The sequence below is a fragment of the Zootoca vivipara genome, chromosome 6 (genome assembly GCF_963506605.1).
Source record: "Zootoca vivipara chromosome 6, rZooViv1.1, whole genome shotgun sequence".
Classification (NCBI taxonomy): Eukaryota; Metazoa; Chordata; class Lepidosauria; order Squamata; family Lacertidae; genus Zootoca; species Zootoca vivipara.
In genome coordinates this window covers 28777530-28916879 of record NC_083281.1, presented here as the reverse complement: position 1 = coordinate 28916879, position 139350 = coordinate 28777530, and the positions used below count along the sequence as shown (strand labels likewise).

General features: G+C 45.5%; 5 protein-coding genes and 2 non-coding genes across 8 annotated transcripts; all 7 read right to left on the bottom strand.

Moving 5' to 3' along the window:
• Positions 1–7834: 7834 nt before the first annotated feature.
• On the bottom strand, positions 7835–7912 carry TRNAQ-CUG (transfer RNA glutamine (anticodon CUG)). The gene has a single exon. It is a non-coding gene; the product is annotated as a tRNA-Gln (tRNA).
• A 9700-nt stretch (positions 7913–17612) lies between these two features.
• Positions 17613–26955, bottom strand: LOC118086750 (trypsin-like). The gene is made up of 6 exons (XM_035118743.1): positions 26910–26955; positions 25040–25132; positions 23432–23591; positions 21228–21481; positions 20224–20360; positions 17613–17765 (listed from the first exon to the last, which is right to left on the bottom strand). The coding sequence occupies exons 1-6, from the start codon at positions 26953–26955 to the stop codon at positions 17613–17615; spliced, it is 843 nt and encodes a 280-aa protein (XP_034974634.1).
• A 6207-nt stretch (positions 26956–33162) lies between these two features.
• Positions 33163–45522, bottom strand: LOC118086567 (trypsin-3). Of its 2 annotated transcripts, none has more exons than XM_035118335.2 (6): positions 45366–45522; positions 41888–41981; positions 40100–40271; positions 35670–35923; positions 33702–33838; positions 33163–33403 (listed from the first exon to the last, which is right to left on the bottom strand). In XM_035118335.2, the coding sequence occupies exons 2-6, from the start codon at positions 41955–41957 to the stop codon at positions 33224–33226; spliced, it is 813 nt and encodes a 270-aa protein (XP_034974226.1). In that variant the 5' UTR covers positions 41958–41981; positions 45366–45522; the 3' UTR covers positions 33163–33223. The 2 variants fall into 2 exon arrangements, with proteins under 2 accessions (XP_034974226.1, XP_034974227.1); XM_035118336.2 differs by having other exon boundaries at positions 45341–45507.
• A 24685-nt stretch (positions 45523–70207) lies between these two features.
• TRNAA-UGC (transfer RNA alanine (anticodon UGC)) lies at positions 70208–70276 on the bottom strand. The gene has a single exon. It is a non-coding gene; the product is annotated as a tRNA-Ala (tRNA).
• A 4248-nt stretch (positions 70277–74524) lies between these two features.
• On the bottom strand, positions 74525–93873 carry LOC118086568 (trypsin-3). The gene is made up of 6 exons (XM_035118337.2): positions 93740–93873; positions 88835–88921; positions 81550–81736; positions 81091–81341; positions 79581–79717; positions 74525–75230 (listed from the first exon to the last, which is right to left on the bottom strand). Exons 2-6 carry the CDS (start codon positions 88875–88877, stop codon positions 75075–75077), a joined length of 774 nt encoding a protein of 257 aa, XP_034974228.1. The 5' UTR covers positions 88878–88921; positions 93740–93873; the 3' UTR covers positions 74525–75074.
• A 14059-nt stretch (positions 93874–107932) lies between these two features.
• Positions 107933–114893, bottom strand: LOC118086749 (kallikrein-11-like). Its single transcript, XM_035118741.1, has 4 exons — positions 114757–114893; positions 111699–111952; positions 108853–108998; positions 107933–108085 (listed from the first exon to the last, which is right to left on the bottom strand). Exons 1-4 carry the CDS (start codon positions 114891–114893, stop codon positions 107933–107935), a joined length of 690 nt encoding a protein of 229 aa, XP_034974632.1.
• A 7071-nt stretch (positions 114894–121964) lies between these two features.
• On the bottom strand, positions 121965–132586 carry LOC118087570 (trypsin). Its single transcript, XM_035120339.2, has 6 exons — positions 132480–132586; positions 129179–129277; positions 126488–126647; positions 124964–125217; positions 123752–123888; positions 121965–122358 (listed from the first exon to the last, which is right to left on the bottom strand). The coding sequence occupies exons 2-6, from the start codon at positions 129231–129233 to the stop codon at positions 122206–122208; spliced, it is 759 nt and encodes a 252-aa protein (XP_034976230.2). The 5' UTR covers positions 129234–129277; positions 132480–132586; the 3' UTR covers positions 121965–122205.
• Between the last annotated feature and the right edge of the window lie 6764 nt (positions 132587–139350).

The window sequence follows — 139350 nt, the reverse complement described above, 5'->3', positions numbered from 1 at the left end:
TGGACAGGGGTGTCACCTGGCCCTACCTAGAGATGCTGGGGACTGAAACTAGCTGGGGCTTCCTGCATGAAAAGCAGGTGCTCCCCCTGAGCCACATGGTCCATCCCTTATGGAATGGCCAGAACAGACAAATGGGAGTGCTTTTCCACCAAGAGCAATGTTAAAAGTAGGAAATTTGTTGCGGTGATGGGTACCAACATAGATGGCTTTAAAAGCAGATTGGGCACATTTACAGGATCTAAGGTTGCTAGTGGCTACTAACCATGCCTTTGAATACCAGCCCCTGAGGAACAATAGTGGGAGAGCGTTAGTTGCTTGTGGGCTTTCCATAAATATCTGGCTGACCATTGTGGTATATAGGATGCAGGCCTAGATGAGCCTTTGGCTCTATCCAGCAGAGTCTTAGGCCACCCAGGGCTGCCCCAGAACAGTACTGTGATGTGAGCAATGTTTGTTTAGGGTTGACTAGAAGAGGACCGACTCTTGACCACAATAGGACAGGAAAGAGAATGTCTCTCTATGGTATCACCCATGCTTTTTACGCAGAAGGCTCCAGGTTCAGTTTTTGGCATTCAGCAGCAGGTGATGGGAAATACCTCTCCCAGATGAGCCCGGAAAGCTGCTGATTAGGGAATATTGGGGGAGATGGGCATACAGAAGCTTCTGCCCATTTCACCTTTGACCTATTGTGGGGCAAAATGAAAGTTTTGCTTGCCCCACCAAATGGGATGGGAGGCTGGGCAGTGATAAATGTCACCTTTGGCTTCTGATCCCAATTCAATGTACAGTATTAGGTTATTCTGGATAGCAAAGGAGCCGTCATTTTGACAGGATGTATGTTAGTGGAGGACCAAGGTCCAAGGGTATGTATGGAGTAAATACATCACTGTATGTATATATATGTGTGGTGTGTGTGTACACACACACACAAACTGCAGGGGTCACCAACCTTTTTGGGGTCAGTGGGCACGTTTGGAATTTGGAAGGAGTGCCCTGGGGTGCCAGTCACAAAATGGCTGCCATGGGAACATAGCATAACACAAAATGGCCCTTCTGGGGATGTGGCTGCCATAGGAAGTACTTTAGGTCCCAGATATAGAGGCATATAAGCACCCTCTCCAGATTGCACAGGTGTCCTGTGCTTGAAGCAGGTCAGCAGAGCAGGACCTGCATTTAAATGCTTGTCTTATCAGTGGCCAGCCCAAGACGTTTGGGCACCTAAGGCAAACCACAAAATGGCATCCCTCTCCTGTCAGGGAAGAAGGGGTAAGTGAAGATCTACATCGGGAACAAGCCTGAAGGAGCGTCTCCACCCCCATCGTTCTGCCCGGACACTCAGTCCAGTACCAAGGGCCTTCTGGCGGTTCCCTCGTTGCGAGAAGCCAAGTTGCGGGGAACCAGGCAGAGGGCCTTCTCGGTAGTGGCGCCCGCCCTGTGGAACGCCCTCCCATCAGATGTCAAAGAGGAAAACAGCTACCAGATTTTTGGAAGACATCTGAAGGCAGCCCTGTTTAGGGAGGCTTTTAATATTTAATAGATTATTGTATTTTATTTTTCTGTTGGAAGCCGCCCAGAGTGGCTGGGGAAACCCAGCCGGATGGGTGGGGTATAAACAATTATTATTATTATTATTATTATTATTATTATTACAGTATTATTATAATAGCGGTGAAATAAAGATCTACATTGAGATCTGCTCCCTCATGGATCCTGCTGCCTGAGGCAGTTCCCTCATGGGTGGGCTGGCCCTGGTGCCATCCCCTGGACTGGTTGTAAGTAAGGAGGAAGTCAGGTGAGGGCTGGCTGAGGGACGACAGAGGTTAGAATAATAGAATCACAGAGCTGGAAGAGACCACAAGGGCCATCCAGTCCAACCCCCTGCCAAGCAGGAAATGCCATCAAAGCATTCCTGACATATGGCTGTCAAGCCTCTGCTTAAAGACCTCCAAAGAAGGAGACTCCACCACACTCCTTGGCAGCAAATTCCACTGTTGAACAGCTCTTACTGTCAGGAAGTTCTTCCTAATGTTTAGGTGGAATATTCTTTCTTGAAGTTTGAATCCATTGCTCTGTGTCCGCTTCTCTGGAGCAGCAGAAAACAACCTTTCTCCCTCTTCTATATGACATCCTTTTATATATTTCAACATGGCTATCATATCACCCCTTAACCTTCTCTTCTCCAGGCTAAACATACCTAGCTCCCTAAGCCATTCCTCATAAGGCATAGTTTCCAGGCCTTTGACCATTTTGTTTGCCCTCCTCTGGACACGTTCCAGCTTGTCAGTATCCTTCTTGAACTGTGGTGCCCAGAACTGGACACAGTATTCCAAGTGAGGTCTGACCAGAGCGGAATACAGTGGTACTATTACTTCCCTTGATCTAGATGCTATACTCCTATTGATGCAGCCCAGAATTGCATTGGCTTTTTTAGCTGCTGCATCACACTGTTGACTCATGTCAGGTTTGTGGTCTACCAAGACTCCTAGATCCTTTTCACATGTACTGCTCTCAAGCCAGGTGTCTCCCATCGTGTATTTGTGCCTTTCATTTTTTATTTTTTTGCCCAAGTGTAGTACTTTACATTTCTCCTTGTTAAAATTCATCTTGTTTGCTTTGGCCCAGTTGTCTAATCTATTAAGGTCATTTTGAAGTGTGATCCTGTCCTCTGGGGTATTAGCCACCCCTCCCAATTTGGTGTTGTCTGCAAACTTGCTCAGGATGCCCTCAAGCCCATCATCCAAGTCATTGATAAGGTTGTTGTGGCAGTGCCCCAGTTGTCCTGATGGACCAGCCTCCACTGCATCTGACCCCTCTGTCACCGCCTGCTCAGCCCACATTCTCAGCTCTCCAATTTTACCCTGTCTGTCAGCCTTCGGAGAGCTAAAAAAAGAGAGGTTACCTCTGCTTTATGAAGAGTTTATGGGTAATATACTGGTCACCATTCTAGGATGCATTGCTTGACCAGACTGGTAGTGGTGGTAAGGGGGAAGCTGGAATAGGGAGAGAAGGGGAGATAAGAGAGGCCTTTTCTACAACTTTTATCTCAGAGCTTTCACCAGAGGCAGAGATTTGCATTCATCACCAGCCACAGCAATTTATGTATAGATTGCATTCATAACAATTTGACGGGTAGAATTGTACAAGTTAAGGCTCAGGGAGCCCCTCTAGCGGCCGTTCCGTTAATGGCACCCGAGGGCATAGCTGCCAAGTTTTCCCTTTTCTCACGAGGAAGCCTATTCAGCATAAGGGAATTTCCCTTAAAAAAGGGATAACTTGGCAGCTATGCGAGGGGCTGATCAGAAGTCACAGCCAAGCTTCCTTCACTATGCTCTCTGACTGATGCTGAAAGTGCATCTTTAAAGGAGGTGGTTATAACCACCAATCAGGCGACCAGCAGTTGCGGCAGTCTCCTTTAAGTTCTGTCGGGCGTCAATCACTCGGTGTCATTAGGATGTCAGGGGATTGATAAGTAGGTGGTCTTTTTCACTTGCTGGGTTCTAAGAGCCCAGGCATGGCCCACTGGGGTTGATGCCAACTTTGGCCAACCAACCAACCTATGTACCTCTGGCCGCTAGCTCAGTGTTTTGTGTTGTTGGGTGGGTTTTTTTTTTGGCAAAAAATGAAGTGCTGGTATACTTATATCTTAATTGAAGTGCTGTGGGTGCCACCAGAAAATGGTTGCAACAGGTAGCAAAAGAAGAGGTGATGGCTGTTTGGTAAGTACCATCACAAAAAAATGCAAGGTGCTAGTTTATCTGGCAGTGGCAGAAAGGTCTGTCAAACCACATATAGTTGGTATGTGGTTAAGGATAATATTATATCATCTGACAATTTTAAATCCTCCCCCAAAGTATCATTCATCCATCTTAATACTTTCCTCCAAAAATTTGTAAGCTAAATGTCAGACACTGCATAAACATGTATTTCAAAGAAGCATTTTCCTGCAGGAGCATGTGGTCAGAGATAGTCCCTTTTTGCACAAGCATAGCAGAGTCCGGGTTCAAACCTATGTTGAATATACATCACCACCACACTGGGTTATGGTTTCAATGTTAAACTCCAGTTGGTTGATTATTTATTTTATTAACTTTTATTCCCCCCCCCCTTTCTTTCTCCTTAAAGGGAGCTGCCTCTGCCATACACAGCTCATCACCATGGCAACCTTGATGTTGCATTCCATTACTGTGCTGCTGATTTTTTCAGTAGGTAAGAGTTTGTTAAGAGAATAAAGCCTGCCCATTTAGCCCAGTGCTGTCCACTCTGAGTGGGAGAAATCCTCAAGGGTCTCAGGCAGAGAGAAGCTTCTATCAGTCAATCTTGCATTGCAGGGAGATGGATTAGCTGGGTCCCTTCCAGCTCTGCAATTCCATGATTCTATGAATGAATGAATGAATGAATGAATCAATCAATCAATCGACATGCAAAGCAGAGGCTCTATGGCTGATGTACAGTCTTTCCCATGTGTGTCTGTGCAGGTTTTACCATGTGTGTCACCTGTGTCACCAAGTCGTATTAATAGGCTTGGTGAATACTGAAAGGAGGTCAGGGTGGGCTGATAGAAAAAAAGGTAAAGGACCCCTGGATGGTTAAGTCCAGTCAAAGGCGACTATGGGGTTGCAGTGCTCATCTCGCTTTCAGGCCAAGGGAGCCGGCGTTTGTCCACAGACAGCTTTCTGGGTCATGTGGCCAGCATGACTAAACTAAGGTTACCAAACGTCCCCATTTCCTGGGGACCGTCCCCATACAAAATCCATTGAAGTTGACAAGTGTCCCCAGATTCATTGAAAAAAATATGGTAACCTTAAACTAAACTGTTTCTGACGCAATGGAACACCGTGACAGAAACCAGAGCACACGGAAACACCATTTACCTTTCCACTGCGGCGGTACCTATTGAAAGATTCCATCAATGGTGTCTCCCAAAAAATTGCACATGACTTGGGAAGACAGGCGAACTAATTTCAGTGTACTGAAAGAAGCAAAGATCACCAGTGTCGAAGCAATGATTCTTCAACATCAACTTCGTTGGACTGTCATGTTGTGTGGATGCCTGATGATCGTCTTCCAAAGCAACTACTCTATTCCAAACATAAAAATGGAAAGTGTAATGCTGGTGGTCAACAAAAGAGGTTTAAAGACTGTCTCAAGGCAAATCTTTAAAAATGTAGTATAAACACGGACAACTGGGAAACACTGGCCTGCGAGCACTCCCGTTGGATAACAGCCTTTACCAAAGGTGTCATGGGCTTTGAAGAAACTCAATCTAAGGATGCAAGGGAGAAACGTGCTAAGAGGAAGGCACACTTGGCAAATCCACACCGTGATCAACTTCCACCCAGAAACCAATGTCCCCACTGTGCAAGGACGTGTGGATCCAGAATTGGCCTCCACAGACACTTACGGATCCAATGTTAAACCTGTGTTTATGGAACACAATCTTACTCGGCTACGAGTGATCGCCAAAGAGGAAGAAGAAGACCTATTTATCTACTTGCACTGGCGTGCTTTCGAGCTGCTAGGTTGGCAGGAGCTGGGACAGAGCACTGGGAGCTCACCCTGTCATGCAGATTTGAACCGCTGACCTTCTGATGGGCAAGCCCAAGAGGCTCAGTGGTTTAGTCTACAGCGCCACCTGCGTCCCGCTGGGCTGATATAGGTGGTAGCTAGACTAGCGGCAAGTGTTGGGCAAGAGCAGCTGAACATTTTTTTCCTCGTCCAACAAAAAGATGAACGGTACCATAACACATCTCAAAGCTTAAATCTTGTTCTTCATCTTGGGCCCAAAATGTCTTGGGGTCCTTTTGCAAGGGCATGATATCAGCATTTTTTAAAAAAACACCCCACACCTTGGGATGCTGGGGAAACCCAGCCAGATGGGCAGGGTATAAATAAATTATCAATTAATTAATTAAAATTAAAGGCTCCAAACAGTGGACTGAGCTGGGGCTGGCCTGTATCCCTGCACTGTGCATTGAAAGCTGCTTTGCCAAAGTGTTTTTCAGCCTTGTGTATCCCAGATGTTGTTGGATTACAGTTCCCATTATCCCTGACTAATGGCTAAAATGGCTGGAGATGATGAGAGCTGTAGTCCAACAACATCTGGGGAACCAAGGTTGAAGAACACAGGACTACACTAAGAAACAGTAGCTCTCCAGGATTTCGGACTAGGAGGTCCATTCATTTCAAGGGGCACCTGTCCAAGACCTAAATGGAGATTCCAGGGATTAAACCTGGGACCTTCTGCATGCAAGGCAGATGCTCTGAAGGAGTGCCTCCACCCCCATCGTTCAGCCCGGACACTGAGGTCCAGCTCCGAGGGCCTTCTGGCAGTTCCCTCACTGCGAGAAGTGAGGTTACAGGGAACCAGGCAGAGGGCCTTCTCGGTGGCGGTGCCCGCCCTGTGGAACGCCCTCCTGTCAGATGTCAAGGAAATAAACAACTATCTGACTTTTAGAAGACATCTGAAGGCAGCCCTGTTTAGGGAAGTTTTTAATCTTTGATGTTTTGTCACGTTTTTAATATTCTGTTGGGAGCCGCCCAGAGTGGCTGGGGAAACTGAGTCAGATGGGCCGGGTATAAATAATAAATTATTATTATTATTATTATTATTATTATTATTATTATTATTATGCTATACTACTGAGCTATGGACCTTCTCTGAAGGAAAGTGTGCTTGGAACAGTTCAGGGAGAACTGACCAAAGAAGGAGGGTGTGCTTGGGTTCATTCCATCCCAGCCCACTGACTGCCCTTCCCTTGCCATTCTATGGCCAAGTGGTGGAAGGAGCCCTGTTTGTCTCCTCCAAGCCCTTTCCCAAAGTCGACTTGCATACGCCAAGGTCTCCGCAGCGACCTGGATGGTGCACATGCTTTTCAGCGTCACATGTTCCGCACCTCTTTATTGGCATAAAAACGCTGCCTCGTTCTTCCACCCCATCTTTCATAGACCAACACCCCGAGAGCGACTCCCTTTTTCCGTGTAATGAGATGCTGGGGGGAGGCTGGGTTGAGGAACACACCCAATGTGTGTGTTCTAGCCACGATGCTAGCTGTCCCATCAAATGTGCTTTGCCTTTATAAAATTCATTATGCTTTAAAAAAACAAACAAACCCAACTACAGACGCCAGCAACACAAGTAAGCCATAAAAACTGAAAGTGTTTTGATTCTGAACAAGATAAATACTGTAACATGATTCAGTGAAGTCTGCACGAAGAAACACACATCTGGGCGTGTTTTTAGATGGTTAGATAGGACTGCAAATGTTTAATTGGTTTTTTCGCGTGACGATCGCTTAATCTTTAATTGCAGATTAAAACCCCTCCCCCCATTAATTCCTTTCCCCAATTAGTCGACCACGGGGGGACTTTTGCTGCACAAGATGCACAGATTATTTTGGTTCCTTCTTCCCATCTTCTGCCATCCTGCATCAGATTTTAATAGGATCCCCCCCCCCAATGTTTTTTAAAGATAGCTTTTCCAAACCGGTTGCATTCAGGACTAGGGTGACACCCACAGCACATATTTAAAGCACTCTAATATCACTTTAATTTTAATACTGGGAACTGTAGTTTGTTAAGCGTGATGGGCATTGTAGGTCCTAAGCACTGAAAAGATTAGGGTGTTCCCCCATGTAATTCAAAATGAGAACAATACTAAACCACAAGATAAAATGTCTTTTTTTTAATTGAGAATGAAAAAGTAGGGAGGAGTGTGTAATGGAATGTAAGAAAGTCTAACAAAGTTCTGTTTCCCCCCACCCATGATGACTAGAATAAGATTTGGACGAGAACCCGAGGGTCATCTAGTCCAGCCCCCTGCAATGCAGGAATCTTTTGCCCAACATGGGACTTGAACCTATGACCTTGAGATTCAGAGCCTCATGCTCTACCAACTGAGCTATCCCATGACGGCTACTTGGATGCCAGCCCCCCCCCCATCTCAAATATCAAATACTTTTTTAAAAATAATTTTTTTGTGGTGCCTATTGGCTAATCCAACACTGTTCTAAGAACTCTGGAGAAATCTGCAGGGATTTAGCTACATATCAGTATGCTAATGGGCCTTTCCTTTTTCCTTTTCTAGTCCTGGCACAGTACAGAAAGAAACCCAAAGGCTACCCATGTCCACCACATTCTCAGCCTTGGCAGGCTGCCATCTACAAATACTCCCGTTTCTACTGTGGAGCAACCCTTCTCAACCAAAGATGGGTCCTTACCGCTGCTCACTGCAACCATGAGTAGGTGTACCTGTGTGATCTTGTCTCCCTCTCTGTGTGTGTTGGCTCAGCATGGGAAATGCTGGTATCATGGAATATGTGGCGAACTAGTATTTATTTGTTAAAATACTAAACTACCCTTCATTTGAGGATCACAGGGCAGTTTACAATAGAAAGACACCAAAACACACACCATAGCAACAAACAATAACAATAAACCACGCGCAGTCTAAAAGACCATAGTTTGTTTAATCAGCCAAAGGCCTAGGAGAAGAGGAATGTGTTTTGCCTAGGGCCTAAAGATATTATAATAATAATATAATTTATTATTCATACCCTGCCCATCCGGCTGGGTTTCCCCAGCCACTCTGAGCGGCTTCCAGCAGAAAAATAAAACACAATAATCTATTAAACATTAAAAGCCTCCCTGAACAGGGCTGCCTTCTGATGTATTCTAAAAGTCTGGTAGTTGTTTTCCTCTTTGACATCTGTTGGGAGGGTGTTCCACAGGGCAGGCGCCACCACCGAGAAGGCCCTCTGCCTAGTTCCCTGCAACTTGGCTTCTCGCAACGAGGGAACCGCCAGAAGGCCTTCGGTACCGGACCTCAGTGTCCGGGCAGAATGATGGAGGTGGAGACGCTCCTTCAGGTATACTGGACCGAGGCCATTTAGGGCTTTAAAGGTCAGCACCAACACTTTGAATTGTGCTCGGAAATGTACTGGGAGCCAATGTAGATCTTTCAAGACCGGTGTTATGTGGTCTTGGCGCCCGCTCCCAGTCACCAGTCTAGCTGCCGCATTCTGGATTAGTTGTAGTTTCCGAGTCACCTTCAAGGGTAGCCCCACATAGAGCGCATTGCAGTAGTCCAAGCGGGAGATAACTAGAGCATGCACCACTCTTGCTAGACAGTCTGCAGGCAGGTAGGGTCTCAGCCTGCGTACCAGATGGAGCTGGTAGACAGCTGCCCTGGACACAGAATTGACCTGCACCTCCATGGACAGCTGTGAGTCCAAAATGACTCCCAGGCTGCGCACCTGGTCCTTCAGGGGCACAGTTACCCCATATGTAACAAGGGCGCCAGGCAAGCCTCCCTGGGGAGAGTATTCCACAATCAGGGAGCCACTGCCTGTTCTCGTGTTGCTGACCTCTGGACCTCTCATGGAGGAGGCACACAAAGAAGGGCCTCTGAACATTATTGCAGGGTCCAGGTGCATATGGGGAGAGGGGTCCTTGAGGTATTGCGATACAGTCACACCTCGGTTTAAGTACGCTTCGGTTTGAGTACTTTCAGTTTAAGTACTCCGCGGACGGATTAATCCACTTTCCATTACTTTCAATGGGAAAGTTCGCTTCAGGTTAAGTACGCTTCAGGTTAAGTACAGACTTCCGGAACCAATTGTGTACTTAAACCGAGGTACCACTGGACTGAGCTGTTTAAGGCTTTACAGGACAAAGCCAGCACTTTGAATTGGGCATTCCAACCTCTGCTTAATGAAGGAGAGTCCACAGCCTCCTGAGGGAGACTGTTCCGCAGTCAAACAGCTCTTACTGTCAGAAAGTTTCCCCCCCTGATGTTTAGTTTTCTACCTCGAATTCATTGGTTTGGGTCTTACCCTCCAGAGAAGAAGAAAACAAGCTTTAGTTACAGGTAGGTAGCCGTGTTGGTCTGACGTAGTCAAAACAAAATAAAAAAATTCCTTCCAGCAGCACTTTAAAGACCAACTAAGTTTTTTTATTTTGGTATGAGCTTTCATGTGCATGCACACTTCTTGCACACGAAAGCTCATACCAAAAAAAAAAACTTAGTTGGTCTTTAAGGTGCTGCTGGAAGGAATTTTTTTATTTTGTTTCAAAAAAAAGCTTGTTCCCTTTCCCACGTGAGAGCCCAAGAGATATTTGAAGATGGTTGTCCTATCTCCTCCCAGCCTTTCCCGCCTTTCCAGCCTAAACATACCCAGCCTCTACAACCGCTTCTCATAAGGCTTGGTTATTGTTGGTGTGCAAGTGGCCTCACCCACCCATTATTTATCTGTTCTTTCCTTTGCAGACGTATCCATGTCCGGCTTGGAGATGAAAATCTGAACGTCCTGGAGGGCACAGAACAGTTCTTGGCAGTGGCGAAAACAATCGTCCACCCCAAGTACAACCAGTCGTGCTATGACAATGACGTCATGCTGGTCAAGCTGTTGAGCCCAGCTGTATTTAACCATTATGTGCAGCCCATAAGTCTGGCTACCCAGAGGGCAACCTCTGGGGATATGTGCATGGTGTCAGGATGGGGCGGTCCTATCAATTTCCCAGGTATGTAAATGATGCTGGCAGGATCAACCTCAACCATACTCTGCCCCAAGATACAGAACTAAAGCTTCTGAAACGAACATCCAAAATAGTGAAGGCATCGGAAGGAGCTGTAGAAAGGACAATGTTCTCCCAGTAAGGGCGGTGCTATCCTGATTTATGGCGTAGCTCTCCACATATATACGGTTGTACCTCGGAAGTTGAACGGAATCTGTTCTGGAAGTCCGGTCAACTTCCAAAACGTTTGGGAACCAAAGCGTGGCTTCTGATTGGCTGCAGGAAGCTCCTGTAGCCAATCGGAAACCTCTGAAGCCCCATCGGATGTTCGGGTTCCAAAGAAGATTTGCAAACCGGAACACTCACTTCCAGGTTTGCTGTGTTCAGGAGCCAAGGTACGACTGTATGCTGAAACCACCAGGGAACCAATTTTACAGCTTTTAGCATGGGGACGTCCTACTATAGGGGACCAGGTTGCAGGTGGGAAATTGAATTCTTAATGCCTTCCTTCTCTGCATAAAACGCTCACCCCCCAATCCCCCCCCACAAATGCATTGAGATTAGTTGTTTGCCTGTCTCTCCCTTTCTACCTGATACATTTGTTTTGTTTTGTTTAACTTGCACAGAGATTTGTAAATGGGAGAACAGTAAAAATGGGAACACCTCCCCGCTAGGGACGGAAGAGAAATTAAGTTTGGTTCACATTTTAAAGCAAGCTTACCTAATTGGCTAATTGGTGAAACACAGCTAGCCTTCAAAGTTTGCACTTCACCATTTTTTTTGATGACCAAGCCCTCACCAATGTGTATATTAGAGGAAAGTGATCATTCAAAAGGCCTACATTTGTGAGAATGTAAAAACACACATGATTTAGGGAAACTTGTTTGCAACCCTAGATAAAGGCAAAAAAAGGTAAAGATATTGTTTAAAAAAGAGCGCAGAAACGGAACTCTTCTTTTGGCATCCTCTCTTCTTGAAGCATGTACAGTGGTACCTTGGGTTAAGTACTTAATTGGTTCCGGGGTGCCATTCGTACCCCGAAAAGTACTTAATCCAAGCGGCGATAGTGTGTGCGCGCAAAGCGCCAATAGGTTGCTTCTGCGCATGCACGAAGCGCGCAGACCGCTTCTGTGCATGCACGCGCTGCGGAACCAGCAAGAAAACACTTCCGGGGCCATGGAGTACTTAAACTGAAAGTACTCAGACCGAGGCGTACTTAAACCGAAATATGACTGTAAATGTAATGAACTATGAGTAAAACCAATATTTCTCAAGAGCCCAAACAACTTCTTATTCCTGCACGGACAGCTCAGTCAGCAGAGCATGAGACTCTTAAGCCTAGAGTCATGGGTTTGAGCCCCACGTTTTGGGTAAAAGATTCCTGCATTGCGGGGGGTTAGATGACGCTTGTGGCAACCTTCCAACTCTACAATTCTTCTTCTTTCTTTAGAGCAAATTCCTCTGGTCCTTTACTGTGCAAATGTCAGGATAATGTCTTTGGAGGAGTGCACTGCTCTGTATCCTGGGAAGCTGAACTCCGATATGATGTGTGCTGCTGCGATCGGAGGAGGCACTGACTCCTGTGAAGTAAGGACCTTTTGTTGGAACATCACAATTGCCTTGCAGTACCAGATAACACGGGACACGGGTGGCGCCGTGGTCTAAACCACTGAGCCTAGGGCTTGCCAATTGGAAGGTCAACAGTTTGAATCCCCGCGACGGGGCGACCTCCTGTTGCTCGGTCCCAGCTCCCGCCCACCTAGCAGTTTGAAAGCACGTCAAGTGCAAGTAGATAAATAGGTACCGCTCCTGTGTACTGCTCTGGGTACCGTTTCCGTGTACTGCTCTGGTTCGCCAGAAGCGGTTTAGTCATGCTGGCCACATGACCTGGAAGCTGTCTGCAGACAAACACCGGCTCCCTCAGCCTATAGAGCAGGCATCCCCAAATTGCGGCCCTCCAGATGTTTTGGCCTACAATTCCCATCATCCCTAGCTAACAGGACCAGTGATCAGGGATGATGGGAATTGTAGTCCAAAACATCTGGAGGGCCAAAGTTTGGGGATGTCTGCTATAGAGTGAGATGAGCACGCAACCCCAGAGTCGTCCGTGACTGGACCTAACGGTCAGGGGTACCTTTACCGTTACCTTTACCAGATAACACATCCCTGTAAAGTGGATTAGGCTGAGATATAAGCCCTGTTCGGACATTCAATACCTATGGATACTGAACATGTGATGAGGCTCTCCAATAGGCACCCAACTAACCACAGGCCCTGGGCTCCTTAGGTTGGAAGGGCAGGATAGAAATTTGATAAACAAAAGAAAACAAATAGATGCAAATATATGCACCGGCCAAGCCCCACAGCCAACGTGCAGTTGGCATCACTCTGTAGGGGGCCTATGCATGGCTGGATTTAGGGGTCCCCTCTATAGGAATGTGAGCACCTGTTCCCATGAAAAGAGCCCTATGTGCTCAATCCTGCATGCACATAGGCCCCTACGGAGTGACGCCAATTGCACATTGGCTGGGGGCTTGGCCAATGCATATATCAGAATCTATTTGTATTTGTTTGTTTTGTTTATCAAATTTCTATCCTGCTCTTCCAACCAAAGGACCCCAGGGCCTCTGGCTAGTTGGGTGCCTCTAATGGGAAGGAGCAATGGTCCCAACAACATTCATCTGCCACCTCAGGCAACTTCCATGACTTATGGTGGGGGAAAGTGGCAGCAGAACCTCCATTTCTGTTCAGCTATCATTAATTTGCCGTTCGCAACCAGTTAAACCTCCTCCAGAGCTATTAGCACTCAGTTAACATCCTCATAAAGCAGTGAATTAGAGAAATAGCAGCAGTAATACACAGAATCAGTGGGATCTTCACAATCTATCTTTTGGCATGTTTGGCAATTACCCTCCTTCACCGTAGTACAAGGCTCCCCCCAAATTGGGGGTGGTAATTGGGCTGTGGTAAAATGCTGTGTGTGTTTGTGTGTGTATGTATAAATATAAATATAAATATAAATAGTCCGTTCAATCCATTTTGGAACTTAAGTTGGCTGATAATCTAAAAAGATTTAACATCCAACTAATCTGATTTTGCTGGCCTTTGGGTGAGATTTTGCTATTGTTACATTTTTGCCCTTTCAGCTCTACCTAGATTTAAAGTGCATCTGTGTATTTCAATATTCACTATTCAGTGCCCCTTCTTCCTTTTGTGTCACTGTGTTCTATGTAATGTGTGCCAAAAAGTTCAAACTTTGCCCCGGAAGAGAAGCTACCGAACTTGTTGCTGGACTCCATCATCCTGGACATGGGCTATGTTAGCTAAGGCTGTAGTTGAGAGTCCCACAACATTTAGAGCCTTGGGTTCCTCAGCCATGCTATACAGTGGTACCCCTGGTTACGAAAATAATTCGTCCTGGAGGTCCATTCTTAACCTGAATCTGTTCTTAACCTGAGGTACCACTTTAGCTAATAGGGCCTCCTGCTGCCGCTGCGCCGCCGCCACGCCTTTTCTGTTCTCATCCTGAGGTAAAGTTCTTAACCCGAGGTATTACTTCTGGGTTAGCTGAGTTTGTAACCCAAAGCGTCTGTAACCCGAGGTGTTTGAAAACCCAAGGTACCACTGTATTGAGGAAACCCAAGATCTGTGGCCATAGTGAGTTATGAAAAATGATGCAGTCTAATTATGTGCATAGATAAGGGTTGATTCATCTATTGTTTTTTTTAATGTCTAAAGTCAGTGGGTTTTTTTGGTTAAGCCAACAGAAAGCCGAGAGCTAGTACTCAAAACGGCTGCCATGGGTAGCAAAAAATAAATAAATAAGAGAGAGAGAGCAGTAGCAGTATTCTGTGCTACTGAGTACCATCACACACATTCAAAAGCACTGACCCAATATATCCAGTGGATTTTGGTGTGCTGAGCTTATCTTGCAAAATGGTTTAATGGCCGCTCATAATGTCTGACAGCCAGCAATTTCATAAATGAGTGCTGTCTCCGCCCACCCACTGCCCTGCCCTCGTCTGTCTTGACGACTGGCATTTTCCTAATGGCAAATAATAAACACCCATGGCTTTTTCTGAACACTGGAAGACCTCCAAGGATCTGCTGGAGAGGTCTGGAGGACTGTGTTTGGATGCCAGGCCTGAAGCTCGCTTTCCCTGACCTATGGACTTTGTTCCCGTGCACTTACCTGGGAATTGCGTCTCCTTGAACTCAGTGAGACTTCCTTCCATGCAAAAGAGCCAACTCCTAGGGGCCAAGGTCCCTTCACCCCTCCCAATAAAATATTGGAGGGGGCCACCTCCCCAAGTTGCCATTCACATGGTATGTGCGTGCTGCATCTTGTGCTCAATTATGTGGGGCAGGACTCTCCTGCCCCCCTTGTTGTGTTCAAGTTGTCACCCCTGCTTCCATGTAAACAAGCATGGGAAAGGGCAGCGTTCTTCAACCTTGGGTCCCCAGATGTCATTGGACTACAACTCCAATCATCCCTCATTATTGATTAATATGGCCTGGGATGATGGGATTTGTAGTCCAGTAACACCTGCGAACCCAAGGTTGAAGAACGCTGGGATAGGGCAACATGTTTGTATATGACTCGTACAGTACTGGCGTTGCTTTTAGATGTTTTAACACTTGTGTGTTTAATACCTGGGCTCCTTTAGGAGGAAAGAGTAGGGTTGCCATATTTCAAAAAGTAACAACCAAGACATGCCCCCCAAACCATGATTTTTCGATTGACATGATTCAGGATAAATTGCCACCTTTCGGACCCCCCCCCCCATTTCAATTCCGCCTTTGTGATTCCGGTAACGTCTGGACGTATGGCAGCCCGAGGCAGGAGGGGATCTAGATTTACTAATAATCAGAACAACCCTTCCTGGGTTAAAGAGATGTCTCTCTTGGTTGTCAATACAGGGTGACTCCGGGGGACCCCTTGTCTGCAACGGGAAGCTCCAGGGTCTGGTGTCTTGGGGCGACGTGCCCTGCATCTCTAGCACCAAACCCGGGGTCTACATGGACATTTTCAGATACAGAGACTGGATCGTTGAGACCATGTGTGATGACGACTGACTCGTTGTAGGGAAATCAGACCCTCCCCCCTCCTGATTTTGCTGATATCCCAGAATAAACCATGAGGAACCCATATATCCTTCCTGCCTTCCATCCTTTTTTTTACTCAGGTCTGCTTCTTGCCTTCCCTTATTTGGACTGCAGCACTATCTGCATTGCAGAGGGTTGGGCTAGAGGACCATCGGGATTCCTTCCAATTCTACAACTCTACAATTCTGTTCTCTCTCACCCACAAACTCTTTTGGTCTGCTCCCAAAGGAGAAGCACCAATAGCTTCCAAGCAGAACCTGACACGAGTTTCATACAATGTATCTTAGGAACATAGGAAGCTGCCTTACGCAGAGTGAGACCATTGGCTCAATTAGCTCCATACACTCTACACTGACTGGCAGCAGTCGTCTTGGGTTTCAGACTAAAGTCTTTCCCAGTACTTCCTGTACAGTTTGGAGAAGGAATCCTTTGGGAAATAATGAAAATCTTTGTGTGGGGGGGGGGAGGGGGGAGAAACATGTCAGTCTCTGCTTGGGTGAAAAAGGTAATCAAATGGAGAGCCATTTGTTAAGTGATATCTTCACGGGTACTTTTCACCTGCCATTTGTTCAATTTTTGAATCTCTGTGTGTGGTTTCTTTTTAATAAAACAAATGGCATTCCTTGCCCCCTTCATGACTTTCAGTGCACGGTTTATTCCTGTCATAGAAAATTTGCAACTCTATGGCTGCATTCAGAACAGACATATTCAAAATAATGGACGTGGCTTATGTCCCATCTGCACTGCACTTCTGGTATAATAATTTTTTATTCATTTTTAATACAATCCCACCCAATAAAAGCCACATTGTCACATTACCAAATTACAATCCAATTAAAAAGAGAGAGAGCCAATTATTAAAAAACCAAATTAATCAATTTGAAATGACTTCCCGTGTACTTGGTTTCAGGTTACAAAGCTCTTATTTCTTCCTGCTTTCATAATCTTGATTAATCCAAGAACAACAGTTCCGATTTTAATCCTGCACTGCACTTCTGAAACAGTATTAAACCCTTTTAAAAAGTCCTGGAATGATAGTTTGTGTTGAGAGCTGTTAGGAAACCCCTGTTTTCCCCATTGGTGAATGAATGGGTGGATGGATGGATGGATGAATGAATGAAGAGAGGGCAAGGACACACCCAGCTGGGCATTCAAGAAGGGCATGAAGCAGGGCTGGTGAGGTGCATGTTCCGGGGAGAAAATGTGTGGCTAAGGAGAGGGTAAGGAGAAGGTAAGGGATGTGGGTGGCGCTGTGGGTTAAACCACATAGCCTAGGGCTTGCTGATCAGAAGGTCAGCGGTTCAAATCCCCGTGACAGGGTGAGCTCCCGTTGCTCGGTCCCAGTTCCTGCCAACCTAGCAGTTCAAAAGCACATCAAAGTGCAAGTAGATAAATAGGTACCGCTACAGCGGGAAGGTAAACGGCGTTTCCAGGTGCTGCTCTGGTTCACCAGAAGCGGCTTCGTCATGCTGGCCACATGACCTGGAAGCGGTACGCTGGCTCCCCTGGCCAATAATGCGAGATGAGCGCTGCAACCCCAGAGTCGGTCACAACTGGACCTAATGGTCAGGGGTCCCTATACCTTTTAAGGAGAGGGTGTGGCCTGGGCAATGACCCGAGAGCCAGAAAAAGAGACTTGGAGAACTGCATTTCTTCCCCAGGCCTGAGGTTCTCTGCCCCTGCCTTATGGTGCCCTTATGCATTCATGGAACCCTCTGCAATTTGCGATCTGCCTTCAGCACCTGGGAAATTTGGAAGCAGGGTGAGCCTCCCACACAGGACTGCCCCTCAGTGGGCCATCGTTAGTCTCAGCCTCAGCATGCACCCGACCTCATTGATCACTGGCCGGGTCGGCATGCATCCTTGTAGACACAGGGAGTGGAAAAGGCATGGGATCGTGTTTGTGCATTGGGGTGAGGGGGAGAGAACAAGGGAGATGCAGACTTGAGTTCATTTCTCATGCTTTATTTGTGTGCTTTGTTTCTGAGCTGGCGTCACCCGCGCTGTATCACCTCCCGGATCCAGCCAACGTAGTTGCAGACCTTGGTGTAGATACCTGGTTTCCCAGGTTGGCCGCACACCTCTGGACCCCAAGACACGATGCCCTGAAGTTCTTCGTTGCAGATGAGGGGTCCCCCAGAATCACCCTGCACAGGGAGAAAATCCCACCCCCTTGTGAAGTCTTAATAGAACATTTCATCATGTTGGCTAGAACTCAGGAACCTTCAGCTTAGGCTCTGTGATAATTCAAAATTCCCAAGGCCACATTCCTAGGGGTCTTCAGGGGGAAGCTTAACCATTTAACTGGTTTCTTCAAACCAATTAAAATGAGTAGTATAGGTCTTTCTAGCTAGGTCATATGGTGTAGAGAGGCAGTGTAGCAGTCTTTGGCTTAATTTCAAGTGACTTTTGCAAGCAATCTGTTCAGACCTCTCTTAAGAAGAAGCGAGTGCCTGGGAAAGAGCGAGAGAAAGAGAAAGAAGAGAGAGATAGAAGGGGAGAGAGAGAGAGAGAGAGAGAGAGAGAGAGAGAGAGAGAGAAAGAAAGAAAGAAAGAAAGAAAGAAAGAAAGAAAGAAAGAAAGAAAGAAAGAAAGAGTGTCCTGTACAAAGTCATCATGTGGCACCTCCCTGACAGATTACGTGTATCCAAATTTTGTCATGTGTACAAAAATGCATATACAGAGCAAGGTGCGCATGTATTAGTGAAAATACCATACAAAATGCCCCACATTAGGGAAATGTGCTTTGCAAAAATGCTTACATTAGGCAACACTGCAGACAAACATCAGCACTAAAATGCTGATGACTGTTCTTGAAGATATTTATTTTCTAAGTCACGAATTGATCTGAAAGTGTGGAGTACTGAACTTAAGAGTAGAAATATTAGCAACTGAGTGAAATTGAAACCCACAGATACACCCATCTCCACCTTGAGGTTTGTAAAAGTACAAAAAAAGACTTTAGGGGAAAAACCTCGAAGGAGACAGAAACCCTGAACAAACTCCAAAACAGTCCAATGAAGATTGAGCATGCTCAGTGGCCATAGAATACAGTGGAACCTCGGTTTACGAACGCCATGGACCCATCTGGAACGGATTAATTCACTTTCCATTACTTTCAATGGGAAAGTTCGCTTCAGTTTATGTACGCTTCAGTTTATGAACAGACTTCCGGAACCAATTGTGTTCATAAACCGAGGTACCAATTGTGTTCATAAACCGATGGCTGGCTGAAACCCTGAATTGGAGCAGTCTCACACCACAGCATTTTGCTGCAGGTCCTGGCTATCGAAACTAAACATGAAGTGGCAGTTCTGGGTGTTTAAACACAGAAAACGTCTCGGTCTTAGCAGCTCACAGATGCTTGAACACAGACACGGGCACACAAGCCTCTAACGTCCTCAGGCAGTTCCGGGCTTAAAACATATTGTAAAATTAAGCAATTACATTAAAGTCACTTTGGAACAGATGGAAAGCAGGTGGTCAAAAGTACGGCCCAAGAAACAAGGCATCCGAACAAGAGACAATAAGGACCATAGCAGGAGACAGGCAAAATGCGAACAAGGTGCACTCCACCTACTGTTGGACTCTCAGCTCTTGATGAGCTTGGCGTGGGGGGGAGGGCAGTCTGGTGGTGGCAATAGTTGTGGGGGGGGGGAATGACAGCACAGGTGGGGCAGGGAGTGGCACATTCCCATTTCATAGGGTGAAATGGGATGGGCTGCCCCAGGAATGGTGACACAGGACTCTCGTTCTCCCAACACCTCCAAGCTGCTCATTGCCTCATTTCACTCTGCCTAATGGCAGCGCTGGCTTGGAATGTTTATACTGTATTTTGAAAGTGACATGGGGGGAATAGTTTTAAAGGAGCCTTTATGCTGATCCTGATTGTACCTCCCCTGTCTCTCTGTCTGTGTCTGTCTGTCTGTCTGTCTGTCTGTCTGTCTGTCTGTCTGTCTGTCTGTCTGTCTCTCTTTCTCTCTCTCATCCCAGGGGTGCCATCTCTAGGGGGCCCTGGGAGCCCGAGCACCCACAAAAGTTATTGTGGGTGCTCAGCACCCACACTGCAGGCCCCCCGACGCAACTTCCAGTGCCTCGCGAAGCCACGGAAGTCATGCCTGAGGCCTTGCGAGACCTTGGAACTGGATTTCCATAGCCACCGGAAGTAAGGTTCTGAGACTTTGGGGCATGTGACATCATGACATCATGTCCTAACATGATGACATAACACCACACTGGGCACCCATAACCTGGGGCCCAAGTCGGTGCTTCTGTATCATACAATCATGCATTTTGCGCACCATCTAGTTCAGGGGTCAGCAAACTTTTTCAGCACTGTCCCTCAGACCTTGTGGGGGGCCGGACTATATATTTTTTTTTTGGGGGGGAGATGAATGAATGAATTCCTATGCCCCACAAATAACCCAGAGATGCATTTAAAATAAACAGACACATTCTACTCATGTAAAAACATGCTGATTCCCGGACCGTCCGTGGGCCGGATTTGGAAGGCGATTGGACCGGATCCGGCCCCCGGGCCTTAGTTTGCCTACCCATGATCTAGTTTGACCCTAAGTTGCCTCTGAATTAAAGCATTTTCCTCACCTGGCAAGTGTCAGCACCCCCTTGCCTCACGCCGGCGCACAACATGTTCTCGGTGATGGCATCAGGATACGCTGCCTCACACTCCCTCTGCGTGATGATGGGCAGATAAAGACACTGCAGTTCTTCAGGGATGCTTGCTGTAGAGACGACAGTTACCAAGCTCAGGGGTCGCCAAACGTTTTGGACCAGTAGCGCACTTGGAATTTTGCGAAAGGGTGGTGGGCGCCAGTCACAAAATGGCGCCCGCAGGAGCATGACAGGACACAAAGTTAGAGAGTGCACAGTCATTGCTGCTCCCTCTCGGGCAAGGCGACCATGGGAAGTCCGCTATGTGCTGCTGGTCCCGAACGTGGAAATAATGCAATAATGACACACCCACCCACACCCTGCCACACACACAGACTCAATGATGCTGTTGCTATCTAAAAAACAACTGGAAGCATTCCCCAGTACTTGGAAAAATATACCACATAGGCATTTCTCACATTTCATACGTACCACAAATACAAAGCCACACATATATCTCGCTGCTCTCTCTGCCCAAGCACACCCTTCCCTCTCTCTCACAAACCACACATACACAGAGATCATATGTTTCAGGGCTGGGTGGTGAAACACTGTCCGAAAATCTGGACTGGCTGTTGACACCACTGAGCTAGATGGGCAATTGGTCTGACAATAAGGCCGCTTCCAAGAGAAGGGCTGTAGCTCCCCAGGTTCAATCTCCAGCTCCTGCAGCTGGGGCTGAGAGATGCCCTGCCTGAAACCCTGGAGTGCTGCTTCCAGCCCATGTAGGCACTACTAAGCTTTGTTGGCATTATTTGGCCTTTGCTTGTGTTCTTTGGAACATTGTTTGAATAAAGGGATCTTGCTTGCTTGATTGTGTGTTTTGCTTGATCGATACAACCCACATCTGTTTGGTGGCAAAATCTTTCCGACTGCTCCTATGGCCCCTCTCCCACCTCTGCCTTAATTTTTTTTTTTAGAATATTCAAAGGCCCTACGTCTTGAGCTGCTGGTTCTGCCCCACCCTGTCACAAGGCACTGCGTTCCTGGAGCAACGCACTGATTGGCCACGTTGATGGGCTGGACACTGTCGGTGATGGCCGCTGGCGAGGAGAGCCTGATCAGCATGATGTCATTGTCCTTGCTGACGGAGTCGTAGTTTGGGTGAGGCACGAGCCGGACCGCTCTCTTTTGTTGTACAGTGTCCTCCATGCGCATCATGTTGTGCACTCCTAGGCGCACGTAAGTGGTGCTGCAGGAAGGCAAGGCAAAAGGGGGTTACTTGGGAAATCTGCGAGAAAGAGAAGTAGTTAAAAGTCTAGAGTGGCATGGTGTCATGGACTGGCTGGGGAACCCCCAGGGGAAGATGGGATGGGATGACGATGAGTGGTCAGAGGGAAAAGAGGGAGCAGACTGGGAGGAGGAGGTGTTGGAAGCTGAAGAGGCAACAGGGTTTAATGAGTGGGAAGAGGCTGTGGCAGAGAGCAGTCCAGAATGAGAAGCAGAAGCAGACGCTGGAGAGGAAGGGGGCAAGAGCCAGGTTGCTGAAGGAGCCAGGGAAATATCCCCTTCCTGAGGTGACCAGCTCCTCTCCTCCTGGTCTCCCAGAACACAAAGAGGAATGAAGAGGGCAGAGCAAAGAGAGACAAGATGAAGACACCTCAGGTTGCTGGAGAAAGACCCAAGGGAGGAGTATTAGAGAGCAGTGGGACGTCCTCACAACTGCCTCTTTGGAGCAAGACCTGGGAAGAGTTGATGGGATGACTAGGCCTGTGCTATTGTAGTTTCTTTGAATAAAGCGTTAACTGACACAGGGTGTTTTATTGCTGGCCTGCTTCCAACTCTAGCTCCTGACAGCAATTTGCCCTCATTTCATGTGGCCATTAGTCTAATTTCATGCAGGTGACAGGAGGCTGGAGGAGAGGCTTCACACATGTCATACATTTAAATACATTCTTTTAACCCTAAGGATCCTGGGAATTATAATTGATCGGGCACAGAGCTACAATTCCCAGCAGCCTCAACCAATTACAGTTCCCAGGATTTTTGTGTGTGGGGAGGGAGAAGTTATGTGCTTTAAATGTATGGTGTATGCACCCACTTTTGGCTCTAGTCCCACTGCCATCAACCACCAGCCCCTAACATAATATCTTCTAGAGAATGTAGCCCTTTGGAGTAAACAAAAGAAGTTTTTCATCCTAGTATAAAAGATGCCACCACTACTATCAATTTTCTCTTACAAGAACTGCCATGGCTAGAGCAAAGTTCATGTTAACTACTTAGGCTGAGGTTTCATTGTCTTCTGCAACATGTTCTTGCCTCAATCACTGTGCATTAGTGGTGAGTTCATTCTGCTTTACTTTGTTCTGTGATGCTTCCCCAATGCAACCACACTATCGCTGTCTGGAGGGGATATTGTGTAACAAAATCAGGACAAATATGAATCCAGAACATTTGCGGCATAAAAAGTTGTGGGGCTTCAGCAGGAAGTTACAGGATATTCACTGACTGGAAGTGGAACTAGTGTGACTGTCCCAAACCTTCTGGAGGCGCCAACAGTACTGAGAGTGGGATTGCGTGTGCCCACCTAGATGGCATCATGAGTCGTCATGTGCCCAATTAAAGGGCAGCCGGAGGGACCCTTAGGCAGAAGAGGGGATTTTGCTAGAGGCAGTCTGTGTCAGGGGCTGGACTGAGGAGGAATGGTGGGGACCACCCTCCTTCTCCTGAACCTTCCCAAGAACATGAGGACAGTATAGATTTAGAACAGTGGTTTGCAGAAGGGCATAGTTCAGAGGCTGCAGAGGGGAGGAGCTGGGAAATATTGGGAGAACAGCAGGAAGAAGAAGCACCAGGGGAGAGACAGCTAACAGACTCAGTGTCTCTTGAAAGCATTCCTGATGCCCCCCTCCCAGAACAAGGCATGCCTTGAGAGTAATAGAACAGAAAACTCAGAGGCAGAAAGCACAGATCAGCCGGCGCAGGGGTGACATAGAATAGGGGAGATGGAAGGGGTGGGACTTCACTCAGAGCAACGCCATTATCCTAGGTCGACTGCATTCCTTCGTCTCTCTGGCTGCATAGTGAATAAGTTACTTGGTAAGAACTGTTTTTTGTTTATCTGCTTCTTGGCTGGCACCATGGGAGGGATCGGGCTCCCTGAAGCCTGACAATCTGCTAGGTCAAAGATGCAAAGGCGTACCCTGGGAGTCTGCAGTGTGCAGCGGTCAACACCCACTCCATGGTCACCAGAGCCCCGCTGCAATAGAACCGGTTCATGTCATAGATGGCTGCATGCCAAGGTTGGAAACCTTTCATGCATGTGGTTCCTCCAACGATTCGTGACTCTTCCTGCGCAGCTGCTGCAGGGGGGGGGGGGAGACGAGAACAGGGACAGTAAGAAAGGCTCTGCTGCATCACCAGAGGCAAGGGTCCATCGAGCTCAGCATTCTGTTTCCCAGCCAGTGGCCAATCAGATGCCTCTGGGATGCCCACTAGAAGAAGATGAAGACCATAACTCTTTCCCATTGCTGTATCAACAGCAACTGGTACCTAGAGATGCCTCTGAACTTTGAGCCTGCACACAGCTACCATGGCTAGTTGCATGCATAGATCATGGGATGGGAACCCATGGCCCTCCAGGTATTGTTGGCCTCTGACGCCTTTCAGAACATCTGCCCACCTGGGCAGTTTTATTCTGTGAACCACCCTGAGATCTTATGATGAAGGGCAGTATATAAATCTAAACAACAACAACAACAACAACAACAACAACAACAACAACCTGATGTCACAATGACTTGTGATGCAAGGTGCTTACAAGCCCTGAAGTTGGGACGTCAAAGCCCCTTGCAGCAAGGTGCTGCTAAAACAAAGTTTCTCCCCAGTCTTCTAACAGGGGGTTTCCATGCAAACCGCTTCCTGAATCAGGGAGGGATTTGCATGGAATGCTGCTGAACTGAGCAGGATTTCACCCCCTGCTCACTAGCTGATGAGCAGGCATTGAATCCTTCTCAGTTTGCCTGTGTGCCTCTGTTCCTTGCTGGCTGAGTGGATGGGCTGAGTGGAGAGCTGATGGGTGGACTGGCATGGCTTGGGACAAATGGTCTTATGGGCCAACTTAGATCCCCTGGCAGGCCATGATTGGCCTGTGAGATAGAGGTTCCCCACCCTTGTTATATGGAAAGAGTGGAAAACCTCAGGTGTGTGTGTGTGTGTGTGTGTGTGTGTGTGTGTTGTGTGAATGCAGCTCTGCAGCCTTCTCTATTTGGGCCTCAGGACTCCCCACAGGCCACACCTGCTTCCCAGCTGCACCCCTTCTCCACAGCCCACACTTCTCACTGGTCCTGTTTTGTACCCTTCTGGAATGTTCTGTCCTGGCTAGAAAATATCCTTGAACTCTGCCAGTGCTTCTTGTTTACCTGCAGGAAGGACAGAGAGTGTTGTGTGAGTAAACTAACATTTGTTGCTCCACCCACTTTTCCTTCTAGCCCCGCCCACCAACCACTGCAATGTGGCCCCCGGAAGGTAGCCTACAAGGTAATGCAGCCCTAAGGCTGAGGAAAGCTGCACCAGTGCTAAGTGAAACAAGGTCATAGGCTCAAATAGTGCGTCTCCAGATAGGGCTGGGCGGCGCTCCTACCTCAAATCCTGGAGAGCTGCTGCCAGTCAGTGCTGACATTACTGGTCTGACTTGGCATATCCTGTGTACATCTGAGCAACATGCTCCATGCGCGCTGTCATTTACCCGAGGTTGAAATCCCCATTTAGAACAGTGACTTGGTTTGGAAACATGTTTGTACAATCTTACCTCCTGACACCAACAGCAGTGCCAGTGAAACCATCTCCATGGCTGTCATGTCACTGCATGAGACCGTGAAGGGCCTGTCTGTCAGTAGACCAGCTGAGGAGAGAAGCAGAGTGGATGGTCACAGAAAGCCAAGGCAGTGTTTGTGGATAGTGGGGACAGCAGGAATGGGGAGCCAGTTGCTCTCCAGATATTCTTGGACTCCAATTTCCACCAACCACTTCCATCGTGGCCAGTGGTTAGGGATACTGGGAGTTGTAGTCCAGCAATATATGCACCATCCCTAGGATGTAGAGATATCTGAATTCACATTTCTACCTAGGTGTGAAATTCACTGCAATACCTCAAGCCTCAAAGGGAGAAGGACACCAATTGTTGGCAGAGCACATAATTTTCAGAGCTTAGAAAGCCTATTTTAAAAAGGAACTAGTTTTAGTTCAAGTCCAACATGTTGAAAAAGGAACTGATTCTAGTTTACCACTATCCCTTTTTAAAGCAAACTACAGTGGTACCTCTGGTTATAAACTTAATTCGTTCCAGAGGTCCGTTCTTAACTTGAAACGGTTCTTAACCTGAGGTACCACTTTAGCTATCGGGGTCTCCCGCCACCGCGCGATTTCTGTTCTCATCCTGAGGTAAAGTTCTTAACCTGAGGTACTACTTCTGGGTTAGCGGATTCTGTAACCCAAAGTGTTTGTAACCCGAGGTACCACTGTAATTTGGTTCATGTTAAATTCATTGTTCAAGTTCATCCAAATGATTCTTGACAATTCCTCCCCCGCCCCCGCCCCCCATTCAGGATGTTACAAGTCAGCTCTCCACATTTCCATATCAGTTTGTGAATATTGTATGAACAAATCCTCGTGAGAATTCAGCAGCATTTTAATGCAGACTTCTAATATACACATGTTTGCATGCAATTTCCCCTAACAGACACATTTTTGCAAAGCAATTTACCCCGACATTTTTATGTTATTTTTAAACTAGAAAGTGTATTTTTGTGAACACTTTACCCCAGTATTTGCATTCTCTTACTTTACTAGGGAAGTGCTTTTCAAACTTTGGAAAAGTGTGAATTTTGAAGTGCAAATCTGTTTAGTTCATTTTAAATGCAAACTGAATTGAATTTCCATCCAATTCCTTGGTACAATTGGAGGTGTTTTTGCCTCTCCTTCCAGGGGGAGCAGTCATGGCTGCTGTCTGGAGTAAGTCACCCTGAATGCAGGGGGCTTACATCTCCTTAAGAGGTAGGAAAGTGGGCAGTGTTTTACCAGGGATAGGTACTAAGAAAGGGGATTTATTTCTGGTAAATAAGAGACAATTGTGGCATATTGTCCATCACCACCCAGCTGTCATTCAGAGGCATGTTCTGGTCTACATGGGATTTCAATCCCCCCCCCCCTATAATGCCTTTCATTGAGAACACCTGCATATATTTCCCAGTTGGCTGGGGAACTCTGTGAGACACAGGAAAATAGCCATCATTTCAAAAGTGAAATCTCAAATCACATTTTTAAACAAACAAACAAACAAACAAACATATAGTTTTTCTTGTGATAGGAAGAAATGGAAACTCAACAAGAAGGGTATTAGTTGAACATCAGCTTGAAAGCAAACATGCTTCTTTACCATAGAAAAGTCTTATTAAAAATTACTATCTGGCATTTGTAGGCAGGTTACTTATCAAAAAGTCTAACCAGAACTAAATGGGACAAAACAAAATGCATTCTGACATGTTATATAGGCCATTCTGATGAGCATGAGAATAGAAAAACAGATGTATATTTGCAAGGAGCTCTCCAGTAGCCCCTTCTAGAAAAGGTCACTTGCAAAAAAAAATCTGATTGAAATCTTCGACAGCCCCCTTGCCCACAATCTTTCATGGTGAACTGGGAAGCTTTGCTTCCAAACAAGGGCATCCTAGTCACCTCCTCTGGTGAGATCTCAGAAGGATGACATCCATCTCTGAGAAAGATAAAGAGCAGTCCCACCTACCTGTCTGTGATACAACTGGAGGGTTTGGAGGAATGCTGTGACCTGATGCCTGCCGACAACGCCTGGATGGTTCTACTTTAATGAGAAGGGTGCTAAAGAGGGCTCTGCAGAGTATTCATCACCATGTGTGACTAGTTTTGTATCCAACAGATTCCTTGATGTATTGGTCCGTACTTCTGAGCTCTTCCCAACTGCTGTATACTTTCCTGTCCCAACAGGGCCAACGCTTCTCTTCACGACTTGTGCCTGCATCCGCCACATGCCTTCTTTACAGGGCCTCAGACGCCTCATCTGCCATTGTTAATTTCTAGGCACTCCTCCTAATGAAGAGGTGTCAGCCTTTAATTATTATTACAAGGATTTCCCCCCTCTTTGTTGGATAAGGCTGCAAATTGAGCAATGGTCACTGGGAGGGGCCTTAGGGAGAGATAGACTAGTGTCAGCCTCCCCACTATTGTTCCACGGCAGGTCTTTGCCACTTTAGTTTTAACTGGGTTGAAAAGCGTAAATGCACAGACCTGGTAATAATTTTCTGCCAAGCCTAAGGAACTGCACAAGTTAAAGACACAGATCATGGGAATGGAGCCTGCTTTGTGGAAAGTTGCTCACTTTGTGTGGTTGGTTTCATTCATTCATTGTTCAGTCAGGTTGCTTTTAGCTCACCTTTCATTCCAAAGGAACCCAGTTTGAAATGCAGAGCCCAGCACTGCATGGAGCAACAGGTTGGGGAGGGAAATGAAAGGGCAGGGAGCTCAGGGCACATTTCAACACTGGGACTTGTCAACTGTCCAAAGATACCAGGTGTTGGTGCCAGCCCTGGCTAGCAGCCTATCTGACCTCACAACACTGCGGTCACGTTAAATCAAAGGAGCCCCAATTTTGCCACAATAGGCTTTAGGTGAATATGCCATGAGAAGCTGCCTGTCTCTCTCTGATGTAAAAAAAGGGATGTAAAAAAGCACTGTTTTCTGTCCAAACCTCTGTCTCTGTCACATGCATCACCGTTTCTGTTCTGCTGCAGTTTGTCTTCTGCCAGAAATAATGTTGTTTGTCTCGCTGTCAGCATAACTTGCTTAACTTACTCGATTTATGGAATTAAGTATGTAAACAATGAACATTATGCAATTTGTGTAATTGATTATGTAAATTATGTAAGTTAAGTTACAGTTACATTATTCCAACCCGTTCATTTCATTGCAAAGGAAGCATGGTGGTGGCAGGGGGAGGGAATAAACAATTAAGATTGTTTGCAGACTGAAAACAATAACAGCTGTGATTTCTGATCATATTCAGTTGAATTATGGCCACAGTCCAGTATACCTGAAGGAACATCTCCACCCCCATCGTTCTGCCCGGACACTGAGGTCCAGTGCCGAGGGTGGTTCCCTCGTTGCGAGAAGCCAAGTTGCAGGGAACCAGGCAGAGGGCCTTCTCGGTAGTGGTGTTCGCCCTGTGGAACGCCCTCCCATCAGATGTCAAAGAGAAAAACAGCCACCAGATTTTTAGAAGACATCTGAAGGCAGCCCTGTTTAGAGAGGCTTTTAATCTTTAATTGATTATTTTATTCTTCTGTTGGAAGCCGCCGGGGTATAAATAAATTATTATTATTATTATTATTATTATTATTATTATTATTATTATTTCTGCTCTCAACGGTATGTATAAGCAAACATTGGCAATTTTTGCACCCATTTCTGCTTCAAACTTGGCATATGTCCCCCCCCCTTGTAGGAAACTGATCCAGTGGATAGTAGAGAGACATGACCAAAAGCACTCACTTAAAAAGCAAACGTGCCCACTGGCCTAAATGTGGGGTAAGCAGCCTCATATAACCAACCTGCTTAAATCGAATTAAAGCATGAAGGGGTTAAGAACATAGAGCAAGCTGTCCTGCCAGGCTTAGCTAGGTCACACAAGGTCACACCTTGGGAAGGGTTATCCAGCCTTTGTTCTTTTCACTTTTCGCCTTTTGAACCATACCAGGAAGGAGGTCAAAGCTGAATGCTCCAGGAAATTCTATTTGAATATATGAACCAAGCTTAGACCGTGTGGCTTTAGTCAGCCATCTTTGTGGTTTTATACAAATAAATTTAGAAATATTTACTACTTTGGAACCTAAGTTTACTGCCTATGTTTTCTTTCTGCTGTAAGAAAAAGCCCATGAACCTGTCCTTTGAAGAGTTTATAAGTAAACCATTTCTAACTTACCAAACATGTGGTCTCTTTGTACAGTATGGGGATGGCCTGCTGCTATATAAGCCCGCATCTGAGTTACTGCAGGTGAGAGATTCTAACAACGCTGGAGGCAGCAAAGGTTTAAAAATGGGCTGCACCATAGAAGACACAAAAAGAATCTGCTTCAAAATGGTTGTAAAATAGTAGAATGTTTTATAAAAAGTGGCATGCCTAACTTGTTTCAGTTTTAAAAAAGTTATTTAGGGACACAGCAACATAGTTTTCCTATTAAGATTATGTCTCTTTGTTTTTTAATAGTTGTGCTTTCTTAGTTTTTTTTTTAACCTTTTAACCTTAGAGGGATTGGTGCCCACAGGAATTTTCCCAGTGGTGCACAGAAAAGTAAGTAAGTTAAGAAACATACATAAGGTACCAGCATCAGTGAATAGGTCTACAATTTATCAGTGGCGTAGCGAGCCGCTGCGACACCCGGGTCGGCAAATTGCTGTGCACCCGGGGGGGGGGGGCGTCGCTACGTAATGATGCATGCGCCTTTACGTGGCGGGGTATCACCCCCCCACGCCTCCAAAGCTGCACACCTCCAACTCCAAACTCCAGGTAAGAAGCCCGCTCTGATGGTGACAAGGCCTGGGTAGACTAAAGATTTCCCTAAAAGCACCCAGCATGCCAGGATAACAACACTAGGCCATATTTCAGTGTTATGCTACCCTTCCTGAACCTGGTGCTTTCCAGATGTTTGGGGCTGCAGCAAGGACATACTGGTTGGGGATGATGGGAGCTATCCAAACATCTGGAGGGGGCAACCAAGTTGGGGAAGACAACAGATGTCTAGATGGACCAATTTCTGACTTGGTACCGGTACAAGGCAAATCCCTACATTCCCATGGGTGAGGGCAGGCTGTCTATGGTCAAATGTATACACCCTTCTGCAGCTTTGTGTAACCACCCGCTCCTTGCCCCATCTGGAAACTTGCTGTGCCATATCAGTCCTAGGTTCAGGGCAATTCTCTTGCACTGCCTTCTCCCTTAATTGCTCCCTTCCCTATGGCAGCAAAACTTTGGTTTCACAACCAGCCCAGCCAGACTTCTTGCCAGACACAAATCATGAGCTAAGTGCAGCGGTGGTTGCGAGGTAATTGCAGCCCACGCTGCCCAAACAAGTCTGGATAGACCTCAGGCTCTAGAAAGGTCACACCACTGAGGAAAGCAGCAGAAGGTATCTTTAGGGCTGGCACCTGGAACCATTGTCCCATCTGCTAAATGGACAGGCCAGGCCTGCACATTCCTAGGGTATGAGTCTGACTTGATGGATCTCCCATGCGCTGCTTTCTTATTTTGACATATGTTGTTCTAGGCATGGCTTAGAGGGCACAAAGGTGGGACTGCCCTTGAAGACCGTCTGGAAACTTGAAAATATTGCTGTGGCCCATCCTTTGACAGGCACAGGCCAATGAGAATTTGTCTTACACCTGTCTTACAATGCTCTACTGATCCACTGATCTACATGTACCAGTGATCTACCACAGACGTCCAGTGATCTACCGGTAGATCATGATCTACCTGTTGGACGTGCCTGTCCTATATGAAGAGCATCTCCCCAGCTCCAACATGTGCATTAAGATCTGCTAATAGGATCCTCCCCCCCCCTTTGCAGATTCAAGACTAGCATCCACTGGAGCTTCATTCATAAATGTTCTCCATGAGTTCACTGAATATGTAGAAGGTGGAACCGCCAGAAGCGTGCCTTCTGGATCTGCCCCCAACATTGGTGTGGCATCTGCCTTCATCCTCTGCCCATTTGGTGGAAGGTCTGAATGGTAATTCTATGTATGTGCATGCTACAGTACTGCCTATGTACTATGTACCCCTTTGGATGTCCCACAAAGGTGTTTAGGCCTGTACCTAGCACTTGCTGGTAGATAGAAGTGTAGCTCTTTAACCATGAATCACAGCTTCCTATAAACAGCATCCATCTTAGAAAGGCCACCTGGTCGGGAGTTGTGGGGCCATGTGTCCCTTAGAGCTAGGGCTACCTAGGCTCACATGTGAGTCATAAAACAGTGACTCAGCACTTTTAAGTGCTGAGTAGCGTAGGATTGGAATATCTAGGTTGTCCCATTACTTTGTAGCTCACTGTTGGCCATGACTACTCACCTGAACTTGCCATACATAAACTTAGAGAAGGTCACGGGGTGGTGACCCCAGGCATGGGAGCTGAAGTATCGACAGCACTCCCAGATAATATATCAGGACCAAGGCCACAAAGGGTGAGTTGGACTCATGGTGCAGGCCATGATGTTGACACCAGTGCTGCACATTTCACCTGTAAGGTGTTCAACCTGTTGCCTGCCCAAGAAGGGAAAGGGATTCTTGGGCAACAGATGGGGCTGTAAGATCTTTTCTGATTCCTGTGATTGCTGCACTGCAGGAGTTTGGACTAGATGACCCTTCAAAACCTACAGTTCTCTGATTCTGTGGTTCCTCTTGTGTTGTTCCTTTTTTCCCCTCACCCTGCTCATAAAATCCATTAAAGTACAACCTTGGTGGTCTTCATTGTCCATGTGAACTCCAAAAAACGTCTGCCTTAGGCATCAGTGCGGTGTAGTGGTTAAGAGTGGTAGACTCGTAATCTGGTGAACCCGGTTCACGTCTCCACTCCTCCACATGCAGCTGCTGGGTGACCTTGGGCTAGTCACACTTCTCTGAAGTCTCTCAGCCCCACTCACCTTACAGAGTGTTTGTTGTGGGGGAGGAAGGGAAAGGAGAATGTTAGCTGCTTTGAGACTCCTTTGGGTAGTGATAAAGCGGGATATCAAATCCAAACTCTTCTTCTTCATCAATAACCTTTGGCAGACCACCCCCTACCTTTCAGAGATCCAGTATAGCTAAAGGAGCGTCTCCACCCCCATCGTTCTGCCCGGACACTGAGGTCCAGCTCCGAGGGCCTTCTTGTGGTTCCCTCATTGCGAGAAGCCAAGTTACAGGGAACCAGGCAGAGGGCCTTTTCGGTGGTGGCGCCGGCACTGTGGAACGCCCTCCCATCAGATGTCAAAAAGGAAAACAGCTATGAGATTTTTAAAAGACATCTGAAGGCAGCCCTGTTTAGGGAGGCTTTTAATGTTTAAGAAATTAGTGTATTTTAATGTTTCTGTTGGAAGCCGCCCAGAGTGGCTTGGGAAACCCAGCCAGATTGGCGGGGTATAAATAAATTATTATTATTATTATTATTATTATTATTATTATTATTATCTCATGAGATGCACAGTTGACACCATTTGTTTTACAATTTTGTGTGTGTTGTAAGCCGCCCAGAGTGGCTGGGGGAACCCAACCAGATGAGTGGGGTATAAATAATAAAATTGTTGTTGTTGTTGTTGTCGTTGTCGTTGTCGTCGTCGTTGTTACCCCACACCCCTCAGCAGCCATTTTGTGACTGATGCCTGTGGCACTTCCTCAAAATTTGAAATGGGCCCCTAGGCCCCTGAAAGGTTGGCAACCCCTGTTTTGTGTGGTTGAGTTGTACTGTATTTTATTGTATCCTTGGGGTTTTGTGTGTTTTTCATGGCAAGGTTTTATTATAACGGCATATGTTGTTCTCTGCCTTGTGCGAACTTGGTCCAGAAAGGTAGTTTAGCAGTATTTAAATATATAAACACCTCTGCCACCCTGAACTCAGTGAGAACTGAGCATGCTCAGTAAGCGTGGAATGACAATTGCCTGTTGAGGGCAACACAACTGAGGCGAGGAGGGAATGGGATAAAGTGGCTAGAATCCTGAAGAGGGAGCACTCCACACACTGCAACATTTTGTTGTGGGTCCTTTTTGTAAGTAAATAACCTTGAGGCATACATAAAGCGCTAGGGAATCCAAGGAGAGGCAATGCCACAGCACAATAATGACCCCTCCCAATGGCTGGTAGAATATGGCAATAAATCTCGGCTTTCTTATCTTTATTTTGAGATCAAGGTCCCAGTGCGGTAGCATCTCCCCATGGCACTAACAAGTGTCTGCAGCACGGTTGACTGAGTTGTTCCGCATGACGCTCTGAATCCAGTCGGTGAATCGGCAGATTTTTGTGTAGACCCCAGGCTTGCCGGACTGTGCGCAGATCTGCATCCCCCACGAGACGATCCCTTCGAGTTTCCCGTTGCACACCAGGGGCCCACCGGAGTCGCCCTGCCGAGCAGAAATATTCACATACTTATTTAGAATATTTATATTCTAAACTCATGAATCAAAAGATAAAGCAACGAGAAAAGGGCAACAACAAGGAAAGCCAAAACTCCCTCAACTTCTCCTCCCCAAAACGACAGGGGCCTCGGTCGGCACCATGGGTGGAATCTGAAGATGACATTGTGCACCATTTTGAGGGGCCCAGGTATGGACCATCTGAAACTGCTTTGAACTGGTGTTCTGGCAAACATCTTTATTATTTTGTGAGGGGTTTTTTGGCCAATAGGGGAAAGCCTCTCACCTGGCAGGAGTCTATGCCACCACTGCTTACACCAGCACACAGCATGTTTTCCGTGATACCATTGGGGTATGCCTGGTTGCACTCTTCATTTGAAATTGTGTAGACCTGGGCACACTGCAGGATGTCAGGAAACTGTGCTGCAAACAAAGAACACCGATGGTTTTATGGAGGTGCTGGTGAGAAAGCCACCACTTTTATCATGAGCCCCAGCCTAAGTTGACCCGTGGATCGTTTTATATTTCACTATCGACTTCCTATATATGGCATTACTCAGGAATTGTGAGAAACCAAATAATCAGAGCTGTTTTGAAATCAGGGGTTAAAATCAGTGCAGTTTTTAAAGATTCAGCCTTGTTTCAAAATGGCATCCAACTGCATCCAAACACAGGCCAGAACCTGCTTGATCTCAGGAGCCACCATGCTCAATGGGGTTATAATATTTCAAGAGGTGTCCAAAGGTATAGTGAAGAAACAACTTTCAAAAATATAAATAACTGTTGGTTTTGATTGTTAGTCGCCGTGTTCTGTTAACTTCAAGCAAATAGATAGATAGATAGATAGATAGATAGATAGATAGATAGATAGATAGATAGATAGATGCAGGCCAGGAGTTCTGGAGCAGTGAACCTTTGGACGTTTGGTGTAGTTGGTAGTATAACGTTGTAGCTCCACCTACCTGCATACAGGTAAATAAACACATTGGACTGCATCCAACCAATTTCTACTTAGACTAGACCCATCAAAATTAATGAACCAAAGTTAGTCATGGCCATTCATATCAGTGGGTCTACTCTAACTAACATTGAACACAACCCATTTTGCAGGGACTACACAGGGCATGCTAATTTGATCCTCTCAATATAATATAATATAATATAATATAATATAATATAATATAATATAATATAATATAATATAATATTTATTATTTTGCAATTTCCCTAAAAGGAATGGCACTTATGCTGGCATTCCCTTCTGAAGATCAGTCAGAATACTGGTTCTCTTTGTTCTGCTGCATACCCAGGGCAGATGACTGATAACGTCAAGAGCAGAGGGTACTTGGTACCAAGATGGCCAGTTGGAGACTTTGATGACCCTCAAAAACTAGAACTGAAATTGGGAAGCAAAGCAAATCGGAGCTTCACATTTAGAAGGATTCTTTGTTTTTGTTTTTTGCATTGTGTAAATTTGAATCTGGGCTCTTAATAGCACTGAAATAACCCCTTCGTTACTGGAAGCACTCTGAAATATGAGAGAATGGCTATAGCAGAAGATATGAAAGGGAAATAACTAGCATTGTGGCTAATTGATCTGTTAGTTTACTCGGTGAAGAAAAAGTTTAATTTACTAAAAAAACCAACAAACCACCCAGCATATTTTTCATTTTTGAAAAACTGCACATATTAATTTAAAAACCTGCAGATGACAACCACCATCTTAAAAGAGGCACCACACTTTACTTTCACATAGGAAAGAACGCCTCTTCAGCTCAAAAGGGAATCACAGAATGGGATGCCTCCTCTTTTAAGGAGGACACCTGGGAAAGAATACTTTTTCTCTCTAGATGGAATGCATTTTGGAGGGAATGCATCTTAAGAGAAAATCATAGGATGGAATGCTCTCAAGAGGGAATCCCCCTATTAGGAGAATACCTCTTCAGCTTCATGCATAATTTATAAGGTAAGCTGCTTACTCTCGTTTTCTACCCACATGCAAATTTCCACACATTTAATGAACCCCAATGATTAACTGATGATCATTCTTAAAAACAAAACGAAACTGGGCGACAGACGTTGAAATACTTGGAGATCAAAAGGATATAGGGCAGGGCGTGACAATTGGGCGGGGGATTTAAAAGCTGCGCAAAAGACAGAGAGAAAATATGAATGAGAAATAGTGGGGAGGGCCATCAGCTCTACCCCCACCACATCCATGCCCCCAGTATGTATTGAAAATTATCTACTGTACATTGAGGGGTTGTCGTAGTCCCCCAGCCTGACACCTGGCACCGAGTGTTAGGCTGAACACATTGGGTAGATAGCTGAACAGGCCTGACATATTCATTGATGAAGGCGGGATTGCTCAGTCGTATCAACATGATGTCACTGTCATGTGTGGTGGGGTTGTAGTTGGGGTGTGGGAATTTCTGTGCAGATGTGATGCATTGCTCTGAGCCCTCGTTCGCCCTGAGGCTGTGATCACCCATCCTTGTGTGGATGACCCTGCATAGGATGAGAACAGGAAGGAGAAGGGGAGAAGAAAAAGAAAAGAAAGAAAAGCCGTAAGAACATAAATCTAAGAAGAGTCTTGCTAAATCATTCCAAAGACCCACTTGGACCTCCGTCCTGTCTCCCAGAGCAGCCACCGCTTGTAGATGTGGCCAGCCATGGAGAGGAGTAGGCCTGTTCTCCATGAAAATTGAGAAAATTGACAGGGCACTGAACCTCAGAGAGGAAGCATTTCAACCACAATAATGGGATAATCACTTGACCTTTCCATAACACCCCAGAATCAGAGCTGGAAGAGATCTCGAAGATAATCTAGTGTCAATCACAAAATGGCTGCCGTGGGGGGTGTAGCATAACACAAAATGGTGGCCTCTTGCTCACAGAGAGAAACTCATTGCACTTCTCCTCTGTTCAGAATGGGAAGAAGGGTGGGTGTGTACTCCTGGCATCTAATGAAATGTGGGCATGTTTGGTTCATAGCTGCCAAGTTATCCCTTTTTTTAAGGGAAATTCCCTTATGCTGAATAGGCTTCCTCGTGAGAAAAGGGAAAACTTGGCAGCTATGGTTTGGTTTAGTTCACATTTAAAGGCAAATCTACTTGATTCGTAGTTCTTGAAACAACACACTGAACCAAAACAGAGTCATCCTTCAAAATTCATTTTTCTCCAGATTTTGCAGTACAGTTCTCCCACAAAGTAATGTGTTCAGTACCAGTGTTTCACTACCACACCTTCTTCCCCTCCTCTCCCATGGGATAGAGAAATAGATAGATTTATCTAAAGCAGTGTTTCCCAACCTTGTGCCTCCAGCTGTTTTCGGACTACAATTCCCATCATTCCTGACCACTGGTCTTGCTAGCTAGGGATGATGGGGGTTGTAGTCCCAAAACATCTGGAGGCACAAGGTTGGGAAACACTGATCTATAGGTAACACAAGCCTGGTATAGGTAGTATTTACAGGTTTTGAATCCCAAATCAGCCATGAAGCGAAGTGTATCTCCGCCAACCAACCTCACCAAATTGTTGTGAGGGTAAAATAGAGCTCATTGGAGGAAAGGCAGCCTGTATATTTAACAAATCCAAAATAACAATGAATAAAGTGGAATTTCAGACTTCATTACTGAAAAACCTAACGAGAGTCACTTTTTTTAAAAAAGTGAAACTATAAGGATACCTTTTCCATAGGAATAGGAAGACAAGTGCTTTTTAAGGATGCTTGTTAAGTGAGAAAGTTTCTGCATCCTCCTTCCTTGGACCACTGTTGCTGTTGGGGCAGGCTCATGAGAAGTGTGTTTGTAATTTGCCTTCAGTCATTTCCATGAGTAAGCAACTTAAAAATAAATAAAAAATTGCTCAGTTTACAAGATGATCTGCAAGATTACTGCTCTGATTACTGCACTGTCCAGATTACCTGATGACTATGTACACATGAAGTATGAGCACTAAACAACACTGACTCATGGAAGGCCTTCCAGTGAGGCAATAGGAGAGGAAGGGATGGCACCGAGACTTCTTGTCTCCTTGTGGGTAACCAGCTAAAAGGCTAAAAGAGTCACCCTCCCTTCATGGTAGCGCCTTAGGAAACTATAATCCTCTTCTCTCTCCAAGGTAAACATGGTGAGGTCTTCTGTAAACCGTTTCCTGCAAGACTTGTCTTCCAAATGCTTCATCATCCTTTTTGACCATGGTGCAGCAGAGCAGGAATGTGGTGAAGAGGAAGGGCATTTTTCTCAGAGCAGGAATGATGGCATCATCTTCCTGGTTAATTGACAGACCCTCCTCGCTCTGACGTGAATGCTCTCGCTCTCACATTTTTGCTATTGTTTGTGACAGATTAGTATAGAGAAGGGCATATTCTACGACTGTCAGCTGATCCCAATAAATCAAAAATTATGCTATTCTTTGTATGTAGTCTCATCCATACTGTTTGAAGTGTATAAGCAAGCTTCCTGTAGATCCATTAATTCTCCATTGTCCACATGATGTTTTCCTCCAAATCACTGCCTCCCCACACTTCCCCCTCCCTCTGTCCAGATCTCCGTATACCTTCCCCTTTTTAGAGCATCCCTGTTATGAGAAAATCTGGATTGAGGGAGGGGATAGTGATTGGGAGGAAGATGTCATGTGTGTGGGATAAATCAGCTTCATATAACCAACATGCTTAATACATGAAGGGGTTAAGACCATAGAGTAAGTTGTCCTGACAGCCTTAGCTAGGTCATGCCCCCTCACCTTGGGAGCATAGATTACCAAACTCTTTGTTCTCCCACTTTCCACCATGTAAACCTACCAGTAAGGATGTCTAAGCTGGATGTTGCAAGCTTAGGCCACATGGCCTTAGTAAGCCATCTTTGTGTTTCTATACAAATAATTTAGAAACATTTACCACTTTGAAACTAGCCTAAGGTTTGCTACCTGTCTTTTCTTGCTGCTGTGTAGACAAACTCATGAATCTGACCTTTGAAGAGTTTGTAAGTAAACAATATTTAACTTACCAAATGTGTGATTTCTTTCTATGCTAAGGGAAGCTGGGAGCTTTGGAAGAAACATAGAAGGGGGTATTTTAAAAGTCTTAACAGCCTATATTTCCATGCTTTGCCGCATGTTTTGTGATTTCGAATCTCTGCTGGGGCCCTCTCATCAAAGATTACTTGCCCCAAACCTGGATCTAGGCATCCAGGGAATTCTCCTTTCTATTTTACCAACAACAATCTAACAATATGAACAATTAATAGTTACAGGAAGCTACTAGCCACATTAAATAACAGAATGGTGTGTGTGTGTGTGTGTGTGTGTGTAGCCAACATCTTTTGTATTTTAACAAGCCTACTCAGGCATATAATTTAGTCATCTATGTTTCTTATACAGGTAGGTAGCCGTGTTGGTCTGAGTCAAAGCAAAATAAAAAAATTCCTTCAGCAGCACCTTAAAGACCAACTAAGTTTTTATTTTGGTATGAGCTTTCGTGTGCATGCACACTTCTTCAGATACACTGAAACAGAAGAGCCAGACCCTTATGTATATTCAGAGGGTGGTGGGTGTGGGTGTGAATGGGTGATGGGCTGATAGGAGTGGTAAACCTGTTGATGGCTGTTAACGACTGCTGATGACTACAATAGGTCCTGCAGGGAAAAAGCAAGGGCTGAGGCGCTAAAGAAAGCTTGATCATGCATAATGAGATAAGAATCCTATGTCTTTGTTCATCCCAGGTGGCTCCATGGTTTTAAGCTTGGTAATGAGTTCCAATTCAGCATTTGATGGCATACACAATGTTAGAAGGTGAGCAATTAAATAGTCCTGAGATGGTATGTTGGATGTTGTTGGGGCCAGCTATCAACAGGTTTACCACTCCTATCAGCCCCAACAACATCCAACATACCATCTCAGGACTATTTAATTGCTCACCTTCTAACATTGTGTATGCCATCAAATGCCAACAGTGCCCTTCAGCTCTCTATATTGGACAAACAGGACAAACCCTACGCCAAAGGATAAATGGACATAAATCTGACATCAGGAACCACAAGACAGAGAAACCAGTAGGAGAACACTTCAATCTCCCAGGACATTCTATACAAGAATAGAATGCAGCTGTTTTATTACAGAAAAATTTCAGAAACAGACTGGAAAGAGAAGTTTCTGAATTGGAACTCATTACCAAGCTTAAAACCATGGAGCCACCTGGGATGAACAAAGACATAGGATTCTTATCTCATTATGCATGATCAAGCTTTCTTTAACGCCTCAGCCCTTGTTTTCCCCCCGCAGGACCTATTGTAGTCATCAGCAGTCGTTAACAGCCATCAACAGGTTTACCACTCCTATCAGCCCATCATCCATTCCCACCCACCCCCACCACCCTCTGAATATACATAAGGGTCTGGCTCTTCTGTTTCAGTGTATCTGAAGAAGTGTGCATGCAGACGAAAGCTCATACCAAAATAAAAACTTAGTTGGTCTTTAAGGTGCTACTGAAGGAATTCTTTTATTATGTTTCTTATAGTCATCTTTGTTTTTACCTGTTTTATTGTGTGTATACTTTGCTGCTGTTGTTGTTTTTACACCTTCCGTTTCCGTAACATTGGCTACAATGCAACATTAAAACCGCTCCAGGGATGCTAATAATCCCAAAGCCCTTCTCCCAGGATCAGCAATCTTGAGTTTCCTTACCCCTGTTGGTTACAGTGAGCAGCGGTAATAACCCAGTACTTGTCTATCAGAACGCCTCCGCACAGAATATCTGGTCCATTTCTCTTGCTATTTGAGAGGACAACCTGGTAGCGCTGTTCGCCAAGGGTGCAGTCTTGGCCCCCGATGATCCGCGACTCATCCTGTGCAGCCACTGTGGAAGAAAACCAGCTAAGGTGAGAGATGGCTTCCACCATACCTAGCGATACCACACTGGCTAAGCAGCAAGGATCTCAGCCACCAGCCCAGCTTAGTTAAAAGAGGGAGGAACCTCTTTCAGCCTGAGGTCTGCATTCCCCCATGGGCAGCCTTCCATGTATGCCATTATGCTGCTGGTGGCTGGGGCCAAAGGTGAAAGTGGGTGGAATTACAGATGGGACTCCACACTTTGTGTAGAGGGCAATTTTTCCAGCCTTGCAAAAGTCAGCTGTTTCTGCACTTCCCTCTACATATGCTTCTCTTCATCCGGGCAAGCAAGGACACAACCTGGTCAGCCAAAAGCCCCCCGGGAGCAAGGCTACCGAGAGGGACATGACCTGCAGAAAGTGCCAGGGCTTGGATAGACCACACTGAGTCACCAAATTTGAAGTCCCTGATCCCCGGCCCAGATGAGTGCATAGAAATTCTATGGCAGCGCTTCAGAATCATTTATCTATTACATTTATGGAACACCACCTTCACAACCATAAAGGCTCATCCACATGCCCTTTTTGCCTCATGTTTGCTATGCACTTTAAAGCTCAATGTCCAAGCATTTTTATTTTTTGCTCCGCTGTTTTCCCCAGGAAAACCCGCTCCTTAAGGCTGAATTGGAACTAACAGCAATTTGGTCAGATTCAGCTGTAAATAGTGGATTTTCATGAGGGAATCACTGGGGCAAAAGAAAAAAGTGCTTGGAGAAGGAGCTTTAAAGCATGAACCTGTGCCTAGAAATGTGGCAGAAAATGAAGTCTGGACGAGCCCCAGGTTCGCTCAGCCCGGATACTGAGGGCCTCCTATGAGGGCTTTCTGGTGGTTCCCTCAATGCGAGAAGCAAAGTTACAGGGAACCAAGCAGAAAGCCTTCTTGGTAGTGGCCCCCGCCCTGTGAAATGCCCTCTCATCTGATGTTAAGGAGATGAGTAATTACATAACATTTAGAAGACACCTGAAAGCAGCCCAGCCAGATGAGTGGGGTAATAATAATAATAATAATAATAATAATAATAATAATAATAATAATCATCATCATCATCATCATCTGGGTGGATGACAAAATACAATGCAAAGTTTAAATGATAACACCCTCAAAAAACAATTATTATTTTAAAACTCTAAACAGCTAAAGCCAATGCAAGCACAGCAATTAAAAACAAATGTAAAGCAAATGAAGGGAATAATTAAGTGCAAAGATATAAAATAGGGATGAGGAACTGGCCACCCTCTAGGTGTTGATGGACTACAACTCCCGTCATTCCCAGCCATTGACTAGGCTGGCTGGGGCTGATGGGAGTTGGAGTCCAGCAGCATTTAGAAGGTTGTAAAAGCACTAAAAGTGATGTGGGAGAGAACTTGGGAGAACAAAAAGGTCTTCTTTGCCTGGTGCCTAAAAAACAAGTAAAGAATAATGCATGCCAAGTAAGCATGACAAAGGAGGCTACTCTACAGAGGGGCACAAGCTGCAGAAAGATTTTCCTATCTCCCCAGGACCACTTTTGGCAATATGAAGGAAGGACACGCACTCACTCCTGATCTTCAAGCCATACTTTCAGCCCAGGTGATACTTCCCTACCTGTAGGAGTCAGCAGAACTACCATCGCCAGAAGCCTCATGGCCCTGCAGGGAGTAGATGCCACCTGCATGTGTCTGTCTTGTTGTTGGCGGTGCTGTTGGATCGAAAGCAGTTCATTGTCACCGAATTCATCACCCTTAAATCCAAGCTGGCCCCACCTTCCTTGACATTGTCTAGAAGGATCCAGTTATGTGGGTTCTTCACCCGCCCACACAACCAGCCTGCTGATGCTCAGCCCCTGGAATCAGGAGGAAGGAAGCTCTTGGCTGCGACCCTTAGTCCTGGCATGGTCCTTACTATGCCAGCCTGAGCTGTCTGCCAGCAGAGACTGAGGTTAAGGTGATTTCCCAATGCTTCCGAATGGTGAGCTGAATGATTCCAGGGACTTCTGGGCCCCCATGACTTTGCAGGTGCCTTGGCTTAAATACAAAAGAACGTCAACACCACCAGGTAAACACAGTCTAATCTACAACCCGGTTAAGTTGAATTGCTTGCATTATATCTGAATTCGTTGGCTTCAATCCAATTATCTTATCACCACTGTGCTCCAGAGCAAGGCACTAATTACAAAGTGTGAGCATCAATTCACACATCTGAATTTGGGGAGAAAGAAGGGACAGGCCACCCTAATAGCTTTTCCTGTTGCTGCTACTGAAGTAGCACTGCTGCCATCAGTGGGCTGCTGCGTTCATGGCCTTGGATCCCATCCCCACTAAATGCAAAGGAGTAGGACTAGCCTTCTGCCAGAAGTGCGTCAAGGTTTCTTTCCAACTGGGAGAGATGTGTTCCACTGCTAAAAACAAGAAGCAACGCACAGCATTTGGAGGGTAAAACCCAGGAAAGACCCACACAATTTCCATGAGGCCACAACCTTGCAGAAAAGCTAGTTGGGTCTGAGTCTGAACAGTGCCTTGATTGGGGGGTGGGGGTGGCCTGACACAACGTCCTGACATCACGTGCATGACATCACATGATCTCCTGAGGTGCAAAGCTAGGGTGTGTGGAACCGAACGTGGTGGCAGCGAGGCCACAGTGGCCGGCAACCTCCGTCCTCCCGCTCTTCCTGAGAAGGTGCCCCCCGCCAGTGGTGGCAGAAGCAGCAGGAGGAGAGGAGCTACCGACTATTGAGCCACACCACAGCTGGCTCCGTGTTTGCCCTCTGAACATTGAGACCCCCTGGCCACCTCAAAAGAAAGAAAGAAAGAAAGAAAGAAAGAAAGAAAGAAAGAAAGAAAGAAAGAAACATTGGAAGAGAACACTTGCAAACCCTGAAAACATTTTTTTAAATCACTCTTTCTCAGCAGCTGAATTAAAGATTACAGGGCAGGACATCTAAGGACTGTAGTCACTGCAGCCCTACTCAAGAGTAGACCCAAGGGGAATTAATGAGACTAAGTTAGCATGTTCATTAACACCAGCAGGTCTCCTCTGAGTAGGACTAGCTACTAGCCTAAGATCCCCACACCATGGAAGCACTACTGGGACCCGTTGAATGATGGCTGATGAGTTAAACACGATTTCAAGAAAGGTCCACAAAGAACGGAAAAGAAGAAGACATGAACTACAAAACAGGGAAAGGTCTGAGCAAGGGGTCGGGATCGTGGGTGGGTTGAGGTCAATGTTATAAATATCAAAATGCTGGAAGCAGAAAAGAGGATTCATTTCCAAAGCAAAGCTGAGATGAGATCCTCCCCTCTTTTCAAAAATAAATGTTGCCCCTCCCTGTGAAAAATGGGTGGGGGGGAGCATTTCCCCATGAAACATTTTGGGAGGTGGTTTGTCACTTCTGCAGTGGACAGGAATCTGTTGGGAGAGCCTGGCACTGCTTTCCACTGACCACAAACCCCCAAATGCCTTGGGAGCGACACAAAGCGATGCAACACGATATAAATCCCCAGACATGCCATGAAGTTCCTCTGGAAAGTGGCTGCAGAGAGAACTTTCCTTGGCTTTGAGTGACAAAGGCTATTTCGTTAAATTATATCTATGTATACCCTGCCTTTTTCTCTGGCAGGTACTTGAGGCAGTTTACAAATAAAACAGCTAAAATATGGGGGTGGGGGAACAATAATTTTTTTAAAAAATATATTAAGGATATCTATTAAAAACATGCAGATATTTACAATAAAGACAGCATAGAACCAGCTCTTTCATGAAAAGCAGTCCATTCTCAAAAGCCTGTTGAAATAAGGTCTTCACCTGCCAGTGGAAGGTCAACAAGGAGGGAGCCAGTCTGACTTATCTAGGGTGGGAGTTCCTAAGCCTGGGCTGAGAAAGCCCTTCCAGTCATACCTGACAGGGCGTCAGGACTGAGAGAAGAGACACCCCTGAATATCTCAAAATCCAAGCAGGTTCACATGAGGGAATCTACGGCTTGTGGGATTAATTAGGCCCTCCAAGGCGTTCTGGCCATGCCATGCCAACCTGCCTACACCTAACTATAAATTTGAAAGTTAAAAAACAAAAACAAGGGGAAATATCCTAAGATTAAGTACAGTAAAAAACAACCTCCTCCTCAATATTTCAGATACATCTCTCCCCCCTCACCCACCACAACTTTTCAGAAGAGTTTCGTCTCCCACCCTGGCAAATGGTTGGATTTTTTTTGGGGGGGGGGGACATTTTTGGCACAGCTCTATTCCAAATATATCATTTGAAATTGCAATAAAGGGATATGTCAAATCTTTTGGCAGAAAACCATTAAAAATGCTGATTTTACAGTATTTTATTTGTCAGAGATGCACTTCCATCTATGCAGCAGCCTCAATTACTGTATATAAATAGCAGAAATATGCATTTGAAAGCCCTGCATTATCTCTAACTATATCAGGCTGGCCTTTCCCGACTGCTCTACCCTCTTTTAAGTGAAGAGCAAGATTTTATATACAGTAAGCCTGCACCTTACGCAGCGTTACGTTCCAGGCATTGCACCTAAAGCCAAAATGGCTTATGGTCAAAGCCCATTGGGTTCAAAGTCATTTTCCCCAGAACCCTGCCCCCCTTCCAACCTCCTCACCTTTTTCGCCATTTGTGTAAAGTTAAATGCACACAAGTTGCAGTCTTAGAGTGTGTGTGTGTGTTTATTCCAAGTGATAATTCATTTCTCAGTGTGAAATTACAGCAAATGTTTTGAATGTTTGACTTTCTCAAGCCGTATTATTCTCTCTAAACTGCAGGAGTTTTTCTTTCCCCCCCTTTTTGTAGAACAGGGGACAGAATCCAAGAGAGAAAATGTCCCTGAACCCACTTTTGTTGCACTATGCCCCCTCCAGATAGCAATAATAATATGGGAAGCGTCTCAGAATAAAGAATAAAAGCAGAATAAACCCACTACTAATGCACTACGGTTGTGTCAAGAACATGTCGCAAAATACACCTGCAAGAAAGCCCTGGCTTGGACGGGCCCCTCAACCGTTTGCCTTGCTGCCTTTGGGCTTTCCCCCAACTCCTCACCTCACTCACACAAAGGCATAGTCACCTGCAGGTCCTGAGAGGAAAGAATCACTTGCAGCCGCGGAGATTCCACAGTAAGAAGATGCGTCTGCGGTTGCTGCCGCCGCTGCTGCCTGGGCTATGAGTCAAATGTGCCTTATCTGCCCATCTTCCCTTGATCAATCGCCCTGTGTTTATCCATCGCACATGTTTAGACAAGGAGGGCAACTCCCTTGGGGCTTCTTACCATGCGCAACTATCAGAGCAATCCTGCTCCTTCTGTTTTGTGTACTGGGATCTCCAAAGCACCTGCAACCGTTGTCAGGCTCCTTTTCTAGTGCTGCTTGGAATCAGGCCACCCGGGGAGAAAGATCTCCAAAAAAGGTCTGCCTCCAGTTCACAATTTGTTCCACCCTTTGCACCGTATATATATTTGCCCACATCTCCCTGCTGTGATGCTATCCTGCCCTGCCAAGCACTTTCTTCTCCTCCTGGTCCTGGCGATGCAGAAGAGCTAAAGTGACCATCACAGAAGCCACCACCTTCGTTATTACGGGGAGGTGTTTTTTTTTTATAAAAAAGTCAAGGCATCTGAAGGCATCTAACATGATGACCGTTGTAACATCTTGTGGTTGTGTGAATTCCATAAACGACCATGGAAACGATGGCGGCTAGCTTGCCTTGACAGTCACACAAATGTTTCCTGCTGATGCTGTAGAAAGGTGTTTAGGAAGCTGGTGCGGGTTTCAATCTGTTTTTCAGTCCATTGGTTTAAAGTCTCAATTAACTGATATTAGTTTTTCTTATTGGTATTTTTTTAAAAAAACTTTTTTTGTAAACTGCTTTGAGGTTATTTTGCAGTGTATAAATTTTATGAAATGGATAAAAAGATAAATACATATTTTAGTGGGGAAGTAGAAAGAAGAGCCGGGATCTGGGTGTTTTCAGTTGTTAGGTGGCGTATAACATCTGTATGAGAATGACGATCTTTTCCCTGGATGAACCATGCAGCACATAGTATGCAGCCCACAGCTATGCACATCTGCTTTGGGGTCCTATAGATGACGCACAAAGTGTTATGTGGCCTGTGGGAATTTATCTCAGTACATCTGACAAAAATCCAAGGTAAGGCAGTATTATTATCCTCTCCCTGTCTGTAAATCTAGCTTGCCTTCTCATATTGCATATTGCACATGCCACAGCTAATGTATTTATTTGTTTGAAAGATTTATCTCCAGCAGATTCTACATCCCTGTGCTAGCATTATAAAATTATCATCAACTGGGGATGGGCAAGTCTGCCCATTTTGATTTCTCTCGGTTTCTCATTCTTCCAATCTTAAATTCAGTTCTCCACACTTCCACACCTGTTTTTTTTTTAAGTCCCCACCAGCATTTTGGGCCAGTCACTGTCTTTCAGCTAGGGATGGGGGAGAAATTCAGTTCAGTTCACATTTAAAGATGAATCTGCCTAATTTGTACTTCCTGGAGCAACACGCAAACACAGCCATCCTTTGGAATTCACGTTTTCCCAAATTTTGCAATGCACTTCTCCAGCCAAGAAAAGTGTTACAAAAATGCATATACTAGGGTAAATTTAACAATGCATGTATCAGTGAAAATAGCATGGAAAATATATTAGGTGAAATCGCTTGCAAAAAAATGTGTGCAGTAGGAGGAATACACCAAATAATGCTGACAAATTTTCTTGAGAAGGTTTTTTTCAGAGTTCACTGACCAGTGTGGAGAACTGTACTTATGATTGCAAAAGAGAGAAACTGAGAGAAACCAAAACTGATAGTTAATGCATTTGACAGGGTTGGAGTGGGAGATAAAAGGGGAGGGGGAAGTACCATGTATATCACTAAGGAAAAAGTGACAAGTGGGGTGCCATAGGGTTCTGTCCTGGGCCCGTTGTTGTTCAACGTCTTTATAAATGACTTGGATGAAGGAATTGAGGGGATGCTCATCAAATTTGCAGATGACACCTACCTGGGAGGGGTAGCTAATGCATCAGAAGAGAGAATCAGAATTCAAAATGATCTTAACAGATTGGAGAACTGGGCGCAAGCTAACAAAATGAATGTCAATAGGGACAAATGTAAGGTTCTGCACTTAGGCAGGAAGAACCAGATCAGGCGTCAGCAACGTTTTCTGCCCGTGGGCCGGAGGAATCCCACGGACTATCGTCCATGGGCCAGACATGGGCCACACAGGCGCAGAAGTCATTTCCGTTGCCGTGCTGCCCATGTCTGGAACACCGGAAATGGCTTCTGCGCATGTCCACGGCTGCGCAGAAGCGGTTTCTGGCGCTGCGGACATTTTGGAAATGGGCAGCGCAGCACCAGAAATCGCTTCTGCGCATGTCCAAGGCTGCACAGAAGCGATTTCCAGTGCTGGCCGCCCATTTCCAAAATGTCTGCAGCGCCAGAAATCGCTTCTGTGTCTGCGTAGACACGATTTCCGGTGCCGCTTGGTGAGTCCCTGCGCCGTGCTGCACCGGTTTACCACAGCAAGCGGGGGACTTGCCGAGCAGGCGGCTCGGTTCACGGGCGGCCTGTGGGCTGGATAAATGGCCTCCATGGGCTGGAGGTTGCCGATGCCTGAACCAGATGCACAAATATAGGATGGGGGACTCCTGGCTTACTAGCAGTTCATGTGAAAAGGATCTAGGGGTATTGGTGGACTACAAGCTTCACATGAGTCAACAGTGTGATGCAGCAGCAAATAAAGCTAATGCTATTCTAGGCTGCATCAACAGAAGTATAGTGTCCAGATCAAGGGAAATAATAGCCCCACTCTCTTCTGCCTTAGTCAGACCACATTTGGAATACTGTGTCCAGTTCTGGGCACCACAATTTAAGAAGGATGTTGACAAGCTGGAAAGTGTGCAAAGGATGATGACAAGGGTCAGCAAACTTTTTCAGCAGGGGGCCGGTCCACTGTCCCTCAGACCTTGTGGGGGGCTGGACTATATTTTGAAAAATATGAACAAATTCCTATGCCCCACAAATAACCCAGAGATGCATTTTAAATAAAAGGACACATCTACTCATGTAAAAACATGCTGATTCCCGGCCCGTCCGTGGGTCTTAGTTTTGGGACCCTTAACAAGGGTCTGAAAACTAAGTCTTATGGGGAATGGCTGAAGGAACTGTGTATGTTTAGCTTGGAAAAGAGGAGACCGAGAGGGGATATGATAGCCATCTTCAAATATCTTAAGGGCTGTCTCATGGAGGAGGGAGCATGCTTGTTTTCTCCTGTTCTGGAGGATAGGACTCGAACCAATGGCTTCAAGTTGCAATAAAGGGGATTCCGACTAAACATCAGGAAAAGCTTTCTGACAGTAAGAGCTGTTCAGCAGTGGAACAGACTTCCATGAGAGGTGGTGGACTTTCCTTCCTTGGAGGTTTTTAAACAGAGGTTGGATGCTTTAGTTGAGATTCCTGCATTGCAGGGGGTTGGACTAGATGACCTGCAGGGTCTCTTCCAACTCTACAATTCTATGATTCGATGATTCTGTGTTCTAATATTATGCTGCAAGATGTATTACGACATGATGCTTAATTCTTTTAAATGTATTATAATAGAGTATACGGTATGTCTTTTTCTTACATATAATCTTGAATATAATTAGTCGGGGTTAAACAAAGTTTTTGAAGTGCAGCAGCAGGGATCATTCACTTTGTAATCTGGCCACCCTCATGACTTTTTCCAGGCCTGATTTCCACCCTGCAATTGCAGTGCCTGCTTATCCAGTGTGGACACGCCTAGAACTACTGGGGCATTTTGGGGATCCTGTGTCTTTCATTAGAAGCTTCCTCCATCTCCAGTTGCCTCAATGTGTCTGTGAATTACTGATGAATTGCGCCTTCATGAATTGCCCACCCTGTGGAGCGCACTCCACTCAGATGTCATAGAAATAAACAACTGTTTGATTTCTAGAAGCCAGCCCAGTATGAGGAAGTTTTTAATGTTTGATATTTTATTTACAGGTAGGTAGCCGTTTTGGTCTGAGTCGAAACAAAATTAAAAAATTCCTTCAGTAGCACCTTAAAGACCAACTAAACTTAGCTGGTCTTTAAGGTGCTACTGAAGGAATTTTTTTATTTTGATATTTTATTGTCTTCTTAATATTTTGTTGGGAGCCGCTCAAAGTGGCTGGGACAACCCTGTCAGATGGACGGCATGTTGTTGTTGTTGTTGTTGTTGTTGTTGTTGTTGTTGTTGTTGTTGTTACTACTACTACTACTACTATTACTACCGCTTGATTAATGAGTTCCTGTGCTCAGCAGAGGGCTTAAACACCCATTTTCTTTAATTGTGAAATAGCACTATTGCAGCAAAGCAGTACCTCGGCAGGGCTTCAAAGTCTCTACTGTGGAAACAATTCAAAGCAAATGTGTTTCAAAGGGTATCAATTGGAATAGGGAAAAGCCTATTATGGGTAGCATTGATTGACTAGTGACTAGTGCATGTGACAATCACCAACATGCTTTGCCCCACCTTCCAGTCTCCAGAGTTCTTTTGCAGCTGTTTTTATGGCAACTGTTCATGAGGCTATTCTTTAATACTGTAAAGGAAAAATATAAACTTAGATATGCTGCTTAATGTCGTGGCAGGGGGCTTAGATGTGCTACTTAAAGAGGGGAAACCTGGATGGACAACTCAGCTGAAGCATGAAAAGAATGACAATATTGATAGCTGAATTAGCATCCAAACTCCTGTGTGAAAAGAATCAAGACATGTTGCAAAGGATGTCTCACATAATGGTGAAGAACCCACTATATAATCACATTCACGCTATACATTGCTTTCCCCAAGGAATAATGGGAGCTGTAGTTTGCCACTTGCAGATATACAATTCCCAGCACCTTACCAAACTACACTTCCCATAATTCTTTGAGGGAAGCCATGTGCTTTAGATTTGCTTTAAATGCACGGCAATGATGGGAATGCTCCATTTCTCTTCACAAGAGATTTTCAGGATTGTGCAAAAGAGCACATTTCTGAATTGGCTGGATGTGCTATTACACTTGAGCTGAAACAACAACAAAAATGCAGCGACCACAAAAAGCTAATCTAATCATATTAACAAAGGCCAATAAACTATATTTTAATATAGGAATAATCCCCCCCCCCCGCAATTACTTGGATTTAATTGCATGCTTGCATTGTGGATTATATTATTAAAGACAGTTGATTAGATTAGATTAAATCAACCCTTTTGCAATTATTGCACTACTTCTGGGCCCTGCATAATAAAATAACACGAAGACCAATAGTTTCAGAGCACAAACAGACACCAGGATCTTGAGAGTTGAGGAAGCAGCTCAAGACAAGCAATGACCAGACAAAAATCAGTAGTACTCTCAGCTGTGTGAGAAGCAGCACTGGCTGGCAAAGTCTAGCTGCCATTTTAATTTCCCACGGTGCCCCTCTTTCCCACAATGAGCGATGCTACACCAGGGGCATTGTGGGCAATAAAAACGGCAGCTGAAGAATCAGAATGTAGCTCAGAATGTTAGGTCAGACTTTTTCATGTGGGAGCTGAGCCAGCATTTGCGATAGGGTGGTGCCACAGGGCTCGCCCTGCCTACAACAGCATCGCTGTTACTTACCTAGATAGTAGGTGGTGGTGTGGCACTGAGGATGGAATTGCATAGGTGGACTGGCAGCAATGCTGACTGCTTGCACTGCTGCATCCGTGCCCTGCTTCCAAACTGTCCAGGTAAACAGCACTGACACAGCTGTTGGGAGAGCAGCTCTGCAGCATTTCCCCACCACCCTGCTGTTCCTATTGATACTGGAGCATATCTAGCACATGTACAGTGCCGGATTTACGTATAAGCTAAACAATCTATAGCTTAGGGCCCAACTCTATTGCCCCCCCCCCCAAAAAAAAGTAAAGGAAAAAAAACCCTGGTTGTACATTTCCAAAATATAAGATTAAAAACAAATAAAATAAAACCTACAAAAAAGCAACAGTGTTTTGTGTTGTGTAGGCTCTTATGATGCAAATAATGGGCCCCGCTTGCTAGTCTGCTCCCTAAAATATCACTGGTTTGCTCGTTTCTATACAGTATAGGGTGCCCACATTCTGCATGGACTTTCCATTCTGCATGGACTTTTCAACAATTACTTTGATAAAATAACATATTTTGTTATGCACAAATGGCTTTAGATACCCATTAGGTCCATAAATTACCATATAGCAGGGGTTCCCAAACTAAGGCCCGGGCGCCGAATGCGGCCCAATTGCCTTCTAAATCTGGTCCGTGGACGGTTTGGGAATCAGCATGTTTTTACATGAGTAGAATGTGTTATTTTATTTAAAATGCATCTCTGGTTATTTGTGGGACCTGCCTGGTGTTTTTACATGAGTAGAATGTGTCCTTTTATTTAAAACGCATCTCTGGGTTATTTGTGGGGCATAGGGATTCATTCATATATTTTTTTCAAAATATAGTCCGGTCCCCCACAAGGTCTGAGGGACAGTGGACCGGCCCCCTGCTGAAAAAGTTTGCTGACCCCTGCCATATAGCATATATTCAACACAAAAAACCAGTGACAATTTGTTGTTGACAAAGGACAGCTGGACCTATAAAGGGCCCCATTACCTTCAGCAGCTTAGGGCCTCATCAAACCTAAATCCAGCCCTGCACATGTGACTTTATGTTTTGTACACAGTTTGAATTTTTTGCTGCGAGTAAATAAATACACAGATCTGAAAGCTCTATCTGAAGGTATATGTCGAGTGATACACTAAATGGTGGCGGGGAAGTGTATTTTTTAAATGTACGATTTCAAGATTTTTGCTTCATGACAAGGAGCTTTTACACAGGCCTGCACTACAAAGGAATCTGTTTTCTCGGGGGGGGGGGGAGTTAATAGGGTTGCCATATTCCAAAAAGTTGCATTCCTGACACCAACAAAGTTGTTGAGCTTTTTTGGAACAAACCCAAATTGCTGAGCTTCTGGGGGGAAGCTTTTTCCATACCTCCGGGTTTCCCCCTGACATTTTGCCGTTTCGGCAAATCCCCCCCTCCCGAGACATCATTTTTACACCCGAAAACCAGGTTGTGTCAGGAATTTTCCCGATGTACAGCAAGCCTAGTTTAAAGATTTGTAATTATATCTTTCAGAGGAAATTTAGTCAAACTGAGAGTTCGTAACGCACGTCCACAATGCTGAGTACAGCGAAATCTGGATTTCACAAAGCCAGGAAATTAATTGAATAATTTAAATTATGAGACACTCCTGCCCTGTTACCTAAACTCTTTCCACACCCTACTTGAAACTAAAGTACTTGGATTTCAGCAAATTCATCCCACTTGACGTCAGTGAGAGGAAAGGAGCTTCATAATAAGTTCCAGTTTAGCTTGGCTCGATTATATATGCCTACTTGCTATTGTGTGCCCTGCATAATTTATTCTCATGGCAACCTATGTGAATCTGAGGCCACATCAGATTTAATTCAGATTGCAAATGGTATTAGTTGTCATGAATTAATCCAGGTAGCACTGGGAGCTGTGATTCGGAGCTAGTGGTTTGGGCTTAGACATGACTAAAGTCCTCAAAATTCCTGGGGAAAGCTAGGGCATTTTTTTATTTTAAAAAATACAACTGTGATTCAAATAAATGTAACAAAAACCCAATGGGTTGCTTGTTGTTGTTGTTTAATTAAAAGCAGCCCCCAGTGGCAATGATTTTGAGCAGAGTATGCAGCTACCACTCACCCTTTTATTGCTGGCTATTTTCCAGTTAAAAACGTAGGTTTATTTTAAGTACAGTTGTGAGCTTTCAGGTGTGTATTTGCTAGAGTTGTACACCAGCCACAACATTTGCCTTGGATCTTATTCTGTGGTGTTGGGAAGCAACCTGTTCTGATTTGTATCTGCCATGCGTCTTTCTGATTGGATTCTGATTTGTTATTCAGGTCCAAATCAGATCTCTGAAATTCTCCCCATTGACTATAATGGGGAACCTAAAAACAGCTGTAGCATTTTTATTTTTGCAGAAGCAGATAAAATTTGCAGGCAAAAAACCCAAAAAGACAAAAGAAGAGAAGTGGAATGAAAACAAATTTCCTGAAGTACTGATTTTTAATTTTTAGCAAACAGAAATGAAACTGATTTGTAAAAATGTTACAAGAGACATTGCACATATTTTTGTAAATCGAGAAAATCTTTAATAAAAAGAAAAGGAAAAAAAGAAAGTGATTGGAATGGATGCCAATAGTTCACCGCCCTGCTTTCCCAGGCAAAACGTGCAGAATAAAAATGATCGTGGGGTGGGGGAAAGGACTCTTATTTACAGCAACATCCCTCCCCCAAATCACTCTGGAATACCCTGGGAAAATAATTCATTGAGATTAAAAGCTAGGCCTGTCTGTCCAAACAAAATATTCCTTGCACTTCTCCACCCCATCCCTTCTTTGTTCTCTTCCCCCACAAGCTCGAGTCAGCCTGGTTCTGCTTTTTAAAAATACAGTTGCCATTTTATTTTAAATGGCAAAATGCAACCTTTCTTGGCGGGGGGTACTCAAGTCTACAGAGTCACAGGAATTTAGGGAGTCCCTGATCTAACTCAAGACATCCTGTTAGTGCTACAGTCACGAAAATCATCCCCGTTTCCCTTGTACTCAGACCAATGTACACCTCTAGTATTTTCCGTGGCAAATAGGAGCCTGCAATCTGACAAGGGAGAAAAGAAAAATGTTTGAACTTGGGCCAATTAAAGATCCCTTCCACAGCTTCCCAAGGTTTATTTATTTTATTTTATTTATTTTATATTATTTTATTGGAATTCTGTTACATTTGCCTGAGATTCTGAATCTCATGGGTTCAAGCCCCACCTTGGGCAAAAGATTCCTGCATTGCAGGGGGTTGGACTAAATCAGGCATCCCCAAACTTCGGCCCTCCATATGTTTTGGACTACAATTCCCATCTTCCCCAACCACTGGTCCTGTTAGCTTGGGATCATGGGAGTTGTAGGCCAAAACATCTGGAGGGCCACAGTTTGAGGATGCCTGGACTAAATCATCCTTGCGGTCCCTTCCAACTCTACAATTTTACGATTCTGTGATTTGCACGCCTCATATTAGGTTGTCCCAAAGACATTTTGACCCTGGATGTTCCCACCTTACAGCACTCTGAAATGGACTTGGAGCCGCAGTTACTGATTTTCTCTTTGCTCTTACTGAGTTTCATTTTGGCAGTCTAAATAAAGGATGTTGTCGATGCCCGTGATGGAAGCTGCATTAATTTCCTGGCATGTTAATCATGCTCTGTTCAAGTGGGACATTTAAGAGCGTTGCGGAGGTGGCAAGCTATCTCTTCATTCATTTGCATTTGATAAGGGCAGCGAATCCAGTTCCAGCGCAAGCATTTTTGTGGTTCTGAGTCACTCATGAAAAGTCCCGGTGAGCAGGGTGTGTGTCGAAAATGGACCCCCTCACCGTGTTGCAACCATTTGCTCTTGTGAATCATGCTACGCCCACAAGGGCATCGAGGGGTCATCGTGCTGAACTCATCCTTCCCATACATTGGTGTGGTTCGATAATTTCAAACGCTGGACTTAAGGATCTTAGGGGACGTCCCCCTTCTTCATATGTTACAGGCATTGCTTCCAAATGTGTTGAGGCAGCTGTGCTGCATTGGGGGGTTCCTCCTGCTGTTCACTGGAAGGTTAGGCTTGTTTCCCCCAAACCCTAGCCTGATGGCACCCCGACTCTCACAAGTGTAAAAGAAAAAAGAAAAAGAGGTTTGTAGAGGCCGTGTGGGCGCAGCATTATAAGCCGGTAGCTGCCAGGAAAGTGTTGCAATGGAAGCTGCACAAAGGCCCTGCTTGGAGATGCTCTAATCATAGGGTGGCAAGCACCTTGGTTCTAATTCTCTCAACCCAGCTTCGCCCATTGGAGTCATCTGAATCACAGAGACCTGCCTGCAGGCAGAATGTGGAAGGCGCAGCATTGCAGCAAACACAGCCCCAGCACCGTAGGTGATGTGTTTCAGCAAGATATCGGCGTTATCATCCACATTCCTGGTATCGGCCTATCTACCTATATCTATTTATATAATATAGCTATGAGTTGTGGGGTTGGCATATAGAAGTAAGTGCAATGCTATTTTTCTAGAAAAGGAGAATAGCAATGCACCTCCTATGCTCAAACCTGTATATTTATAAACAAACACATTGAGTAAGTTTTTATCAGTGTAGATAGACCCACTGAAATGAATGAGCCTAATTTAGGCATGCTCATTAATTTCAATAGACCTAGTCTGAGAAGGACTCTCATTGGGGGGGGGGGGTTACAACCCAAGTATTATAAAATACTATAAGCCCAGTAAGTGCTAAAACTTTGGAGATTCTTACTGTTTGGTGCAGCAAGATAGACAGGCAGACAGGATGACAGGCTGTATCTGATACGTTGCTCTATGTTAGTTAACACTGTCCAATAATGTAGGCCGTGCGGAGAAAAAAATAGATGCTGAGGAGGATGATAATTTGGCTAAACGCACAGCTGTTGACAGCAGGTATTCCCAGGCCACCCTTTTCATCCGAACAAAACACTAGTCCAGCTTCTTGGATGGAAGGCTTAATCTGTAATATAAAGTATTTTCTCAGTTTGTTTTGATGCAATGTGGATGATTGCATACAAGACTTAACAGTTGTACGTGTTTTTGTCTTGGAAGACAATACTTTATGCTTGGTGTTGTTGTTGTTTTTAAATCTATAAGTTTGTGATCATGCCACTTTAAAAAGTCATGGCTTTGCCCAACAAATCCTGAGAAAGGGTGTTGAGAGTTGTTAGAAGATCCCTATTCCCTTCACTGAGCTACAGTTTCCAGACCGGTATAACAGTCAGTCCCTCTTCCTGGGGAAGTCTGAAACTGTAGCTCTCAAAGGAGGCTGGTATGGTGTCTCCTAACAACTCTCAGCACCTTTAAGAAACCATAGTTCCTACAATTCTTTGGGAAAGCTGTACAGTAACTGTTTAAAGTGGTATTGTGCTTCTTTAAATGTATTGTGCAGATGGGGCCTGACTGGGATGGAGGGATAGGAAAGGCGTCAGTGTTTGCATGCTCCCCCAGCACAAAATTACCCTCTAGATTATCAGCAGTTAATCAGTTAATTGAGAAATTAACTGCTTTTTTGAGGATTCAGCAACTTTCGCTCTGTTTCTCCTCATGAGCTGCAAAGCGCAACAAATTTCCTGGCAGGCTGCAGAAGGCCGTGACAAGTAGCATCTCGTTGAGATATTTAAAAGCCATAAGTCAATGCGCCTCAGATTTGGAATCAAGAGATGTTTAGAAGCAGGACGGTTCATGTTGACTTTTCTTTTGTTCTGTAACTCCTACTGTTCTTTCATCCTATCTTTTTCGTACCCCATCTTTAAGAACAGGTTCTCCCACATCACCTAATCAACAAAAAGATAAGGCAGCAAACATGTTCACACTACATAATAATCAAAAGGAGAAGAAGCCCCACACTAGGGATGGGGAAGAAATTTGATTCAGCTGGCTTTTAAAGGAGATCTTAGCCAATTTTTGCTTTCCAAAACAAATGAACTGATAAAAACCAGAAACTCTTTGAAATTCACACTTCTCCGAATTTTGCAATGCCAAGTAATGTGTACGAAAACTGCATATGTTAGGGTGAAGTGCGTATAAAAATGCACATGTTGGTGAAAATAGCATACTAGTTTGCATTATTTATGGGGAAATGGCAAAAAAAATGTTTTAGGGGAAACTGCATACCAAAATAAGAGATATCTGCACTAAAATGTTCCTGAATTTTCATGATGACTTTAAAAAGAGAATTGCAAACTGATGTGGTAATGTGTTGAACTAAAACTGAGATTGGGAAAATGAGTAACAGAAAGGGGCAGATTCACTTCAGAGAACCAGTTTCTAGGGCATGTAGGGCATTAGAAGTCAATACCATTACCTTAAATGGGGCTTGGGGACAAATTGGCAGCCGTTGTAATTGGTACAGGATTGGAGTAATGTGCGCAAAACGACCTTGACTGCATAGCATCCTGGTGGCTGCATTTTGAACCAACTGCAATTTCAGAACTGCGTTCAAAGCCAGTTTCTGGACCGTCTTCATCACTGCCACCAACTACACCTGTGATGATGGAAGGCATGGTTAATCCTGTACCAAAATATGTGCTCTTTTAGCAGCGACTGTTTCCGATTTTGTGTAGGTTTCCTGTCTCTGACTATCAGTCTTCCTCTTTGCCCTTGCTCAAAAGTGCAGGCCTGTAATTTGGCATACCTAACTGGCAGACAAGTTTGAAATGCATTGACTGTTAATTAATTTGTGGTCGGCAGTAATCTTACCCAGGCAATTAGGCTTTCATCTTGCCAGATTGATAGATTTTACATGCTGCCCTGGGAACGTGTGTGCCAAACTGATAATTGATATGTGATGAAGCTTTGTAGTCTCTTTCTTTTCAGTTTTTTTGTTATTAATATTGTTTTCCTGTTCTTTCCTACCTTGTGAAACTGTAAGATGTGCCAGAGATATACCTACATACACATTTATTTATTTTCTAACTAACTGCTAAAGTTCCTGCCAACCTAGCAGTTCGAAAGCACGTCAAAATGCAAGTAGATAAATAGGAACCGCTACAGCGGGAAGGTAAACGGCGTTTCCATGTGCTGCTCTGGTTTGCCAGAAGCGGCTTTGTCATGCTGGCCACATGACCTGGAAGCTATACGCCGGCTCCCTCGGCCAATAATGCGAGATGAGCGCGCAACCCCAGAGTCGGTCACGACTGGATCTAATGGTCAGGGGTCCCTTTACCTTTACCTTTTAACTGCTAAAGTAGACCTTTAGATAGTCTATCATGCTTGCAAGTATGCTTTTTAGCTATTCTTTTTTTGGCTACCTAAAATTCTACCATAACTTCTAGATTATATAGAAAAAGATCTCTCCGATCAATGCCCCTGTTACAGTGGAACCTCGGTTCCCAAACGAAATCCGTTTCGGAAAACCAAAGCATGGCTTCCCATTGGTGGCAAGAGCTTCTTGCACTCAGTGGAAGCTGCATCGCATGTTCGTGTTCCGAAAAACGAAAACGGAAGCATTTACTTTTGGGCTTTTGGCGTCTGGGAACCGAAATGTATGAGAACGGAGGCGTTCGAGAACGGAGGTTCCACTGTACAGTTTATCAAGCGTGAGCTCTGTTTTCATGCTGGTTTTGACAACTGTATCGAAAGCAAACCTGGATGTTGTAGTCCGACCACTGTCAGGTTGGGGTAGGGCTGATCCATCATCTCATGAGACTATTTGCAGGCTGTCCTTTAGTGATCCTCTAGACCAGGCATGTCAAACCTGCGACCCTCCAGATGTTTTGGCCTACAACTCCCATGATCCCCAGCTAGCAGGACCAGTGGTTGGGGAAGATGGGAATTGTAGTCCAAAACATCTGGAGGGCCGCAGGTTTGACATGCCTGCTCTAGACCATGGATAGGCAAACTAAGGCCCAGGGGCTGGATCTGGCCCAATTGCCTTCTAAATCTGGCCTGCGGACAGTCCAGGAATCAGCATATTTTTACATGAGTAGAATGTGTCCTTTTATTTAAAATGCATCTCTGGGTTATTTGTGGGGCATAGGAATTCGTTCATCCCCCCTCCAAAATATAGTCCGGCCCCAGGGGCATCTTTCCCGTTGAGCTGAGTGACACCGCGCACCACGGCGCCCGCCCAGCAGGGGCGCATCGAAGGGCGCATCGAGGAGGCACACGGAGCTGCCTGCATTTCCGCCTCACCCGCTTCGTTTCTTTCCCGGTGGCGGTGCCTGAAGCGAGGTGGCGGCGGCGCTGCCTCCTTTGAGGGGCAGCGCCCCCCCACCCGCTCAAGCCAGCCCAGCTGCCCAACGCCACATGCTCCTCAGGGCGCAGATCGCCGCGCCTTCACCCATTCACAAAGAGCCCCTAGATTACAGGCTCAGCAGGAACATGAGTCACATGGTTTCTGCCCCACTCTGGTGTACTGTATCACTATTTAAATTATAAAATTCTACATTTGCATCTCTAAATGTGATTTGAGGCGTGCAAATGTTATGCAAACCTGTGCCCTCTTTTATTTTTGGTGACGTGTTTCCTCATTTTGGGGGGTGCGTGGTAATTGCTAATTCTTAATTTGTCACCGTTCATAATTTCCTTTGCACAGGCTGCAGGTTTTATTATTATTATTTTTATTATTTTGCAATGAGAGCTGGGTGGCCATATTACACATCTTACTGCTGCTACTGCAAAATGCTTCCTCTTACCTTTCAAGGCTTGGAACCCAGGTATCCGAGGGAACATTTCTCAAACCAAACTGATACACTGAAAGAACGTGGCTTCCCTCTCCCCCCAAAGAATCCTATGAACTGTAGTTTAAGGGAACTGGGAATCATAAATCCGTGAGGGCTTAACTACGGTCCCCAGGATTCCTTTGGGAGGAGTGATGGTTGTTCAAGTAATATTGATGTGCTTTGGTGGTATGGATATGATCCAACTTGCCCCCACATTAAAAGCTGCTTCCAAAGGCCTCTCCCAAGTGCCCCCACCATCAGAGGGTGGCAAGATGGGTGGTGACTGGAAGGAGGGTTTCCTTTGTTGTTGTGTGGGATTTTCTGCTAGAGTTACTCCCTGTTATCTTTTAAGCTTTTATCTTTAAGGCACCATGAAAATATGTTTTTATTCTGATTTTCCCAGGCTTTTTAATTGCTGCTGTTTTTATCTCTGCTGGATTGTTTGTTTCTATAACGCCCTTCAGTGGAAAGGAAGGGAGGTTCAGAACGGGTGAACAATGACAGAAACATCATTGAATGTTGCCTCTAATTATGTTGCCTCTCACCTGTTGTTGTTGTTGTTGTTGTTGTTGTTGTTGTTGTTGTTGTTGTTGATTTATTAGTCGCCTTCTAAACAACTGTCTCGAGGCAACTTATACATAATTCAAAGCAATTCAAAGCAGAAGACCCAAAGTTTTAATAAAGAATGGGAGACCACTATAAGCAGACGAAAACATTAACAGGATTGAAATAACACTTGTAATGTAGCAAATATTGTTGACAAAATGGAGAGCCATAAAATATGGATTACAGAATAATATGCAGTTGAAAAGGTTGACAACAGGACCCAGAGAGGGAAAGGTGGAAGTCCAGAGATTCAGAGAAATCTCTAAATATGAATATATATACAGGTGAAACTCGGAAAATTAGAATATTGTCGAAAAGTGCATTTATTTCAGTAATGCAACTTATTTTTATTTTTATTTTTACTTTTACAAATGCTTTCTTTTGGAAATTCCGCAGTAATAAAACAAATAGTTGCAATAATACAAAAATAAACATCACTATTACATTTCATTAATTACATTCGTTTTATAATTGACCCGCCTAACGACAAATAATTACAATTACAACAAATAAAGGGTTGACATATCTTGTTTTGCATGTCATGCATCTATCTCATATATTTTAAGTTGCATTACTGAAATAAATGCACTTTTCGACAATATTCTAATTTTCCGAGTTTCACCTGTATTTGGGGTTGTTAAAATTCTATACTTGTAAAATCAAATAAAAATTATTATTATTTTAAATTAAAAAAAGCAGTTTAAAATGCAAAAATAACAAGTACATTTGAAACACGACTAAAAGTAGGCACTTGTGATAGAGACCAGGGGAGCTGGCCCCTGGGGGCCAAGGAACTGGGCCTCCCACAATCAATGTCTTGGTTGGCTCCATGGGACTCACAACAAGAACAGTTCTGTGACCTAGGATGGTGGCTGTGGGTTCTCTTCCAGTTCTTGAAAGGGCCTTTCCTGTTTTCATTCATTCTTTCATTGATATCTCACCTTTTGCTCAAAGGAACTTGAAGTGGCATACACGAGATTTCCCCCTCCTCATTTAACCTCCACAACAACCCTCTGAGGTAGGTTGGCTTAGGCCAGGCATCCCCAAACTTCGGCCCTCCAGATGTTTTGGACTACAATTCCCTTCATCCCTGACCACTGGTCCTGTTAGCTAGGGACCATGGGAGTTGTAGGCCAAAACATCTGGAGGGCCGCAGTTTGGCGATGCCTGGCTTAGGCTGAGAAGCAGTGACTGGCCCAGTGAGCTTCATGACCAAATGGGGATTCAGCTGGGTGTGTGAAGTAAAACACAGCAAAGACCGTTTCAAGGGCAGAAAGTCACCTATGGTAATCCACAGTCATATACCTGGATCCTTCATGAAACAGTCACCTACAGATGAACATCCATTATGTAACAAGGGGTACCAAAGGCAGAAACTGGAGCTGCAAAAAATGCACTACCCTGAGAACCGATGGTGCTATAGGAGACTCTTGAGAGTCCCATGGACTGCAAGAAGATCAAACCTATCCATTATTAAGGAAATCAGCCCTGAGTGCTCACTGGAAGGACAGATCCTGAAGCTGAGGCTCCAATACTTTGGCCACCTCATGAGAAGAGAAGACTCCCTGGAAAACACCCTGATGTTGGGAAAGATTGAGGGCACAAGGAGAAGGGGACGACAGAGGACGAGATGGTTGGACAGTGTTCTCGAAGCTACCAACATGAGTCTGACCAAACTGCGGGAGGCAGTGGAAGACAGGAGTGCCTGGCGTGCTCTGGTCCATGGGGTCATGAAGAGTCGGACACGACTAAACCACAACAACAACAAGAGCTGATGGGGGCTGAGTAGGAATATAAATGCTCTAAAATACTTTGCATGTACCCCAGCTAATGTAAACTGCTTTGGAATTCCAATTTGTTTCCTAGTGGAATTCCTTATTTTCTTGTGGTCCCTACCCTGCCTCAACCTTTGTCCTGATGACTCCAGATGTTCCTCAAAGTAAGCAAACTCCAGCAAAATTCCCATCCGGATTCTCCGGGCAATTTGGTGGGTGTGGCAATCCATCCACAAATCAACCATGCGTGCCATTTAATAATATAATTTAACAGCCTAACTAACAGGTACTCTCAGGGAGTCTGTGATACAATGTGATGTAATTGCAGCCGCAATTAATTGGAGCCATTTTGTAAACGGCCTCAAAAATCTGGCTCTGCATGTTCTGGGATGATGGCACCACTCTTGGAACTGGGTAGGAACCCAAATCGCTTTTGTCAACATGGAGGCTGTATGGGGAAAGGCTGTAGCTCAGCAGCGTTCAGAAGGTCACGGTTTTAATCTCCAGCATCTCCAAGCAGGGCTCAGAAAGACTGCTGTAGACAATGCTTAGCTGGCTGGGCCGGTAGTAGCACCTACAGGACAGCTTGAAGCAAGCTTCCCATGTTCCTCTCTTCATGCTTTTCCAACAGTAATGTGTTTGTCTGCTAGTCACTATCTGCCGTTGCTGATCCCTCAAGAGGTTGCAACTGTTGGCATGTGCTTCCACGGGTTACTGAAGACACCAGCCGCTTCCAGATGACCAGTTCATTGAACATTCGTCCTGATTTGTTTGGGGGGGTTATACAATGGCTGCGAGGTCATACAATGCCTGCTGTTATTTATGATTGAGGCATTTATTGATGCAGTGGCTGCTAATCTGTCAACCAGTAAGTTTCATGGCTGAGTGGGGATTTGAACCCTGGTCTCCTAGATCATAGACTCATAGAATCCTAGAGTTGGAAGGAACCCTGAGGGTCACCGAGTCCAGCCCCCTGCAATGCAGAAATCTCAACTAGATCATACATGACCTAGAGCATGCATGGGATGCACCTCACTGCGTTCCATCCTGAATGTTTTCATTCAAATACATGTATCTTTAGTTGTCTTGCTTTTCAGTGTTTCGGCTGTTTGAGTTGTTGGCCTCCATCTGTCTCAAGAGACAATGGGAGTGTGCCTCCGGTGTGAAGTCAAACTGCTGTGTTAGCATCACCCAAGCGACCTCCCTGGGGCACAAGCCTGGGCAGTGTGTAAGAAGGTCCTGGGCTGCCCAGACAGCAAGATCCCCCTCTGAGCCACACTGATGTGGTCCAAAGAAACAGAGCAATACATTCGGCACCACCTTAACTGCAGGCATTGCTGGAAGTGGATGGCAAAAATTTAAATTGGTGTGATTGAAAGTTAATGTACTTTCTCAAATTGCCACTTGGCCATAAAGCTCGTTGGGTGACCTTGGCACGCTCAATCCTTCATCTTACCCTAATTACTGGATTGTTGTGAGGATAAAGGGATGGGGTGTGACTGAAAACTCTGCTCCTGGGAGGAAGAGTGGGATAAAAATGTACTATTTCTGAAAAGGCACTGTGGTTGGAATCTGGAGAAGATAATTGATTGGAATCAATTGATAGAAGCCAGGTGATGAATCATTTTTTTTTTAAAAAAAATTAAACCTTCTTTTGGTGTACAGTCCCATTGACAGGAACCCTCCTTCCTCCTGGTTGTTTAGTGCTTTGCACCTGTTCCTCCAGTATCAATGCCTTTTGCCCCGATCCATCCGATTTGCTTGCCTCTCCAGTTTAGCAGCCCTGGAGCCAGCAATACACGCCTCAGTCGTTGCCTCATCTTTGCCATCCCTTCAGAGAGATGCCTATTTCCTAGGCTCATCTTTTGTTTGTGTTTGGTCTTAAGCAGACTTGGAGAAGAGGTGGGAGGGGTGGTGCGGCAGAATGTGGCCCCTCCTTAGCTAAGACATCGGATTCACAAAGGGCAGCATTGTTGACAGGAGAGGAAGTGCACAGCTTCTTTCTGGAGCCCCAGACTTCCTTTTGTGCTGTGTTTCAAGGCACATTCTGGGCTTTAAAGCTCCATGGCCGAGCAGGGATGGCTTTTTTCTTTTTAAACTGGCACTCCTTGGGAAAACCCGCGTTTTACCTCTGAATCGGAGCATTTGGCAATTGCCATTTGCTCCAATTCAGTGGTAAAACATAGGTTCTCTCCGGGAAATCACTGGGACAACAAAACCCGCTCAGACACAAAGCTTTAAAATGCCGACCTGTCTGTGCCTGAGAATTGTGTGGCAAAAAAGGAAGTCTGGATGGGCCTAGAGAACAAGCAAGGGGATGGTTGACCTTTCAGAGGGAAGGACACCATCCTGCAGTTCTGGAAAGCAGGGGGCAGGCAGAAGTGTTGATCTGAGATGAAAAATCATGGCACCGATTTTCATTTTTTAAAAATAAATAAATTTTATTAGTGCTTCTAGAGGAAAAATACAAAAATCAATACTGAATATCTTTTCCCTCAATTGTGTGTGTGTGTGTGTGTGTGTGTGTGTGTGTCCAAACTAAGACTTTGATCTAACGACAATAAAAACATAAAGAGAAGGGGGAAGAGAGGAATAAAGAAAGAAAGAGAGAGAAAGAAAAGGAAATAGAAAAGGGGTTAAAAGAGAGAGAGAGAAAATAAAATCCAGAAGCTATTGCACTAGTTTTCAAACAAGCACTGGGAAAAAGAAAACATCACCTCTACTGATTCCAGGGCTACAGATTTGGGTGCCAGGTATCTGTCAGATATTTGCTTCAGCAACCATCATTTGACCTTTTACATTGAGTATTTAACAAGTAGGGACTAGTAATAGAATGCTTTGGCATATTCCCCAGCCTCTAACAGGAGCTCTTATGTTCAACGCTCTAACCAGCTTGGAATTGGGGAGAGTTGTTGGTCTCTTTGGGGATCAAGGAGAAGAAAGAGGACACCTTTTTTCATTCTTTCCCATCTTCCTGGAACTTTTCCACTGTCTGCCAGACCCAAATAGGGTGACCAGATGCAGAAAGGACAGGAGCTCCTGCACCCACATGAAATATACATAAAAGTCATCAATAAAATCAGACCCTAAAGACAAGCCTTTGATGTGTGTCTTCTACTGTACATACCTATTAATGGCTCAGGAGAACTTCTCCTCTTTTGTGTCTGGTCACCTGAGATGCATGCAAACCCGGATACTTTGTTTCAGAGACGAATAACCTTTGGCCCTCCACTTCTTGTTGGGACACAGTTGCCATCACCTCTGACCAACTGCTGTACTGGCTGGTGACAGTTAAGAGTCTATCAACATCTGGAGGGCCAGTGGTTTGTCTTATTGCTATATAGCTTGGAAGGGAGTAAGTTTCTAGTGAGCAAGAAAGGTGAAAGTGCACCCTCTTCCTGGAACCTCCCTGGTCTTCAGCCATCTTGACAGCAGTGCTATCTGGGTTTCCAATATAGAGTGAGTAACCAAAACATGGCATTTCCAGGGAACAGGGCAAGCTTATTCTTTTCATTTAAAACACATACACCCTCTGCCTTTCCTCTGGGGAGCTGAAGGCAGGTGACAACAAGATAAAACTATGAATTCACAATTCAAAACAACCATCCCAATTTCCAGAGGAGTTGCAGTGTGAGTCTTCTGCGACAAACGCACCAGGGAGTCTGATGGCATCTTAGAGACTATCAACAAACAGATAACGTCAAAACTGTCAGCTGAGGGGGTCCGCTGGCTGCATCTTCAGCACGTGCTACATTTAATATCCAATCCAGCAGTCCTCTCTCTCTCTTTTAAAAATATATTTATTAATTTTTTATAATAAAAAATAATTTTATTATAATAAGAAAACATAGAAAACAACTAACATATCTTATACATACCACAAAAACAACAAAAATAAAAACATAAAAATACATCACTCAATCTTATATTCCATATCTTTGTCGACGTCCTCCTTTCCCTCCTTTCTACGTTTCTATATATCACTTACTTAGCACTTTCTAAATCTTAATAATATTCTATTTCTTAATTATCTCATCTAAATATTACTCTTAATCCCTTTTCAATGAAAAATTTCCAAAACCTCATGATATAATTTTAATCTTAAGAGCATAATAACATCCTATCATATATCTAAATCTGAACACATATTACTTTAATCTAACCTACTTGTGCAACCTCCTTATACTTCCAAATCCTTTATTGAATATTACTAATCTTATAATTCTTTTCTAAATAAACTTTAAATTTCTTCCAATCTTCTTCCACTGATTCTTCTCCCTGGTCCCGGAGTCTCCCAGTCAGTTCAAACAGTTCCATAAATTCTATTCCAATTCCTTGCTAATACAATTCTAGCTGCTGTTGTGGCATAAAAAAAGGTAACATCTTTCTTAGGTAATTCCTTTCTTGTAATACCTAGTAAAAAGGCTTCTGGCTTCTTAATAAACGTGTTTTTAAACACTTCCAGCAGTCCTCTCTTAACCTGCTTTGAAAAGTTGATCATCAATATGGACTCAAGATCTAAAAGACAACTATGTATTATAGATAAGATATTTAGTAATGCCCAGTTGGGTCAAACCAATATTATAAAACAAATCTGGGACTCTGAAACGGGAGTAGAATTTGGAGAGAGGTGATTTCTCCTGTTTATTCTTGCTTTGTATGAAATTCAATAATATATATATATATTAAAAACGACTAACAGAACTATCCAAGCCACCTTTCCTGAGGTGGGTGGGTGTATTGGGTAGAGGTCTCCTTCTGCCCAACCCTGCCAGTCTGTACCTGTGGAATGATGCCAGGCAGGTGGAAATTCCATCGGTGGGTTATCTGCTGGCATCGTCCCTGGAATGGGGCATCTTTCGGGGTGGGGAAGGGCTGAGTCAGCCCAGGATTTGTTGAATCTGGAGCCAGCACCACTCCCATCGCATGACATCACTGGGACTGATCTAGGCTAAGCTACTCCAGGCTGGCCCAGTGACTTGCCTGACCCCACCGCAATCTTCTGACCTTGGTGAAGTGGACCGCAGTCCATGAAAGCTCATGGCTTTGTGGTCCTCACCTTCTGACAGGAGTGCTTCAGGTTACTCCATCACCATCCTTGATATGCCTCCACCTCCATGACACTTAACATTTGTTGGCTACGGAGCTTGCTCAGCCATTGCTGGGTTAATTTGGAGGTTGCTGTTTTCTTGATGCCCCCCACCAATCTCTCTCCCCCCCCCGACCCTGGAAGTACTGTAATTTATTAAGAATTGTACTCCTGCAAATCTTAGGGTCTCCCTGATATTCAGCAGCTGATGAACACCTGGGGGGGGGGAAGCTTTTGAATCCCTTCCATGTGAAAAGGGAACGGTGGCAGTAATTAAGAGATAGACACATTAGAATCACAGCCTCATTCCTTTGATCTAGATAAGGAACTTGGATTACCGTCAAGGAGCTACACAAATCCCAGGCTCCAGACAAGTCTGTGCAGCCAAAATACTTAACACGGAAGCATCTGTTCAAGAGGCTTAAAATCATTTTTGTATCTCTATTAAGTCTGACTTTAGCAACTGTTCAGGCGGAAAGATAAGGCTGAGCAGAAGCACTTGTAATGCAAATGAGCATTCTGGTCGGTGTCTCTTACATTCGTGTTACATATCTGATGGAAGCGAGGGCGCTTTAAGCTTTATTTGTGAAAACACCTACAGAGAATCAGAAAACCCTCCCTGAAACCAGTGGCAATTCACATTTACCAATACAGAGGTTGTCTCCCTCCCAGTTCCGCTGTCTTTCAGCACCTCAGGCTTAGCTTTCAATATAAAAACATCAATCAAATATTGAAATTCGGTTGGGAGTTTGTCTTCCTTTCTGAACTGTCACTTTCACATTGCATATAGCGAATAGCGCAGTCCTTTGTACCCGATGCAAGTCCTCCTGAGAATAGAACCGCTAATATTAATGAACATTATTAAGTTAGGTCCTTTCATCTCAGTGGATTTGCTGTGGGTAAAACTTAGTTTGATACAACCCTATGTTTCTATAGATCACATAGGCTCTTGTTTATGTATTATTGATGTAATGAATTCATAGCCCGCTCTTAAAGAGATGTTCTTTCCAAAGCACCTTACAAAAATATACCTGAAATTATAACCAATGAAATATAATTTGCAGCTTATTTAAGCATCTACTTCATTGTATTACTAAAAGCCAGCACAAATGTAATAAATAGCCCAGTGTGACTTAACATGCACACAAAAAACAGGCCATTAACCCCATTTATACAGTTCAGCCTTAAAGTAGCCACTGAAGGTTCCCATGACAAAAAGAAACAACTATTTCAACTTCATTTCACAAATTACATGTGAAAATAATCACTTATAAAAATGGCAGAAGGGAAGATTTTACCCTAAAAGGCAGCGTACAAATGTTTTAGATAAATAAATTTAAGATCTATTGTATGTTATAGCTTCTAAAGAGCACTAGTTTGGTGTAGTGGTTATAGTGTCAAACTAGGGACGCGGGTGGAGCTGTGGTCTAAATCACTGAGCCTCTTGGGTTTGCTGATCAGAAGGTCAGTAGTTTGAATCCCCGCAACAGGGTGAGCTCCCGTTGCTGTGTCCCAGCTCTTGCCAACCTAGCAGCTTGAAAGCACGCCAGTGCAAGTAGATAAATAGGTACCACTGTGGCGGGAAGGTAAACGGCATTTCCGTGCACTCTGGCTTCCATCACAGTGTTCCGTTGTGCCAGAAGCGATTTGGTCATGCTGACCACATGACCCAGAAAGCTGTCTGTTGACAAACACCGGCTCCCTTGACCTGAAAGCGAGACAAACGCCGCAACCCCATAGTTGCCTTTGACTGGACTTAACCGTCCAGAGGTCCTTTACCTTTACCTTTTATAGTGTCAAACTAGGAGCTGGGAAACCAGGGTTAAAATAACCACTCAGCCAAGAAGCTCACTAGGTTACCTTGGGCTACTCACTCTCCCTTTTAAATTAACCTATCTCACACAATTATTGAGAAGACACAATGTGTGGTGGGAGGGAGGGCATGTATGTCATTTTGAGCTTCCTGCCCCTCACCTTCCATGGGTGCTTTTGCTTGGCTAAAATGTCATTTTGAACTGTGGTAATGCCTCTGGTACGTCTGGAAGGAGCCTAGAGAGATATGTATGTACATACGTTATATAGAAAGCTGTGGCTAGAATGCAACCTATTTCACAATGGTAAGGTTCATACCCAACACTCTCTCCACTTTGGCCTCTAGCCGCCCCCCACTGTCCCTGGCCACGCCTGTTGCGGGTGTGATGTTGCAGCCCGCTGCTGCTGCCCCTTACAAGGACCTGTGCAAGTGTGTACAAAGCTGCGGGCCACAGGTGAGAATTAATGCATGCACGGACTACATGAGAAGAGGAGGAAGCTGACAGCCAGTGAATCTTCCTGGAGTGGTTGTAAGCAAGGAGGCAGTCTGGTGGGGGCTGGCTGAAGGCAAAATGTGGTTGGTGGTGGGGCAGAGCCCCATTTGCCCTAAAGAACCAGCCTCCACTGCTTAGCAGTGACTCTTCGCGCCAGGGACAGGGAACCTGTGGCCCTTCAAGATGTTGCTGGACTCCAGCTCCCATCATCCCTGACCATTGGTCATGCTGGCCGGGGACAATGGGAGTTAAAGTGCAACAGCACCAGGAAGGCCTATCTCTGCTTTACAAGGTCTGCTGTGTGTCGCTTCTATGGGAAGCCACCGAGAGGATGTCAACAGCACGAGGCATTATAGAATGGACGAGCTGCTAACCATTCAGAATTGTCACCTTGGGAGTTGAAAGCCACACCCAAGGAGTCACCAGAGAATCGTTTCCATGCACATGGCGTAGCCTAACCTTTCCAAGGCACGTGGCCTCACCCTCAGCTTAAGTAGATGGAGTTTGTTATTATTAGGTGGCACATTGGAGGGAAACACCTGGCATCATAAGCGTTGTTGGAAAAGAGGTGGCTCCAGACAGGTTGTTCTTGAGATGATTCAAACTTGGCCTTATGGTGACACAATCATGTGTTTTAATGCAGGTTCAGGTTCTGGGGGGCTCTTCAACAAGATGCCTCCCTCCTTGCCGCCGTGGTAGGAACATAGGAAGCTGTCTTATATCAAGTCAGATGTTTGGTCTGTCTAGCTCAGTACACTGCTTAGCAGCAGCTCTATGGGGTTTTCAGGCAAGGGGTCTACCTGGAGATGCCAGGGATTGAACCTGGGACCTTCTGCTTGCAAGGCAGATGCTCTACCACTGAGCTATGGCTCTTCCATCCATTGGGGGTGCCTGTGGCCATCCTGATCCTGTTGCTGACATGCATCCATTTGCCCTGTCAGTCTGCTCCCCATCCTCACACCTGCCCAGCTTGCTGCATTTCCAGCACTGTGTCTAGTTGCGCAAGCCACTTCAGCTCTTTTGCAGAACTGCAAAGGTTTAGGATTGCTCCCAAATAAGGAACCTGTGTTCCAAAGCACACCGAGGAGTAATAAATCTTATTGGTTGGCACTTTTGAAAACTCATTGTTGCCTTCTTTCTAGTTTCTGTGCCTCCTTCCTGGCTGGGGCCTGTGTGTGAGTGCACGTGTGCCTCAACTTCTGAGTAGTCGTCCAAAGGGCACCAGGTTGGCAAAGGTTGCAGTGCAACCTTGGGGGACCTTGCCTAGATAGCAGCACCCCTGTTTGTGTGCATTGCTTGTTTGTTGAGAGAGTGCATTCCTGCCCCCTGGTGGCAACCCCCTACTCTGGTGGAGGTACAGAAACTGCCTCCTCTCAGGCTAGTTCAGAAGAGTTAAAGGTATATATAAATACAGAAGTTGAGCGATGACATGGAGTCATTAAGAGTGAATTGAACTTCCGAGTTGCCTAACCAGATCACAGCAAAAAAGGCTGTATGGTCCACTGCTCTTTGTCTTCAAACACCTTGGAAGCTTGCAACAGTGGTGGACTTGGGTAATATGGCACCCTGTGCGAGGCCAACATTTGACACCCTCCGGCCTCCTTGCTGCCTTCTCAAATCTGGCTAAGTGAGGCGCTGGGCTTTGGGAAGGAGGTGCAAGGCTCTGGCAGGATCCTAGAGCCCTCCCACATCCTTCCCAAAGCTGGGTAAGTGCTAACCAAGCTTTGGGAAAGAGGGAGGTGGACTCTAGGACTCTGTCAGAGGTTCACGCCTCTTCCCCCAAACCTGGCACCTTGCTTCCTGGGCTTTGAGAAGCTGCCCCCCCCGGCTCAACACCTAGTTATGTGCATACCACTCACACAGCCATAAATCTGCCCCAGCAGTTGTCTGCTGTTTTCTACCCTGTTTCTGATGAAACTATAAGGGGGGGGGGCTTTTAGGCCTAAGGGCCACATTCCCTTATAGGGAACCTTCTGGGAATGGGGGCACAAGCCAGTGGTGGGCAAGGCCAGAGGCAAAAGTGGAGTGAGGCATCTTCACAGTTCAAGGACACTCTTCAGTCTTGCAAGAAGGGGATGCAGCAGGGGTGTGGCCTAGGAAGAGGCATTGCCTAGGGAGAGTCCCAAGGGCTGGCTAAAGACCTCAGGACTCACATGTGGTCCATCCCCATGACAAGGTAGCCAAATTCTCCAGACCTGTATAAAAGGCAGTGATGTGGAACCTGTGGCCCTCCAAGTGTTGGACTCCAACTCTTACCAGTGTGCCCAATCACTAGGGATGATTAGAGATGGGTGAGAAATTCCATTCAGTTTGTATTTAGAGGCAAACTGACTGAATTTGAATTCTACGAAACAAAACACAAATCAAAGCACAGCCCTTTTTCGCAACTCACACGTTTCTGAATTTTGCAATGCCAAGTAGCGTGTTTTTAAAAAATGCATGCACTAAGGTTAAGTGTGCATATAAATGCACATATTAGTGGAAATAGCATACAAAAATGCATTTAGTGTGGGGAAATTGCTTTGCAGAAATGTGCATGTTAGGAAAACAATCGCATGCAACATTGTGTATATTAAGGGAAATTTGTACTAAAGTGCTTCCGAATTTTCATGGGGGCTTGTTTTTGTTTTTATTTGCAAACTGTTGTGAAAATGTGGAGAGGTGAACTTAAGATTGGGGGAAAATGAGAAACTGAAATTGACCCATTCGCCTATCCCTAGGGATGATGGGAGTCTGACAACAGGTGCTCCACCCCCTGATATAATATATTTTAAGACTCTGTGTGTGTAGAATTGGAAAGGGGAGTGTTAATGGAGCTGGAAAACAACAATCCTAACAAAGTTAGGAAGTCTGACTTTTGTTAGGCAGGTTGGCTGATGGTGCTCAACAGCTGGACTTCTGAAAGATTAAGAAAGACCTGAAAGGTTTGTACCTTTCCCCCAACCCAAGCTAAGGTTGATGTGGTCTAGATGTCTTCATGAAAAGGACAGACTTTCCTTGGAGATAGAGGAAGACACAGAGAGCTGAGTTTGAGCTCTGCAAGCATCATAGGGTGCTGGTGACTGTCTCTCTATGGACTTTGGCTGTCTCCTGGAGTGTTCAACCTGTGCTTCCAATGATAGTCAACCCATATATTTGTAAATAAGTGAAAACATTATGACAAGCCTCCAGGGACGTCCATCCAAAGGGGTTTGAGCATGCAAGGCTGCACTCCAGGAGCTTCTCATCAATTAGAGAAGTGGGATGAGCATAACAATATGATGCCCTTGTTAAAGGCTTAGGAGCCTCTGTTGGGAACAAATAATCAGTGATGGGGAGAACATTTCAAAAGCAGATCAAGTGATCCACATGGGCAAGGCCTCTCAGTCTTGTGCTGCAACTAAGATCTAGCTATCTCCTGCATGTTCCTAGCACTTCCAGATGTTGAAGAGACATCACATGATCTAATTTTAATCCTTACAACAGTCCTGCAAAGGAAAGTCCATATTGCAGATGGAGGGGCTGAGGCTGAGGCCCAAGATGGGTTCGTGGCGGAGGTGAGAGCGAAACCGTGGAATTCCTCATCTGCACCTCGGCGTCTTGCCCAATGCACTGTGCTCTTCATAGTTCCCAACAGGGAAAGATCTTCTTACATTTTTAACTTGAACATTTTCAGCTGTCAGGGACCTTATTGCATTCTCCAGTTGCAGTCAGAACATCCTTACCTTGGTAGATCAGACTTTTAATAGGTTCCTGACACTTTTAAAAACTAGTTCTGCTTCTGTGCAGCCTGACACAGTGCTGGATTTACGTATAAACTAAACAAGCTATAGCTTAGGGCTCCACTCTCTTGCCCCCCCCCCAAATAAATAAAGAAAAAAACACACTGGCTGTACCTTTCCAAAATATAAGATAAAAAAACAAAATAAAACCTACATACAACCACAGTGTTTTGTTTTGTGTAGGCTCCTATGATGTAAGTAATGGGGCCCGCCTGCTAGCCTGCTCCCTAAAATATCACTGGTTTGTTCATTTCTATATATAGGGTGCCTACATTCTGCATGGACTGGTTGCATCTAGGTCCATAAATTACCATGTAGCATACATTCAACACAAAAAAACAGAAACCATTTGTTGTTGACAAAGGACAGCTGGAACTATAAAGGGCCCCATTACCTTCAGTAGCGTAGGGCCTCATCAAACCTAAATCCGGCCCATCTAAAACAGGGATGGGGACACTTTTGGAGGCCGCATGCCAATAGTGGGTGGGACCAGAGGCAAGAGCGGGTGGAGCAATGAACATAAATTTTACCTTCGCGCAGGAGGCTAGTTTCTACGCCCACTCACACACCCTTCTCTGTCCTCCATCCAGGCAAGCAAAAGTAATTTGGACACAATCCAACCTAGCAAACACACTCGAGAATGTGAAGCAAGGCTGGTGAGGGGGTGTGGCCTGGGAAGGTAGGGTATTAATTTACAAAGCCCTGAACAACTTAGGTCCAGCGTACTGCTTCATATTATGCCAGCATGGTCACTGAGATCACCTTCAGGGACATGATTGGTGGTTCCCCAAGTTCGCAAGGTTTATCTGACAGCAGCAAGAAACTTTCGTCCCATTGGCACTGTCCTGTGGAATGTCGTGGCAACAGAGAATTCAGAAGGAGCCTTTGCTTTTAACCTGAAACATTTTCTGTGCTGCCAAGTTTATGCAGTTGCTGCTGTTGCACTGAAAGCTCTGTGGAGAACTCCAGCTGATTTTGGGACAGTGCATTTTGTTAAGAGGACAACCTGTTGTGTTCCATCCACACTAGTGGGAGTGACCAGGTCTGCATTGTTTTGGACTAATGTATGGATGCAAATGCAATTCTCCTCGTGGTTCCACTACTCCAAATGTTCCAATGCAGCTCTTGGCTCAAACAAAAAAAAATTAATAAAAAGCACATTTTGTCAGAAAATATGTTCCGAAACACATATTTAAATATATAGATGCTCCATAACAGTTGAGTAAGCATAAAGTGGCAATTCCAGAGTGAACACCAAGTGTGGCAATAGTTGGCATGATAATATCGATGAACAGAAGAGCTTATTGAATGGAAGATGCTAATGTTCTCTCAGAGCTTATGAAATGGGAATGGGACTGTTCTTTGGGGCTGCAGCCCTGCATCCAATTGTATCCACATAAAAATAGTGAAATAAAGGGAAAGTATGAATGCAAAGCCAGGGTGGGTTTTTTCTTTGAATCAACATAATAGAGTGTATTAGTATACAGTACTGCATTTTCTTGGAAATCTCCTCCCTCTTAAAACAAGGTCATTCCACAATCGCACGGACTTCTCCAAACAGGGACACTGTGTTCTAAACCCTGTCTTAATTTCCCCTCTTACAATCTTTCTCATTCACTCCATTAACTTAAAACGCATACAAATACTGTCCCCCTGATACAACACAATGAGGAATGGGTGGTACAACCAAACGAATGTTCATTTTCAACAGAAAAAATAGCTTAGAGCCAGCCTTGGGTAGAGCCTGGCCAAACTTTGCCAAAGGTGGAACATCCTTCACCAGCAAAGGAAGGGAAAAAACTGATGTGCAAGGGGGACAATGGATTGCCAGGGTCTTTTTCCTGAAGCTTTTCCCTCCCCTGATTTCAGGGTCTTTTGGCTGAAGCTTTTTCTTCCGTCGAGGTTCATCACGAATTCTGATTGATGGTCTCCCGGATCCATGGCATGACACAGCACACTTTCGCATACACACCTGGGTTCCCTTGCTGTGCGCACACTTGTGTTCCCCAAGAAACCACACCTTCGAGTTGCCCGCCGCAGGTGAGTGGGCCCCCAGAGTCACCCTGCATGGAGAAATGGAAGAAGTTTTCAGCAGGTGCACATTTCCATTCTGTGTGTTCCTCTGCATGGTGCTACTTAAACTCAGTTAAATGGCCTGCTTTGTTTTCATAACATGGCAAGCATACTTGGGTCTGTTATGTTCACCAGGGGAGAGCCATTGCTCAGTGGTAGGGTATAGTTTTGTGTGCTTGAGGTTTCACATTCAATCTGGTCAGAGTGGTTGGTGGGGCTGCTTACCTGGCTTCCCAGCGCTGAGGCTGCTGCCTATAACCAAGAGGGAGAGGGTAGGAAGGATAGAGCAGTGCAGGTGCAATGGAGGTGCAACAGCGGAGCCAATTCAGTGCACCTCACCGACCTCCCTGCCACCTTGCCCCTCTCCTTCTTGGCTGCTAGCAGTGACCTGCTTTGGGGAAGAACTAGAACAGGGGTGTCAAACTCAAATTCATCGGGGGCCGCATCAGCAGTTTGGTCACCCTCAAAGGGCCGGTTGTATCTGTAGGACTATGTGTCCACTCTTTATTATCATAAATTATTGTCACTGCATTCAATTATTACTGTTTTTTGTAATAATGTAATGTTTTTTGTAATAATGTAGTCCCCTTGGAACGCCCTCCCACCAGATGTCAAGGAAATAAACAACTCCCTGACTTTTAGAAGATATCTGAAGGCAGCCCTGTTTAGGGAAGCTTTTTAATATGTGACATTTTAATGTATTTTTAATTTTTGTTGGAAGCCGCCCAGAGTGGCTGGGGAAACCTAGCCAGATGGGCAGGGTACAAATAATAATATATTATTATTATTATTATTATTATTATTATTATTATGCTATGACACTGTTTCAATTGTATAGTGCAGACTGAGTCCTTGAAGAGTCTCTGGCAGAGTAGGCAGTGGATCAATTGTCTGACTCGGTATAAGGCAGTTTCATGTGTTCACCCTGACTTGTACGCTGAACATTCTCCAGGACGTGGTAAACCACAGTGATTTAGTGGGCATTCAGAAGACCAGTTGCTATGAGAAAAATAATAGCTCACAACTGCTCCATCACACAGTCATCACTATGTAAAAACAAGTGTGTGAATCATCTTTTTTTTCCCCTAGCTCCAACATAGGCTGTAGTCAAGTGTCACTTTCTGAAAGTCTCAGTGATTACTATCAAATTGATATTGGCTGGACAAATAAAGAAACAATGTAGCAAAATTATTTCTGGACTGCAGATGGGATTTTGTGTGCTTGACTATTCCTCCATGGGAATGGGGAAGAGATCATCAAAGATTAAAAACAAACACACACTAGACACCATCTTCTTGACTTTTAAATTTCTGTCTTAGGGTATTATTTTAAAAGTGGAGGAGCATTCAGTCATGTAATTCCCCACAAAGCTGCAGTCTAATGGAAGTCCAGTTACCTGGACTTCCTGTTATCTGCTACTGGTGGGCTGGGTTGTAGAGAAAGGAGGACGAGGATAGCGATGGGTCTCTCTCCAATTTGCTTCCATGAAGCGCACAAAAGTGGAGCAGAGTGTGGAGCGCGAGCCGCCTTCTTCCACCGGGGCGAGGAAGCCGGGGTGCATTAGGGCCCTGTGGGAAAGCGGCCCAAGCAGGGTCCCTCTGTCCAGCTTGTCTGGGTCTTAAATACATACACCTTCCACCCAAAGCGAGAGATCGGCGGGGTGCAGAGATGCGTATGTAAAAGCTCTCTCGAGCACTCTCTCTCTCGTAACTCCTGGGGTTTGCAGCAGCTGTGTTTGGAGGAGGCGTTTACAGCCCAGGATTCATTCTCTCTCTCTCTCTCTCTCTCTCTCTCTCTCTCTCTCACACACACACACACACACACACACACAGCGCCTAGGATCCGCTTTCCCTGCAACACTCACTTTAACTGACACAGTGATTACTTTCCACTCATTCGGAACGCCTTTCAAAAGAAAAGCGGAGTGCGGGGGGGGGGGAACCTCGGCAGGGTGCAGAGATACGTGCGTAAAAGTGCGCTCTCTCTCTCTCTCGTAACTCCTGGGGTTTGCAGCAGCTGTGTTTACATGGTGATTACTTCGGGAGAACTGCTGGAAAGATCCTGGAGATCCTCCCTCGATCAGTGCAGATTTTTTAAAAAAAGTTTCTTCTCTCCTCTCTTAAACATCTCCCCCACCATCGATCTCACTCTTGCTCTCTTGAAACTTAACATACTCTCTCTGCCTCTCATCCCCGCCCAGTCTCACTGCTGCTTCTCCCCATTTGCTGTAACAAACAAATTTCTGGTTTGGGTTTTTAAAGTTGCTTTTGAAACCCCAGAATCATATCTTCTTGTTGTTCAGGAGTTCAAAAAGGGGTGCATGGTTCTCACACGCTCCCAGCTCCTCCACGGCATCTCCTCCCTGCTGGAGGAGCCGCCCTCCAGCCCCACAGCGCTTGCCCGACTCCACCATGCCGCGATGCACGGTGCTCGGAGCCTCCGTCCAGCCAGAGGAGCCGCCCTCCAGCCGCTGCCCGCCCAGAGGGAAACATGGGGGTGGGGGTGAGGGTGGGGGCGCTTGAGGAATCTGTGCACCACGCGGCGCCAGATAAGCTGAAGACGGCCCTGGCGCTCGGGCGGCCAGCGCCGTCGCTGCTTCAGCTGCTGCTCGTCGCCTCGGACTCGGAGGAACGGAGGAAGTGCGACAGGGCGAGGAAGGGGAAGGAGCTGGGCGCGCGCGCTCTCAGGTTCCACCGCCTCCCCGCCTGCGGGGCCCTGTGCCCCCTGCAGGGCATTGCAGGCATTGCAGGGAAGCGCCTCTGCAGCCAGCAGCAAGCAGCAAGAGGAGGGAAAGCTGCGAGTGGCAAGCGGCGGGCGAACGGGCAGGCAAGTGACGGGCAGGCAAGCGGCGGCTACACGGGCCACATGACGAGGTCTGGCGGGCCGGATTTGGCCCGCGGGCCTTGTCTTTGACACCCGTGAACTAGAAGAAAAATAGTACTAGAAGAAGTTGTCATTTTCTGAATTTTGAATATGGTTCTCCCAAGGCCGGCTCTAAGGTAAGCCCGGGTGGCGCAGGGTGCCAGGGCGCCGGCCCACCAGGGGGGCGCTGCGCGGCTGCGTGCTGCACCTGCCTGCCGCGGTGAGAAACGGGGCGGGGGGCGCGCCGGAGCAATCATCGTACCACGGCGCCAGGGCCCCCGACATGCTTAAGATGGCCCTGGGTTCTCCATGGAGAATGTACAGTGGCACCTCTGGTTAAGAACTTAATTCATTCCAGATGTTTGTTCTTAACCTGAAACCATTCTTAACCTGAGGTACCACTTTAGCTAATGGGGCCTCCCGCTGCCACTGCGCCGCCACTGCGCGGTTTTTGTTCTCATCCTGGGGCGAAGTTCTTAACCGGAAGTACCGGTACTACTTCTGGGTTAGTGGAATTTGTAACCCGATGTGTCTGTAACCCGAGGTATCACTATACCAAAATGTGCACTAAAATGCATATTTTAAGATAAAATGTGCACAAAATCTTCCAAAGGAAATAAGCTGCCTACACTGGCCCCTTAGTTTGTTTTGACCCTAGAGAAGTGGTTGACCCTGGAGAAGAGGTCGGCAACATACTGTCCTGTAGGTAACATCCATCCGCCAAGGCCTTTTCTTTCTGAAAAGCTTCCTCCATTGACCCTTTTCTTTTGGAAAGCCTACAGGTAAGTTGCGTGGCAAGGTGGGATTGAACAGGGCGATTTGGTGGAGTGGGTGTGCCTCTGGTGCCCACTGGTTGCTGATCTGTGCCTTAGAGATCTAAACACAGGTTTGCTATCTAATTTAGGGGGGTTATTGGGTTGTTGTTTTTATTAAATGATATATTTTGTGGTTTTATATTACGATTTTGTTCTGTGAGCTGCCATGAGACTTCCGGGTATAAGGTGGTATATAAATTCAATGATGATGATGATACAGTTGTACCTTCGTTTTTGAACGCTTTGTGAGCCGAACGTTTTGGCTCCCGAACGTCGCAAACCTGGAAGTGACTGTTCCGGTTTGTGAACTATTTTTGGAAGCCGAACGTCCGGCAGGGCTTCTGTGGCTTCTGATTAGCTGCAGGAGCTTCCTGAAGCTAATCAGAAGCTGCGCTTTGGTTTTTGAACATTTTGGAAGTCAAGCGGACTTCCAGAATGGATTCCGTTCAACTTCCAAGGTACGACTGTAATAATAATAAATTCCATACATTAAAAATAAATAAATGCAGAGTGATGCAGAAATGGGAGGGAACAGGCTAATAAATGAAAATGTGTGAATCTGACAGGGACCAAAAACAGATTGATCTGTCCATGCTTGTGACCCTAACCCTTTTTCAACCTCTCAAAAGGTGTAGTCCATCTTCACATCAGCCCTCCTCTCACCTGGCAAGAGTCTCTGCCTCCTTCCTGTACTCCAGCACACATCATGTACGGTGAAATAGCACCACGATACGCCATATTACACTGTGATGTTGGGACAATGTTGACATCTGCACACTGTAGCTGAGCTGGAAGCTGAGCTGGAAGATATGTGTAGAGCATCGAAAGGTCAGCGGTAGTGGTGAAACAGAAAAAAAGTCCAAGCAGACAGTAAGGAATGCTTAAAAAAGACTTTGAAGAACACATTGCTGGAAACTTTAATATCAACAACAAGAAGTCCTTTGATATGTTAGTAGCAGGAAACCATCTAGGGAAGCAGTTTGACCCTTGGATGACAAGGGAGTCAAAGGAGCTGCAAATGAGGATAAAGAGATTTCAGAGAAGCTAAATGGTTCATTTGCATCTGTCTTCACAATGGAGGATATAGGACAGATTCCAGTGCCTGAACTAACCTTTGCAGGAGGCAAGTCCAATGAACTAAGACAGATATTTGTGACAAGATATGTGTATTCCAGGTTTGGTTTTGTCTTTTGTCCTGCTTTTGTTACACTATCGTGCAAGTGTCCTAAGTTCTTGTCTATATTTAATTTTTATTTATTTGTACAATTTATATTGAAATAAATCTCTTAAGCAGTTTACAACATAGGTTAGAGCAACCCCCCCAAATGTCAAATAATTCCTACTTTCTATAACCCACAATTAACAACTAAACAGTGTATTCTACTTAGCATCAACATAAATCTTACACACGAGAATACACTACAAACATAACATGCAGTATTCCACATTGTAGAGCACAGTAAGCAGCTAGAAAACAAATCTTCTAAATAGCAGGAAATAAAATATTATAAATGAATATCAACTAAAAAGTATAAAATCCACATTTTTAAATAACGTGATTGGCAGTTAGGCTAATTAGACTAATCTGCATGTTAGTTAGAGATGTACAGGTCTGGTTGTTTTTTTTTAGGAATTCGCCAGGATTTGAGTTTCTTGAGAACGCCTGGGCGGATCCCATCCAGACCCAATGATTTGCCTGTGCTAACTGGGGCAGGGCTGCAGCTCAGCACTGGAGAATCTGCTTTGCATGCAGGTAATCCCAGGTAAGGCTGGGACTGCCCTCTGTCTGAAACCCCAGAGAGGTCAATCAATGTGGACAATACTGAGTTATATAGAGCAATGATCTGATTGGGTAGAAGGCAACTTCCTATAAGCCCTATAGCTCTATGTTCTTAGGATTTTAAAAAGTGGGTGGAATGATGAAAATGAAATTTATCTTTGTGCAGCAGATTAGTTTCTACGCATCATCCAGACAAGCAAGAGGCATTACGTGAGTTCAAGGGCACATCCCGGGCAGGTGAAAACTCTGGAGAAGGGTGTGAAGCAAGCCCAGGAGAGGGGTTGGCTAAGAAGGGGATGTGGCCTGGGAGAATCCCATGGACCAGACACAGGTGTTTTTGTCCCCCAGTCCTGAGGCTCCCCTTCTCCCGCCTTCTAACGTTTGCAAGCTTACCTTGAGGAGATTTGATGGTACCCCAGCCTGAGACACTGCATAGACTCCCATCATTAGGGCTACCTGTGGGTAGGTTGACAGTCCTTACAGTTTCGGAGAGTCTGGCACAGGGACGAAGTCGGAGAAGCATGAAATCCTTGTCATTTTGTCTCCGGTTGTACCCTGGGTACACTTTAACTTCAGCGATATCCAAGCACTGTTCTCCCTGTTCAACCCTCTTCAAGTTGTGCTTTCCTAAGCACACCTTCATTCTGTATGGGGGCACAAGGCAAATGCAAAACTGAACAAAAGAATAGATAGTGGGTGAGCTGTGTGAATGCTGATTACAGATTGATCCAGCCTATGCCTCTTTGTCTAATGTGCAGGTTGCCAGGCTGTTAAAGTAAGGCTGTTGCTTGTCCCAGAGGAAGCATTCTCTCCCCCGCCATGTCACTGCATCTTGCTACAGCTTTCACTTACCCGGGTCTGGGTCTACAATGGGCCGCTGATAGCACCCAACATGGATGCACTAAGCTTCCTCCACAATAAATGTTCCAGTTGCCTCTGCGTCCGGTTACAATGGCCGCCTGGTAGGGTCTGGACTGTTGTGGACAAACATACCCTCCAATTATTCGATCAGCTGTGCCTGGCTGGGCAAAAGCTGAAACTAAACAAAACAAAACAAAAACTTTGTGGTTATTTCCATCGTGTATTTTATATCCATGGTTTGTTTCAGGAACTAGATTTCATGTAAGCTTAATGTGGGCAAGATTTTAAAAAATTGTGAAATAATGAGAGATCCTGAGTATGTAATCTTGCCTTAACACAGATTGGTGGACTACAGGAATTCTGCTAAAAGAAGGAACAGAAGAAGTTGCCTTATACCAAGTAAGACCATTGGTCCATCTAGCTCAGTTTTGTCTACACTGATCAGCAGCATCTCTCCAGGATCTCAGGTGAGGAGCCTTCCCAGTCCTACCTGGAGATGCCGGGGATTGAACTTGGGACTTTTTCCATACAAAGAAGATGCTCCATCCTTGACCTGTGGCCCTTCCCTATTCAATGACCATTCAGGACCCACACAAAAAGTTGTTTTCCCAACCTGTGCTTCACAATTCACTCGTCAACATGGTTCGCCAGGGGCAGCAATGCTCTTCAAAGTCTTGTGAAGGCTAGGCACATAGAAAAATGCCTTGTACCAGGGCAAACTATTTGTCCATCTAAGCACAGCATTGCTGACTTGGACGGGCAGTCAATCTCTAGGGTCCCAGGCAGAGTTCTATCACATCACATCACATGACACCTGCCTTTTAGTAAGAGATGCCAGGGATCAAAGCCAAGACGTTCGGTGTGCAAGTGTGTGCTCTGCAGGCTCTACTACCACTGAGTTATGGCCCCTCCATTATCTCTCTTCAGAAATTTCAGATGCCCCATATGTGTATGTGTGCAAATTCTGACCTATAGCAGATGGGAGAGGAGGCTTCCCTGCTTCAGTAGTACTTCTAAATATAAAAGCAGGATCTCCAATTGCAACCTGGTAGTTCTCTATCTTATAACAAGGGCAGCCAATATGGTGCCCTCCACATGCTGTTGGACTACAGTGCCCATCATCCATAGACATCAGCCTTGCCAGCTGTGACTTATGGGAGTCCAATAATACCTGGAGGACATCGTTGGCTACCCCTGCATCATCATTATCATCATTTATTATTTATACCCCGCCCATCTGGCTGAGTCTCCCCAGCCACTCTGGGCGGCTCTCAATACAGCATTAAATATTAAAAGCTTCCCTAAACAGGGCTGCCTTCAGATGTCTTTAAAAATTAGGATAGCTGCTTATTTCCTTGACATCTGATGGAAGGGTATTCCACAGGGCGGGTGCCGCTACTGAGAAGGCCCTCTGTCTGGTTCCCTGTAACCTCACTTCTCGCAGTGAGGGAACCGCCAGAAGGCCCTCGGCGCTGGATCTCAGTGTCCGGGCTGAACGGTGGGGGTGGAGACGCTCCTTCAGGTATACAGGACCAAGGCCGTTTAGGGCTTTAAAGGTCAATACCAACACTTTTAATTGTGCTTGGAAACGTACTGGGAGCCAGTGTAGATCTCTCAGGACCGGTGTTATGTGGTCCCGGCGGCCGCTCCCAGTCACCAGTCTAGCTGCCGCATTTTGGATTAGTTGCAGTTTCCGGGTCACCTTCAAAGGTAGCCCCACGTAGAGCGCATTGCAGTAATCCAAGCGGGAGATAACCAGAGCATGCACCACTCTGGTGAGACAGTCCGTGGGCAGGTAGGGTCTCAGCCTGTGTACCAGATGGAGCTGATAGACAGCTGCCCTGGACACAGAATTAACCTGCGCCTCCATGGACAAGCTGTGTCCAAAATGACTCACAGGCTGTGCACCTGGTCCTTCAGGGGCACAGTTACCCCATTCAGGACCAGGGAATCCTCCACACCTGCCTGCCTCCTGTCCCCCACAAACAGTACTTCTGTCTTGTCAGGATTCAACCTCAATCCGTTAACCACCATCCATCCTCCAACCGCCAACCAACCTCCAATCATAGCTTCTTCCTATACAGTGTGGTGGGATCCAAGTATGGGGGAAATAATACACATGGAGTATATAATTCTTACAACAGGAGCAAACAATTCTTGGTTTACCAGCAAATTTGGGTTTGCCCAATCAACATAAAAACATAAGAAGAGCCTGCTGGATCAGGCCAGTGGCCCGTCTAGCCTAACATCCTGTTGTCACATTATCCAACTAGATGCCTATGGGAAGCAGGCAAGCAGAAGAACAGCCTTCTCCCTGTTTGTGATTCCCAGCAACTGACATTCAGAGGCATATTGGCTCCAACAGTGGGGACAGAATATAGCACAGGAACACAGGAAGTTGCCTTAGACTGAGATAGACCATTGGCTCATCTATCTCAGTATTGTCTACACTGGCAGGCAGTGGCTCTCCAGGGTTTCAGGAAAGAGCCTCTCCCACCTGGAGGTGCTGGGGGTTGAACCCGGGATCTTCCCCATGCAAAACAGAAGCTCTACCACTGAGCTGCAGCCCTTCAGAACAAATGCCCAGTAAAGCAAGTAATATGGAAGCATTCCAGGCTCAGGACTGTCCATTGGCTAAGTAGGGATGTTGGGACAAGATGTCTACTGCTGTTTGACGTTAGGTATCTTTATAATTGCTGTCTGATATGCAATGTGTTAACAGCCTTGTTTATCATTCCATCAACCTGTCTGGTAGGTCCTTGTTACTTCCAGGTGAGAAATTGAGAGAGCGTGCCAGCACATTGCTGCCTCAGAACCCAGTTTGCCCAGCGCTCTTTGATTACCTGTAAGCCTCTCCATTTAAAATCCATATAAATGGTTAAAACATTTTTTTTAAAAAAAAAAATCACACGGGTTGGAATGTGGGAAGTTTCAACCAGAGAGGAAACCCCTCCCAGCTACCGAATACATATTTTTTTTTACCTGAGGCAAGGACAGATGACACTCCACTTTCATCAATATTACTTCATCACTTAGGTAGAAAGAGGCTCTTAAGGTTTCTGCTAGCTGCCATTTTATTTCCCCAATTGTTGTTGTTACTATTATTATTATTATTAACAACGACCCACCTTTCACCCTAAGGCCCCAGGGTAGGTTACAACATTAAAACACAATATTAAAAACAGTTTGAAACAACTTACAATCACAGAAATTGGGGGGGGGGCATTTCCTAAAAATATTCACATGGAGTGTCAAATGCCAGGATGGAGAGATTCATCTTCGGTATTTGCTAGAAGCTTTAGAGAAGGAGTTACACGGCTTACGGGCTGTCACAGAGAATGCCCTCTGCTGGGCCACCCCCACCTTGTGCGTCTTGGGGGGGCAAAGGAACTACCAAGAGGTTCCCCCCCCCTTGCCGATCTAAGCACCCGAGAGGGTCTGTATGGAAGAAGAGAGTCTTCCAGATATTCAGGGGCCTGAATCATTTAAGGCTTTAAACATAAAATGAGCACTTTGCAGTGGGCTCAGAAACCAGTGACACTGTTTTAAAACAGAGGTCAAAGCTGGCCTAAAGATGAGGCAGGGGGAAGCATCAGCCTCACGTGGTGGAAGCACAAAGGGTGCTGTCCTGCCCACCCCATTGCTTCCACCACTAGCAGAACACCAACCCATTCCAGCACACCCTGTTGCCACTCACCCTCCCAGCCCTGGGGTGGAGAAGGTGAGCGGAAACACTTTGCAGAACGCCCCTTCTCTCAGAAAGTTTGGCAAGAGAAGGGGCATTGTGAAGGACAGGCAGGAGTCCAAAGGGTGGGCAGAGGAGAGGGGCAGGCATGAGGTATTCTAGGGGAAGGGGCCAGTGATTTGTGCCACCTGTGAGGCAGGGGGGAGAGGAAGAAGTCAGGTAGCCAGAGATGGGGAGAGAGAGGTGAGGCAGGGGATAGAGTTGCAGGAAGGCACAGAGGTGGAAGAAACAGTCCCAGAGAGTGCCTGGCCATTAGAATCTGCTGAAGCTGCCATGCAAGAGAAGTTGCTGGCTGCTTGCATGCGCCGTATCAGAAGAAGGGGTTAAAATGTGTTGGTGGAGATGAGGTTGCACCGCTGTTCCAACTGTCTGGATTGGAGCACAGATCTGAAGAAGGAGATGCCCAGCTAGCTGTTTAGCAGAAGCAGTGCATGCGATTATTTCACCTTAGAAGCTGATGTAACCAAGTGCTTTGCCAATGAAGAACTAAGCTTTCAATTGTGCATCCTCATTGGGGGGAGGGGCGCTGGTGTGCTCACAACAGGCGTTCTGGAGTGCTGCATTGCCAGTGATCTTCCTGCCTCTGGGCTGGAGATGGCGAGTGGGAGCACCTTGCAGAACATCCCTCCTCTTGCTGAGTTTGGTGAGGTGGGACAGTTATATGAGATCTAAACAGAACCCCAGCCAGTAATCTGGCTGCTGCATTTTGGACCAATTGAAGTTTCCAAGTCATCTTCAAGGATAGCTTCAAGTACCAGAGTATTGCTATACTCCAGTCTGGAAGTTACCAGAGCATGGAGGACAGCGAACATGTCATCTCTTGCTCAACAAAGAATGTAGCCAGCAAATCAACTGGACCGGGGGGGGGGGGGAGGTACTGCTACCACTAAGGCCACCTGAGCCTCCAGACAACAGTCTTGAAGCCAGGGGCACCCGCAAACTGCGAACCTGCTCTTTCCAGGGAAGTGCCACCCCATTCAGGACAGGTCACCTCCTGGACGTAAAAACTTGAGACACAAATCACCTCCATCTTTTCGGGATTCACCTTCACATCCACGTCCAGCCTATGACTGACTCCAGTACAGGCCTAAAACATCAACGGCCTCTTCTGGTTCAGTGGGAACAGAGATGATATCCTGGGTATGACATCATTTGGAGGTAGGGGGGAGCCTCTAGAGATGGCTCCAACCAGAAGGGAAACCGCTCAGCACCTCCCAATACATTTCGCTGCCTGAGGCAAAAGATAAGATGGCACCTGTGTCATCTTACCTCCTTCAACTGACAGGACTGCCAATGGAATCTTACTTCAGCACTGAAATAAGAGAGGCCCCTAAGGTCACTCCTGGCTGCCATCTTATTTCCCCCCCAAGATGCCCTGGATGTAGTAACATCATCCTGGGTGGGGAAAGGGCAGTCTTCACTGAGGGTAAGTAAGTAAGTAAGTAAGTAAGTAAGTAAGTAAGTAAGTAAGTAAGTAAGTACAGGGCCGTCTTAAGGGTATCCAGCGCCATGGTGTAAAATCCCTCCGGCATCCCCCCCCCGCTTGCTAGGTGCCATTGGAACGGCGGCTAGTAAGCCTGCTGTTGCGAGGAGACATGGCGGGAACAGCGCACCAAAAGGAGGCCTTTTGGGCGCTGCTCCCGCCGCCCCCCCCTCACCTGGGCAGGCTTGCTAGGCGCCGTTGCCACTAAGCCACTAAGCCGCGCCACTAAGCCAAATGGAAAGGACGGTCCTGAGTAAGTAAATGTCAGCACCCAGTGGTGGAGGAAAACAGATAAGGCTCAAATTACCACAGGTAATTTGAGCCCCTCAAACCCTTAAGAAATACCCCTTCTAAGAAACTGAATATGGGGCAGGGAATTAGGGGGGTGCACTCTGCTACCACTCAAAAAGCATGAATGTCAGGGGCTGGCTGGATGAGGAAGAGTGGTGGAAACCACCCAACCAAGAGCTACCTCCCGCCCAGGGAAGGCGCAGAGGAAGAGGAGCCTGGGGACTGGTGGTGGTGGGACACTGGCCACACCTCAGAGGAGGGGATGAGCTGGGAAGTGAGCTTAGAAGCAAGGCACTTGAGGGCAAGTGAAGAGACAGACACTGGCAGAAGCTGCCCCAGCACAAGGCACAGTGAGGAGGCTTCCAGTTTGGATGCAGGCGCCGACAGCGATGACAGAGGGGAGGTAGACCCAGCAGTTCTCCCTCTGACAGCATGCTGCCCCGCCATTCCTAGAATGAGGCATTTGTTGCTTGTTGCCGAGCAGTGAGTCAGGCAGACGCAGAGAGGGTCCCTTGGAGCTCACTGGAGCAAAAGACCACAGAGGGAGCAGCTTGGTGCAGAGGGCTAGAGAGTGAAGGAGGGGCAACACACCAGTTTCGAACAAAGGCAGCTTTACCTTTTAGAGGTCTCTGTTTGTTCTGTGTTTTGCAAGTTAGCCAACCATATCTCCCCCTCCCTCCCTCCCTCCCTCCCTCCCTCCCTCCCTCCCTCCCTCTCCTATGAATGACCTGCTCTGCCTGTCGGCTCCCTGACACTGGAGGGATACACATTTCCAAAATCAACAAATAGCAACAACTTAGGAACGTTCAACTTAGGAAGTAAGCTCAACATCAAAAAAACCAAGATCATGGCCACTGGTCCCATCACCTCCTGGCAAATAGAAGGGGAAGAAATGGAGGCAGTGAGAGATTTTACTTTCCTGGGCTCCTTGATCACTGCAGATGGCGACAGCAGTCACGAAATTAAAAGACGCCTGCTTCTTGGGAGAAAAGCAATGACAAACCTAGACAACATCTTAAAAAGCAGAGACATCACCTTGCCGACAAAGGTCCGTCTAGTTAAAGCTATGGTTTTCCCAGTAGTGATGTATGGAAGTGAGAGCTGGACCATAAAGAAGGCTGTTCGCCAAAGAATTGATGCTTTTGAATTATGGTGCTGGAGGAGACTCTTGAGAGTCCCATGGACTGCAAGAAGATCAAACCTCTCCATTCTGAAGGAAATCAGCCCCGAGTGCTCACTGGCAGGACAGATCCTGAAGCTGAGGCTCTAATACTTTGGCCACCTCATGAGAAGAGAAGACTCCCTGGAAAAGACCGTGATGTTGGGAAAGATGGAGGGCACAAGGAGAAGGGGACGACAGAGGATGAGATGGCTGGACAGTGTTCTCAAAGCTACAAACATGAGTTTCACCAAACTGCGGGAGGCAGTGCAAGACAGGAGTGCCTGGCGTGCTATGATCCATGGGGTCACGAAGAGTCAGACACGACTAAACGACTAAACAACAACAACAAGGAATGTAACAAAGAGACCTTCTAGATCAGCCCTTATAGTCCAGCATCCTGTTCTCACAGTGGCCAACCAGATGCCTATGGGAAGCCTGGAAGAAGGATCTGAGCAGAAGACCACTACTCTCCCCATTTGTGATTCCCAGCAACTATTCTCATTGCTCCCAACAGTATCGGCACAACAAGGAAAAAGAAGAAAACAGTGAGCATCGAGCCGTTGCTGCCCCCATGTCACTTTGCTTATTTCCTTACCTCCAGAGCTCATCAGGAGCAGCCCAAACGCCAACAGCTTCATCGTTGCACTGGCAGATCAAGAGACCAGTCTTCCCAAGGAACTTGCTGCAGGGTAAAACATTTATGGTGAACAATTGTGATGGATGGATGTCAGATTGAGTCACTGATACCGGTACCACAGCATACACCCAAATTACAATAATGAACAACATTATCATCAGTAATTGTTTATGTAAACAACTCATCAGTAGTTATTATTCATGATACATTATTGTTAGCGCTTATGCTGAAGCAAACGTCAAGGTAAATGTTTCCTGTTTGGTTGAGGACACGTGTGACCCCCACACAGGGTCAGGGCTGAATGGAAAAGAGGATGTGATTTCTTTCCTATTAGCCTAACAACAACACTACTAAAATAAATGAAGGAGGAAAGCAATGATAATAACAGAACAGAAGAATTACTATGTTGGTTTAACTGGCTGTAAGCTGCTTTGGGGATTGAAGAGCAGTTATGAAATAAATAGCAAACGCAAGACAAAGTTTTAAAGCATTTTGAAAAATCGGATATGTTGTCCCTTAGGGTGGTACATTATTATGAACCAATGCTAGTTCCACTCAGACCAGGCCTATTGAAATTAATGGACATGACTAACTTACAGTAGGTCAATTAATGTCAATGGGTCTACTCTAGGTGGAACTTAGCTGGATGCAACCCAGGGCAGAGACATTGAAATTAGTGGACCCATGTGAATTATTGTTATGATTATGTCACATACATAAGCTAAGAATCATAAACCAACATGCAGAAATTAATCAAAACAAATCCAGGTTGTCACTTTTAATAAATTAAAAAGCTGATATCAGGGTGAAGGAAGTCAAAACTTTATGTTATTTATATTTATGTGGTGTAAATGTTTAAGTTTCGTTGGTTGTAACTTTTATTGTCACTATCTAACTTTTAATTTCTTTTTATTGCTGTATATTGTTTTTGTTTTGTTTTGTGTTTTTCTGTTTTGTTGTTGTTCTGATGTATCAATAAAATCTATTTTTTTATATAAAAAAAATGAAATTAGTGGACTCAAGTTAACCAGGTCAATTAATTTCAATGAGTGTACTCTGATGATGGTCAACGCTAGATGCAACCCCAGGAATCCAAGTGAGAAAAAAGAAGGGCAGTGTGAAGTGATGAGAGAAAGGTTGGGTAACTTGGCGCCCTCCAGGTGTCGTTGGACCACACCTCTCATCATCCCTGATGAGATGGCAGTAGGATAGGCAGTGGACACATTGTGTCTGCAGGCAGATGCAAATTCCAGAGGTGTATCATTGCAATCAGGTTGTAATCAGAGAGTATTTTTCATTCAACATCCCTGGTAATTGGGGGAGTAATTTTATGAGATACAGAGCACTCTGGATTTACCTTGAAGCAGTCACATGATGAAGAGGCCGCAAGGTCAAAATGCAGGTGACTGCTAAAAGCTTTGTTTATTTACATTATGCTGTTGAACTGAATTCCCGTCTGTCCTTTAATCTCACTTGATTAGTGTATTTAGAAGCTCTTTTATCTTATTGTTATCTTATTGATGTTTAATTATATATTGAGTGCGATCTTGCAGTTGGAGTCCAGCAACATCTGGAGGACCAGATGTTGTCCATCTCTGTGTTAAAGTCCTGGATTGGGGCAAGCAAGCCTGGGGACACTGTGACCCTCTCATTGGTGTTCATCTGGTAGGCTGGGACCTACTGCTGGGTTGCAGCTTAATCTAAAGCAATCTGAGACACAACAGCAGTACTACCACCATACAGATACAAGGGGGGGTTATGGAGATGGGGGGTCCCCAAATGCATGTTTGGACTAAAGGTTGGTCTCAGATCTGAAAAAGGTTAGGGAAGTCCCTAACTCACCGACAGTTTGAGACCTATCGGCTACCCTCACGTGGTTTAGTCGGCCAGTTGAAGCCGTTCCCAGGGTGTGGCAGCCGGACAGCTTCTAGGAGCCACAGGTGAGAGCAAAGCACAGGGTGGGGACCTAAGGTGGACAAGCTGCTACAGAAGGAGCATGACATGTCCCCCACCAGAGGAACTAACTCTCCCCTAACTCCTCATACACCCCTGCTTGTATAACTCCTGCATATTTATAGGTGCTCTCTGTATCTAACAGAAATTCACCTCTACTGAAAGCAAGCTAAATTCCAACAAAGGCCCACAGTATTTTCATAAGGTTGTTCAAATAGCTGAAGCATAATTCCAAGAATTAGACAACTTCTTATCCAGGTGTCCATCAATACAACTGCCAATGGTGACCAGAAATGTAAATCTAGTGAACTGAAGGGAAAGCCTGTCATAAATGTTACTGGGCGAATAATATTTGGGAATATGGTATTATTTTAAAAGTCACTTGAAGGGAGAGAGAGGGGCGGGGAGAGAGAAAATATTTCAAAGTGACTGTGTCTTTTACCCTTTGCCTTCTGCAATAGTGGCCACGGTTGTTTTTACTATTACAGTGCTACCTCTGGTTAAGAACTTAATTCATTCCGGAGGTCCGTTCTTAACCTGAAACTGTTCTTAACCTGAGGTACCACTTTAACTAATGGGGGCTCCTGCTGCCGCCGCGCTGCCAGAGCACAATTTCTGTTCTCATCCTGAAGCAAAGTTCTTAACCCGAGGTACTACTTCTGGGTTAGCAGAGTCTATAACCTGAAGCGTTTGAAACCCGAAGCGTTTTTAACCCGAGGTACCACTGTAATAGTTTTTTAAAAATAAATAATAGTAATAATTTGCTGCCATTTGTGGTAGCCACACAGCTTGGCATTCATCAGGCCAGCCTAAAGTTTCAATCAATCAATCAATCAATCATTACAACCACAGATCAGCCATACACATGATATATTTAAAACATTATGTCAGGGTTGTTGCGACTACTCTTGAGTAACAACCCTCCGCATGCTTGTCTTTCAGAAGTTTTTAGTAGTGCACATTATTTATAGTGAAGTGAGCTGCTGGTTGCATATCTTGTCAGTCCGAATCAGAATCCGGCACTGCCCCCTTCCGTGATTTGGACCAACATAAGAGCCTCGGGACAGTGAATCTCCTCCCTCTTCTCCTCCTCCTCAATTCCAGTGTCGGGGGGAAGGGTCTGCGATCTGCCTTATTCCTCTCCTCTCTCTCCCTCTCCCTGTCTTCCTGCCTGTGGAGCAGGGGCTCTTGGATGTTGCCAGAGCTTGGGCACTCCCTTTCCGTCTCCTGACTTTCCTCATCCGCCCCTTTGCTTTCCTGGCTGCTTGGAGATGGGCTGCTTCTGATGAGGGGGGGCTGTTCTCTATAAGCCCTTCCCCTTACACATTATCATGCCACTTTAACATTCACGGCTTCCATCTCAAAGAATCCAATGGAATCATAGTTTGTTAAGGGTTCTTGGAACTGTAGCTCTGTGAGGGGTAAACTATAGTTCCCATGATTCTTTGGGGGAAGCCATGATGGTTAAAGTGGTATAAATGTGTTTCAGATACAAGGTGTGGATGTCACTGCAGCCAACTGTGAAAGTTCACACTCATCTGAATTTTGTGATGCAAGTCTCCAAATCATGTGTTTCTAATTTCATATGCAAGATGGGCATAAATGCATATATTTGGATTCCAGAATTTCACATTTTGGGTTACACATTCCAACAGAACAATCCAGCACAAGCCTACTCAGAAGTAGATAGGTTCCATCCAGTTCATTAGGGCCTGTTCTAAGGGATAGCTTAGCAGTCTAAATCCATGTTCTTATTTTGGAGTAGAATAAAAACACAGAGAGAGAGAGGGAGGGAGGGAGAGGGAGAGGGAGAGACTACACATATTTTTGTGCCAAGACTTGATCCCCAACAACAACAAGAGTAGCAGTGAACAAAACAACCAAATTTCACCCAAATTCCCAATATTCTGATACAGTGGTACCTCAGTTTATGAACTTAATCTGTTCCAGAAGTCCGTTCTTAAACCAAAACTGTTCTTAAACCAAGGCGCGCTTTCCCTAATGAGGCCTCCCGCCGCCGGTGCCCTTCCACCGTTCGGCTTCCGTTCTTAGACAGAGGTAAAGTTCGCAAACCGGGACACTACTTCCAGTTTTGCACAGTTTGTAAACTGAATCGTTCTTAAACAGGACTGTTCTTAAACCAAGGTACCACTGTACTCATAAGAAATTGATGCATTCTGAAATCTCCTTGGGATGCTTTAGTCACCTGAGTCATCCTTCAGTAAGGACCTCTGAAACCAATGTTGCATGGCTGGTATTCTCAAGTATCAGGTTCATTTCAACTCTGAACTCTGAACTTCAAATTGGAAAAATTCACCAGAATCACACACAACTCTTTGAATCCAACTACCCTTCATTAAGACCCACCCACCTGTAAGATCAACCCCCTGTAGCTCCATGTTGCATTTCTATAATCCAACTGTATAATCCACTTAGAAGCCAGCTGTGGCATTAAGCAGTATATAAAATAAATAAATAACTACTACCAGGATTTTTTTTTAAAAGGAATGAAACACAGGGATTTCCCCTTGCAGAATTGCCTTCCAACATCCTGAGAAACAGTAGCCAAGAATGACTCCCAATCTGTCCTATTGTTTCACTGCCAAGGCTGCAAGAGAAGGAAAACATAGGCAGGGATGGCGTGATGGATGCCTTTGCAGCTCAGCTCCTTGACAGCCGTGATGACGGATGGGTGCTTTAATTATTTATTTGAGGCCCTCCATCGAATAGCTCCCCAACGGCAGCCAGCAATATGTCGTTTCATATTTTAAATAGCACTCCCGACGACACACACATACAACTGGAAATAGCTGAAACAAGAATTGCCTGCTGATTAATAAGCACAGTTTCTTTGCCTCCTGGATAACATTCTAAACATAACCCTAAGAGCGAATCTATATATAGGCTTACCTGCCGTTCCTGGCGGGAGAAGCCCTGGGTGGAAGGAGCTTCAACAGTGATGTCTGGTAGGAGAACAGGTGAATAACTAGTGGAGAAGTTAGCATTTAAATGCCAAAGGAGTAGGGCGGCCTTGGTGGATTCCCTTCCTGGTGCATCACAGCTTTGAAGGCTCTCGCTGTGACTCAAAGCCGCGGCTGTATATCTTCTGATCTCTGAACTCCAACAAGAAAACCCACGTTACTGGGCCAAGCTGCTGATGGGTCCACCCTCCACCTCTTCATATGATTGCTCTTGCAGCCTTGCCAAGGGGCATTTGCAGGCAGGGCTCATCCCAGGATATTTATGGCACTATATGCAATGCATGCCCAAGAGAACAGTGGCACCTCCAGTGTACGGTACCTTTTTCCAGGGAAGGGTGACGGAGGAAAGGGAAATATGAAAGTCACCCTTTGCACTCCTGAAAAGATTGGCACACGAGAAACCTGAAAGGCAGGCTCTCCTTCACCTTCAAAGGAAAATCTAGATCTCTTGCGTGCCCATTGATGCCAGGTATACAGTCCACCCTTGTCAGAAGTTTCTGTTATGCATGTCTATTTTTCATTTCCTGCACAGAGCAATGCTTCAGAAGAGACCTGGGCTTTTATCAATGTTCAAACTAGACCCTTAGTGCAGTTGGATGAACAGCGATTAGCAGGTGACCATCTTAAGGAGCATCATGCCATTAGGTTAAGATTTACAAGATGATTTCTCCATGTCAAGCTTCTGTTCACAGCAGGCATGGTGGGACCTATGCAGTTTTGCTTATCACCTGTGAACCCTAGCCATGCTGGCTAAGGATGGGAGAGAACTGTGATTCAGTTCACAGTCAGAGGTATATTGCATATTGACACCATAACTTGTTGCAATTTATAAGACTCATCCTCTGTGGTTTTGCCTAATCCGCTTTGAAAGCTGTGGTTTTGCCTAATCCGCTTTGAGTGCTATCAACACATCTTGCAGAAGCAAATTCCATAACATTGATCCCATAAAATAATGATACATTGTCTATCCTGAGTCTTTTGCTGGCCAGTTTCATTGGATGGTCCCAAGGTCTTCTTTCGTAAGTGTCTAATGAGAAGCCCTTGAAATTGAAGCAGCTGAGTGGTGAAATGGAAGTTGCGATGAGCTTAGTCAACAACCCAGGGCAAAATCAGGAGCTGTTGACGCATCCATGCCAGGACGAGAGATGGAGAAGAAAAAACTGATGGTTGTCTCTGGTGAGCAGCGTCATTCAAAATACCTTAGAGAAATGCGGTTAGGACAGCCAAGCCAAGATTGATAATCAAAACGTATTGCTCATGTAGGAACAATCCCTGTGATAACCACCTTGAGACAGTTATAGTGCAGCCAGCATACGTCTGTATGTGTGAAGAGGCAGAACCCTCTCTTATGCAATATGGTAAGGGAGGCAGTAGTCTCTAATAATGAGGGATCAACGGTTCTGTGACAGCAAGTGTGTGGTTGAGCACACTGGTCTTTAGATGGTGGGTTAGGACCCACTAATGGGTCATGACTTGATCTAAGGTGGTTGCTACAATCCACAACCACCAGACAAATATAGGGTTTTTTAAAAAATCAAGAAATGGGGCCAATGCATGTTTGAGTTCAAGGTGGTTCCCAGGTCAGGAAAGGTTGAAGATTACAGGTCTATCTCATCCCTGTTCCTGGTACATCAATCAAACCCCTTTTGATGACTTACCATTAATTAGAAAATTGTCTCTTATAAAAGTTATTATAACCGTTCTGCGGATCACGAATAGCAATTGTTTCATAAATGAGGTCTAGCAACTTCCAGTGGTTCCTAACCTTTTTTGGCCATGCCTCACCCAAGCATCTCTAAAATCCTGATCCCCCCCCCATGACATATAATTCTTATTTTTCAAAAAGTGAACTCCTATTTATGTGGAGGAAGCCTAGAAGACCATTCACTGTTAATAACTCATTCTTGAATTGCCCCCCTAAAAATCAAATTGCCCCCCATGGCGTGTGTGCCCTACATTGGGAACCACGGACTAGATGAACATACCCAGCACAAAACATGCTGGCGTGTGAGGCAAACCATAAAATGGTGGCCCCTCCCTGCCAGAGAAGAAGTGGAGAGTGAGGACATACATCAGGATCCGTGTTCCCAATGGATCCTGCCACCTGAGGTGGTTGCCTCACTTTGCCCCATGGGTAAGCTGGCCTGGAACATACCCAAGCCATGATCAGCACCTGAGACCCGGTTTCTGGATTAGGGTTAGGGACAGGGCCTTTCAGTGGTGGTACTGCTGTTGTAGATTTCTCTCCCTGGTGAGCTTTGCCAAGCCCTCACTCCCTAACCTTAGATAGTTTCTGAAAACTCATTTTTATCCAGGCTTTGTGGATTTTTACTGTTCGTGATATTAATTTGTTTTTATTATTGATTTATCATCCATATCAGGGTAGGGAACTTGTGGCTTTCAAGGTGTTGGTGGACTGGAACTCTCATCATCCCTGGCCATTGACTACACTAATGGGAGTCCAGCAACATTTGGGAAGTAATGGGTTCTCCAGCCCTCCTCTAGAGTGATATCCTATACAGATGTTAGGGGTGGACAAATCTATCAATTTCAGTTTCTCACTATTTGTCCTTTTCCCAATCTTAAATTCAGTTATCCACATTTCCACATCAGTTTGTGATTTCAATTTAGAACAAATTTCCCCTAATAAACACATCTCTGCAAAGCAAGTTCCTCTAATGTAATGCACGTTTGTATGTTATTTTCACTAATTTTTTATGTCCCAGTATATGACTTTTTGTACTTTCTATTCTGCTGAAGAACTGCACTGCAAAATTCAGAATACTGCCAATTTCAAAGGATGGCTGTGATCCGGTTTGCATGTCGTTACAGAAAGTACCAAAGCATTTGTATCAAAGTGTATTTTGGAAGCTGGTATGCCAGGAGATCAGTCAAACTGACTTTGGTTCTGTTAAATATGCTTTTGGATGGAAATTTAGATCTTGATCCCTGTTAGTCTAACAGGGAAAATTCGAAACCAGCAGGACCAGATTTTCCTAAAGGACTGGAAGAAATTTCTGTTGTATTTGAAAGACAACTGTACTTATCTAACATCGCTTGTAGGGTTACAAGAAGTTTTGTAATATATAGATCATAAAGAGCTGTTGACTCATTTACTATTGGCTGCACAAGCAGCAGTAACTCAGAACTGGAAGTCATTGGAGAACATAAACCAATGGCAGCAAAAAGTATGACAATGTGCTCTTTTAGAAAAATTGACACAGAAAATAAAAGCAACCAAGGAGCAAAAGAAAATATGGAGCTTTTGAGTTATCTCTTCACCCAAAAACCCTGCAAACAAAAATCGTGTAAAGAAAATATGAAGAAGAAAGGAAGTATGGAGATTATCAGTATTTTTGGTCATTGGTCAGTCTTAAGCAGGCATCCCCAAACTTGGCCCTCCAGATGTTTTGGGACTACAACTCCCATCATCCCTAGCTAACATGACCAGTGGTCAGGGATGATGGGAATTGCAGTCCCAAAACATCAGAAGGGCCGAGTTTGGGGATGCCTGGTCTTAAGCCTGTTGTGGTAATAACTCACCCATTGCACCTGTTTTGTTCGTTTCATTTTTAATTTGTATCTCCCAGAAAGTTTAATAAAGAATTTTAAAAAGTGTGCATGTGGTAAGTTTGCCTTTACATGCAAGCTGAATTTAATCATCCCCAAACTTCAGCCCTCCAGATGTTTTGGACTACAACCCCCATCATCCCTGACCACTGGTCCTGTTAGCTAGGGATCATGGGAGTTGTAGGCCAAAACATCTGGAGGGCCGCCTGATTTAATTTGTCTTTCATCCCTAGTAGTTGTACTGATTTACAATTTTACGTGAGGTCCATCCCATCATGGACTAATACTCAATACAGTATATGCTGTGCCATTTAACATGGCCTGTGTGGTGCCCTTCCAGCCAACCAGAAAACATGTTGCTAATCATTGCTGTGGTTTATGCAGTAATAGCACCACAGTGCAGATAATAACTATGGTTGCAATCTAGGGGAGGGACTGGGTTATAGGTTACAGAAACACATCCAGGGACCAGACTGATACAGTGGTGCCTCGACTTACAAAGGCGATCCGTTTTGCGGCGCTCTTTGCAAGTCGAAACCTTCAGTTGTTGAAGCGTCCGTTTTGCGCTTGCGCAAAGCACGATTTTGCGCTTCGCGCAGGCGCAGATCATGCGGGCGGCGAAAAGACTTCTGGGTTTGCCGACTTTTGAAGTAGAAACCTTTGGAAGTCGAGGTACCACTGTACTTTGAAATCCCAGCTGTGGTGTTCCAGGGAATCTCTGCGAATGGAGAAGTAGCCTTAATTGGGGGTGTTTCTTTGGGCTGTTCCTCAGTGCTGCAGATGAAGATGGAATAGAAAGAAACTCACCAAATGGCTGGAGAGGATGCATCTCCCCAGATACATACCTCCACATGTGGTGGGGATGTCCCCAAATCCAACTCTTCTGGACATCAATCATACAAGAAATATGCAAAATAACTAAGCAAGTATCAGTAGTCACCCCAGAACTGGCACTACTAAACATCTTCCAATATAATAATGCCCACTCACATCATAAAGAGCTCATAACCCACCTACTCTCAGCAGCCAGAAGCATCATAGCCAGACACTGGAGACCTGTCAGGAGTAAGCATGGACCAATGGTATCAAATAGTATGGAAAACAGCCTTATTCGAAAAAAATAACCAATAAACTGAAACTGAAATAGAAGAAGACACCTTTCACTCTGGTATGGTTCCCCTTTATCACACAGCCCAACAAGAAGAATCTGCCAACAGCATATGAATCTGGCTAACCTGATCCAAAAGTACACACACACACACCACTCACACACAAAAACAAATCTCACTACAACCAACCAAAGACAACCAACCAAACCCTAAGCCACACCCAACCTCTCTCACCACCAAGGAACTACAACAAACGAATAGTAATGAGAACCCACACAAGTAACGCTGACACAAAATCCCACACATACACTAAGTAGAACAATAGAAGCATGGTCACCCCACCCCACCCTACTCACCATTCCCGCCTCCCCCTCTTTTCTTCCTAATCTAACAATGTATGCCACACAAATGTCTCACCACAAACAAAATTGATCTGTAGAAAACCCAACTTGAAGAAAGAGACAATGCATGTATTTTTTTGCAAACTAATAAATCTTTAATAAATATATTTATAAAAAAACCTAGGAGAAGATTGCTATTGCCTTCTGTGCATTGGGGAACAGTGAGGCAAAAAGATTCCTGCATTGCAGGGGGTGGACCCCCCAGGATCACTTCCAACTCTACAATTCTATGGCTCTATGTTTAGTACCGGAAAACCACAACAGCAGTGAATGTGGATAGTATTTTTCTGGATTGATTCCCATTCAGGATGTGGAACGAATAAGCAGACACTATCAATTTCCATTTCCTTTGGAATCCTCCGACGTCGTTATTGAGAACACAGCAAAAGTTTTTTGTTTCGTCTTTTGCTGATGGGATGATATTCACCACCCGCCTCCGACCGGATGAGAGTCAAACGGGAGCAGGAAGTGTGCTATTGTTGCAAGCCTACCTTAAAGATACTTGTTTCATCAGATGACCTGTTAAGTGCATCTAAGGAAGGATTCTAGGAAGAAAAAGACGGGGTTGGGGCATTCCCAGCACAATGGGCAGAGCATCAAGGTTGACTAAGGTCAGTCAGGGACAGGGGATCCACCTGTCTGTTTTGTCCAAGAAGTCTGACAATGCAGGAAAGATGTAGATATCCCTAACAGTTGCCAGCCTCAAGGCCCTGTTGCCACATGAGCAGGTACAGAGATAATCATGCAAATACTTGGCCGGGAGGGTGTGGGCAAAGTACATAATTTCTGGGTGTGGTTGCGACAGGTGTTGAGGATGGTGACAGATGTCAGGAAAATGGGAAGCATGAATATGGAAAGTAGCAATTGCAAGTATGCAGGCAGAACAGAGTGTCCTGGCAATGGAGCAACTACTGCCAGGGATGCCTGAATGGTCACAGGAAACCTCTGAACTGCACCAGAAAGTTGTTCCCAGAATTCCTGGGTGAACGGAATATGAATGAAGTTCATTTTGGGGTAGAACTCTGAACAATTTCTAGTTCCAAGTTCATTTTCTTACAGTGTTTCTCTCTCTCTCTCTCGGCTTATTCCTGGGCCTTTAAACTTAAAGATCATATTAGTTGGGGAAAATAAATTAAGCAATTGACATCCTACTGTGTTTAAAAAAAGAAGTTTCCTTGGTCTTCTTATTTTATACTTTAGCACAGCAGCTTGCAACACCCCAAGTTCTTGATTGATTGATTGATTTCTGAGGAATATTTGGGCGAACTCGAATTGAACCTTGAACTTAATGTGAACTCAACTAGTCCATTTGATAAAGGGGGAAAATGTGATCTGGAATTAATTCTGTTTTGAGGCCCAACAAGTGATTCTGAAATGCACACAAGATGGATATAGTGAGTGGAATGATCAGTGGCATCAGCTCCTAGTAAGAACATAATGGTGTTTTTGCACATGACACACAAGCAGAGAGCGAGGGAGTAAGAAACTGAGCATCCCCACCACTGCTGGAAGACACATTGCTCAATGCTCACAGGTGACACCAGGGATGTCAAAAGAAGCATGCAGGGCCAAAAGTGGTGCCTAGACTTGCAAACTCTGTTGGCAATCCACCTACGCTCAGAAATCTATGGAGCTGTAGTCTGGCTCAGCTGCTGCCACCGCCACCGCCGCCACCACAATCCCATACCCTTCCTGCGCCATTTAAACCCAGACAAACAGCACGCACTATGAAGGCAGGATGGAGAAGAGCTGCAGCTGTGGTGGTAGAAGAAAGCTCTTATTTATTCCTGGCATCTTCATCACTACCCAGTGAGGGGAAAGCCAGCCTGGGAGTGTTCCTTGGCTGCTCTCATATCCTTTCTCCCCACTCATCTTCTCACAGGTACTTCCAGGAAATGTTGCGGTTGCATTGCTCTGACACGGCTTATGCAATGATGCCAACTGCTTTGGAACAGCAATGCATCTAGTTTGTGGTTCTAAGACAGGGGAAGCCAATTGGGGTGCCCTCCAGACGCTGTTGAACTACAATTCCCACCAGCCTCAAGCAGCAGGGCCAATGAGCAGGAATGATGGGAGCTGTGGTCCAACAACATCTGGAATGGCATCACATTGGCTACTCCTTCTTTTAAGATCTGTGGTTTTTTAGGGGTGGTCTTCAGCGCTAGTTCTACTCAGAGTAGACCCATTGAAGTCAGTGGGCATAGCTTTGTTACTTTTAACTGGTCTACTCTGAGTTGCACTTAGCCGAATACAACCCTCTAGATTGTTAGATATTTACGTATTTCATTTTTTGCTATCCATGCTTTATCTATCTATCATCTATCTATCTATCTATCTATCTATCTATCTATCTATCTATCTATCTATCATCTATCTATCATCTATCTATCTATAAGCAGGGCTGTATGCAGTGGAGTTCTCCTGAGAGTAGATCCATTGCAATTAATGGGGCTAACTGTGCCATGCCCATAAATTTCAATGGGCCTATGCTGAGTTGGACTAGCATTAGCTACAACCCTAAGTCTTTAAATAAATAAATGTAGAGGTGTAGAGGAGAGACAGACAGACAGACAGACAGACAGACAGACAGACAGACAGACAGACATTCTTGGGGGGAGTCTCCACTTGGATGCCCATGTGTCCCAAATTGACATCTAACTATTCTGTAAATTGTGTACACATTTTGGGATAAGGTGGGGCCATAAGAGAATTGCATAGGGCAGCCTTCCAGCTGTTCTCTGGGGCCACATTCTGCCCATCCACTGAATTTATTTTATTTTTATTTATTAAATTTATATGCCACCCTTCATCAAGAGATCTCAGGGTGGTTCACAGAATAAAATACAAAATAAAACACAATGTGTCCAGGTGTTCATGCATTGGCCATTGCTTAGCCACAAGGATGCTGTCTCTGGTCAATTCAACAGATCTGTGTACAATAACACATCCCTTACACCAGAGTAGGGAACTGTTGGCCCTTTAGATTTTGTTGGGCTACAGCTCCCATCATGCCTGGCCATTGGCCATGCTTCCTGGGGCTGATGGGAGTTTTAGTTTGGCAACACCTAAAGGGCCAAATATTCCCCACACCTGCCTTACGCGTTCATTTTCCTAATAGAATGGATTCCCTTTGATCCTCATCATGCATAAGAATGAAGCCGTCTGAGAATTCAGGAGCTGGTGATGTAGGCCTGGGTGTGTGAACATGAGGAGAGAGAAATGAAACTATTTGATCAGGTGTCACAGCAACAACAACAAAAGGATGCAGGCGTTTAATCTTAATCTTATTTATTTATGCAAACATTTAAATCCCGCCCTTCGGCTGTGAAAGCACCACTTGGGGCTGCTTGCAACATTTAAAATTGCAGTTTGAACCACAATGTGAAACAATGAACCGGGTGTAAAGACACCCTAGCCACCTGGCGTAAAGGACTCAGGGCAGGTGTGAGGTGGCCAAGTGCCTTACTTTACAGTCCTCTGTTTTGAAAGGCTTTCATAGGACAGGACTGGTTTTGAAATAATCCTCTGCTTAAGGAAGAAGAAGAAGAAACCCTAAGAAGGGAGAGCAGGAAGGGCCTTGGAGTTGCCTGTCAATAGTTTGCACCTGAGAAACAAACGGCGCAAGCACACAGGTCACTCGGTCACAGTTTTCTCAACCACGGTGAGATGCCTTGCATTTCCATCTAAATTGTAGTAATTCTGTCTACGTTTGCATCACTACATTTACATAAGGATATGGAAATAATAATAATAAGCGCATATGTGCCTTCATTTCTGGTGATGTATTTCCTCTTCTCTGGTGATGCATATGTTGCTACCTGAGCCGCGGTTGCCCTGCAGATATGAGCATGTCAAGTCCTCCTAGCTTTGGTCCTCTCTATCCGGCCCTCGGTACTCTTCCCAGGTCACAGAATGTGTAAGTGGCCACCCTAGGCAAGCATCAAGACCGGTGGGCCCTGCTACGGCCTTGGAGCCCTGACAGTTGCCCCAGAGTGCTCTGTGCTGAAGTAAAGCCGGTCGACTGAGCCAAATTCAGTTCACCGGGTTTGCATGGTGGCCTGCCAAGCGCTTGACAAATCTGTGGGTTTTGCATTCCCAGATGGGTAGCGCAGCAGTAGCCTTATCAAGCATTCCTATCAACTGTGCGTGTTTTACATCCTCATGCTTGAGCTCTTCAGGAATCAATGGGGCTTGAGGAATTCACAGCTGACACCCCCCTGATTTCAATGGGACTCAATCCTACTTATTCCATTCAGCGCTATTGGCCTGGTTCACATGCAACTCTTAGCCATGGTTTACTAAACCATGGTTCATTTAATCAGCTGAACACAGCCTAGCAACTTAATCATGGTTCACAAACAGACCAGGTCAATAATCCTTGATTTGTTGTTGGGTTTGTGTTAATCATGGAAATGGGGCCATTTGGAAGACAAGCTGCCATGTGTTACATGCAAATGCAGCCATTATAGGGAAGAGAAGCTGCAACCCCCCCTTTTTTAGTAATGTTGTTGAGCTTTTCCATCATTGGGATCCTGGACATGACCAGGAAAATCCAGACGTATGGCAACCCTAGATTAACACTCATTATAGCCTAGAGGGACCCAGGTGGTGCTGTGGTTAAACCACTGAGCCTAGGGCTTGCTGATCAGAAGGTCGACTGTTCGAATCACTGTGACGGGGTGAGCTCCTGTTGCTTGGTCCCAGCTCCTGCCAACCTAGCAGTTCGAAAGCACGTCAAAATGCAAGTAGATAAATAGGAACCGCTACAGCGGGAAGGTAAACGGCATTTCCATGTGCTGCTCTGGTTTGCCAGAAGCGGCTTTGTCATGCTGGCCACATGACCTGGAAGTTATACGCCGGCTCCCTTGGCCAATAATGCGAGATGAGCGCGCAACCCCAGAGTCGGTCACAACTGGACCTAATGGTCAGGGGTCCCTTTACCTTTACCTTTTATTATAGCCTAGAATGTGTCTTGCCAGATCAGGAAAACACACTGTACTGTCACATCAAAGTGCGTGTTCAAGAGACTGGGCTTTTAGTGTTGCAGCACCAGCTGTGGCACCATTCCTCGGCCATTGGTCTGAGTCCCACCCTCCAGAGCAGGAGAAAACAAGCTTACTCCAACTTCTGTTATGTTATTACAGTGATAGGGAACCTCTGGCCTGCGAACCTAGTTGGGCCCCACCAGTGCTCCCCATTTGGCCATTTGGCCAAGCCCTGCATACCTGCCATACATGTGATGTACACAACAATGCTAGATGTGGAGAAGCTAAAGACACATTTGGGCTGAAAGGAGTTGGAGGCACTGCCAGTCAGCTGATCTGCAGCACTGTTCAAACCCTTGTCCATGGAGCTTTGCAAGCATCAAGAAACAGCTACGATAGGGGTGGGGAACTCTTTTCTCCCCAAGGGCCACATTCCCTTCTAGGCAACTTTCTGAGGGCCACGTGCAAGTGGTGGGCAGGACTAGAGGCAAAAGCAGGCGGAGCAATGAATGCAAATTTTGCCCTTATACAGCAGGCTAGCTTCTACACTCTCACCTCCCTCTCCACCCTCCATCCAGGCAAGCAAGAGGCATGATGAGCTTTCAAGGACACATTTGAGCCAAGCAGAAAGCTTGGGGTGCGAATTAGAGCCAGCGAGGGATGTTGCCTGGTGGTGGGGAGTTCCGAGGGCCAAAGAGAAAGGCCTGGAGACACTGAAAATGTGCAGCTACCAGGCCAAATGTATGGCAACAAGGAGCAGAGGGAATCTGCCAGGCAAGGGCTGTTCTTCTTGGCAAGTTTCAACAGGTGGTTAAATGAATGGAGCTGCAAAATAATTGGCCAGTGATGAGCTGCGACACCATTCCTCACCTGCAGCTCTTCATGCGGAGGGACCTTTCCTGTTTGGTGCGGGTTAGGAAACCTGACTATGAAGAGCATTGTCCGACGGGGATAAGCACCCTATTAAGTATCCGTGCCCCTCAGTAATACCCTAGTGTGCATTAGCTGGGTTAATTATAATGCCTGCAACACAGCAAGCAACGCCTCTGCTCTGCTGGTGGGTGTTCAATTCCAGTGCTGCCTCTGCGTCAACAAGGCGATAATTATGCCAACCCGGCAACAACTGCTCGCTCAGCAAATCCACACTTCCTGTGCTGGAACATCCTCTCATTCTTACTTAAGCACCTTTGAAAGATGGAAGCCAGGTGCTGTGCCAAAGCTATCATTAAGATTCCACCTTGGCTTGGAATCCCTTTGCTCTGAGGTTTCTGAGACTCAGGCAGCTGGATCGCGTCCTCAAATTTAGCTGGTTTAAATGCCTCCTGGTTTATGTTCATGCTTCCAAACCTGCTCCCTCCTCTCACTTGATTGAGTGCAAACGTTACGAGATGTATCCTTTCTCCCCTGATATACGTATAGAGGCGAGAAGCAGCTTCCGAAGAAAAACACACACACCATGCAATCTGCACCAGGCAACTTTTCCCCCCAGTTACGTTCTGTGCCACTAGGACAGGTGACTAGGTCAATTTTGGTTACTCACAGTTTCTCACATTCCTAGTCTTAAGTTCGATTCTCCTCATTGCCATATCCGTTTGCATTTTTTTAAAAAGTTCTCAGGGAAATCCATCAGCCTTTTGATACTTTTCTCTCCTAATATGCACATCTTAATGCAATTTTGCCCAGTGTATGCATTTTTGCAAAGGTTTTTTTCCCCCGTAACACAATTCTTGTGCACATAACTTGGCTTGCAAAATTCAGAGAACTGCAAATTTCAGAGGATGGCTGTGTTTGGGTTCACGTATTGTTTTGGAAAGTGTGAATTAAGTATGTTCGCCTATAAGTGCAAATGGAATAAAATTCCCTCCTGTCCCTGTATGCCATTTAAGGTAGCCACTCTTCTTTTTGTCTAACCTTGACTCCTGTGTTTCCAACAACAGCTTGACAGGTGTCTGTATGGCAGATGGTGCTTTCCCCTTGTAAGTCATTCAAAAAGTCATGTCCTAAATTTCTTCAGCGTAGTGCTGCTGTGAAAGGCACAATAAGAAGGCAACTAAAACAACATGACAACCCTAAAGGTAAAGGGACCCCTGACCGTTAGGTCCAGTCACGGACGACTCTGGGATTGCGGCGCTCATCTTGCTCTATTGGCTGAGGGAGCTTCCAGGTCATGTGGCCAGCATGACAAAGCCGCTTCTGGCGAACCAGAACAGCGCACGGAAATGCCCTTTACCTTCCCGCTGCAGCAGTACCTATTTATCTACTTGCACTTTGATGTGCTTTCGAACTGCTAGGTTGGCAGGAGCTGGGACCGAGCAACGGGAGCTCACCCCGTCACGGGGATTCGAACCGCTGACCTTCTGATCAGCAAGTCCTAGGCTCAGTGGTTTAGACCACAGCACCACCCCCGTCCCTTTTTCAAAAGCTGGTTTTCAAAACAATGTTCCTGGGAACTTTGATGTTTCTTTGCCAGAGATTCCACAATGAAGTCAGTGATGACAGACAAGCTTCTGCCATAGCTGTCAACTTTCAGATTTGAAAATAAGGGATCAGCAGCCTCACCTGTCCCGGGGACAGTCTATGGTATATCTAACAATCCAGGATAGCAGCTGGAAATGGCGCTGGAATAAGGGAATTTCCAGCAAAAAAGGGGGAGGTTGACAGCTATGGCTTCTGCAACATTAACAATCTTTCCTTCACAGTAGGGCAAAGGTGGAGAAGTGTGGTTTTTTTCCAACCTGGGCTAGATTCCCTCAAGGGTAATGGGTCAGGGGCTGCATATTGGCAGTGGATGAGATCAGAGCCAGCAATAGGTGGCACTACTGCTACTCACCACCCTGGGCTCCTCCGGAAGAGCTGTTCATTGAATATTCATCCTGATTTGCTTGCACAAAGCTTACACACAGCTTAGATTATTTCATGCCTTTATTCAGCATTTCTTTGTGGGGGAGATTATACAAGAATGGGCATTCATCCTGATTTGTTTTCAGGATGATTATACATCTTCATCATTCATTCAACCCACATCTTTTGGTGCGATTTCTGTGTCCTGTTTCCAACTGAGAACAGTCTGTTGTTTTTAAATTTTGATTTGTTACACAATAGACACAGAGAACGTGTGTCTTTAGTTATGCACTTTAACTGCATAACTAAATTTACAAGATGTGCTTAATTCATAGAATCATAGAGTTGGGAGGGACCCCAAGGGTCATCTAGTCCAACCCCATGCAATGCAGGAATCTCAGCTAAAGCATCCATGACAGACGACCAACCAACCTCTGTTTAAAAACCTCCAAGGGAGGAGAGTCAACCACCTCACATGGGAGTCAGTTCCACTGCTGAATATCTCTTACTGTGGTAGAAAGTCCCCCCCCCCAATGTTTAGTCGGAATCTCCTTTCTTGTAACTTGAAGCCATTGGTTCAAGCCCTACCTGCCAAAGCTGGAGAAAACAAGCATGCTCCATCTTCCTTGTGACAGCCCTTCAGATATTTGAAGATGGCCATCATATCTCCTCTCTGTTTCTTTTCCAGGCTAAACATCCCCAATTCCCTTAACTTATCCTCATAAGGCTTGGTTTCCAGACCCTTTATCATCTTGGCTGCCCTCTTCTGCACATCTTCCATAGTCTCATAGTCCCTTGCTATCTGTTGAAGGCTGTGTCAGGCAAAATCATTTGTACCCACATGAATCAAAAGAAAGGGCTTGTGGTCAGTGGGCTTTATAAGACTTGGCAACTTCTCTTTTTAAAATAAATAAACAAACAAATAAATAAGTTTTTTATTGATTTTCCGATATCGTTCCAATAGCAGCTCATTATAACAATATCAATTTTACCCAATGTCAAATTATACAATTTAAACAAACTGGCCTCCCCGCATGCTACCTTGGATGACTTCATTCTTCAACATTTTTTCTGCGTTCCAAAATCTTAATAATTTCCATCACATGCCATTTCGATACAATAATCTCTTATATAACAGCTACAATCTTGTGATTCCATTCGTGTTGGTATATTAGGTAATTTATAAAGCTTCCAAGTGAGGAATTCCTCAGAGATGTTAAGCCAAAGCCATTGTCTCTCGCAGCCAATTAATGTAGTTGCAGACCTTGACAAAGACGCTGGGGGTTTCTACCTCAGAGCATTTTTCAAAGCCCCAGGATGTGATGCCTTGCAGTGTGTTATCACAGACGAGGGGTGAGCCAAGGTCTCCCTGCGGGGACAATGAAGAAATGCTGTTACGGAGTAAAAGAATCCATCAATTCAAGGATATAAAGCCTTGGGCCTGCAGGGACTAAAGGATCACCTCACCTCTCATTTCAGGGGTGGAGGCCAGATCTTAATCTCATCACCCATGATCCTGGGAAATCCTGGGAACTGTTGTTTGTTAAGATTGCTGGAAACGGTTGGTTTTTGAGGGGGAAACGTCAGTTTCCAGGATTCTTTGGCGGAAGCCATGTGTTTTAAAAGTAAGGTAAATGTAAAGGGACCCCTGACCATCAGGTCCAGTCGTGACCGACTCTGGAGTTGCAGCACTCATCTCATGTTATTGGCTGAGGGAGCCGGTGTACAGCTTCCGGGTCATGTGGCCAGCATGACTAAGCCGCTTCTGGTGAACCAGAGCAGCACACGGAAACGCTGTTTACCTTCCCGCCGGAGTGGTACCTATTTATCTACTTGCACTTTGACGTGCTTTCGAACTGCTAGGTGGGCAGGAGCTGGGACCGAGCAATGGGAGCTCACCCCGTTGTGGGGATTCGAACCGCCGACCTTCTGATTGGCAAGCCCTAGGCTCTGTGGTTTAACCCACAGCGCCACCCGCGTTTACACAAAGTATTTTTGTGTAAACAGCCCTAGGCTCCATGCTTCCTGTTGTCAGCCATGTGCAAGTAAGTATCAAAGACTCTAGGAATAAATCAGGAGGCACAAACATTAGGGTGGCAGTGGCTGGGAGAGGGTGGTAGGAATGGCCTTGCTCACCTGGCAGGAATCAGATCCACCCATCTTCACAGTGGCACATAGCATGTGCCCCAAGTGGATAGCGGGGTAGGCAGCCAAACATTCCTGGTCAGTCAGGGTGGTGATATTTCCGCAGTAGAGGATGTCTGGTGGGTACTCTAATGGGCCTGAGCAGGGGTAAGTGAGAGAGGAATGGATGAAGCAGGTATTTCACATGCTGCAAGAAAATCTCACACTCTAATTATTTCCTGGATTCCCCACCCCCGCCAACACACTTTTGCCTTTTCTCATGGGGCTGATTCACACAGAGATTGTGGCGGGTTCCTAGGTGTAAGAAAGCATAGTTTCCCACTCCAAACCCATGCTAGTCGCATGCAGTGCTGTTTCCATTCCACTGCAATGCAGCTTCCAACAAAAAACAAAAAAAACCACAATGTTATTCATCTCAGCAGAATTTCGTCTGCAGCAGAATTTCACAGAATAAACTACACAGGCGTGAATCCAACTAATTTTCACTCAGAGCAGACCCCTTGAAATCAATGGTCCTTAATCATATCCCTTAAATTCAGTAGGTCTCCTCTGAGCAGGACTAGCATTGGAGACAATCCATAATTCATCATGTATTTATCACGGTATTCCACACCATTCATTTCAATTCAAAGGAAACACAATGCAAGTGTGAGGGGGGAGTAATCCATTGTGTGTCATTTGTGGACTGAAAACAACCACAGCAGCAAATACCGAGTGTATTTGCCGGATTGAGTTTTGGCCTGAATGTGGAATGACTCAGCAATCATTGGCCATTTCTGCTCCCATTTCCATTTCCATTTGAATTCTCTGACATCTGTAGACCTCAAGCTAAATGCCTTCAGTCACTGTCACTACTGCCCATTCTCATGACCTTCTGCTCCGGGATCAATGTCAGACTCGTGCGCCCTCTTTCTCAGTCTGCTGGGGAATGTTAGGATGTTAATCCTTACAGAAAACCTAACCTATAACTGCTGCTTAATGGATGCTTAATGGATTTTGATGAGGTAGAAGTTGAGGAACTTAGAGAAGTGAGGAACAGGGAATTATAAGAAATTATACAGTTTAAACCAGGCTTCCTCAAACTCAGCTCTCCAGATGTTTTGACAATTCCCATAATCCCAGACCACTGGTCCTGCTAGCTAGGGATCATGGGATTTGTAGTCCCAAAACATCTGGAGGGCCGAGTTTGAGGAAGCCTGGCTTAAACAATGGGAAGTTGCTATAGGATCTATACGAAATATTTCTTTGGACCTGAAAGTGAGATTGATGTGGCAAGAATTAATATTTTGAGTATAAGAGGGCACTGTTTAACATAGGAGGTGTAAAGCTGGGAATGTCTATTTGATGCATATGGAGTGGGTTTGTACATTGATATATATTCCTTTTGGTCTGAAGTTGTTAGTCACATCGATTTAGTATTGGCAAAATCCTTGATATTTGCAGGTGTTCATGTACTTTCAAACTGTATCCCTGTAGTATGGGGGTTAATAGTAGTACAACAAGCGGGGTTTCCGTGAGCCCTTATGGTGACAAATATACTTATATTTGAAACCTGGAAGGATACATAGGTAAAGGTAAAGGGACCCCTGACCATTAGGTCCAGTCGTGACCGACTCTGTGGTTACGGTCCTCATCTCGCGTTATTGGCCGAGGGAGCTGGCATACAGCTTCCAGGTCATGTGGCCAGCATGACAAAGCTGCTTCTGGTGAACCAGAGCAGCACATGGAAACAATGTTTACCTTCCCGCTGGAGCGGTACCTATTTATCTACTTGCACTTTTGACGTGCTTTCAAACTGCTAGGTTGGCAGGAGCAGGGACCGAGCAACGGGAGCTCGCCCCGTCATGGGGATTCGAACCGCCGACCTTCTGATCGGCAAGCCCATGGCTCTGTGTTTTAACCCACAGCGCCACCTGCATTCCACTGTCTTTTGCTCAACGGTCTGAGCACCATCACTGTCCTGGCTGCATGTGACCATATTGCATACAGGCATCAGCAGTGCTGTTTTTCTAGAAAAGGAGATGCCGGAACTCACCATGAATGCCTCCCTCTTTCTCTCAGAATCACAATGGCACCTACCTGAGAGGTGCCAAAACTGAGTTTTGACAAGTTCCCCCTGAAAAAAAAGCCCTGGGCATCAGTGTTGTGTGGCTACCTATCCGGACATCTGGAGGGCTTATATTAAATTATATGTTTAATTTAAGATACATATACTGATGGTCACTGTGTCCACAATGTGAACTGATCATGGTCTATGGTTATTATTATTATTATTATTATTATTATTATTATTATTAATCTCTCTTTCTTCTTTAATTTTATTTGACTTTTTCTCTTTTTCCTTTGCTTGTTAAGTTTTCAAATAAAAAAGGAATAAGAAGGGTGTTGATTCTGCCGCATAGTGCACCAGGAAGATAAGAAATTGCAGTGATAGAGGCTTCTCCCACTTCATCAGCAATGGGGATTCAACCTCACCCTAATTTTACTGCACATCCCCCCCCTAATAAGCACATTTTGTATGCAATTTTGCCAAATGTACACATTTTTACACAACAAACTGTCATTATGCAATGCATTTTTGTGTGCTATTTTCCCTAATATCTGCATTTTCAAGCAGACTTTCTGCTAATATACACATTTCTGCACCCATTACTTGGCTGTATTGCAAAATTCAGAGAATTGCGAATTTTGAAAGACTGCCGCGTTTCGGTTTGTGTACTGTTTCAGAAAATCTGAATCAGATAGGTCCGCCTTTAAAAGCAAATTGAGTCAGAGTTCTCCCCCATCCCTGTTCACATCTTAGGTTCCTTCCGACTCCCCACCCCAACCCCCACTACCTTTCTGCAGAATGGGGGTGCCCCATCCAGCGACGACACAGTAGCTGCCAGGATCAACACAGTTGCTGGGCAAGGCAAGTGGCCGGACGCTGTCGGTCAACCTGATGGGGGTCAGGAGTTTGACCAACATGATGTCGTTATCCTTGCTGAAGCTGTTGTAAAAGGGGTGCCGGATACCCTTGATTCCGATCTTCAGCTGCTCTGTCCCTTCAAAGCTCAGCAGGCTGTTTTCTCCGAGAGTCACATAGAAGAAACTGTGGGCACAAGGAGCAGATGTAAAGGACAAAGAGGCAGGTATGTGGCCCTCCAGGTCTCTCTCTCTCTGGCCCTTGGGAGTCTCCCTAGACCATACCCTCTCTCCAGTCACGCCCATCTTCCCAGGCCACAATATATTGGGCAGTTTCGGCCAAGATCTCACCAGAAATCCCCGAGATCTCTCCTGAAATCAGTGTTGATTTCGGCTGTTTTCTCCACTGCTGGGGGAAGTGATGGGGCACCCACGAGGGTGCCACCTCAGGGGCTTCCACTGCCAGAGGTGGCAGCCTCACCCCACCCGAATGACTGTGCTGCTCCTGGGTCTCACCCACCACTGACATGTGGCCCTCGGATGATTGCCCAGAAAGGAATGTGGCCCTCAGGCTGAAAAGTACTCCCCATCCTCGTTTTAGAGCACAAGGCTGCCCTCGCTACATTTGGTTTAGCTATATCCATTCCTTTCCCCAGGGTCAAAGTCTGCCTCTAAACATGCCACGAATTTGTCTGATCCCCTTTTAAGGTCATCTAAGTGGCCACTCTGGATTTTGCCTTTGGCAGCCTTCTCCAAGCTGGTGCCCTCCATATGTTGTTGGGCTACAACTTCCAACAACCCCAGATAGGGATGTCGGAGGATTCTGACGAAAACGGTAATGGGAGGGGAAATTGCCAATATTCATTTTTGCTGTTGCTTTAAGCCCACAAGCAATTATTTGATTGTTTACACACACCCCACTTCCCATTTGCATTGCACCTCATTGGCACTGAAATGAATGGGGCCGGAATAATACAATGGCAATGCGATTTATGTAATAAATTGCACAAGTTACGTAGTTTTGCCACCGTGGACAGCAAGCTGAATAACAGACAAACTGCCTTAAACAGAAAAAGGACTAATACAGGGAAGAATGAACAATTATGCCTTTTTACACCCATAGCCCTGATCAGCATGGCCAATGGTCAGGGGATGGTGGGAGTTGTAGGCCAGGGACATCTGGAGAGCACAACTTTGGGGGAAAGCTGACATGGGAAGAACGTGGCTCTTTGCCATTGGAAAATTGTGTAAGAGCTAAGTTGAGCCAGAGGACAGTGAGCCGGAATCTCCCAAGTTGTTTGTGATTAATGACAAGTCAAGGCAAACGACTTCTTGGCATGCCAATAAATTTTTTCCCCAAAGGGCTTCATGGCACTTCAAAGGGCATTTTGAAGCAGGGTGGCCAAATTTGCTCCCCATCCTGCTCCTGCACACCTTTAAACAGCAGCCTGAGATAAAGGCATTGAGCAGGAGAAGCTCTTTCTAGCATAGTGATGCACAAGGGGAGGGCCAGAGCTCAATGGAAGAGCATTGGCTTCGCATGCAGATGGTCCCAGGTTCAATCCACAGCATCTCCAGGTAGGGATGGGAGAAATTTGCTGCTGAAACCCTGGAGAGCTGCTGCCAGTCAGTGTAGACAGTAATGAACTAGGTGGGCCAATAGTGTGACTCCTTACTGGGCACCCCAAGATTGACTCAATGCTTGGGGTATTCAGGGGGAAACAAGGTTCTATCAAGAGCAGCCACCAATGCAAACCCACTGAAGACTGGCAAGCACCTCACCTCTGAATGGCACAAATGGGGATCCCCAAGAGTGTCATTTACTCTTCAGGGTGAGCTGTTCTCAAAAAAGCTCAACAACGTTGGCTGGATAAAAAGCCCTGGGTGTAACCTCTGTAGACTTGGTTGCATTCCAGCTACACAAAAGTCAATAGATGCATTCCTTTCTCCATCCTGCATCCAGACAAGCAAGAAGCAACATCACAGTTCAAGGACACATTCCAGCCAGGCAAAGGCATGCAAGGAGGGTGTGGAGCAGGGCTGGTGAGAGGTGTGTTCTTGGCAGAGGGGCTGTGGCCTAGGGAGATGCCCAAGAGCAGGGCAGAGAGGTCTGAAGAGCTGCATTTGGCCCCCATGACTGAGCCCTCCCCCCTCAATACCTACCCTTCCCTCTCTCATCTAGAGCAGTTCTGAATCTCTGAATAGCAGAATTTCTCGGGCTCTCCTTAATTCTCGAGACCAGGTTCAATACCTGCCATGGTCCCCTTCTTTACTGACGGCCCCATCTGCACTATACGTTTGAAGTTCAGTGATACTGCTTGAAACAGCCATTGCTTCCCCCCCCAAAGAATCTTGGGAAGCCTCATTCCTTGAGGGTGCTGTGAGCTGGTAGGAGGCCCCTATTCCCCCCAAGAGAGCTGCAATTCTCAGAGTGGGTGAACAGTTCCCCAGTTTCTTTGGAGGGAGCTATAACCAGGGCTGTCCAGCCCATGATGCTTGGTAGCAGGCTTGGGACAGCTGAGAAGGATGGCAGATCTGGGCCCACCAGGAGCATGGTGCTCACTGCCTCCTGTGCGTGTCACCTGCTGCCACTGACTCCTCCTCCTTCACCAGTAGTGACAATGACTCATCCATCCCTGCCTCTTCTTCCACCACTGCCCTCCCCCCAACTGGCCTCCTTTTCAGCCTTCTTTTTTCTCCCTTGCCACCTTCAGCATACAGGGGCTTCCTTGGGCCACCTCAGGTGGCAGAGTGGAGGAGTCATTGTCATTAGTGGCAGTGGCAGGGGAGCATGGTGGCGGTGGTGGTGGAGGAGGCTGTTTTCTGTTTTGCTTCAGGCAGCAAAATGTCCTGGTTCAGCCCTGATGACGGTGCAAAGAGGTAAGATGCAGCTTTGACTGTATAGCGCAGACAGAGCCATAGTTCCACAATAACAGGCCTCCAGGTTGTCCTTTGCAATGAATGCAGCCCCTGCCTCCCAGTCACACATACCGATTTGTGAAGCACTGAGCAGCGGTGACCAGCCACTGGCTGTTGATCAGAGTCCCTGTGCAGTGGAACTTCCAGCCATCAAACAGTGCTGCTGTCCAGGGCTGGGAGTTTTTGTTGCAGTGGAAACCCCTGAGCATGCCGGGTCCGTTCTGTGCAGTCACTATTTTAAAAAAATGGACAGGGATGTCACAGCAAAGGGCTTGGAACAGAGGAAAGCTAACAATGTTCTCTTAGCTGTGCTGCAGCAAGGCAGGGTCACATCTACACACCCATCTACCCTGCCTGTCTTCTTATTTGTGCCAAATCCAGGGACTGGCACTGCATGGCTTGCCTCCCTCGCCCCCTCCGTTTCAGTGCTGCCCTGTATAGCTCAGCAGGGGGAGGATGGAGTCAAAACTAGAATTAATTGGCTCTCTTTGTTATTGGCTCTGGCGCCGCCCGCTATTGGTCTTCCTCCCTTCTGTCAAGCCAGGCCCAAAGGGCACCAGCCATCAGCAATAATGATCAAAAATGGTACTCATTTGTCCAGGTCGGCACCAGTGGGTAATCATTGTTGGGCACTTGCTAAGAGCAACTCACCAGGAAGAGAGCAGGCATTGCCCATCTTTAGAGGCCCCTAGGCCCTGTTGCTTAAGAACACAGTGGCCTTATGCTTGGGAATGAATCTGGGATCTTCTGCATGCAAAGCAGATATTCTGCTGTTGAGCTATGGCTCATCCCCAAAGGAGTAGAGACACTGGAAGCTGTCATATACAGACCATTGGTCACGTCAGCACCATCTACACTAATTGACAGCAGTTCTCCAAGATTTCCAGGAAGGATCTCTCCCAACGTCACCTGAAGATGCCGGGGATTGAACTTGGGACCTTCTGATTGCAAAGCCGATGCTCTACCACTAAGCTACAGCCAGTCTCCTCTTTGCTCCCCTTTCCTGTTCATCTGCCCTCTCTGAATGCACAAGCCGAGAAGCATGCATTAACCATCTTGAATTCCTTTTGGAAGTAAGGCTGTATATAGTTTTCAAAAATAAATAAACAAGCGTATCTGCTCTTCAGGTCTGACTCCCATATGCATGATCTTACCTGTTGTGACCAGAAGTACAGCCATTGCTAGAAGCTCCATGCCTATCACCAGAACAGGCAGCAAGAGTAGGCTGTTGGGTCAACAGACTCTGGAAACTTTCTGAAGGATTGAAGGAGAACTGTCATTGCCAGCTTGGGAACAAGGCTGTACAAAAGGGGTGGCCAATATAGTGCCCTCTAGATGCCCTCCTCCACCTGACCTCTGGTCATCCATTTTTGCTGCTGCACACCAGGACAGGGAGGGTTCGGGTCAGCATGGTTCAAAGGCACCAATGCCAAATTAGCCCCACTGGTGCATTTTTGCTGTGCTGAACTCACCAGTGCCTTGCATTAAGCGACAACACATAGTATACATAAGCAAACGAAATAAATAAATTAAAATTTTAAAAAAATGTCCAGTGGCATCTTAGAGACCAACTACATTTGTTCTGGGTATAAGCTTTCATGTGCATGCACACTTCTTCAGACACACTGAAACAGAAGTCACCAGAACCTTATATATAGTGGGAGGGTGGGGTGGGGTTTTTCTCAGAAGGGTAGTGGGAGATGGGTGATTGACTCAATGGGTATGGTAAACCTATTGACGACCGTTAACGACTGCAATTAGTCCTACAGGAAAAAGCAAGGGATAGTGTGCAGATGACCAAAAATAGCTTTAGCATATGTAATGAGACAAGAATCCAATATCTCTTTTCAGACCAGGTCTCTCCATAGTTTTCAGTTTAGTAATAAGTTGTAATTCAGCAACTTCTCTTTCAAGTCTATTTCTGAACTGTAATAAGACAGTTGCTTTGAGATCCTGTATTGAATGTCTTGAATGTCATAAGCAGTCCTTCATATATTGAATGTCGTAAGCAGTCCTTCATATATTGTTATTCATTCAACAGTACACACACACAACAAATAGCACTCCTCCTGTTTCCAATGTTCAGGCTGTGGGTGCCATTTTTTAATGTACCCTGGTTGTGGGGAATCTTTGGCCCTCCAGATGTTGCTGAACTACAACTCCCATCAGCCCCAACAAGCATGAACAGTGCCCGCCCACCCCCACCCACCACGCACAGAAGATTAGTAGGTTGGGGAGGTCACACCTCCAGTTTTTGCAGAAGTACAACAAAAAAACTTTAGGAGGAGGAAATCTAAGAGGGTAGACACTAAAGAAATCCTAGTGAGGACTGAGCATGCTCAGTAGGCACAGGCTGCTGACTAACAGTTGGGGAGGGGGAACGGAATGGGGTGGCCGGAAAAGGAGAATGGAAGGAGAGAAACATAGCTTGATAAGGTCCACCCATCCCCTCGCTCTCTCGTCACCCCACTCCTGCCTAAGAACCAAGAGGTTTGAAGGCTTCCCTAAGGCAAATGCACAACATTTTGTTATGGGCCCCCACGAACTTCAAAAGGTGGTATTCAACTAGGTTTTGCTCAGAATAGTTCCGTTGCTGAAATTTAGGAACCTAGCTTCATTCATTTCAAAGGGTCTACACTTAACAAAACTTAGATGAATACCACACCCATAATCATGATCACCCAGCCATGATCCAGCATGCCACTCAAAATGCCCACCAGCACCACCTTGAAACAGCAGCTCAAAGAAGATGTAAATCTGTCAAGTCACCTGAGATCCCAATTTGGGATTTTGCTTTGAGGGAGGCTGTGATGGTCAGAAGCAGAATCCACAGGTAACAGATGATGGGGAGAGAGGTTCTCTTGGGCTGATCTCATGCAATGGGTTAGAGAAGCAACCATTCAGAGCAGAGCTTCACTTTCCTCCCCGCCCCTTTCACTGCCCAATGCCCATTGCACTGTTTGGAAGCCCAACATGTCCCTCCTTCCATAACTACACACTCCTTAGATTTTTAACTAGCTGCGCAGGTCAAGGGCATGAAGCAGGTGGTGGAACCTCTGGGATACCTCCCCCTCCATCATTAAAACTCTTGTGCTCGTTTCGACAATTCTGCACGGTGACTCATTTTTATTTGGGGTGTCGCTGCTGCTTGGCCAAACTCACAAAGTGGGGTTACGCCACTGATCTCATGCTGCAAACATGCACCGGTTGAGAAAACGCAGCAGCTGATTTGCTTCTTCCTCACGTTGAGCACAACCAATAATCGCCAAGCGTGTTGGGGAGAACCAGGGACTAGGGATGGAGCGGCAGGCAACATCCCACAACGCAAATTAAGGTTGGAAGCTTCCATTCCTGGTCTCCTCAAATTGCATGGCAGTTAAATGCAGAAGAGCGAGTCTGGCTATTTTAACGTCTGATCAGGTGGCAACTCTGACCAATGGCATTCCAAGTGATGGGGAACAACTAAGCAGATTGAAGATGGGATTCCCACGGACATGTCCAATAGAGCTGCACCAAGCATTGTGTGCATGAATCAGGGGTGGGAGACCTCAGGCTCAATGGGGGTCAAACGTGGCCCTCCCAAGCTGCACCCCCTCTCTCTAGAGCACACCTTCCGCTGACTTTGCTCATTTAGCAAAGCAGAATGCAACCTGGAACTACGATAATCATCATGCTTGCCTGGATGGAAGGTAGAGAGGGATGCGCATGTGTAGAAACAAGCATACTGAACTATGGTAAAATTTAAATCCATTGCTCCATGCCCACCTTTGCCTCCTACCCCATCTACTACTGGAATGTGGCCCCTGGGAGGTTTCCCAGAAGGAAATGGTGGACCTCTGGCTGAAAAATACCCCCTACCCCTTGTATAAATAATCAGTGCCAGGGATGTGGAGGGCAAACAGGTCTGTGAGTGGTGGCAACAGAAATGCTCTGCATCAGCCCTAGCCAGCTGCGATTTGCCCTTTTGAATTTCCCCGGTTATCCTGGAGTCATGCTATTCAGGAGACATTGAGGGTAACTAAACTGGCAACTCTCAGACCCCACCCCACCACTTATTTAAAGGAGTGCAAGTGTAAACAGAGGGTTCTTGTTGCGCTGCCCAAGCCTGCTGGTGCCAGGATTCAAATAATTACTATGTTCGTGGCATTTTACAGAGACAAAGAAAGACAGGGTCCCTGCCTTGAGGATCTTACAATCTAAACTACATTATTTATTTAAATAAATTCCAATAATGGGTGTGAGGCTACAGAGGGTGAGGAAGGAAGGGAGTGGCAAAAGGATGAAGGCTTATTTGCGTCAATGTGCTTAATAATGGTTTAATTTCTCTGTGCGTTCTAATACGGTCTGCTTATTTGTTTTAAAAAGGCTGGCAAGCAGGTATGGGCAATGCAAGCAGGTATGTGCAACACGGCCCTCAGAGATTACCAAACATGTAGGATGGGGTCAGTCACATGACATCGTGTGACATCACATAGACCTGACATTCCATCATAAATTTGCGCAGTGCACACTCTAAAGTTCCCAGTGGTTCCTTTGCCTCTGTGGCTTCACTAGACACACCGTTGACATCAGATGGCACCAGGTGAGTGACAGGTGGGTGTGGTGGGGTAAGTGGTCTTGTGGTCCTCATTTGACCTGTGGGCCAGAGGTTCCCCATGCCCATTTTAGGGAAAGAAAACTTTGCCACTGCCATGGGTTTTCAGGAGATATTCTTACATTTGAATATCTAGATTACTATCAATGGCCAGGTGATGAATAGCTAGGGATTTAATGAACTGCTGTTAATGTTCATTTAATGAACATTTAATGTTAATTTAATTTAATGAACTGATGTTAATGTTGGAAAGGAGCACACACACTCCTGCAGAGGGTTGGGAGCTGAGAGTCGACTGAAGAGAAAGCTCTTTGAGTGCCCAGGAATCTGATCCATCTTAGGGACTCAGCTATACAGCTGCAAATAAAATGTTTTAAGTGTGTTGTAAGGTGCAATCTCTCAATAGTGAGAGCTGGACTATAAAGAAGGCTGATCGCCAAAGAATTGATGCTTTTGAATCATGGTGCTGGAGGAGACTCTTGAGAGTCCCATGGACTGCAAGAAGATCAAACCTATCCATTCTGAAGGAAATCAGCCCTGAGTGCTCACTGGAAGGACAGATTGTGAAGCTGAGGCTCCAATACTTTGGCCACCTCATGAGAAGACTTGACTCCCTGGAAAAGACCCTGATGTTGGGAAAGATGGAGGGCAGAAGGAGAAGGGGACGAGATTGTTGGACAGTGTTCTCGAAGCCACCAACATGAGTCTGACTAAACTGCGGGAGGCAGTGGAAGACAGGAGTGCCTGGCGTGCTCTGGTCCATGGGGTCACGAAGAGTCGGACACAACTAAACAACAACAATGGTCCAATATATAAATGTGACACTACATGGCGAAAGCGAGCTATGGCAAATTCAATATATTTTTCAAAACTTTTTTTTTATAAAGGATTTTCACAGCGTCTTTTTATATGTGTGTAGATTCCACCTAGGAGTGTTTGCTGCCTGCCAGAGGAGTCTCTGCTTGCATTATTCTCTGCATGCATTGTTATAAATAAAACAATACTGCCTCAGGACCAGCAGCCACACATTAGTTGGGGCTAATGGGAACTGGAGCACACCAGGTCTGTGAAGGCTGATCTTAATATGATAAATAATTGTGGGACTCATGCACCCTGGATTCGCCCTGGAGCTTGTGTAAACTCATGATTTGGGTGCTAAAGTTCAAATTCCTTGGTGTTGGGACACTGTGTGACAGTCTCTTTATGCATGGAACAATTGTCCCAGTCACTCCCTTCTCCTTCTCGCGAGGAGAGGAGTGGTTGGTCACCCATGGCTATGGGTGATCTCACATTTCCAGGTTGTCATTCAGGGTGTTCCAACCCGGGGCATTGTTGCAGGGGATCATTAATGCACGTTTTATGATTTACTGTGCTGTAGAAGAAGCACAATGACAAGATATTGTTGTACGCCTCCCCAATCTCTGAGCGGTGCAAGATTCCAGGGCCCACGGGGCCAGGGAGGAAACAGTTCTGAGCACAAAAGTGTTGGTGTTGATATTTAAAGCCCCAAACGGCCTCGGCCCAGTATACCTGAAGGAGCGTCTCCACTCCCATCATTCAGCCCAGACACTGAGGTCCAGCTCTGAGGGCCTTCTGATGGTTCCCTCATTGCGGGAAGTGATGTTTCAGAGAAACAGGCAGAGGGCCTTCTTGGTAGTGGCGCCCGCCCTGTGGAATGCCCTCCCATCACATGTCAAGCAGATAACCATTTATACGACTTTCCATAAACATCTGAAGACAGCCTGTATCAGGAAGCTTTTAATGTCTGATGTATCCTGTGTTTTTTATATTCTGTTGGAAGCTGAGTGGCGGGGACAATCCAATCAGATGGGTGGGATACAAGTGAAGAAGAAGAAGAAGAAGAAGAAGAAGAAGAAGAAGAAGAAGAAGAAGAAGAAGAAGAAGAAGAAGAAGAAGAAGAAGAAGAAGAAGTTCTAAAACACACAGGACCCTCCATAAGTACAGACTTCCCCTGCTGCACACGGTTGCCCTTGAAAATGTGGAGAGCGCTGAGGACAGGGGGTGATTGTGCATGCTCCCCCTTTCTTGTCTGCTTATTTAAGTTAGGGGTAGGGCACCTCAGACCTGAGGGTCACATGCCACCCCTTGAGCCTCTTTATCTGGCCCTCAGGCGACCCTTCAGGCCCCTTTTCCTCAGGCCACAGGCTCTGCTTCCCACCCTGCGTGTTCTTGCCTGACTGGAATATGTCCTTGAACTCTGATAATGCCTCTTGCTTGTCTGGATGGCTGATAGGGAATGGTTTAATGGTTTTTGAATGTGTAGAAACTAGACTACTGTACAAAGGCAACATTTACATTCATGGAGAAATGCATTGCAAAATTTTGGATTTTGAAAGATGGCTGAAGTTCAGTTCAGATCTTGTTTTGGAAAGTGCAGATTAGATAAGTTTGCTTTTAAATGTGCCAGGAATCAAGTTTCTCCTCCATCCCTACCTGCAACCTGCATGCTAGGGTCCCAGTTCAGTCTGTGGGCCCCACACCTTCAATTTACCTTTCAAAAGGCATTTGTGGTTAATTGCACAAAAGGTGGTGGTGTGTCTAATTTGGCCCTTCAGCAAAAAGCATTCATCAGCTTGAGGTGGTTTCAGAGGGCAGCAGAAGATTTGGTGGTCAAGACCAGGTTTTATTATAGTACATTTTTACATAGCACAAACCAACTTGGAGGAGTCTAGCGAAGTCCACAACAAAACAGCAAGGGTATTCCCACCTTACTTCATAGTTTGTTCAGGGCTGGAGGAGCAGTGGTCGAGCACTTGGTGCTGGGTTCAGCCTCTGGGATCTCGAGGAAAGGGTGGGATTGACCTCTGCCCTAAAACAATGGTCAGTGTAAACAGTACTGAACTCGATCGACCAGTGCTCCAATTTGATATAAGGCAGCTTCCTTTGCTCCAACTGCCACAGGAGCATCAGTTATTGCGGATAGTTTCTCGGATCCAGTCCATATATCTGCATACATTAACATAGACGCCAGGCCTCCTAGGTTCTGCGCAAATCTGGGGCCCCCAGGATACAAGCCCTTGCAGCTTCCCGTTGCAGACAAGGGGGCCGCCTGAATCACCCTGCAGAAAAAAAAAACAAAGCACAATCACTTCTCTAGATCCTTCACTGACAGTTCACCTTAGGAGGTAAATAAAGCTCAGGGAGAATGATTTGCACAAGGCCATGCAGGTGAGCGGAGTGGCAGATCTTCAAAGTTTCTTATAACTAATTAGTGGTGTGTGTTTATTGTTGGGACAGGGCCTGTCCTACTATTAGGCAGATTTGGACAGCCGCCTCAGGTGGCAAATGGTGGAGGGCGGTATTGAGGAGCAACAGACGAAGAAGCTCCATGTACTATATGGCTTGCCATCCTCATGGGTAGTGGAGGACTATGGGTTGTATACAACTAAGTTTTACTCTGAGTAGATCAATCAAAATCAGGTGCAGGCAAACTCGGCCCTCCAGATGTTTTGGGACTACAATTCCCATCATCCCTGACCACTGATCTTGTTAGCTAGGGATGATGGGAGTTGTAGTCCCAAAACACCTGGAGGGACAAGTTTGCCTGTGCCTGATCAAAATGAATGGATCTAACATGTTTGTTCATTTCAATGGGTCTACTCAGAGTAGGACTAGTCTTACTTACAACCCTATCAGCCGTATTGAAGTAAGATTCAGCTGCCACATTGTTCAGTTTCTGTATGTGAATTGGTGAGGGCACCATTCTGTCTTTCATCTCAGGCAGCTTGTTAGAAACATCAAGGGTTAATCTAGAACAGAAGATGATTTGAAGACTGTGCTGGGACTGAGGAATTTTCATCCCGTAGGCTGAATGGGACTCTCTGTCTGGCCCTTGGGACTCTCACTGGGACATACACACACCCCCCTCTAGGCTATGCCTCTTCTCACTAAGGCAAGCCCCTCACTGGTCCTAACACTCTCATTGAGGAGGAATGATGTCACTTTTGGGAGGCCAGCTTCGTGGCTCAACCCTACCAAACAGAGCTATAGTGAAACAGGAAACCCAAATCACACCACAGGTTTAATTAACCACTAACATGACACTGATAAAAGCCCAGATAAATGAGAGAAATCGCAGAAGCACCAAGCAATTATCTTTCAGTGGATAATTCTGGTGGTTAATTCAGTTTGTCGTATGGTTCCGTTTCTTGTTTTACTGCTTTTGGTGGTTAATTTTAGCACTTGATTCAATTTGTTCTGTGGTCTTCAACTGGTGGGATGTGACCCAACACTGGATCTTAACCTAAGATAGATCACAACAGCAGAGCTATCACAAAAAGATCTAAAAACCTGAAGAACTGGGTCCTCAAATGCTCGATTAGGCTAAAGGTGGATTGTCTGAAAAGGTTAAAGAGTACTAATCTACAAGATTCCAGAAAACACTTTCATCCCCTGGCATTCACCTAGTCCTCAAGAATATTCACAGGCTTAGTGGAAAGCAATTCAACTCACCTGGCAAGCATCTGTGCCTCCTTCCATAGCACCAGCACAGACCATGTTATCAGTGATTTTATTAGGGTAAATGGACCGGCAGACGTCTTGACCAACAATGGTGACATTTGCACAATGCAAAACACTGGGGAATCTTGCTGTAAAACAACAACACATTGTTTGGAGAGAGCGTCAAACATTACAGAATGGGTGGAGACAGAGCAGTATTTTCCCCCCCACCCACCCCTTTCTCATAGCATTAGGACTTGGGGTCATTCGATCCAATGACTGGAAGGAGATGCAGGACCCGACATCATATGCATTTCTGAACACCTTTTTTCTCAAAGTATGCATTTCTAAATGCACTTTATTCTAACACACATACACCCTTTTTTTAAAAAAAGAAACTGCAGCACAAAAGTCAGAGAAGTATGAAATCTGCATTCCAGTCTGCAGATTTTACTGGAGATTGCAGTTCAGATTAATTTGTATCAGAATCCAAAAATTCCTCAAGTGTGCAGACCATCATCACAGCCATCTCATTCACCCAGTGATGTCTGTCCTGTTCTTATTTATGCCTTCTAAAGAGGAAGTCCATAAGAGAAAAGGTGGGTTTGGGGTAGGGGTAGGGGTAGGGGTAGGGGTAGGCACTAATAAATGAAATTAGTAAATGATTGCAGCCTTTGTGGTACAATTGGGGAAGTACCAATCTATTAATTTCGGTTTTTCTCAGTTTCTCATTTTTTTCAATCTTAAGTTCAGTTCTCCACATTTCCACACAGGCTTTCAATCTTTTTTAAAAAGTCCTCATGAAAACTCATCAACATCTTAGCACAAATTTGCTGCCAATGTACTGTACACAACTTTGTAGGCAACTTTCACACAAATACACATTTTACCAAAGACTCTTCTTTTCTTATCTCTGCAGCTGCAATCACCTGGGTGATGCGAACACCATTAGGCAGTTGAATGCGCATACATACTCTGTTAGTTTCCCTCCCTACAACCCTCCCTCTGCGTGGCTCCGGACGCTGGCAACCTATACTACGCCACTGGTTGCAAGTATTTAGTGGTGAAAGTTGTTTGAAAAATGGATATTATTACTTTGTTTTTAACTGTTTTGTAATTTGCCATCCTGTGCTCCTTTGGGAGGAAGGGCGGGATTAAAATGTCATGAAATAAAATAAGAAATAAATGTTAGGTTGAAAGGACGCGCTTTAAAAGGCAACATACCTTGGGGGCTTGTCGTGGTACCCCATCCTGAAACGAGGCATTGGGTCCTGGCCACGGGGCAGCTGGTGGGCAAATCAATGACGTTGACTTTGTTGTTTAAGCAAACCGGGGTCAGCAACTTGACAAGCATGATATCATTGTCCTTGCTCCGAGGGTTGTAGCCTGGATGCACAATGACTTTTGATGCTAGTTTCAGCTGCTCAGACCAGTCCAGACCTTTGAGGTTATGTTCCCCAAGTCGGACAGGAAAAGGACTAGGAGCAAATAAATATAAATGGCAAGTTAGGCTGGTAGGAGTGCTGCCAACAGTGCTTTGCTTTGTTCTTCTTACTGGATTTGATCCTGAACTTTTAACAGCATCACAGAAGTCCAGCAGATGCAACGTTTTCCAACATGCATGCCGGACTGTTGCTAAAAGAACAGGAGCAGCACCTTTAGAAAAGTTGGCAACTCTACCTGGCAGTGAAAAAAGAGATGGTGGTGGTGATGATTTAAATTTATATACTGCCCTATACCCACAGGTCTCGGGGCGGTTCACAGAGATGGTCAAGTATATCCACTTTTTTCACAAGAGGGATGGGGAAGCTGTGACCCTCCAGATACTGCTAGACTCCATCTCCCATCAGTCCTGAGCATTAGCCATCCTTCCTGAAGCTGATATTGAGTCAGAGTTGAACAGATTCTGGATGGCCACAAACTCCCCCATCCATGCTTTGTATGAACTGCAGTGAGACAGTGCAGGCAAAGCTCATTGAACATCCAAAAGCACTGTGCAAATGCCCATTACTATTAGCTCTTTGGGATGCAGCTGCTGGACGCCACTTATGCAGGATTGAGAACAGAGGCAAGACTCCATTGCCAAGTGAGATCACTCACGATGACTATACTTGAGATTTACATTAATGCTGTGTGGGAATGCCTTCCATGTTGACGTTTCGTAATGCGTGGCCTTCAGCTTGGTCGACGCAAGCTTGCATATGATTTGCAGGGGCCTTGCTACGTACTTAAAGGCTTGTGTCACAAGTTTGCAACACATTTGCATATCCTAATTTCTCTGTATCAATGCTTCTGGAATATGAAGGCTGTGGGTGGATGGAAGTGCAACAGTATAGTGCCCAGCCTTCCTATAATCAAAGTAAAACAATTTTTGAAAGGTTTTATTCTCCTTTTTAAAAAAAAAAACAGGTGTGAGGCCCCACTATAACAGTGCCCCTGAGATTAGATGTGGTAAATTCCCTGGGAAAAGGGATTGATTATTAAGACCACTCTGGAAACTGAAGTTCTGTGAAGGGAATTTAGGGCTCTCCTAACAACTCTCAGCGCCTTTAGCAAACCACAGCTCCCATAATTATTTGGGGGAAAACCATGACTGTTTGAAGAGGTAGCATAGTGCTTTAAATGTACGGTGAGTGTAAGAATATGGTGAGTCTCATGCCCACAAATGCACAAGTACAGTATTCATATTCATATGTGTGCGCATGCACATGCAAACCCCCAGCCCTCTCCCTGCCCATGTACACTTACACTCCCAATTTACAATGGGCGGCAGTGAGCACCCATCTGTTGGTGATCAGGGTCCCTCCACAGTGCAGTCTGAAGCCTGAAAAAAGTGCTGCCTGCCAGGGCTGGGAATTTTTTCGACAAGGCCCCCCACCAATTATCCGGGTTGTATCTGCTCGGGCAGCTGGAAGAACATAAACCACAAATCATTAACATCTTGCCACGTAAACGAAGCTCAATATGTTACTACAGACCCTCCAAATGTCCCTATTTTCCAGGGCCGTCCCTGATTTAGAGAAGCCGTCCCAGTTTCTGATTTGATCCCAGAACGTCCCACTTTTCCTTAGGATGTCCCTATTTTAGTTGGAGAAATGTTGGGGTGTATGTTACTATTAGTATATAAAGCACTTAACAGCTGGGGACCTGTTTACTTGTAGGATTGTTTTACCCCATATGAGTTCTCTTGGTCACTTTGATCTGCAACACTTGCACTATTACAAGTGCCATTGCAACATATAATACGCATTCTGTACTTCTAGGAAATGGATCTTTGGAACTCCCTGCCTGTTGAGATCAGGCAGGCACCTTCTCTGTGTTCCTCCCAGCGCCTGATTAAAACATTTTTCTTTAGGCAAGTTTACCCAGACATGTAGAAGTTACATGTGTTTTGTTTCTTTTTAGGTACCGTTGATTTTAATCATCTTCTGAATGTTTTCAAATACCTGTTTTTATCAATCATTTCAATGTTTTGTTTTATATTTTTGTAAACCGCTCAGAGGTTTCCTTACAACCGAGCAGCAATCTGAATGTTGTTAAATGAATTAAAAAAATCAAACAACTTTGTGTGATCGCAGGACTGTTCACACGGTGCACAGAACACGGCCGCAAGCTGTCTCAGCACATGTACAAGCATTTGTGTGAAAGAGTGTACACTATGTGATTTGTACAGCTCAGGTATTATGTACACAGACACACAGTCTGTACACTTGCTGAACATGTTGAATATGACACGTGAATAACTGCAAATGTACATCTCCGCTTTTTTTTTCAAAAAGTGAAAATCTGGACAGATTTTTCGGGGAGGGGGGGAGTTGTTGAGCTTTTGAAATTCTTGAGCTTTTTTAAAGGAAAATCACCAAAAGTGACACTGCCAACATGGGTTGCCAAACACCTAGATTTTCCCAGACATTCCAGCAATTTCTGCCCAGACACTGCTTCCAATGGCCGACTGCCAGCTATGTCTGGGAAATTCATATATACAAAGAGGGTACACTAGTCAAATGTAATTTGTCAACACCCCTAAGTTGCAATTTTGTGAGGAATGGGTGCACAACCAAGGCCTCCTTCACAAGGTATGTTTTTAGGAGATACCAGTTGCAATACTAGAAAAAGAAACGTATATATTGGGGTTTGATGGAGGCAGAGGTGTAGCAAGCCCAGGTGGTACCCGGTGGGGAAATTTTTGTCACACACCCGCACTCCGCTTTGCCGGGGCGCTGGCAAAGCTGTGTCCTCTTGGGAGCCATGACTCCCGTCTGTCCCCCTCCCTGGCTCGCTGTAAAGCGGCAAAGTGGGGGCCACTTACAGCAAGCCAGGGTGGGAGGGAGGTGGCTCACCGTAAGCGGCTCCTGCTTTGCGGCTTTACAGCAAACCGGGGAGCGGGAGAGGGGGAGCCGTGTCTCCCATCTGCCCCTCCCTGGCTCACTGTAAAGCGGCAAACCAGGAGCCACTTCCAGCGAGCCAGGGAGGGAGGCTGGGAGGGGCGGGATCCTCTGCTCCCGGCTGCAGCCATGAACGGAGGATCCTCTACATGCGGCTGCAACGTTGCGATGGCTGCTCGCGCAGCCGTGGCGGGGCGCTGCCTTGTCACCCCTGGAGACATGCCAGTGGGAGCACACCACCCCCTGCCCCCCGCCCCGTTGCAACGCCACTGGATGGAGGAGGCAAAGTTCAATCTGGGGTGGATGGGATTTTGGCTCATAAGTTCAACTTCTGAAAGAGACATTTATTATCTACATATTTAAGATATTTGCATCCTGCTTTTCCGACTAACCTCACAAGGCGGATTACATTAAAATATTGAGCATGAATTAAAACAAGTAAGACAAGCAACTGGGGGTAGCCTTTATGGAAGCTAGATCTCTCCTTTCCTCAAAACATAATGGTTCTTGGGTAGCCTTGTGATGGCAATTGAAGGAAGAAGAGGCCACATCTGCAGCAATACTGGGAAACCATGTTGCTGTTTAAGATGGTAAAATCTGCCAGTTTTGGTTTCCCTCAGTTTCTCATTTTTAGTCCAGTCTTAAGATCAGCTCTTCACATTACCACATCAAAAAGATTAAAAGTAAAACCTTCAGGGAGAAAAAAGTCCACTCCCTGTTGGGCTCGTTCTTAATATCACCCTCCTGTAGTCTAAAATGGTACAGTCCACCCTCCTACCTCAGGATTCCAGCACCACATTCTTCTGGAAAAGAATGTCTAAATCAGTGCTACTTTCCTGTCCCTCAATGCTGTTGTCACTATTCCCTGCCCACGTGGATCTATTGGTCTAACCTCAGTGGTTGGCCAAAAAAACACCAACAAACAGCTTAAAAATATTTCCATGTGTTTTTCAACCACTAGATGCATCCTATGCCGTACACTCCCAAACATATTTACCACACCTAAAAATACAACAACATCACACACTTATTTTGCCTGCCCTACAGATCTTACCAGGAGACACCAGGAACAAAATGGCAGCCAGCAATTCCAGTAAATGAGATGACATGGTGGTTGGGGGTAGGGTGCAATTCTTTCCAGGAATAAGCTGTCCTGTAAGAGAGGAGATAATAATGCAATCATTCCATTGTTCTAGGAGTTCCAGAGACACGGAGAAAGCAATGGGAGAAAGGAGGACAGGTTGAAGATAGCAGAGAGCCTCCAAACTAGGAAACCGCTTCCATTCTTTTCACCACAACTCCACAAATGTGAGATGGGAATCAAAATAACTGAGAGCCATTCTGCCCTTTACACAGAATGAGTTGTTGTTGTTGTTGTTGTTGATTACTGGCTCTTCACCCTGAGGTCTCAGCATGGGTTACAACAATTTGAAATGCAACATGAAAACAGTTTTTAAAACATACAATTCTGAAAAATTAGGGTGGATCTTAAAATTTACACCTCAGGTGTCCAAGGTTAGAGGAAAGAGGTGCACCTTTAGCATTTACTGAAAGCTGCAGAGTGAAGAAGCCAGACACACCTCTGTGGGGAGGGAATTCCACAACATAGGGGCTGCCACAGAGAAGGCCACCTCCCGGTCCACCCCACCTCACAAGCTTCTGAGAGCAGTGGAGCAATCAGAGGGCTTTGTCTGCCCTGGTTTACTTAGGGCATTAAGCACTAATGTGGGCAACTTAAATTGGACCTGAAAATAAACTGGCCGACCAAGGCAGGTGCTTTAAAATAAAATGGGGGTTTAATGTGATCTAAATGGAACCCCAGCCAGTTACCTGGCTACTATATTCTGGACCAGTAGCCTGAGATGGAAGGATGACAGACTCTGGCATTTTATATCCCAGGTAGGAGGTCCTGTTTTCAATTGTTCCTGCACATAAATGCTCCTTATATTCCCTGCATGGTAAACTAGGACATCACAGAGAAAGGTTAAGTGCAGCCACTTCTCCCTGGTGTGCTAGATTCCTATAGGTAGAAAAATTCTTGTGCGGAGGAGCATTCAAAAGTATCTCTCTCACACACAGAGAGAGACCCCTGCACTCTGAAACAGTACCATTCAGATTTTACCACTTCATTCTGAATAATGTGTAGGACAGTGGAGTTAGTAATTAGCTGGAAGTCCATCTCCAGCTCCGTGGGTAGTTATATATTTTCCAAGATTGCTTCCAGTCATGAGTGATTTGCCAGTCCCAATCATGGCTGTTCTGCTATAAGAGGGTTGTGGATTAGCAACTCTGCTTCCAGACTTACGGAATCCAAATAACAACCTCTTGTAACCAAGAGGGCAGTTGGCCTCTCCCCAGCTTCAGTTGTCAGGGTGGATTTTCATTAGGATCACACTGTGGAGGGGGAAAGGGTTAAATACTCTCTCCCCCATCACTGCGTTCCTGATCACGAGCCCCACTCTCTGTAAGCACACAAGGTGCTTCCAGGCTTAATCTTGTAAATGGGTCATTCAGGTTTTAGAAACGGGCTGCTGGCAACAGGTGGTTTTTTAAAAAAGGGTGGGTGGGTTCCCCAGTCCAAAAGGGTACATCCAGATTAAAGGGGGGTTGATATAAACTGGCATTCTGGTGTCAAAGATGGCATGTGGACCCTACCAAAAGAAACACCACAACAACTTGCATGCATAAGGAATACTCATCCCACAATATAAACCTGTCTGGAAGCAAGCATACACACACTTCAATGTAGGGACTGAATATAGATATATATATATACAGTGGTACCTCGCAAGACGAATGCCCTGCAAGACGAACTTTTTGCAAGACGAATGCCTTTTGCGATCTGATGGTGATCTGATGGTGACTCGCAAGACGAATTCGTTTTGCGAAAAATGCGCCTTGCAAATCGCAGTTTTCCATAGGAATGCATTGAAATTTAATTAATGCGTTCCTACGGGCAAAAAAAGAAATTTCAACGCATTCCTATGGGAAACCGCGATTTGCAAGATGAATTTTTCACAAAACGAATTGACTCATGGAAAGAATTAAATTCGTCTTGCGAGGCACCACTGTATATATGTCAATGGGATCTGGAAACAATTTGCCGCTCGGAACCAGTGCATCATGCAGGGCTGGTTTTTGGTGGCCACAGCCTCTCCTCTTCCTCACCCACTACGACAGCGGTCAGCAAGGTTTACCTCGCCTGGGCCAGTTCACTCCCATGGAGATGACTCCATTGGCTGGATCGTGTCTGTGTAGACGTGATTTCTGGCGCTCTGGAAGCGAGTCCCCGCTCCACACTGCGCCGGTTTAGCACAGCTGGTGGGGACTCGCTGAGCGGGCGGCTCAGTTCAGGGGCAGCTCGTGGGCCATTTAAACGACCCCCATGAGCCGCTTGCAGCCCATGGGCCGCAGGTTGCTGACCCCTGCACTACGGGCTGCTCAAGGGAGGAAGTCACCAGCGGCAGCCATGGAGAGGCAACAGGATGCTCCCTCCCAGCCATCACTCAGGGCAAGTATCAGTTCACCCTCCTCCCCAAGCTTGGTGGCAGCAGCATTGTCAGAGGAATTAGGGACATTCCAGGATCAAATCAGAAGCCGGGGTGGCTTTTGTAATTCTTGGACTGTCCCTGGAAAATCGGGACACTTGGAGGGTATGCCATCTCCACCTGAGCAAATTCTGCTGCTGTCAGATTCTCTGTGGTCTGAGGTTAAAAAATAATAATAATAAACTGAACAGAGAAAACATGAGAGGAGGATTTTCTGATTACTGCATCATGAAGATGCCCTCTAGAAAACGAGCAAATAAAGATGCCAGGATCTAAATCTAATCAATCAATAGTTCTTGCAGGGCAACAAGCAGAACAAAGAAACAAAATAAATCACTCCAGAGTGGCTCAGTCTATGCCATTCTTATCATGCAACATAACAAACCTTTTCAAGTCCTGCCTGCACAGAAAGCTGTTGAGTAGACAGCCTAGAGATATATCTATGGTTTGCAGACTGCAACAGGAGAGCAGAAAGACGTATCAATTGGAGTCAACAGCAGGCAGCTCCTCGCTGAGAGGTTATGCTGGAGAGACGCTCCTTGACTGCAGGCTGCATCCAGAGGAATTTGTACAGCCTGCCCAGATCTGTTCAGATTCACAAAGTTGCAGATATTTCAGATAAGGAGACAAATAAATCAGGGTGTTGGCTATCAAGACGGAGATCTCCTGTCAGCTAACTCCCACTGCCTCCAGAGGAGAACCTTAAAGAGATGTCCCAGAGAGAATGCGCTGCCCAGAAAATAATACACCTAAGGTGGTTTTCAGAGCTTGAAACCAGAAAGCCATAGAAGCATAGAGATGTCTTACCCCCAAAGGCTGCCGGAATCCAAGACACTGTCTCCCAGGCCCTTCTTGGCTTTTATTTCAACTAGTCCTGCCCTGGATTTACCGGGCTTTGGCTTTTCAGGAAGTGTTTGTTAACACCCCCGCCTTGCTCTTTCATAGCCGAGTGACTAGGACCAAATCCATTGTTCAGATTAATGCAGACTTCCCGATGATATAACAGGTGATTGTTAGAGGAGGAGGAGGAAGAAGATGCCCTCAGAAATCGGCTGTGTTGAGGGCTGAATCACACAGCCTCTCTCTGCTCACCACCGGACACCTGTTCTCCCTTGAGCAAGTTGTCTGAATCACTTGCCCCGTAGCATCAGCCAAAGATGGGCTTGCCCCAAACTACCTGAAGCAGAGCCAGCCCTCCCATAAGACGAGGTGAGGTGGTTGCCCTCGAGCAGTATATTATGTCGGCGCTGTTATTTACGTGTGCATTCATTCATTCATTCATTCATTTTACACATTTATTCACAACATCTAATTTCTAGGCTACTATCCATGTCCTATCTGACCCTCAAAGCAGTGTACAGCCAGCCTCCATAAAACAATAAACAAATTCAGTTTTAAAACACACTACTCCCAAATCCTGAAAGCAGAGACAACCAACAGGGTGATCTCCAAGTTATAACCCTGTTGTTGAACTCCAGTTCCCATCAGTGCTAGCCAGCATGGCCAGTGGTCTGGGGTGCTTAGTGGGTCTGGGACTTCATAATAAATGATTGATGGGTCTGGGATGACGGGAGTTGGAGTCCAGCAACATTTGGAAGCCACCACATGGGCTTCCTCTGCCTTAAAGAATGATTTTAAGATAATCAATAGCCATAATTCAAACATCAGTAACCTTCAAGACATAAGCCTCCTTCACCTGTGAATTTCATGATGGGACTTTGGGGCTGGACCTCTAACCCTGACCTTGAGGCCACATGGCTCCCCAACTACTCCCATCCCCAATATCTATGTATTATGGCTGGACATCTGCAGGGGAAAGCTAATGGATGAAGATCTCTACATGCGTTGGCTTTCTGGTCCTGATTGTGCTGGGTTCTGGTTTGCATGAGAAACCTATGCATGATGAAGTCTACAAGCATAGGTCAAATCTCAATATGTCCATGCTTACCTCATGGATGCCCAAGGTGGAGCCAAGGAGACGCATCCTCTCGGGAGCTGTGATGTGTCTTCATGAGATTCCTGCACTGGTAGCACTTCAAAGGACTGCACAGAACCATCAGTTTGAGGGATAATATCATTAAAACAGATCCAAACTTCCTGTGGATCATCCAAGATTTGATCTCCCTCTACAAGATCAGAGCTTTCTTTGAGTTAAAAGGAGATAAAATGCTTCCCATGGCCCCTGGGATGTCCTCCCAGGGTCTATAGAATTGTAGGGCCAGTCTCACCCCCCCCCCAAAAGTAGCAACTAACATATCAAGTCACACAGAAAGTCAATAAAATGCTACGTGGAAGACAGAAGTTTTAAAGTCCACTTACGGAACGGAATGCATACAACATGAACATTGCCAGTAGTACATGTGAAAAGGATCTAGAGGTCTTAGTAGAGCACAAACTTAGCTTACTTATCAAACCTTTATTAGGCATTTTACAATAAAACCATAAAAGAGAAAATCACCTATAAGAGCCTTGAAATATATATATAAAAGGCAGCAGTTGGCTACATAGACTGATTGTGTGTGTGTACAGAATCTGGGGTTTCCCCTGTTAACCTGCTCCTTGGAGGACTGCTACCAAAAACTCGGCTACCCCCACCGTTACCCTTTGGTCAATGTCAGATAGGCAGAATCCCACACTTTCACCTTGCTAGGGTTCCAGACCACCCAAAAGAGGGGACAGCACACGTTGACGGAGCGTACTGTACAGTGGACTATGAAAGAGAATATGCTCTACAGTGTCCAGGACATTCATAGAACATCTGCAGAATCTCTTGTTTCTAGGAATGTTTTGATATCTTCCCCTGACAAATGCTGAGGGAAAAACATTCAGACAGGCCAACATAAAAGCCCTACGTTGGGCTGGGATTTTTAACTTAGTGACGTAATTGGCTCTGCTATCTAGGATATTTAAATCGTAGAATATAGGGGAGCAAATTTTGTTTACAGCTGCCACAATATTTTGTCTCTCGACATCCTTTAGTCTAGTTAGGATATTATGGAAAATGTATTGCTTGCTAGAATTGTACAAGGGCTCCAACTCGATGCCTATAGATTCAATCTTTTTTTCAAGGTACTGATACCATTTTGATTTATAGGAGTCTTTGAGCAAATCAGTGAGCAGACTTGATGGGGAGCAGCAAAAATGGCAGCGTAACCAGTATAGTATTTTATTGAGGTGGTCCAAGCCCAATATTCCATTGTGTGTATGCCTAGGCACAAACTTAGCACAAGTCAACGGTGTGATGCAGCAGCAAAAAGAGCCCTGCTATTCTAGACTGCATCAGCAAAAGTATAGTGTCGTGATCAAGGAAAGCCATAGTAGCAATCTAATCTGCCTTGGTCAAACCACGCCTGGAGTACTGTGTCTATTTCTGGGCACCACAATTTATGCCGGATATTGCTGGAACGTATGCAGAGGAGGGTGACCAAGAAGATCAAGGGTCTGGAAAGCAAGCCTTATGAGGAACGGTTGAGGGAGTTGCGTGTGTTTAGCCTGGAAAAGAGGAGACTGAGAGGAAATAAGATAGCCATCTTCAAATATCTAAAGGGTTTTCACATGGAGAATGGTGCGAACTTGTTTTCTCCTGCTCCAAAGGCTAGGACCCAAACCAGTGGCTCCAAGTTACAAGAAAGGAGACTCCAAATAAACATCAAAAATAAGTTTCTGATGGTAAGAGCTGTTCGACAGTGGAACTGAAGTTGGTGGACTTCCCTTCATTGGGGGGTTTTAAGCAGAGGTTGGTTGGCCATCTGTCATGAATGCTTTAGCTGAGATTCCTGCATTGCAGGGAATTGGACGAGATGACCCTGAAGGTCCCTTCCAACTCTATGATTCTGTGATTGAAGCACATATAAAGTAGCTTCCTATGTTCCTGTGTTCTTATGTCCTTCTGAGGTGTGTTTGGTGTACTCAGCTGACTTTGCTTTGTATTTATTTCTATACAGAAGCTTACTATGTTGGTCATGCTGTGAGTTTGGGGACAAGGTTTTGAATCCTCTGGAAAGGCCATGGAAAGCTCCTTCATTTTCCAGAAGACGAGCCCTGCTGGACCAGACCAAAGGCCCATCTGATCCAGCAGCCTGTTCTCACAGGGGCCAACCAGAATGCCATTGGAAAGGCTCACAAGCAGGACTTGTATCCATAAACTGGGCCATTGCATGAAATAGCCCCTGTTTAATGGCATTCACTTTCAGGTGACTTGACTAACAGAACACCAAAACAGCGCCACTGGTTATGATTCACGGAGGACGTATGATTCATGGAGGACGTATGCAAAAAGGGTGGTAATTTGTTACCGTCAAATTACCCAGCAGTGCTTTGGGTTTCTCTATTTCTTTGACTTAATTACAATATATTTACTTCCCAGGACCCTGACATCTAAGGGTTGCTCAACAAATTCAGTTTCAGCGCCTCCTGTGAAAGGGAACCCCCAAAGCTGGGAGACAGTGGCGAAACAACTCTCCCTGTGTCCGATGAAATAAATAAATTGGCCAGACCACATTATTATAGCCACTTTTAAAAGATGTCTTCCATTGGCTGTCTAAGGGCCGATCTTCAACTTGACAGCTATCCTTACAGGAACCTGGGGTTGATTTGGGTGTGAGAGCCTGTGGCGAAGCTCTGCATGCTTCATCAGAACCTCTTATGACTTATGAAAGATTTGGAACGGCTGCAACGCGTTATTTAGTCTAACACCTGTCCTAAGGCTGCTTGTGCACTAGGTATTTAGTGTGGAGTTGGCATTCCTCTTTCGATCACATTTTGCAGGGGTCCACGTGATGTTGTCGCCTATTTGCAACCCTCCTGCATTTTCCCAGCAACATATGAGTGAGAGTTGGAGAGCTTCTCTAAACAGTGATGTGCTATGGAGATTTTGATTTTTTTTGGGGGGGGGAAATACTGTTGATTCTCTGATGTGTTGCATTCTGATTTTGTAGGTTTGTTTTTTTTAACATGCTCTGGTTTGTGTATCCCAGTGTGCATTTATCTGAGGTGCTTATGCATAGGAAGGAGTCCCACAAAGAAGAAGAATTCAGAACCTCAGTTGAAGAAGCATCATTGGAAACAATTAAAACGGTAAAACAGTTCTGAAATCCGACAACAGCACAGTTTAAACACACTTTTCTGATTCCTTTGTGGGGAGGTTATCTGGCAACAAGCATTCATCCTGATTTGCTTGTGGGGTGTTAGGACATCTTCCCATTAGTCATTTGTGTGTTCCTTACTTTTCAGTGTCCTTCCCTGCTGCTTTCCCAAACCACAGAAAGTCCAATTCTTTTTTAAAAATAAATTTGTTGTTCTAGAGCAGGCATCCTCAAACTCGGCCTTCCAGATGTTTTGGGACTACAGTTCCCATCATCCCTGACCACTGGTCCTGTTAGCTAGGGATGATGGGAGTTGTAGCCCCCAAACAGCTGGAGGGCCGAGTTTGGGGGTGCCTGTTTTAGAGCAACAGAGAGCTCGAATCCACTTTAACTGAGCAGACCTGCATTTTTTAATAGGTGCTTGAATTCTTCCCACAAAACTATGAAAGTCTGGAGGCAACAGATCTTTCATTTTAGGCATTGCATCATGCTATGTGTGTAAGTAGTGTCACCTGAGAAAGGAGAATTCCCCCCCTCCCACACAGAAGGGATCCTTCTTTCAAGATGGTGCTTCTCGTTGGCAGCTTTTATAAGTACTTACATCTACATGGGTGGCACTGTGGTCTAAACCACAGAGCCTAGGGCTTGCCGATCAGAAGGTCGGCAGTTTGAATCCCCGCGACAGGGTGAGCTCCCGTTGTTCGGTCCCAGCTCCTGCCCACCTAGCAGTTCAAAAGCACGTCAAGTGCAAGTAGATAAATAGGTACCACTCCGGCGGGAAGGTAAACAGCATTTCCGTGCGCTGCTCTGGTTCGCCAGAAGCGGCTTTGTCATGCTGGCCACATGACCTGGAAGCTGTACGCCGGCTCCCTCGGCCAGTAAAGTGAGATGAGTGCCACAACCCCAGAGTCGTCCACAACTGGACCTAATGGTCAGGGGTCCCTTTACCTTTACATCTACTAAAAATATCCTAGTGATTAGCCGGAGCTACATTTTTAATGGATCAGAATTATTTAAATTGATTGAACTGATTCATCTTCTGAACGCTGCGGCCCTGGTGGTTACTGTATGTGATCTGATGGTTAGCTTTATCTGTAGGCAGATAGGAGCACCTGAAATTCCCTTGCACCCATTCAGGATATTCGTGCATTCTAGCTCAATATTGTCTACAGGAAGGGTGGGGGAGAATTTCACAATCATCACACATTAATGTGTTCTCTGCAGCTGTCCATTCATTCACCAAGCCGGCAAGTCAGTCGCTTTCCATACATGGGCTGAGTGATTTGTTTTGTATCACATGTGCTGAAATGTGTATTCTGTTGAACTCAGTTTCACTGAAGTGATAATGGTGGTGGTAATAATAATAATAATAATAATAATAATAATAATAATTTTATTATTCATACCCTGGCCATCAAGCTGGGTTTCCTGATATACAGTACATATAAAACAAAATGAAACATCAAACATTAAAAACTTCCTGATGCAGGGCTGCCTTCAGATGTCTTCTAAAAGCTGTGTAGTTCTTTATCTCCTTGACATCTGAAGGGAGGCCATTCCACAAGGATGGTGCCACTACCAAGAAGGCCCTCTGCCTGGTTCCCTGTAAATTCACTCCTTGCAGTGAGGGAACTGCCAGAAGACCTCAGTGTCCGGACTGAGTGATGGGGGTGGAGACTCTCCTTCAGGTATACTGGGTCAATGGCATTTAGGGCATTAACATCCATTGTTATGTTTCTTATCCTGTCTCCTTATTTACATAGCTCTCCAGTACATGGTTTTTTGGGGGGGAGTTGACACCTGTCTGTCTCGAGAGACAATGACAGAGTGCACCTTTGGGGGTAAAGTCAGACCATTGGAGAGAGACAATGCCTCGTTTGGCTGTGTAGACTGATAAAGGAGAGACATGTTTTATTGCAGGTGGGGCAGATGAAGGCGTTTGGTTTTGCTGCTACAGGTGCACCATGGCGTTTCTTTGTGTGGTTAAGGTAAGAATATAAGAAAAGCCTGCTGAACCAGGCCAGAGGCCCATCTAGTCCTATTCTCACAGTGGCCAACCAGATGCCTGTGTATGGGAAGCACTTGTGCAGTAAGCTAGCAACATTTAGGACTTTTCCACACTTCTGCTTGGGTTCTGGGGCAGTTCCCCCTCTCCCCACTCCTTTCCCAGGGAACACCCACTCTTTAGTGCTAAATCAGAGCAAATATCAATCCGAAGAAAACCTAAAATTGCTGTTTTCTCCAATTGCGCGCTGAAGAGCAGTTCCCACCCCACCCCAGCTCCCGAGGGGAAAGCAGCGGGACAAGAGGAAGGTGTGGGAAAGCCTTTAATTGTGGTATCATCTTCACAAAGAAATAAGCAAAAGCATTTTTAACAAAAATAATTGTTCTCTGACCTTCTCGGGGTCACAGCCTCATGTGTTGCTATACAAAAGCTATGTCAGTTTCACAACCGCAAAAATAACTAAGGAAAAAGTCAGCCAGCTCAGTTCACCAAGTCCCTTCGTCATTTCGCTGTTTGGGGGTGGGGGTGGCGCAATCCCAGCCACGTATGCTTCATGTCCTTGCTTTCATCATCATCCGTGAGCCTCATC

Coding starts and splice junctions, on each gene's coding strand:
- LOC118087570 (XM_035120339.2), bottom strand. CDS start 129,233: ATGTCATCTCATTTACTGGAATTGCTGGCTGCCATTTTGTTCCTGGTG. Junction 126,648..129,178: donor TTTGTTCCTGGTGTCTCCTG/GTAAGATCTGTA, acceptor ATGTTCTTCCAG/CTGCCCGAGCAGATACAACC. Junction 125,218..126,487: donor GCCCATTGTAAATTGGGAGT/GTAAGTGTACAT, acceptor ATTTGCTCCTAG/TCCTTTTCCTGTCCGACTTG.
- LOC118086568 (XM_035118337.2), bottom strand. CDS start 88,877: ATGAAGCTGTTGGCGTTTGGGCTGCTCCTGATGAGCTCTGGAG. Junction 81,342..81,549: donor CATTGTAGACCCAGACCCGG/GTAAGTGAAAGC, acceptor GCCCCCATACAG/AATGAAGGTGTGCTTAGGAA. Junction 75,231..79,580: donor GAGGCAGAGACTCTTGCCAG/GTGAGAGGAGGG, acceptor TTCTCCATGCAG/GGTGACTCTGGGGGCCCACT.
- LOC118086749 (XM_035118741.1), bottom strand. CDS start 114,893: ATGCTCAGGGGTTTCCACTGCAACAAAAACTCCCAGCCCTGGACAGCA. Junction 111,953..114,756: donor GCTCAGTGCTTCACAAATCG/GTATGTGTGACT, acceptor TTGTGCCCACAG/TTTCTTCTATGTGACTCTCG. Junction 108,999..111,698: donor CACCCCCATTCTGCAGAAAG/GTAGTGGGGGTT, acceptor ACCCCTGCTCAG/GCCCATTAGAGTACCCACCA.
- LOC118086750 (XM_035118743.1), bottom strand. CDS start 26,955: ATGCCCTTGTTTGGAAGCAAAGCTTCCCAGTTCACCATGAAAGATT. Junction 25,133..26,909: donor CCAGTTCACCATGAAAGATT/GTGGGCAAGGGG, acceptor TTCTCTCCTCAG/CTGGTCTACTGACAGACAGG. Junction 20,361..21,227: donor CAGAACCAGCAGCTCAAGAC/GTAGGGCCTTTG, acceptor TCGTCTCTACAG/CAAGCATCCCTGAAGAACTG.
- LOC118086567 (XM_035118335.2), bottom strand. CDS start 41,957: ATGCAGGTGGCATCTACTCCCTGCAGGGCCATGAGGCTTCTGGCGATG. Junction 35,924..40,099: donor GCTCACTGTAACCAACAGGG/GTAAGGAAACTC, acceptor CATCCTATGCAG/GGTCATCCACACAAGGATGG. Junction 33,839..35,669: donor GACTACGACAACCCCTCAAT/GTACAGTAGATA, acceptor CTTTGTTTGCAG/CACAGTTTCCTGACATCCTG.